We start from the raw sequence: 121,896 nt of genomic DNA, 5'->3' as shown, positions 1-121,896 counted from the left end.
TTTTTTGTGTGACATTCGTTAATTTGAAGCGCTCTTTACATAGAGGGACATCAGTTTTCTAACGTGTTAGAAGTTTTGGTTGGGAGTTCCAAATCCCAGGCCAAAGACGATCCTTAGGCTACTTAAGCCGAAGACCCCGGCCGTGCGCGTCCGGAGGTGTGAAGTCCTTCGCTCACAGCCCAGCCCTGGGCGGGGCCGGCGGACTGGCCGCACCCTTGGGCTCCGCCCACTCGGCGCCGATTGGCGGCCGAAGTGCGCAGGAACGGAAGCTGGGCCGCCCCTCCCCCACCTGCTTCCGGCCGCGGCTCACTTCTCCCGCCTCCGCGTCCGCCGCGGCTCGTGGTCGTCCCGCCATGGCACTGTCGCGGGGGCTGCCCCGGGAACTGGCTGAGGCCGTGGCCGGGGGCCGGGTCCTGGTGGTGGGGGCGGGCGGCATCGGCTGCGAGCTCCTCAAAAACCTCGTGCTCACCGGCTTCTCCCACATCGACCTGGTGAGGGCCAAGCGTGCGCGCGGGCTGAATGGCGGGCTGTGGAGCCGGGGCCGGGGGGCTTGGGGCCCGGAGGTCGGGACCGGAGCTGGGGCCAGACCCAGAGGTCCCGGGGTCGTGGCTGTCCACGGAGATGGAGCTTCTTCACAGCGACGGGGCGGGCCTTGCCGCACGCCGGGCCCGCTCCGCACGCTGAGGCCGAGGGCCCGGGTCTTCGGGGCGTCCTGCGGCGGTCTCCCCCCCGCCCCCCGCCAATCTGGCGGCTCTGGGGTGTGGGGGAGCCCTCGTGCTTTCGCTTCAGAGCGGTACCCCAGTTTGAACGGGAGGCAGGAGATGGTTGTTTCGAGTCCCTTGGGGATGTTGCGAGTGTTCAATTCAAAGTCTCTCTTAACTCAATATCCAGAGCAGAGTATGGCGCGGTAATAACAATTAGGACCTACTGAGCGCTTGTCCCGAGCCCGACTCTGTCCTGAGTCTTTTATTAGCCTTAACGTATTTAGTCTTCACTGCTGTCATAGGCTTTGTAAACGCTGTTTTCATCCCGTTTTATTTTTAACAAATAAGAGGAAAAGTGAGATGCAGTGGCGTTTGGTAACTCTGGGTCGCCAGGCAACTGGTAGGACTCCTTTGGGGCTTGCGCTCCTCTGTTCTGGGTTCAGACAATCTGCGTGACAATCATTTTTATCACCGTAGATTATTTCGTTAAAGGTATTGGTTAGGATTTTAACTTTCGCATTGGTGTGCATTGGCGGGAATCTACTGCAATTTTGAGTCACGTTATTTCTGTTATGTAAACTTAAGAGGTTTGGAGTTGTAACCTACAATTTGATTGTGAGTTTATAGCGTTTTAAGGTGTAGTGGAAACATGGCATTAGAGATGATCGACTGAGCTAATAAATGAGTGACTGGAGGGAAAAGCGTTTATGCATTTTCCTTTGGTTTTTATAGGGTTTGTCTTTCCATTCAGTTCTGTGTCACAGATCCCAAATATGAATGTGGCATAGCTGATAATTACTGATACTCGTTTAAAAGGTTCGTTTTGTAACAGACAATGAGTTGGGGCACCTGAGAAATAAATGTTGATCTTTTTTTATTTGGTTTGATTTTTGTAGTAATTTAGAAAGCACGAATAAAAAATGTTATGTGATTATATCTACTGGTAATTTTCACAAATTACAGCCAAAACCATGGATGTTATACAGAACATTTGATTACCCTTCATATAAATTTATTGAAATGGAATGAAAGTGGTTTTAGTTATAATTATTTCTTCTTTCCTTGTATTTAACGTTTAAACAGCAATTAGGTAAGACTTAAAACGTGAGACACTTAACCTTGTGTAGAATGTTCCCTCCTCAGGCCGCAGGTAATAATTGTAAATAAAATTGTGGATGGGTAAGGACTTTTGAATTAAAGAACGTGGTAAAAAATTCAATAAATCTGCTTGTCAAGTATCATTTAAGAAAAAGAACAAGGCACAGTTTATTGGATTTGAAAGAGTAACTGATGAGATAGAAGAAGTGATAGAGAAGTGATAGAAATTGAGAGGAAAAAAAGAAAAAAAATTAGTGCATTTTCAACATAATTTTGTGCCATCTAAGGAATTTCCTAATATTTTTTCCAGGATGATTAAACAAGCAAACGAAGAAAAAGATCAGTTTTTTGGGTGGAGAGAGGACGTTATCTTTGAAATTAAACCTTGTTTTTTTTTAATGTATTAAATTATATTATCAATTTAACACTTTGGTATTAAGAGCCTTTTCTCCACTAATGCAGCAAATACCAAAAGTTTTGGGTTATGGATGCAGAGAACAGTGATATTTATTGCTCAAACATACCAGGGAATTGGTGATTTATCTGGTTTATGTATTTGTAGATTGATCTGGATACTATTGATGTCAGCAACCTCAACAGGCAGTTTTTGTTTCAAAAGAAACATGTTGGAAGATCAAAGGCCCAGGTAATTGTATTTCTCCTATCGTTTCTGTTTATCTGTTCATTATTATTTCTGCCCTTGGGGATCTTCTGTTTATGGCATTAGATTAACTTGGGGTTTCTAGTAGGAGGGAGAATATGGGGGAAGCCTCCTCTTTTTCAGCTGAGGGATTATGAAGAATAGAAAGATCTGTCTAGTAAAGGACCGAAGGCTGTGCTCCTTTTTTTGTCTGCAGAGAAGATAAGTGCTTTTCCTGACCCTCTAAATGGTATCCCCTTCTTCCTTAAATTTCAGAGTGTTTATTTAGAGTGAGCCTTGTGTTCTACATTCCCCAGAGATTGGCTTCTCCTGTATTTTGGGCAGGTGAAGCTACAACTTAGGCCATTGTTCACTTAAGAAGAAGACAGCGTCCCCTGAGGTTCTTACCATTCTGACCTTTCTTTAGTTCCTTGAATGTTCCATCTTGATTCAAGGTTTTTAAGTATCTTTTGCCTTTGCTTTTCTCTCAGCCTTTTGGATGAACTTTCATTCTTCACCTTTTCATTTTTCACATTTTCTCTAGGAGTTCTTTCTTAAATCTCTAAATCAGATCTTCCTTTCATTACAACCTCTGCTTTTTCTGTGTATCATATATCATACTTTGCAGTTAATTTATCTAGATGGTTATGTAATATATGTCACTTTTATTCACCAAGTGCCTTATACAAATTCTGATATACGGAAGATACTTAGTAAATAGTCGTTGGATGGATGAATGATACTTGGTTAAAGCGTTTGATACTTTTGCTGAAGCTGGCCATTCATGTACAAGTGTGTATGAGAGGAGGCAGCTGTCCTGTTAGTTTATAAATAGGTATACATAGCTTAATCTTGTTGAAATTTTCCTGTTACATTTTCATATTTTATTTTTAATATAAATATTATGTAAGGTGAAGTAGCAGTTGTCTGCCATTAATAGATTTTGTATATAATTAGAATTGTTATAGTCATTTAGTACATTAGTAATTTAGTGTTGTTTGTTTTTCCAGGTTGCCAAAGAGAGTGTACTGCAGTTTTACCCGAAAGCTAATATCATAGCCTACCATGACAGCATCATGAAGTATGCTCTGATTATTATGTTGCAAAATTGCATTTGCTGTGAATTTTTAATTAAACCTTCAAAGTATATTTTTATTAGCTAAATATATGAACTCAAAGTCATTCTGCTTTCTAAAAAATGTTTTTCTAGAATAATGAAAGTGCAGTGGGTTATGCCCACATAAGTTAAGCAGCATTCTTTTAGCAGTATATTTGTATATACGTATATATATATTCATACACACACATATGGTTTGAATGATTTAGATAAGAAGTGAGATACTTTAATACTTTCAATAAATCATAAATAAGTTATGAAAACGTAAAAGGAACTTATACTCCTGTTTTAAACAGAGAAATAATTCTGTGAAAAATCATTATATATGATGATTCAGACCTTTCTAAATATATTACTCATTTTGGTCTACTTCAGCTACAGCCTTTCTCAGTTTAAAAGGTTCCTTCCCCAAATAATTTGATTATTAGGGCTGTGAGTTCTGTAATATAACATTGGGGATTGTGATGGGGCAGTAATTCTGATGGTACATGAGTATTCTCTGATTTCAGTAGAGATAGAGTAAATATATAATTTTGGAGGTGTTGGGGCAAAGTTACCCTGTGTCTAAAATATCCTTTGTCTGTAGTTGTTGTCCGGCTAACAAGTATAAATGGTATTAAAAACAATGAGTTCTTGTTTGAGGCCTGGAATTAAAGAAAGTCTTATGCTTTCTCAGGGAATTTATGTCTCCAAGTTCCTTTTAATTCTCTGGATGTTTGCTCTACAAGCTTGCTGATAGCCCTACAACCTTCTTACCCTGTGTTGCTTTCCCAGTGCTGCTAAAAGCAGGGACCCTAGGGGCCTGAACCCTGTTGATCCTGACCATGTGAGGTGAAGCCACAGGCCAGGCAGATCCTGGGAATGTATTCTTAGTATGTTCCCAGGCACTTGCTGCCCCAGGAAGGCCTGGTGGGACTCGTAAGTTGTGCCAGTTTGGGTTTTCTGCCCAGTGCCCAAGGTAACTGGCCAAAAAGGATGTGTAGTTATTCACAGGGATTAAGGTTAAATAATTTAATTTAAATGTGTTGGTGGTATTTGGGAATAGTCAGAGCTATATATATGGTAGAGACCCCTAATACCAGTTATTTTTGCACTGTTATTGGTTTAATATGCTTTTTAGTACCCTGTTTTATTCTGTAAAGCTCATGTATAAGGCTAGTTGTTTTGGTGACTTTTTTTTGTTGTTGTTTTACTTTGTAGCCCTGACTATAATGTGGAATTTTTTCGACAATTTATATTGGTTATGAATGCTTTAGATAACAGAGGTGAGATTATTTTAATAATTTTAAGTATTTTCTTTCTTCCGTAACAAGGTTGTTTATTCAATTAGTGTTAATTAAAATATTTCCCTACAAGTTAGATCTTAAAAGAGCTAAAGGGAAGTAAAATCAGGTTTAAAGATTGTCATTTGATTGTAATTTTAACTGGAACTACTGTGAAATAGGGGAAGCTAAAATCATTAAAGAGGATAACTGCGTATGTTGTATGCATGTTTATTTGTTTCACATTATCCCAGCACTTAAACACAGTGACTTCCCTTGTTTATGTGGAGATCTACGAAATATTAGGGCCCACATTTCACCCAAGGCCAATTAAATCAGACTCTGTAAGTGGGACCTAATGATCATATTTTTTTCATAGTTCCCCAGATGATCTAAAGGGCAATTAAGGCTAAAAACCACTGTTTTGAGAGTAAGGCAACAGGATGCCAAAGTTATCATAGAAGTCATGGCTCTTGAATTAGTTTCGGTATATCTGGTGCTGTGAGATACCAGACTGGATCCTGTTGCATGTACACATTTTAGACCATTTAAACTTGTACACGTTGGTGATATTTCATATAACAAATACTGTATAGCCAGTGTTAACAGATCTGTGTGTCTGAAATGTGGAATGAAAATACTTAGTCCTTTTCTGTAATTACTTCCACGTGTAAAAGTACATCTGTCAAGTGAGTTTGTAAGAATTTCAGGTCAGAAATATCAAAAGAAAAGACAGTAAAAAAGAGGCAGGATAACTCTTTTAACCAGACTCATCTTTTTTCCCCTAATCTTGTTTTTGGTTTTTTTTTTCCCTCTAATCTTAAACTGTCTTAGTAATTCCAAGTTGATATTCCATATTCTCCATTCACATCCATGTATTGTCTGATAATTTTAGTAGAATAAGAGCAAGTTAAGGGCTTGTAAAACATTGAAAGTGTTTTAGCCAAGTTTAATAGAAGGTAGCCATAGCAGTAGAAGAGGAAGGTGGCACTTTGGAATTAAAAAGTAATATATAGGGGTGCTTCTCATAGAGTAAATTTGTAATACGAATTTCTTATGTTAGAAATTTTACTGTTGCATGTCTCTTAAATGTCTATAATAGTTGTATTATTCTGGTCATAGTTGTAAGAATTGTACATGAAATAAAAACAATAGAAAATGATTTGGGTAAATTTCATTCTGATTACAGGTAACTACGTAATTTTTTTTTCCCTATGAACTCCTGTTAACTAGTATTTTTCTTCCAGCTGCCCGCAACCACGTTAATAGAATGTGTCTAGCAGCTGATGTCCCTCTTATTGAGAGTGGAACTGCTGGTTATCTTGGGCAAGTAACCACTATCAAAAAGGTAAAGAACATCTTTTTGTTTGTTTTTGCTTCCCAAATATTTATTTGGGACCTTAAGGCGAGAAGAAGTAAACTTTGGCTGTGTATTACATGGGTTTGTCAGCCTCCAGAATGTAAGGATTTTTTTGTGCTCCTGTAAAACTTACGATGCTGTGAAGGTACAAAAGATAGTACAGGCAAAGGTATTATGTATTAAAATCCTTGCATGTATTAAAATCCTTGCATGTATTAAAAGGTAGCTTATGTATTAAAATCCTTAGGTTGGCAAGCATAAGAGACTACATGACATGTTGATATATGCTAAACCAGCTTCTGAAAAGTTAGTTCTGGCTAGAGTCCAGATTTATAGTCTGGAGTACTTTGAAAAAAATTTTTGATCTATTTGTGAATTAGTTCAAGTATTTAGATTAAAGAGTAAGAACAAGTACCTGTATGTTCATAATTCAGTTTTCTATAATCTCAGTATTGTTATTCATTTTCTGCTCAAATTTTTTTTTCTCTTAATTCTTTTAAGAAATTAAACAGATACATTCGAAGAATCATTGGCAGGTTTTGAAACCAAAAGGAATTATATACTCTACTTGAAATTTGATCATTTTGTCTGCTCTTTGGCAGTTTAGCCATACCAAAGATTGTGGCTCTGCTTCAATTGTTTTTAGTGTTTAGTATTACGCTTTGGGAGCTCATTCATATCATTCTACAAAGACTTGTAAATATTAATTGCTTGCTATATGGCTGGCCCCAAGAAAGAATGTTGGAAAGACACGAGATACGGCATTACAGAAAAAACCCTGGATCTGCTGCAGTTTTTATTAAAACACTTTGCAGGTTTGGGGTCTTCAACCGTTATTAGAAAGACATTGCTCATTACCATGATCCACTACTGAGACACTAGTATGTATTAAGACTGAGATAAGAGAACTGCCCGAATGAAGAATATTCATTTGAAGTTTTGAAAAATTATCACAGGTGTTGTAGACTTCATTCAGAGATTCCTTCCAGTGTAAATTTAAGCGTAACCCTTTAGCAATGAAATGAAGAGTGTTTGGTTCAGCAATACCTAAGATTTTTTCCATGTATCTGGTTAGCTCTAGAAATTAAATGCTTTAATTTCACTTAGTCTTTAGGAGCTTATAAGGTAAAGCTATAAATAATATTTAAATAATAGAGTTTCACAACTTTGGAAGATAATTGTTTGGAAAGCTGTTACTTGTCTTTCCAGTAGTTTCTGTATTCACTATGATCAAGGTAACTTGTGTTTTCTCATCACTAGGCCAGGAATCAAGAGTCCTGGCTTAGCCTTAGCTGTGACTGGTAGATTCAATTAGGTTTTATGTTAGAGTTTCTTATCTGTAGAGTAAGGATTTGGGGAGTCACTAATATTTTAAAATTTTCTTGATAGTTGGAATGTAAATGAAAGAATGAATTACAATATTGAGAAACCATCGTCATGGGCTAAATGTTTTTCTCACATCTTTACTTTGCAGGGTGTGACCGAGTGTTATGAATGTCATCCCAAACCAACCCAGAGAACTTTTCCTGGCTGTACAATTCGTAACACACCTTCAGAACCTATTCATTGCATTGTCTGGGCGAAATATTTGTTCAAGTAAGAGTATATATATTTCTGGGCATATTTTTAGTACTGCTGATGGATAGTAGGATTATTTTTATTTATTTAAATACTGTGGAGAAATTGTACTTAACGATGATGGAGCATACTCTGACAAGAAATAGTTGTGTAACTAAATGAGTACAAATCTTTGTATTTGGAAACACTAAAACAAGGAGATCCAACCAGTCCATTCTAAAGGAGATCAGTCCTGGATGTTCATTGGAAGGACTGATGCTAAAGCTGAAACTCCAATACTTTGGCCACCTCATGTGATGAGTTGACTCACTGGAAAAGACTGATGCTGGGAAGGATTGGGGGCGGGAGGAGGAGGGGACGACAGAGAATGAGATGGCTGGATGGCATCACCGACTCGATGGACATGAGTTTGAGTGAACTCCGAGAGTTGGTGATGGACAGGGAGGCCTGGCGTGCTGTGATTCAGGGGATTGCAAAGAGTCGGACACGACTGAGCGACTGAACTGAACACATACTTAGAAGTAACTCATTGGTTAAATAAGAAATAATGGAAGTTGAAAATAGTTTGTAATAATACTGAAAATACTACATGTGGAACTTGTAGGATACATTGAATGTAGTAGTTGGAAGAAGTTACAGGCTTTCACACATGAAGAGTGGTCAGCATTAATCAGCAAAGGATCCAACTTACGTTGGAAAAATAACAACATGAAGTCAAAAAAACTAGAAGGATGTAAATGGGATAAGAGTAAAAAGTAAATTGGCAAGTTGATCATAAAAAGGAAAGAGGGGGACTTTTCTGGTGGTCCAGTGATTGAGAGTCCACCTGCCAATGCAGGGGACACACGTTCAATCCCTGGTCCAGAAATACTCCACATGCCACGGATCTGCTAAGCCTGTGCACCACAACTACTGAAGCCCGAGCAGCCTGGTGCCGTGTCCCACAAGAGAAGCCACATCACAACTGGAGGAAGTGTGTGCACAGCAGCGAAGATCGAGCACAGCCACAAATAAATTAAAAAAAAATCTAAATGGTATAAAACAAAAAGTATGCCAAGTTGTATTTATTCCAGGAATGCAAGCATGATTTAACACTGGAAAGATCTATAAATGCCGTTTACTTCATTAAGAGAGAGAAACTGTATAATCTTCATAGATATAGGAAAAATGTTTGGTTAAAATTTAGCAAACACTTTTTCATCTTCGTAAACTAAGATGAGAACTTCATCAAATTGATATCTTCTAGAAATCTGCAGCAAAAAGTTTTATGTTTTGATTAAGGTATAATATAGTCACTCAGAAAAGTACACATATAATGGTATAATGACAAAATTTCACGAGAAATACACTTGCAGGTTTTATTTATTTGGGAAAGTTTTTTTTTTCTTTTTAATAGACTTTATAAAGTTTTTAGAACAGTTTGAGATTTAGAAAACAGTTGAGAAGGTAGCAAGTTCCCACACTGTTTCCTCTGTTGTCAGCATCTTATCATACTAATGTATGATATATATGTAACAGTGGATCAGTATTGATATATTGTTTATTAACTGAAGTCCGAAGGTTATTTAAGTCTCCTTAGTTTTTACCCAGTGTTTGTTTTCTATTCCAGGATACCACATAATTACTTACCATGTCTTTAGATTCCCCTTAAGGGGTCTGTGACAGTTTTCCGGACTTTCCTTGTTTTTGAGGACCTTGTTAATTTTGAAGAGTACTAGTCAGGTATTTTATAGGATGCCCCACTATTGGAATTTGTCTGATGTTTTTCTTGTTGATATTAGTGTGGTTATAGGTTATTGGATGGAAGACCTCAGAGGTAAAGTGTTGTTTTCCTCATATCATATGAGGGGTACATGTTATCAACATAATTTATGACTATTAATGTAGGTCTTGATCACTTAAGGTAGTGTTTGTTATCCATGTAGATTGATTGATATTGAATGTATTTTATAGTTTGGGTTATAATCTAATGGGCTTTTCCTCCCTGACAGCTCAGTTGGTAAAGAATCCACCTGCAATGTAGGAGCCCCTGTGTTGGGAAGATCCGCTGGAGAAGGGAAACCCTACCCAATCCAGTATTCTGGACTGGAGAATTCCATGGACTGTATAGTCCGTGGGGTGGCAAAGAGCTGGATGTGACTAAGCGACTTTCACTATTAATATACTGTTTAATTTTGTTGCTCAGATTGTTCCATCATTGGCCATTGGGAGCTCTTCAGTTGGCCTTGTGCTCTTTGATATGTAGCCATCAAAGTGTGGCAGGATTGTTTTTTTGGAGTAATTCCTTACTTTCTGATACTATAAGATGCTCCAGGTTCATCTTGTGTGTTTCCTGCTTCATTCCTAGAATTAGACATTTCTTCCAAGGAACCCTAGTTCCTTTTATTGAAGAATGATATTAGAAGCCCGGATACAACTTGCTTAGGCATAGACGTGGGTGCCATTTGTTTTAGGCCTAAGATCTTAGCTGACCGAGCAAGATACACATTTATTCTAGTTTGTGTATATAAAGTATTAATGATTCAGTATAATTCTGATTAAAATTTTATCAGGGATTTTATTGGAACTTATTCATCTGATTATAAAATTTATATGGATAACTAAAGCCTAAGTAGAACCAATGTGGAAAAAATTATATTCTCTACTTAAAACAATATGTGTAATTTAATAATGTATAGAAATTAAGTCCAAGTGGATTAATTATTCAGATGTGAAAGGCAAAATTTTAAATTGTTCTATATAGGAGAAAGTCTTTATCTTTTGGGTTAAAGAATAATTTCTCAAGATACTAAAGTGGTAATTATAAAAAAGGATTGATACATTCAAATCCATTTAGTATTTTGTCATCAAGAGAGGTTCAATGATGTATACACAGTTAAGCTATTATATGAGATGAACTAACTGCAACGTAAGGAACTAAAATTGTGGTCTGGAATATATTCCTGTAATAAGAGAAGGACAACCTGACAAATACTACTAGACACTTTTTTTACTTAAAGGGAAATCTAGGCAATAAACAAATAAAGATAATGTTCAACTGTATGATTAACTTGCAAAATCAAGAGTAAAACCACAGTAACATACTATTGATATTTTATACTGGCTAGCTGGTAAAATGTCTGGAGAGGAAATTAATCGGTAGGAACTCATGTATGCTATTTTGGGAGGGTATTTTGGGGGTACAACCAGTGTTGGAAACAGATGACCATTTTCTTGTAAAATGTATCAGGATCTTTGGGATTTTAATGTAAGTCCTGTGCTTAATGAAAGGTTGAAAAGTTATTAAACGGTTTTTAGGATGGCTTGATTAATAAGAGGGAGTTTCAGCTTAATACTTTCCCATTATTTCATATGACTCTTAAGTGATAAAGATAGGTAAAGATACATACTACTATGATAAAATGTCTCACTGCTGAGTTTCCTGCACCTTCAGCAGTGCCTCACACATAATAGGTGTGTCAGTGTTTGTTTAGTAGCTAGTTGCAGGTATGCTTCATAGCTGTTATTCTGGAAGTGAAATATAGTCTGTGTTGGAATGTAAAGCCGTTCGCCTGTCTCTTGATCAGTGATTTTAACAGGCATTTGCAGAAGCTGGCCGACAGAAATGAATCTGGGTCTACTAAAAGTTTGCCTTCTCTGTGTTGTGGTTCAAATGAGAATGCACGCTGTTTTAAACAGATTCCTTAAATACTTCGAGGTTTCTGGAGTACAGTTTATCAGTTATTTAGTTTACATCCCTACTGAAGATTTGAGGAAGCTTGGAAAAGTTAACATTTGTTCAGAATATTTTGATGTACATAAATATTTATTATTCTTAAATTATAGCCAGTTGTTTGGAGAAGAAGATGCTGATCAAGAAGTATCTCCTGACAGAGCTGACCCTGAAGCTTCCTGTGAGTAAACTAGTTGGGATATATTTTTTTATTGACAACCACTGTCTTTATTTTGCTCATTTAATTTTGGTAGCTTAAGGCAGGGGGAGGGGGCAGATAATTGCTGTTATATGTTAGCTAATGTATTATGTTCTTGTTTCGTCTTTAAACAATGTTTTAAAAAATGAGTCGTGCCATTTTACTTGTGAAGAAACATGCTGCAGAGAAATCTCACAAATCTAGTAAATAGAGCTGGGCAGGACTTGTTCCCAGGTCTGTACTTGGACTACTCTGCATGTGGCCTTCGGAAACTGAAGTAGAAAAAAATGTCTAATTCTTTTTTAATTCAGAATGTGTCATATGCTGGTGGCTTCCATGAGTGACCCCACGCCACCCCACCCCTCAAAGGTGGATGAGAGATTCATTCTCCATGAACTACAGTTGAAAATAAAGCAGTGTGTGTTTTGTAGGGGAACCAATGGAAGCCGAAGCCAGAGCCAGAGCATCTAATGAGGATGGTGACATTAAACGTATTTCCACCAAGGAATGGGCTAAATCAACTGGATATGATCCAGTTAAACTTTTTACCAAGGTTAGGATTACCTTTTTTTTATAACTGTGGGTTGATTTTTATTACTCTGTTTTAAGCTAGTGTGTGATTTAATTGGCCTTCCCAGGTGGCCCAGTGGTAAAGAATCCGCCTGCCAGGGCAGTAGACATGGGTTTGATCCCTGGACCGGGAAGATCCCCTGGAGAAGGAAATGGTAACCCACTCCAGTATTATTGACTGAGAAATCCCATGGACAGAGGAGCCTGGTGGGCTACAGTCCACAGGGTTGCAAAGGGTCGAACACCACTGAGCACACATACAGAACACAGCATTGTCTTAGTGAATTCATTGTGATGTAGTTGGGATAAACAGCTTTGAAATTTTAACATGAATACTAAATCAGTATAGCATCTTTATAGAAGATAAATACAGAGGCTTATTTATGCACTTAGTTGCCTTTCCTTCTCTCACTTTCACTGACTTTATATAACTCACCTTTGGTTCCTGCTGTTTCTCTTCTTACCTTCCTTTGCTGAGTTTGATTATGCTTAAAATCAAATGTGCTTAACTCTGATATGGATAGTGACAGTATTTTCTAAACTAATGTCTGTATACCTATTGCCATTCCAATTTGAGCAGCTGAATTCAAGAATAATCTGAAGTATGTCTCCAGTCTGTTGTTGAACAGGTAACTTTAAGCATCTGCTGTGTGCCACACACAACAGTGACAGACAGAAAATAGGGTCCCAGCTCTTTGTAGGGGAGAGAACTGAGTCTAGAAGGGAAGTCAGACATTGAACAAGCAGTTTCGAGTTCAGGGTGTAATGAGATTAAGTTCAAATGTATTGGAACCGTGTAATAATAAGTAGACTTAATCCTCCTTGTTATTAAACAGTATTATTAGACTGGAATGGCTTCCCTGGTGGCCCAGAGGTTAAAGCGTCTGCTTGGAATGCAGGAGACCTGGGTTCGATCCCTGGGTTGGGAAGATCCCCTGGAGAAGAAAATGGCAACCCACTTCAGTACTCTTGCCTGGAGAATCCCATGGAGGGGGGAGCCTGGTAGGCTTCAATTCATGGGGTCACAAAGAGTCGGACACGACTGAGTGACTTCACAACATCACAACATTAGACTGGATTGAGGGTTCAGAAGAGGCTGTCCAGAGGAAATGACATTTCAACTCCAGACTTCGAAGAATAAGGGTGGGGATGAGAATGCAGCGTGTAGGAAGTCAGTCTCAGGTTGAAGAACTGAAATAATTCCCATTAAAAGGGAGAGTGGAAAGAGGACTGTAAAGATAAGCTGAGATTCTTATCTAGCAGGATTTTCTAGGTCATGATAAGGATATTAAACCAAGACAGTGGGAATCCACTGAAGGATAGTCTGTAGGGTCAGTGAAAGGTAGAGGAAGTATGCAGTGCACTCTTGTAGGACCTGGTGTTCCTCTTGTAACCAGTATGGGACAGTACCTTCTGGAGTAATCGGAAGTACAGCCCATCTGCATTCCCATTGGAGTGTGGATTATCCACTTTATACAAACTGAACTTTGTATAACATGAGAAACCGAGAATACTACCTGGTTTCCTGCTGGGCAGCAGGTGAATAGTGGTGCCAGTCTCTGAGGTAGGTAGGGAAACGTGTGCATAGGGATTGGGGGAGTGTGGAAGGTGGTAGACTTTGAGATGCCTCTGTGGAACATGAGCGAGATGACACATGGTTCTGTGGGTAAGTAACCAGTTTAGAGATTTGGTTGAGTTAGGTTTATATAAAGAGACAGAGTGTGAAGATCCTAGTAATTAATAATTGAACTGAGAAGGCTGTGGAGCTGGTGTTTGGAAATCCATGCTAATTCCCCATTGCCTGGCAGGCTTTACAGCCAAGCACTAAGGTTCCTCTATAAAATGTCTCTAGCCAAATTTGTTACCCAAATCATACAGGCCCCCTCATTCCCTTCCCTTCGTACCCATTTCAGATGTTACCAACTCTGTCCCTGTTCCTCAAGTAGAACAGAATAACTTACAGGACTCAGAGCTGTGTGATTTTCACACTAAATTGTACTCTTATTATTTGTATATTTGGCTGGTTTTCCAAAGATTAAGGATGTTTGCTAGATACTCAGTTAAATATGTTTTGATAGAAACAAAGTTCTAACTTCTGGCCATATCTAAATTCATAGCTGGTATATACAAAAAAATGTGTGGAATAAATCAACAATAGGAAATACAGCTGAGGAAAATGTAAAACTATTAAAATCATCTGAAATTCTAGCACATAGAAAGTGTGATTCGTGTGATAGTCTCAATCTATATGTGGTAATGTTTGGTTTTAGTTTTGAAATGGGAATTGTTCTGTGTGTTAGGTTCTTTGCATCGGGGAGGCACATTTCAAAGGTGTTGCAGGTGGTTCTTAATTTCTGTTTGAGCACTTTTAAAATGTATATGCTTTATTGGTAAGTACCCACAGACTTGAAGGTGTTGCTAACTGGTACTCTAGGCTTATTTCTTGTGGAGTTGGTGTGTATTTACTTAGTCCCTTGAATGGTATGATTGTGATTGCAGCTGATCTGAGGAGCCAATATGGGGAAGTGGTTTGGGAGGACGGGGTCAGTCAGCACAGTTCAGAGCTCCCTTACTCTGCTCTTCTCAGCATCTCTGATTATAACCATTTCAAGTGCAAGCGTGTGTAAAATTTCTTTTTACACAAAGATTTTAGGTGCACACCTCCCCCCCTGCCTCCCTGCCTTGAGAATTGTTAATCTACTGGTATATAACATGTCCTTACATCTTTAAATCAGATTTTATAATGTTAAGTCAGCAGAGTAATTTTGTTATATTTTATCAGGATAGAGATGGTAGGGTTCATGGAATTTATCTTTCTTCCTTTCTGTCTTAGCTTTTTAAAGATGATATCAGGTATCTGTTGACGATGGACAAACTATGGCGGAAAAGGAAACCTCCAGTTCCATTGGATTGGGCTGAAGTGCAAAGTCAAGGTGAAGGGTACATTTTTCTCTATGGGATTCCTAAGTTGGAAATTCTCTGACCTGAAGTCTTTAAATAGCCTTGTTATGTCTTGGTATACAGTGGCGTACACCCATGGTAAGAAATTGAAACAGTTCAGAAAAGTATGAAGAAGGAAAATCACTGGATACCTCATCACCTGGAGAAATAATTACTGCGAATGTTTTCAGAATGTCTTGGTGATAACTGCACATAGACAGAGGCAGTTGTGTGGTCACTTTATGTAAATGGATATGTAAATTTATATACTCTGGCTGTTTTCAGTCATTATTTTTTAACCTAGTCCCTCATCAGTTAACATTTAATTGTTTCATATTCTCCTTGAGGAAAAGTGTTGTTCCTTAAACTTTGGGACACTTGTAGCTTTAAGTGAGGAAACACTAATAGAGTGGTCACTTACCCTCTCTGTTTCAGCACACTGTCTCAGCTTGTTTAACATAGCAGTGTTTAGCATATTGAAATTTAAAAGGTCCCAGGAGATTTAGGGTGTCAGTTTGAAGCGGTTTCCTGTGGTTATCTACAGCTCAATTCAAGTATTGCTGTGATCGCTTCCACTTATTGATACTGTGTTCTGGGCATAATGTTCATTACCTTGTCTACATTGTTTTCTTGACTCCTCCAGTAATCTGTGAAGTTCTGAGACAGTCTCACGCCTTTGCCACGTCAATATTGACCATTTTCTTGCTTAATTGACCAATTTCTTGCATATGTATGCATAATTGTATCGTGATAATTACTTTAATGGAATTAGTTTCATATTATATGTTTTTTTTAGTGTCAGGCATTGAATGTTAAACTGAGTAGAGGAAAGATGTTAGGAGTAAATTTTCTAATACTTTTTTTCCAGGAGAAGAAACCAGTGCATCAGATCAACAAAACGAACCCCAGTTAGGTCTGAAAGACCAACAGGTTCTAGATGTCAAGAGCTATGCGTGTCTTTTTTCAAAGAGCATTGAGACTCTGAGAGTTCATTTAGCAGAAAAGGGGGATGGAGCTGAGCTCATATGGGACAAGGTTTGTGTCGAAAATGTGTGGCAGTTACTTGTATATCAACTGTGTTTTTTAGTTCTTGAGCTATATCAGAACCTAGTAATGTTGGGATATTGTTTTTATTCTACCACATTTTAAGGACATTGGTTTTGTTTTCATGTTTTCACCTCTAATTACTACATTGAACTATGAATTTTCTATATGTGAATTTAAGCAATATCATAAAACCTCATTTTAGATTCTAATAATATGTTCACCCACTCCAGTGTTCTTGCCTGGAGAATCCCAGGGACGGGGGAGCCTGGTGGGCTCCCGTCTATGGGGTCGCACAGAGTCGGACACGACTGAAGCGACTTAGCAGCAGCAGCAGCAATATGTTCATGGTTTGTAACTGTTGACTAGAGAAATAATGTGACTTTACTGGAGTGAAATATTTCTCTGACGTGAGAAAATAGTCTTACGAGAGCTTCTTACATAATAGAGATTTATTAATAGAAGTCATAATATCCTTTTTGAGACAACAGCTCATGGGCCTTCTTTGGCCTTGAAAATAATAAAATTGCCTTTCTATTGAAATAGTTAATAACACTTTGAGTTCTGAGAGACTTCTCAGTACAATAAGGATATGTAATTATTCTTACAAGTTAAAACTATTTAATAGTATCTTGCAGTTAAATGTTGCATTTTGCGATTTAGTGAATTAATTTTACTTGTTTTTAATTATGCTCAATACTTTCTATGACTGTAAGTGATTTATCTGCTAAAGTTTGTATGTTCAGATGTTGGTAAAGATTTGCCATTAATTTCAAAGTAAGGAGAAAAGTTTGATCAGTTTTAGAGAACTAAGATAACTTTCAGAGAAGGAAATGGCAACCCACTCCAGTATTCTTGCCTGGAGAATCCCTTGGACAGAGGAGTCTGGCGGGCTGCAATCCATGGTGTTGCAAAGAGTTGGACACAACTGAGCACAGGATAGCTTTATATGTGCAAATTTTGAAATGGGGGTGGAATCAGACATCTGAAAAAAGCTGGTAAATTTAGATTTTGGAGAGTTGCAAACATTAGTCTTTAGGTTTTGAGTGCTGTAAGGGATCAGTATTAAAACTATTTTTCATTGTTATTTTTATAACTGGTTTAGGAGGTTTTCATCCGTATACAGGGACTCAATAACAAAACTTGGGACTGCAAATTGTTACTCTCTGTGAGTAAAATCTGTAACTAAAGGATGTGAAAAGCCAGTTGCTTGGGGAAGTACCTGATGGATCCTGTTTTGGGTACTCTTAAATAATCATACTTATCCTCACCACAGCCTTACAAGATGTTTATATAATTTTCCCCATTTAACACATTAAGGAATTTTGGGTCAGGGGATTTATTTGCCCGTGGTTACTCAGCCAGTCAGGTAAGTATGTGAAGAACCCACATCCTATCAGTGCTTTTTCTTTCATACTTCGGTGTTTCTGCATTATGGGCTGGGATAGTTTTTCTCAGTTCAAAGCAAAAAACTTTGCTGAAATCAAATTAGGATAGGATGTATGCTTAGGAATAATGGAAATTGTAAAGGGAAAACTTCCTTTGTCCTGCCACTTCTGAAAAGAATCAGCCAATATAGGAGTGCAGTGTTTGTGAAGGGAATTTGGAGAAAGAAAGCAAAAAGAGGTAGTCTAGGTATTTCTGAGGCTTTAATGAAGTAGCTTTCTTAAAACAGTCTGTATTTTCATTCCTGAGTTCTGTACTTGTCAGACAAGCTTATTATTGACTGTATGGACCCAGGGAAGGGTTGCCACCATCAGTAAATAGAATTGATGTTCTAATCTGTGTCCTCTTCGTCTCTAGTGCTTTTGTGGACGCAGGAGTGAATTCCTAAAACCTGTTGACTCTTGGCAGGCCACATTCCTGTATCCCTGGAGCTGATGATCCTAAGTGAGCCCTTGCTCACTTCTCATCCAGACTAGCCTTTCCCTGGAGGCCATCTCTTGTTCTAGTTGACGTGTTAGAAACTTGTGAAAATGCTGTTCTGAAAGCAGTACTAGCCAAATTAGTAAATTTGTGGGGAGATTTGTTAAATTGTTTAAATTATTGACAGGATGACCAATCTGCAATGGATTTTGTCACCTCTGCTGCAAATCTCAGGATGCATATTTTCAGTATGAATATGAAAAGCAGATTCGATATCAAATGTAAGTTGTTTGTACTTCAGTTGTATCATCTAAATTCTAAGTTTCTTTCTTTTTTTTTTTTTAACAGCTAAACTTTTGTTTTTTCTTCCAGCAATGGCAGGGAACATTATTCCTGCTATCGCTACTACTAATGCAGTGATTGCTGGGTTGATAGTATTGGAAGGATTGAAGATTTTATCAGGAAAAATAGACCAGTGTAGAACAGTGAGTGTTTCTATTTGTAATTTTAAAATTAAAACAATAGCATTTGGAATGGTAATTGTTCAAGTTACCTTGTGAGTTGCATGTTTAAGTAAGCTTCCTGGAAGTTACAAAAAGGAAAACACATTTGCTTCTCTTATTTTTGTCTAAAATGAAAGCAGAAGCTAGTTTGCTTCTAACATTTCTAGTTTTACTGAATTCTTAGAAGAACTTATTGCGTGGGTCCTTTGTGTTAACTTTTCTTCATTGTTTTCCAATTCTAAGAGTACTCTGGTTTTAAAATTCTGTTTGGTCACTTTATAGTCCCCTGTTCTTTAGTCATTTTTGTCAGTCTCCCTTTTTATTTTAAACCTTATGTTATTGTAACTTCATGTTATATTTAGTTGTATTGATGCCTGAAATCTTTATGGATGAGCTTGTGTCATTTCTGTTAGATCTCTCATAGTGTTTTGTTTGCTTATGTGATATATATATATATACACACACACACACATATATATATATTTAAAGCAATTATATTTGTTAACATTGTATCTGTGATAATTCTTTAAGGACCCACTGAAGGTGTATTTCTTCAAAGAGGATTTGTGTTTGTTTATATATGGGTGCCTGGGGTTCTACCAACCCGAGACCACTTCTACATTCTCAGTTTTAGTTTCTTAGCTCACGTATATATTCAGACAGCAAATCTTCATGAACCCTATCTTACTGCAATGAATTATAAAGGAAGATATTCTTCCCTCAAAAAGCACCAAGGTTGAGATAATTTTTCTTGCTATTTCTGCAGGGAAGAAATTTTTCTCCTTTTTTTATCCCCCCCTTGCTTTATGTGAACATCTATCATGAGTTTCCTGCATTAGTATTGGTTGGACTGGGTTTATCTCTTAAGAATAAAGCCACTTGAGTATTCCCTTTGGATTCCTGCTTTCTTTCTGAATTGAATTTGCATGTCTGAAGATACTTTGCTTTCATACCGCTGAAGATTTAAAAAACGCCCTAAAAATATTGGAGCCAATATTTTGCTGATGTTTTAGGTTCTCCTTTTTACAGTAAGGTTGAAATAGAAGGACCAGTTTACTTTTAGGAATGTCTTTTAAAGACAAAAGCAAAAAACCTAGTCTAGTCTATGATGGTACTCTTACTTTTCAGTGTCATTATTAATGCATTCTTAAAATACTTTTTATTGTTTCCATGAAATTTCAGGGTAAGGGAATGTAGAATCATAATGCCAGTCTGACATCTTGGTTCAGCTTTCTGTGTAAATTATTTTGGCTATCGTGTTTTTAATTTCTAAGAACTATATTTTTTATGTCTTATCTTTTTATAGTAGCCTGAACAAGTGTCTTACTCTGTCCTGTAACATTCTTCTCATTTCTTTACTTATCTCTTTTCCTCTCTTGGGCTAATGATACCCATATGTCTAGGCTTCATTTGTTCCCATTTATAAATGAATCTCAGGATAGGTTAATAGAACTGTTAGCCTGAGTATTGCTAGTGTTAGCAGTTGTTTTTATTACTGTCGATTTCTCTTAGTGGAGTTACCCTCTCACTGAAGCTCAAGATCAACCACTGTCCCCTATTCCAGCCCTGGCAGTACAAGTGTATATGCCTAGTATTCATTGTAGGGAGAAGCTACAGGAGGCCTCTGCCTAGCACTTAATGCCTGTCAAGGGATTTACTTCTTTAAGTTTGGGGGAATCAATAGGATTCTTCTTTAGAGATAATTCATCTTAACAGATACCATACTACATGGTAGTTCCACAGTAAGAATTTGTGAATTAGCGTCTGGTGTTCTCTTGACAACTGTGACTTCAGTGCAGTTTGTTTTTTATTTCCCTTGGTTCATGTAATTTTTTTTTTTTTTTTGGTTTGGGTATTAGGAAAATGGTAATAGTGACAGGTATACATTATTTTTCCTTTAGTTATATGAATGTTAATATCACAGTCATCAGAAAATTAGAAAAGAAATGCAGCTGGTTTGGTCCTTGTATCTGTGCAAACATTAATTAGAGAAATTAGTGCACTGGTCTTGTTAGAAATTGACTTAAAGTTGATAAGAATAACCACCAGGAAGGCACTCCAAACTGATTCAATGATGATACCAGAGACAAATATCGTTAGGCCCTTTTTCATGCTAAGTTAGTTTGCAGAATACTCTAGTCTTCAGTACAATGAGATTTCAGTAAGCTCAGCCTTATTTACAAGGTGGCTAATTTGAAAAGGTTGGGAAAAAAATCAGCCTCTTAAGGTTTTGATTTTCCTTATCCTTTGCCATCTGGAAGGGGGTGTTTAAGTGAGTATTCTATGGTATATAAAATTATAACTCAGATTTCTGATTTCTGCTTGTGTGTTTTTTTTTTTCCGCCAAAGATTTTTTTGAATAAACAACCAAACCCAAGAAAGAAGCTTCTTGTGCCTTGTGCACTGGATGCTCCCAACCCTAACTGTTACGTATGTGCCAGCAAGCCAGAGGTGACTGTGCGGCTGAATGTTCATAAAGTGACTGTTCTCACCTTACAAGATAAGGTAAGTGCAGAGCCTGGTTCTCTTCCACAAGGTTACTGTTGATAAGAAAAAAACAAGTCCCTTTTTCCTTTTACAGTGTACTATGATAAACTAACAGCTAGATAATTACCCTGAATACTGAGGTGTGTTCCTTTGCCATCTGTGTCCTGTTGACTTTTCTCTCTGTGGTTCTAGAATGTGTGTTTCCCATCCCAGAGAGGAATAGGTGTATTTGGCTAGAATGTGGACCACAGGTGGTACATAGATAGGTAGCATAGTATCTTTGCAAGCAAATTCTGTGCTCCTTAGGTTTCTAGTGGTGTGTATTAAGCTAGTCCCTGAGGAGATGTGTTGTTAGCACACCTGGATTCACCTGTAGAGCTTTGGTGTGAGAGATGGACGGTTAAGGTATGGTTTGGTCCTATAGCCTGGTCCTTCAGTTCCTCCTAGTATTTTGTTTAATTAGGAAAGAGCAAGTGACCTGAATGGGTGTCACTTCTCACTTTGGAAATCACTTCACATAGTTCCTCTGATTGTGTACATTGTGGTGTTTTATGTTTATATGCCTCCCGACATGAAGGAGTAGACTTCATGGCCCTAAAGGCTGCTTGAGAATGAGTGGCCTTTCTCCCAGAACTGGTTACATTGGACAGGTGATTTGAATTTACGTTTTGGATGGAGAAAGAGCTGGACTTGATATGTTGGCCAGCAGAGGGTGGTTGCCCCGTGTTCTTTCCTAGGAAAGAAATGATTATAATTGGTATCTTGAGCTAAAGGTAATTCCACATATTTGGAGTGTCATTGGATCTTTAGAGAGTTATCTGTTTGGTTTTTTGGCTTGTTTGTTTGTTTTTAGGATCAGGTAAGATTTAATAGTATTATCACTCCTGATCCATCTTGGAATTTGTGAAGGGGATATGGAACTTGGGAAGAGATGGAGCTTGGGAAGGGGAAGACTATCTGAGAATCAAATTGATGAGAAGTTTTTTGTCTATAAAACATCTTCCAGTATGAAGTTGTAATAGAGACTAAGATAAAATATGTCAAGTGTCTAGCTTAGTACCTGATCTGCTGGGAAGGACAAAATACCAAGAGCCAGCCAAGAGTTCTTAGTCCCCATCTGGAGGAAGTGTTCATCTTTATCAGTGGTCAAACATGGGATAGAACGTGGGCATGAGGTAATTAGGTGAATTCCAGTGGAAGGAGAGAGTTAAGAGCCTTTATAAGAAGTCTAGGCTATTTATGGTCTTTAATTCCATATGTTAATATTTTGAATTTTTTTCCGTATAGATTGTGAAAGAAAAATTTGCTATGGTAGCACCAGATGTCCAAATTGAAGATGGAAAAGGAACAATCCTAATATCTTCAGAAGAGGGAGAGACAGAAGGTATTATACATTGCCTTGTTCACTCACCCTCATCTGGATGGAGACTGCCTGAGTGAAGGGGTGCACATTAGTTTTTCCACAGTACTGAGGATCACACTGGTCAATCTGAATGGACTTAGAAGTTCCCACACCTCATCTGTCCTGTTGGAGAGTGTCAGGATTCTTTTTGGCTATAGTTCCTTGCCCTGAAAATTTGGGGATGTTGGGTCATAAGTAATTGGCTTTGGCTGGATACTAGTCTGTTTTTTATTAAAAGTCTAGTTAAATATATCTTCACAAAAAAGAAAAAAAATGACTGAACATCCTCCCATTAGTTCTAACAAGCTCTTTTAAAGGCTAGGACCTTAAAAATGGAAACTGGTCTAGAGTCTCAGTGGCTTAAATGTGATCCTTTTCCACAGAATACACGTGCTATTGAAGGTGAGAGAGCATTTATTCCAAAGCCTTTGGAGTGCTATATTATAGGCATAGTCATAGATATTTGTAATTCAAGGATAAATAAGATAATAGTCCCTGGCTTAAAGTATTTCACAGCCTAGAAGGAGATGAGAGATTAGCAACAAGTAGATTTAGTGTCATCTAAGAAATACTATAGAGAGAATGTCTACAGAGTTTGAATTAAGTTTTGTAAAGGGAGGGTTAACAGGGCAAGGGGGGCATATCACAGGAGAGAGGGCTCCTGGGCCAAGTCTTGAAGAAGAACTGAGAGGGCAGAGTCTGCATTTGGGCAGAATGAACAGCATCTGCAAAGGCATGAGCTTATAAAGCAATATAAAGGACTTTAGGAATGACCAGCTGTTTTGTTTCCTGGAAGGTGGGGTGCTGTGGATTGGCAGCAGTGGTGCAGCTGGAAGATTTTGTGTGTCATGTGTGTAGTGTGTGTAGTATGTGTGTGTGTCTTTCCCCCTGCCAATTTCCTGCTCCCTCCAGGGTTTAAGCAGGGGCGTAATGTGTAATCTGCAGAAGAGCCAGTTAGAAAAAAACTGAGGGAAGTGAGGGATTTTTACTAACGCAAAAGCAAATGACAGATTTGAGATTTGCAGAGTCTGTATTTAGAGCACAGGTGAGGAAGAGTAGCATTGTTAGGCTTGGACAGAACTGTTGCCAAGACTCTGGCTTCAGAAGTGATGTGAATTTCTCAGATAGAATTGCTCAGAGACTATTTCCCTTTTGAATATGTTGGGCTGTGGAATCTGAGTGAGTGTGAAAGAACTTGGAAATGGAAGTCTGGGTAGGAATTAACTGTTCTCCAGAGACATTCTTGCTGCTGCTGCTAAGTCGCTTCAGTCGTGTCCAACTCTTAGCGACCCCATGGACTGTAGCCTACCAGGCTCCTCCATCCATGGGATTTTCCAGGCAAGAGTACTGGAGTGGGGTGCTATTGCCTTCTCCGCAGAGACATTCCAGGTAGACTGAAAAGGTATAAAATAAGAAGAAGAAAAAAAAGATAGTTGTGCTGTGGTTAGTTGCTCAGTCGTGTCTGACTCTTTGTGACCCTATGGACTGTAGCCCATCATGCTCCTCTGTCCGTGGATTCTTTATGCAAGAATACTAGAGTGGATTGCCTTGCCCTCCTCCAGGGGATCTTCCCAACCCAGGAATCAAACTGGGATCTCCTGCATTGCAGGTAGATTCTTTACCACCTGAGCTGCCAGGGAATCCATTGGATTATGTAGAAAACAACATAAATTTAAAAATTATAAGCAAAATTTAAGAATTTAAAATACATTTTACTTTGTATGTACCAGGCACTGTGGCTGTACAGATTCTATACAGTCTGTAGGCAAGAGCAAATTCTCAGTAAAGCAGACTGACTATTGTGAGGAGAGAGTGTAAATTGGGAGCTAAATGAGGAGGTGGTTTTGTAAATGAAACTTGAGCATTTGAACATGCAGGAGAGAAAGGATGGTTAAAGGCAGGAAGGCTCTAGAATAGGTAGGAGGAGATGGTAACACCAAAAGTTTGATTGGAGAGATTGTTCTTCACTGGAATATTTATAATCCATGTAGCAAAGGCTTCCTGAGTGCTCGTGGATGCTTGGCATCGTGTGCTGCATCCTGGGGATATTCAGATTTAGCAGAAATGACGTGGAAGAGAGAATTGAGTTGGAGTGATTAGTTTTTGGGGACCTCTCTGACTGTCCATTGAGAAATGCAGAAAATTTATGTTGAAAAATTTATTGAAATAAAGTTTACAATTCAATAACTGAATTGTAAAATTGGCCAAAAATTGATGGTTGATATTGTGGATAACCTTTTTAGAATGGAGTATATTTTGAACGATTCTAAAAGTTGTCACTGACTAATGTAGGATTCCAGATTAATTTGGTTTCAAAGGGAGGTTTCTCAGAACTTCTCAGTTTAGGTTCCTTGAAGTAGTTTTGGTAGTTGAGTTTTCAGGGCTGAGTTCCTAAGTGCCTGATATTTTAGTGAACTATGTTACTAGGGCCATCACACCCAAACACACAGGCAAGTGACTTAAATATTTAACACATTTTATCCTAGTCCCAGAGGCTAGAAGTCTTAAGATGAAAGTGTCCAGCGAGGGTGTTGGATGGGTGGTTGACGGATTTGGTTTCTCCTGAGGCCCCTCTCCTTAGCTTCTTCTAAGGATACCAATTAGATTGGATTAGGGTCCACCCCAACAGCCTCATTTTAACTTAACACCTCTTTAAAAAAAATACTGTCTCCAAGTACAGTCATTCTGAGACATTTCAGCATGTAAATTTTGGGGAGATACAATTCAGCTTATCGCAGGGGGTTTATCTTATAAAAACTAAGGTTGACTGCTTCATGGAGATAGAACTAAAGCATCTAAATTTCTTTAAAAAATTTTTAGCTAATAATCACAAGAAATTGTCAGAATTTGGAATTAGAAATGGGAGCCGACTTCAAGCAGATGACTTCCTTCAGGACTACACTTTATTGATCAACATCCTTCATAGGTAGGAACTATTAATATTTTAAGTGTAAGAAATTATTTGAATATATAAACTTAAAGTGGAGAGAAAATGTTTTCTTACCCTTAAATCCTACTGTTCATTTGAAACTACACCATATATATGCTCAAATTGGCCATTAAGTTCCCTGATGTTTGACCTACAGAAAAATCTGAGAATCCAGAAAGAAATGTTTGAGGGTAACTCATCAGTGGTAGCTGATTGGAAAGACCTAGAGAAGGTAGAAATGCAGGTGCGTGAATAGTTATAATCAGGGGTAAATTCCTTTTCATAGTTGAACTGGAATAAAAAGATTCATTTGGAAGGAAGAAATATCTCTCCCATAAACAAATATTTCATTGTGATCTGGAACAGTAACAAGAGAGCATTAAAAATTACCATATATAGATCCCCGAGTCACATTTTTTTTTTCTTTTTCTTTTATTTTATATCCTTCCCACTTTATTTTAAAAAGTATCCGTACTTCTTGCATTACAGGGTATTTGTACCTATGTAGCACAGTTTAAATACAGGTAGCTCTCCATTTGGTGTGCTTATCTGTTGAACAAGGTTGGTTCATGCTCATTGATACCTCTAAGCTGCACCCTGGCTCATTTCTTTAGGTTATATCTAACAAATGCAGTGGCTGCCATCTGTAGCCACGTGTTTTGCCAGTGTTGCCATCTATACAAATATACAGAACTTGTATAATTGTTCAAGAGTATTACATTATATTTACTTAGTTTATAAAAAGCAGGAAAGGACATGAAAAACTGAATGTGGGTTGTTAATAATAGTATAAAATGAGACAGGTGAGTCAGAGATAGGTCTTGCTGGGGGGTGATCTCTGGCGTCGATTACACACCAGTTGGATGTCAGTGGTGTGCTTGTGTTCAGTTGTGGAAGGACATGTACATGAAATGGAAATATATTGGTGTCTAAAAGAGGAGGCATAATTAGGGTCTCTTTTATCATATCTTTTAGCTCTCTGGGAACAGAACCCCCCTTATAACATGTAAGTCTTTTGTTTGACTTTCATGCATTAAATTTTTGTACATGTTTTTGGGAACTCATTACAAAAAGCAGGGTGCTGCCTGTGAAGATGGAGGGAAAACCGAGAAGCTGTGTAACTGCCCCCAAACACTAAATTACTGTGGTCAAGATCAGAAGAGTGTGTATACAATCTTTTCATATAGCTGAAGAAAGACTACCTAAGAATTACACCAGGCCTCACAATTTTTGACTCAAGTTTTCTGCTTTAGCTATAAAAGTTAAAAATCTTTTCCCTGAATTGAAAGGACAGTGTTATTGACCATTTGAATTAGAGTTTCTAATATGTAAAAATCTGTTATGTAGTCTTTTTTTTTTTTTTTAACTCTTTGAAAATCAGAAGCCAAATAAAAGGTGTGTATGTAGTATACACCTTTGGAGGTTTGAGGACAATTTCTCTTTGGTGCGCCTTTGCTTTTGTAAGTAGTCATAGCAGTGGTTCAGTGTTACAGTATGCAATTCTCTTACAGTGAAGACCTAGGAAAGGATGTTGAATTTGAAGTTGTTGGTGATGCCCCAGAAAAAGTGGGGCCCAAGCAAGCTGAAGATGCTGCCAAAAGCATAACCAATGGCAGCGATGACGGAGCTCAGCCTTCCACATCCACAGGTGAGTCACAGCCCCAGCCAGCAGTCACCCACCAAGCAGGATTGTTTACAACCGATTGTCTTATGAACATTGACCATAAAGTAGAACTACTCACAGGACTACTAGAGAGGTGTGTGTTGGTTCAGCATTGTTTTAATGGAACTTTGAATGTATAACACATGAAGATATTTAAGACTGAGTAAAATTTTTATAGAAAATAGATACATTTTATTTTTTGTTTTTACAACTGGAAATGTCCGTTTACTAGTGCATAAAGATGGTTCATTCTGAGTAGTAGTACTTTTGGATTTTGCTGCATGTTTTTGGGGACAGTGAATCGGTGCATCTGACTATTTTGAGTGGACAGACGCTTGGTAAGTATAGCGTTTCTCAGAACCGGTGTGGCGTAGGTAGAGTGTACCAGAAGCTCTGTTTCCCGGGTTTTCAGTGTTGGTGCTTCACTGTACTCCAGTGTGAATGCTCACTGCCTGCGCCACCCCCCAAGCACACCCTCACCTCTTCATCCTTCGTGTCAGGAAACTAAGAGTTACTAATTTTTCCCTTCTCTATTTTCATTTCTTTGACCCTGTGCCTTTGGTATTCTTTGGAATATGGTGGTTCTTTGGTTCTGATGTTCTCTGAGCGTTGTGAAGATGAACTTAGGGATCGTCTAGAGCAGGGTTGCCCAACCTCTGGGCCATCAACCAGTATCCTGTTAGATCAGCGGTGGCTTTAGATTCGAAATAAAGTTCACAATAAATGTAATGCACTTGAGTCATCCCCAAACCATCTCTCCCACCCTCAGTCCGTGGAAAAATTGTCTTCCATGAAGTTGGTTCCTGGTGCCAAAAAGGTTGAGGTCCAGACTGCTGGTCTAGAGTGTGTCGGCCATGGGTTCACGACCCTTTGCCCCTCCCTCCCCCCGGCCCCCTACCCCTGAAAAATAGAAAGGTTCATCATTCTATTTTGAGGAAAGGACTGGTAGTTTTCAAAAATCATAATTTGCAGCGTGCATTTATTGTTCCACTATGTGGGTAGGTTTTGGAGACTAGCAGTAAGGTAGGTACTGTGCCTTTGACTTAGTGGAATGTCGGGGGTGGGTGACACAATTCCAGTCATAGTGTAAGTTAAGAGCATGCGCTGTAGAGCCCCGCTTCATGGGTTTGAATGGATCCCATCCTCTGCTACTATGTGACCTTGGGCAAGTCTCTGTTCCTCCGTTTCCTCTTCTGGAAAATGGATAATAATGTTATCTTCTTTATAGGGTGGTTGTGATGATTAAATGAGTTGTATATGCAAAGTGCTCAGAACAGTTCCTGGCACATTGTAAGTGCTATGTATATGTTGTTATTGTTGTTGTTTATTATTATTATCATTGCTACAAATATTAGGATATGCACCCTCCCCTTTTCTGTTGGAGAAATAGAAACAAGGAACTGTAACAGTTCCTCTGAATTATATAATGCTTGTTAAAATTTGTTTTGATTAGGAAAGAAATAGGTGCTTGTAACAGAAAATAGTGAAACAGTACAGTAATACGTAATGTATAAAGCAAGGGTTCCTTAAGGATAGTCATTCTGAAGTTTGATGTGTGTTAGAAGAGTTAGTTTTTCATGTATGTAAAATTTTAGTGAGCTTCTAGTCGCCCCCCACTTTTAACCATTTTTTTCCCCTTTTTTTCTGAAATAAGCCCAAGAGCAAGATGATGTGCTCATAGTTGATTCGGATGAAGAAGGTCCCGCATATAATGCTGGTATCAGTGAAGAAGAAAGAAGTCGCAAGAGGAAGCTAGATGAGAAAGAGGGTGTCAGTGCAAAAAGGTCACGCATAGAGCAGGCAGAGGAGCTTGAAGAGGTTATAGCATTAGATTGAACAGAAATGCCTCTGAACGGAACTTCTTACTCCATTAAGGCCTTCTGGGCAGAACCAGGTTATTTGTTACGTCCTTTGTTCCAAAGGGAAAAAATTGACACCAGTGACTTGAAAATGATTCTGCTCCCTTTGAAAGCATTCATTTTGCTAGAACTATTAGAAACATTGCAGTATGCTGTATTGAAAGTAGGAGTATAGTTTTAAAACCCTTTGAACAAAGTATGTGCATAACCAGTCCATGAGATGAAACAACATAATGCATGTTGCCTTTTTAATGTAAATACCCTTAGGTATCATTTAACAGTTTTAAAATATTGTGGTTTAGTAAAGTTGATACCTGGTTATAAATATTATGCCTTTATTTTTGGTTAGAAGAAGAATTATTTTTAGCCTAGATCTAACCATTTTCATACTCTTAACTGACTGAAACAAATTCAAAGAAGTATCGAGTGCTATGCATTGAAACTTGTTTTTAAATGTTAACTGGCACTATGTATATTAATGTAAAACAGTTGTTAATTTACTCAAGTTTTCAGCTTGTACTGCCTGGTATGTCTGTGTAAGAAGCCAGTTTTTGTGTATTGTTACAGTTTCAGGTTATTTATATTTGATGTTTTGTAAAACTCAAATACAACTATACTGTACTTATGGACCAAATAAATGACATCTGCATACTTGTTTTATATGCCTGCACAGTTCATGTTTCTGCTGCCTTACTGGGTTTATTCATTGTATTTGCTGCAGGCATACTGTATTCTTTCCTTTTAGAAAATTAACTCGGAAATGGATTACCATAGATGAATATTGTTAACCACAGATAAGTACTTTTTAAAAGACAGCTTTTAAAGGCATGTTGCTTTTAAAATGATTGTAGACTGTTGGCCTTCTGTTGAGAACATTCAAGTGATCTTTGTTCAGCCCCAGTAACTTGGAGTCGTGGATTTGAGATTCCACATGGCAAGTCTCCTCCACTCTGGGTGTCCCCAGGTCATCCAAGGCCCTTCTTGCATGTACCCTTCCGGGCCCAACTCTGACCAGCACATGTGGCCAGGCCAGTCCGACGGATCAGCACTCACATCTCTTGAACCTCCGAACACCTTGGCCCCTAGGCTGCTCTCCTGCAGATGTGCCTGGAGTTTTCAGAAACCCGTGAAGCTGTTTCCCCCGTTCTGTACCTCTGCCTTGGTGTTTTTGACCACAGTCAATGAAATTTCAACTTGGTAATTCATTATATTGTTCGCCATTGTGTAATTCTTACACTGCCATCCAGCTTACAAAAGTTTCATTTTCCTCCAGAAAAAATTTTTTTTGAAATTACAGAACTGTGTTACAGATAAAAATGGTATCCTGAAATACCCTCTCAGAAGTGAATTTTGGTTAACTGGTTGGTCACTGATGGTCATCTCCTGTTTTGAAATTTTGAAATCTGAAGAGGTCTCGAGAAAATCTGAATTTTGGAAGTCTCTCCATTCCTTAAAACCTCGTGCACCCTGCCTTTTTCGACACAGTTATCAACAGTGTATTTCTAGCATTTTGTTGATGTTCTTTTTTCTTTCTTATGTGAATGTATAGTGGCATTAAATGCCAGTGTGATTTGTAGAGATGTGTTTCTCTCTTGGCAGACCAGTGGTTTTCAGTTTTGCAACAACTCTATTATTACTTTTCCAGCAGTTTCTGTTTTTATAAAATCTGGGTTTATCAGCAAAGCAGGCCTGACCATAGTGGTCTTGTTTAACTAGACTAAGATCCAAACTGCCACTCTGTCCCTGGGAGTGTGAAGGTACTTTAGATCTGGCCTTTGTATTCATGGTTTTCCTATGTGAGTCTTTTCAGTTTATGGAGCTGGAAGCAAGGCTCGACAAGCATGTTTCCCCAGCAGCTCCAGCCTGAAATAGTCTGACAAACCATATTCCAGCCTCATTGGGAGCAGTCTGCTGACTCAAGTTTACCTAGAGAGTCCATTGTCCCAAAGATGATGCTGCGTACTTGGCAGGTACCATGAAAAGATTCAGTGTTTTAATGAGAACCTGAACCGTTAACGGAATAACTGATCAGGGAAAGATCGTCTGTGGATGCAAAACCTAAAAGGCTACTAAGGAACAGAATCCTTGCGGAGTGCTCAAATGTTGCTATATAAACTTGTAAAAGTGAAAATTTCTCTGTCTTGACAATAGACTGATCTATCATCATTGTAATCAAGTGATCAAACCTGGCGTCACTCATGGGATAGCCTGGTATGTGCTTCCTGATAGGAGATGATGAAGGATCCAACACCTAGGCCCCTCCCCACCCGAGAAAGGTAACTTGAATTCAGCATCTAGACTTCCAACTAACAGAAGCAGAGGGAGCAGAGAAATGAGTTAAACATTAAGGGGACATAATTGGATGAATATAGAATGTGTGACATTCTAGAACTCAAGTGTAAAATGAATGATTCTTGTGACAATTGGAAATTTGAAAATGGAACAAATTGGGTGATAATGGAATTATTTTCTTAGCTATGGTATTGTTCTTGTAGTTATGTAGGCCATTGTCCTTATTCTTGAGAGAGAGAGATGAAGCTCACAGTACCTGCAACTTCTAAAATGGCTCAGCAAAATAAAAAGTACAGGAAGAAAAACAAAATTAACATTGGATCTCAGTGGAGCCTATATATATTGTTTATTGTGCCATCTAACTTTTCTCTGAGAACTTTAATAATAAAAGTGGAGATATATTTTGTATTTTCCTTTAGTGCCTCTGTGACTTTTTCAAGTTTTGTACTGAGTATATATCCTGTGATTGGAATCAGAAAAGTAATAAAGATTATTTAAAATGCCAATTGGAATGAGAAAGTGTTCCAGCAATTCCTGGGTTGGCATTGATGAACTCAGCTTTACTCATCCTTATTGCTAGGCTGTGACTTAAGAAGTCTCTTTCATTTGATCCTCTAGGGAAGTCAAGAGAACCAGTTACTTCCAGTAGATTAGTGGTCCACTTGGAAGATGCCAGAACACACTTGGTTCGTGATCGATGTTCCTGAAACTCGCCCATTGGTGGCACATATGTCTGAAGTGGACTTGATGTATGACCCAGTTCAGTCAGCCACCCAGCCATCTCATCCTCTCTTGTCCCCTTCTGCCTTCAGTCTTTGCCAGCATCAAGATCTTTTCCAGTGAGTCAGTTCTTCCGCATCAGGTGGCCAAAAAAGTATTGGAGTTTCAGCTTCAGCATCAGTCCTTCCAATGAATATTCAGGGTTGATTTTCTTTAGGATTGACTGGTTTGGTCTTGCAGTCCAAGGAACTCTCAAGAGTTCAAAAGCATCAATTCTTTGGCGCTCAACTTTCTTTAGTCCAACCCTCACATCCATACACGATTATTGGAAAACTGATAGCTTTGACTAGATGGGCCTTTGTTGGCAAAGTAGTATCTGCTTTGTAATGTCTATGTTGGTCATGGCTTTTCTTTCAAGGAGCAAGCATCTTTCAATTTCATGGCTGCAGTCACCATCTGCAGTGATTTTGGAGTCCAAAATAATAAAGTCTGTCACTGTTTCCATTGTTTTTCCCCATCATTGTTCCCATTGTTTCCTATGACCCAGGAACATGGGCAGATTTACACCTCTTGTAATAAACAAAAAGCAAAAACCCAGAGAAATCAAGGAAGAAGAAATGTTGGCACGTGTTTCTAGTCATTGTGGCTTGCAGATGTGAAGATCTCCCATTTCCTTCGTAAAGTAGTGTAGCTAAGGACCAGAATCCATTTGACTGTCTTGCAAGATATATTTAGTGAAGTATTTTTATAGACCCTTTCATACTGGGAATACATTATTTGTATTCTGCATACAGAAGGAACTTTTTTTTTTTTTCCTGTATGTAATTTAAATTCTAGCCAAAAATTTGAGAAATGTTTGAACTGCTTCACTAAATAAACAACTGGGTTGAACTACAGGTTTCTAAGGCTACTGTGCGCTTGCTTATATTTCTGAAGACAGTTATTTCCTGGTAACTTTTTTGGAAGTTTTGCTAAATGTATCTCATAAAAGCTTTTTTTGTTTTTGTTTTGGCAACACCATGCAGCTTGTGGCATCTTATTTCCCAACCAAAGACTGAACCCAGACCGTCAGCAGTTAAAGCCTGGAGTCCTCACCATTGGACTGCAGGGAATTCCCTATAATGGTTTTAAAAACTTTAAGTCTTGCAACAAATGATAACTTACTACATAGGGAAAGACTGAGGAAAAATTTATCAATACTAGAATATATAATGCTCCAAGAAGTTCCTCAGGATTTACTTTAGAAATCTCCCAGCGTTCTTTCTCAGAAGATCAGTCTCAGAAGATGTAGGTGTTGTGCACACCATCATTCACTCATTTTACAAACGTTGTTCAGTCACTCAGTTGTGTCCAACTATTTTTGACTCCATGGACTGCATCAAACCAGGGTTCCCTGTCCCTCACCAGCTCCTGGAGCTTGCTCAAATTCCTGTCCATTGAGTCGGTGGTGCCATCCAACCATCTTGTCCTCTGTTGTCCCCTCTGCCTTCAGTCTTTCCCAGCATCAGGGTCTTTTCCAATGAGTCTGCTCTTCGCATCAGGTGGCCAAAGTACTGGAGCTTCAGACAGTAAACGTATTGCATTCCTACTTTGCACTATGCTTCATTTGGAAAACCTTGTCAAATTTGCCAGTCTGATAGAAGTCTTTGAAAGTTGTAAGACACTAAGGTGTACACAAAAACCTAACTTCTTAACTATAGCAATAGGTAGTGGGAGGAGGATCTGAGAACCCACATCCTCTGTGTTGCCAAGCTTTCCAGTTGGTCCCAGGGGCAGCTTCTAGCAGTACTGCAAGTCATCAACACCCACCTCATGCTCAATGTGATTCCAAAAGCTGTAGCATCCTCAAATAGCTCCTCCCTATGGAGCTGCAGACTGACTGGGGTTTTTGCCCTGTAAAGTTAATGCATAAATTGCCATTCCTGAATGCAGGAAAAGGTCCCAACCCTAATTCTTAGATTGGGAAACCAGCTGTCCATGGCTTTAGTTATCAATGCTTTGAAACTTAGGTGCCCCTAGAGAGGTCTAAAGGGTGTCTAGGACCAAGGGAAGTTGGTGGACTCAATCTGGTAGGAAGAGTTGGACCTCAGAAAGAGGGGATGGAAAAATTCATTTGGGCACAACTCCCAGTGGACAGCCTCACAGTGGCGTAAGCCGAATGTGCACGTTGGGTCTAGTGCAGTGTTTTAATAGGATTGGCACACAGGTGCTGAGCTGGGAAGGGTCCATGTGTGCTTTCGGTGAGATTCTGTTCTCCCCAGGAAAACTTATTTTATAAACGTAGACTGCTGCAAGCTCAGGGGAGGGAAAGAAATATGGATCTCAGCGACTTAGATGTGGTGGTTGATTGCATGTCATCCCCTTCCCTCATAACCCAAGTTACTTAGTCCACATTTGATTGACATCTGAGTGTGTCCCAAGACTGAGAAAACCCCTGAATTGTGACCATAATTGTGCTGTTCTTAGTGACTCAGTCGTGTCCGACTCTGTGACCCCATGGACTGGACTGTAGCCTGCCAGGCTCCTCTGTTCATGGGGATTCTCCAGGCAAGCATACTGGAGTGGGTTGCCATGTCCTTCTCCAGGGGATCTTCCCAACTCGGATTGAACCAAGTCTCCCACATTGCAGGAGGATTCTTTACCATCTGAGCCACTAGGGAAGCCCTTGGGGTCCAGAAAATACAAACACTACAGACAGATAAGGGGGTCTTATGGAAGCTAGACTACAAGGAGAGACAATGGGATCTGTAAAAAAAAAAAAAAAATAGTGTAGACAGTCTGGATAGGATCAGCCTTAGAAAAAAAGATGGTGGCTCAGGATTTGGTGTGAGACTAGACTGAACTAGAACAGGACTAGGTGTCCTGTTCTAATCTTCTGAGTGTTATTGGTTTGTCTAGACAGAAGATTCTAGTTAACTTGAAAGAATGACAGAACCAGAGACCCAGCAGTTCTGTTGTGAAACTTTTCCAACAGCGGGATGCAGGCAGCAGTCATTGGAGCCAGCTCATTCTAGCTTTCAAGAGCTGATTATACCAATTTCTTTCCAACTCTCTTTAACGACAGCATATTGGCAGTTTAAAGTTGATCATAGGGGGATTTCCCTCATGGGCCAGTTGTGAAGAATCTGCCTTAGAAGGAAGGAGGCACAGGTTTGATCCCTGGTCAGGAAACTAAGATCCTGCATGCCATAGGGCAACCAACACCTGATGCAGCCAAAAATAAACATTTTAAAAAATAAATTGACCCTAGTGAAGGACTTCCCTAGTGGTCTAGTGGACTCCTCACTTATACTGCAGAGGGTGGGAGTTAGAACCCTGGTTGGCAAATTAGAGCCCACATTCTGTATAGTGCAGTATTTTATTTTAAAAAATTTAAAAAAAAATTAAAAAATTGACCATGGTGTTAATGGCAAATGCTATAAATCAGGGGCCCTTCACTTCTCAGGCAGAAAGAACCAGCTAACAGATCAGACACGCCTTTAGTGAGGATACAAAGGAAGATGGGGTCTGGGACACATTCAGTTAATGTATAAATGAGAGCATACAATTTCAAATTCTTTGTATCCACTTTGTGGTATGATGGTAGGATTCCCCACAGCATTAAATATTTTAAAGGTATTTAAAATAATTAATGAGTTTCCCACTTCATGGAAGTACTTTAATGTTGAACAGTGAATATTTATTTAAACAGGTTCTGGCCGACTTTATTAATAATTCTGTGTGATTTACTTTTCACCAGTCTGTTTTGGTATGTTTCTAAACAGGATCACTTAGAATAATGATAGCCACTGTTGGAATGCTGTAATATTTTCTACCCGTTCTTTTCAATTCAATATTATTGCCACTGCAGTAGTGATGGACACAAATTTCGGCCAACAGGTGTAGATCTCTATTTCAGATTTCCTCAAGGCTGGACAGACATTGTGGAGGATATCTGGTTTTGTTCTGCCTTGTCTGATCATTTTCAGAATTGGCTTGTACCCCAGCAGTACTTTCCACTTTTCATAAAGATTAGGAGCCTAGAGTGGACTGACTTCAGCAACTTTTTCATCTTTGCTGCCACCAGCTTCCTGTCTTAGATGTGGGATGTCCCCTAGCCAAGAACAGCTGCCAAGCCAAGATTGCCAGAAAGCAAACATATTTTAGGTTGTTTCTGTTCCAGTGTGTCGGTGGTTATTGTCATCTATCTATTTGAGTAAGAAAGCCCTTTAGCTGACCTTGGACTCCAATATATTATTTAAACATTGAAAGCTCTAAGTGGGCAGATAAGGGTGGAACTTAAGTTACCTTGGAGGGCAGAGAGCTCCCTCTGAGCTCCAAAGGCTGGAGATTCTAGGACTGTATAGATTACATAAATAACGTGATTAACAGTTGTGCCTACACTGTCATCTGCATTGGGATTACTTGCCTGGAATAGATTCTTGGAGCATTACTGCTTTCAAGAATGTTTTTGTTTGTGAGGATGTTAAAACCAAATTGCTCTTTCTGACAGGAGGTACCAGCTTACACTCATTACCAGTAAAATAGACACGTTTCCCTACAGTCTTGCCAATATTTCCATTTTTAGGTGGTAGATAATGTAATCAGTTGAATAGGGTACCTTATTGCTGACAATTTATTTCCCTTTTGTGGAGTGGAAGATCGTTTTTCACCAGAAGGCTCCTCTGAATTTTTTGCTCCCCACAAAGCGCTTTCCCCTACCTGTGCCTCCCTGCCACCCAGCCTGGGGAGGGGAGTAGGGGTTGGAATTCTCCCAGCTCTGAAAAGTGGAAGGAGGGCGGAGTAGCTGGGTCAGACACTGCTCCCCTGCCAGCTGAGAATGGGCCACAGCCAGCTCCTCAGCAACGTTGAAGCCAGACGCCCTGGTCAGCTTGTGCCAGGACCTTTCCCTACCCAGGCTCCCTGTTCCCCAAGGCACTGCAGTTGCCTTCCTTGAATTCTCTGAGGAATGAAGCGCCTGAAAGTAAGAGAACTCTCACTCAAGGCTGTTTTCCAGGATCCATCAGGTCCTGACAGATAATGGTTTGGTTTTCTTCCCTACAAACTATCTCAAATGTGTGACAAGGACTTTGTAGCTTGTGTTTTGGGGGACAAAGCCCTAGTCATCTCTCCTTCCCCACTACCTTCTCCCCCCCACCCCCTCAAAGGCCCCATCCGGTCCCAGGATGTAGCGTCTCCTGTGTCTCACCTAAGCCCCTGTGGGCAGGTGCTGGAGAAAGGAGGAGTCTTCACATCTCTTGGTGACTGAACCTTGGGTCACAACTGAGCCTTTCCTGCCCACTGGCTTAGCCTGAGGCCTGTTTTCGGCCTTGGGCGCTTATGCCCAGTGACCAGGTTTGGAGACCAGCCTCCATCCAGCCCCAACTTCTAGTACAAGGCGCCTTCCCCACCACGCAGGTAGGGACACCCGGAACCAGTGCGCAGCCGCATGGCCCTGGGAGGGGCTGGGGTCTCGGGGTCAAGTCAGGCGAGATGCTGCGCTGCGGGCGCAAATGCCAGAGACGCGCAGTGGTCTCCAGTGCCCTGGGATGGGCGGGCGCAGTGCTTCTGCCTAAGGCCAAACTTATCCGGCCCAGCGCTTGAAACCGTGGCAGCGCAGAAAAGTAAGATGGGGGAGGATGTGGGAAACGTCTGTCAACTGCTCGTATTTCTCTGGCCTGGACTGGGGGAGCCGCCTCTAACTCAGCCCGCTGGAATACGGGACCTTTCCAGCGGCCCGACGGTCGGGGCGCACGACGGAGGCCGGGCCCTCCCCGCGGCGCCACACACAGTCGACCGCTCCTCCACTCGAGGGCCAGCTCCAAGCCGCACGGCCCGGCGGCCCAGCCCAGCCCCCGCGCCCCTCCGAGCTCCGGGCGAAGCGCGGACAACGCGGCTCCGCCGCCGCCACTCCCCCCACATTCCAGAGGCCGCAGCGCCGTCTCCTTCCTCGCATTCCTGCCCCCACAAAGGAGTCCCTCCGCCCCCCGCACGGCCGCGGGGAGGAGGGGAGGCGGCCCGGCGCCTCCGAGCGCACATTCCTCCGCCGCGCGCGCCACCGAGCGAAGCGCCGCGGCCCCCGGACCGCGCGTGGCCGGTGGAGCGACCCCGGGCCCGGCGCCGGCCCCGCCCCGCCCCGCGCCCAGGGGTCCCGGGGCGGGCTCCGGGCTTCGGGCGGACGATGCGGCGGCGCGGCCGGAGCGGCGGCGGGAAGCGGAGGCGGAGGTGACGCGCCGGGGCCGGCGGGCCGGGCCATGCAGCGCTCCCGGGCGGCCGCGGACGAGGCGGCTCTGCTCCTGGCTGGGCTGGCCCTGCGGGAGCTGGAGCCGGGCGGCGACTCTCCGGGCCGAGGTCGGCGGGGGCCGCGGCCCGGGCCGGCAGACGAGACGGCCCAGGCGTTGGGCCGCAGGGGGCAGGGCGGCGGCCCCGAGGCCGGGGTGGACGGACTGAGCCGCGGGGAGCGAGGCCCGCGGCGCGCGGCGGCCCCAGAGCTCAGCGCGCAGCCGGCGGGCAGCCCACGGGCCAGCCTGGCGGGCTCCGACGGCGGCGGCGGCGGCAGCGGCAGCGCCCGCTCCAGCGGCATCAGTCTCGGCTACGACCAGCGCCACGGCAGCCCGCGCTCGGGCCGCTCGGACCCGCGCGCGGGCGCCGGGCCGCCGTCGGTGGGCAGCGCCCGCTCCAGCGTGTCCAGCCTCGGCTCCCGCGGCTCGGCTGGCGCCTACCCGGACCTGCTCCTGCCCGGCGCCTGCCCCGCGCCGGCTCGCTCCCCGGAGCCCGCCGGGCCGGCCCCTTTCGCTCTGCCTTCGCTCCAGCTGCCCCCGGGCCGGGAGGGTGGCCCGAGCGCGGCGGAGCGGCGGCTGGAGGCGCTGACCCGAGAGCTGGAGCGGGCGCTGGAGGCGCGCACGGCGCGGGACTACTTCGGTGAGCGAGCTCGGCCGCGCCTCCCGCGCGCCTGGGCCTCGGGGGTCGAGGACGGCCTCCGGGTAGGCGGCCGGCTCGGTCGAGGAGAGCGCGGGGTGGGCCGGGATGCGAAAAGCGCGTCTCCCTACCGTGGGGCCAGGAGCCGGCGACGTTTGTTCCCGCAGACTGTGTGTGTGTGTGTGTGTGTGCGTGTGTGTGTGTGTGCGCAGACTGTGTGTGTGTGTGTGTGCAGACTGTGTGTGTGTGTGTGTGCAGACTGTGTGTGTGTGTGTGTGTGTGTGTGTGTGTACCACCAGGTCTGGGGCTTGTGTAGGGCAGTGGCTTAGCATGTGTGTGTGTGTGAACCACCACGTCTGGGGCTTGTGCAGGACAGTGGCGTAGCCTCTGGGTCTCCGAGCCCGGAGTTCTGGCATCATCAGGGCATGCGTTGCTCCTGAGAGAAAAAGTCACGTTAATAGGCAGAATAAGCTATTTTCGAATAATTTCTTCTTAACCCTTGGTACTTGGCTTCAGCTCATCGTACTCATTGCTTTGTGATCAGCCGAAGCTGTTTAGGGCCCCGCGGTCCCGGTGTCTTCCTTCCCTCAGCAGTACGGGCTCTGAACAGGGCAGCAGGCACAGGGCAGGGAGGGAGGCGGCCGGCCAGATACCACCGGAGCCCACCTGATCTGAGGCTTTGATAATGCTAGCGGCTGGAGGTAGAGGCCAAGAGACGGGAAGCCCACCCTGAGTGGGAGAGAACTGAGCTGGTCACACTGGGCTGGGCTCTGTATATGGAATGTTTCCCAAGGGAACCCTACTTCACAGCATTTGCAAAGATCATCAATCTCTGACAGCCTCCCTTGCCCAGTCTGACCTTGGCTCTTTGATCCTATCCTTTGGACAACTCTTGGGACTCTTAGGCTTGAGGTTCTGAGTGGAGGCTTCGGGAGGGGCTTCCCTCCCTCCTTTACTGATAAGCAGGCACCTGGCTTTGGAGGGGGTGGTGGTTATCATGTCTGGGAATGAGGCCCCCCCTTGGGTTTGTCTTTCATGCATTCATTCCAGCTGGCAGCCCCGGACTGCCCTGAACTGGATCTTGAGAGAGAAGGAGGTTGTAGAGGACTAGTCAGTTGGGGCATTCCAGCCAGAAAGAAGAATGTGGGCAGAAGGAAGCAAGTAAGGAAGTGAATGGTTCAATTAAGCTCCCAGGGTTGCAGCCCAAGAGGGGTCAGGTGTTCAAGGGGATGTGTAGACCACAGGGTTGTTCTGCCTTTGGGAGGGGACCTGTTCATCTTTGAGCATCATGGTGAGAATCTGTGGTCGGGTAGGTCCTGTGGCTGCTGTCAGACGGCCTGGGAGCAGGGTAGTGACTTAGGTGTCTGTGATACCAGGTAGGTGCTAGGAGCAGAAGCTGAGTGCCTTCTGAAGAGAACAAGTTTCCAGCACTCTCTACCGGAGGAACTACCCCTTCTCCTGTCCCCACTCACTGCAGGGCCTGGGCAGGGGTGTGTTCTCTGGGCCTCTGAAGGTACTACTGAGCTTTTTAATTTATTAATTATATCTTTTTATTTTTAATTGGAGGATAATTGCTTTACAGTGTTGGCTTGGTTTTTGCCCTACCACAGTGTGAGTCAGCCATAGGTATACACATGCCCCCTTCCTCCTGAACCTCCTTCCCACCCTCACACCTTCGCATCCCTCTAGGTTGTCACAGAGCACCAGGTGGAGCTCCCTGTGTTTTACAGCAGCTTCCGATTATCTATTTGTTCTACATGTAGTAATGTATATGTTTCAGTGCTACTCTCTCAATTTGTTCTACCCTCTCCTTCCCTGGCTGGGTCCATAGATCTGTGCTCTGTGTCTGCGTCTCTATTCCTGCCCTTCTAATAGGTTCATCAGCACCATTTTCCTAGATTCCATATATATGCGTTAATATATGATACTTGTTTTTCTCTTTTGACTTACTTCACTCTGTGTAACAGCCTCTAGGTCCATCTACCGCATTGGAACTGGCTCAAATTCATTCCTTTTTATGACTGAGTAGTATTCCATTGTGTATATGTACCACAGTTCTCTCTCCCGTCATCTGTCGATGGACATCTAGGTAGCTTCCGTGTCCTGGCTGTTGGAAACAGTGCTGCAGTGAGCATTACTCCTGAATTTGTGTGTGAAACTGAGGTGGCCAGACCTGGGCAGGTAGTGGGGGAGGTGAAGGGGCTAATGGGTCATCCTTTCTGAGGGGAACTGCTGTCACATGGGAGTGGGAGGTGACTGATGATATAGATCTTTGGGGTTTTTTTTGCACCACATGGCATGGGGGAATCTTAATTCCCTGACCAAAGATTGAACCCACACCCTTTGCATTGGAAGCACCGAGTCTTAACTACTAGACTGCTGGGAAAGTCCTGCTCTTTAGTTTTTTTTTTTTTAAGAGAAGTCAGATCTAGGTTACATTTTCCTGATTTTTAAAAATATGAGCAGCTATTTACTTGAACTGCTAGTATCTTGCTGCCTTTATTCCACCTTTTAGAGCTATAAATGCGGCAGTTTCATACACGTCAACTTGTATGAAAATAATGTAACATTTTCCAACAGGAATTCTGCAGGTAGCATAAGCTCAAGTGACCTATTGATAAACCTCACCCTCAGTGTGTTTCTTCCTCTGTCCATCCCTTTTTCTTGGCCCTAGAACCTACTTACCTCTTGTCTCTTCTCTGTATTTCGTGAACATCTCTTCTGACCAGGTTCTACTGTCATGAGCCAGCCAGCAGCTTTAGGATTTGCCTGAGGGTAAATCCTGGGTTTACTCCACACCCTGTATCTGCCTCAGCTCAGCTGTCTTCAGTTCAGACTGCAGCCTGCGTCTCACCAGTACCTCTGATTCCTCTAATCTCTGTCTGCTCTGCAGAACGCTGGCTCCAAGTCAGTGCTGCAGCCCCCTTTTCAGTTGCTGTACCAGGCAACAGAGTCATGGGCTTCAACCTCTTCAGAGTACTACCTATCACCCTAAGCCTTGGTCAGCTCCCTCTTTTAGTCCCTGAACAGCCTGCCTCTGTCCTCAGTGTATTTTTATTAAAGTGGTGCAAGCTCATATTAATAAAAAAATCAAAACAGAACCAAAAAGCAAATGATAATAAGGTTATAACTTCCCCTCTTGCCCATCCTTCTGTTCTGCTTCCCAGGGGCAGCTGATGTCTGTCCCTTTCACTGTATATTTTGGTAACTTAGACAAAAACAAGGTCAGGTTTTCAGAGTTGATGGACAAGAATGAGGGTGTGAGGGTGGGTTATTTTCACTTTAGAAAGATAAGTCTTGCTGTAGTTTTGGAGATGGGTTATTGGGGGCCAGGATGGGATGCTGTAAGGAGCCTGTTGAAACAGCAGGTGGAGTGAGAATTGATGATGCTGAATCAGACCAGTGGGAACAAAACACAGAAACTGGATTCAGAGTTGGAGGCGAGAAAGACAGGGTAGGTCTGGATACTTCCCTAAACCTGGCTACACAAAAGTGCCGTTTCCTGAGCAGGAACCTGGGGCTCTGTTCTGGGCCTGTGGTGGTCTGGGAGGTGGAACGGTAGCTCGGGAAAGGAATCTGGGCTGGGCAGAGTGCCAGGAGCCTCGGCAGGAGTGAGCAGTTGGGAGCAGATGGGACTTCCCCGGGGAGATGGGGTAAAGCCACGTGTGGAGACCTGCAGACATGGTGTGTTTGGCTTCCAAATTCTCAAAACATGAAAGTTGATGATTTATTTCTACATGGAAAGTTTTCATATATAAATCCAGATTTCTAGCTTTTCTGGAAAAATCAGACTCTCTAGCAGGGCTGGCCCTGCCTTCCCACCTGGTAGCTGTCAGTGGAGCCAGTGGTTATGACCTCCCCCGGCCATGGCTCTCTCCTCCATTTACCTGGGGCCTTATCAGCCACTTTTACATTCCTGCCTGGTTTGAGAGCATCTGCACTGACTGGCCCTTTCCTGGGGAGACTTAGGCATAGGAGGTCCAGGATTGAGCAAGGGAATACCCAGTAGAGCTGGGAAGAGAGAAGAACCAGAAAGCTAGATAGGTGTAGGTCATATCCTGGGGGCCTGAGAGGAGGGGATGGCCCCTGCCAGCAAGACCAGAAGAGGAAGTCCATCGAGCTCACAGTTAGGAGATGACGGGGTGTGGACTGAGCTTCCTTTCTTGACTGAAGGGAGAGGGAGAATGGGGTGGCTGATGGAGGTTTTTTCATCAGAAAAAGGGGTGGGAGAGGCTCAACCATGCTAAATGTTAAGCAGAGAGATGTGATGGAAAGCAGGGGGTAAGGGGTGAGGGCAGTGTATTCTGAAACTGCCAGAGGACTTAGGGTCCAGGGGGCCCATCTTAGGCCCTTTGTGGCTTGGGAGACCTTGGGTGAGTCTGAGAGAGAAGCTCTGGGTTGGCCACCTTCAGTCCAGGTCTCCAGGCGGGCTGGCCAGAGAGTCCCTTAAACTCATGCTAGCCTTTGCCCTGGCATTGCTGGTCACCTCTCTCTTTACCACCCCTCCCTTGCCTGCTTAGCACCCCACACTGGGGTGGTCCCCAAGTCCACCTAGTTTTCCCTGAAGAGCAGCTTCCCTCCGTTTTTTCCTTTAAACCTTTGCTTAGATATCACCTTGTCACTGGGGCCTTATCTGACACCTTCTTTAAACTTTAAAAATCACACACTCAGACATAATCCTGTTTGTTTTGGCCACACTGTGAGACATGTGGGATTGTAGTTCATCGACTGAGGATCAAACCTGTGCTCCCTGCATAAGAAGTGCAGTCAACCACTGGACAGTCAGGGAAGTCCCTAGATATATTCTTTTTTTTTAATGTGGACCATTTTCAAAGCCTTTATTAAACAATGTTGCTTCTGTTTTACTTGTTGGTTATATTTTATTTTTTTGGCACAAGGCATGTGGGATCTTAGCTCCCCCACCAGGAATCAAATCTACACCCCCCTGCAGTGGAAGGCGAAGTCCCAACCACTGGACCACCAGGGAGGTGCCCCCAGACATACTCTTGATCAGCCTTCTTTTCCTCCATAGCACATTTTCCCACCTGAGATGTGACTTACCTGTTGTTGTCTGTCTCCCTCCACTGGAATACAGACTCCTTGCAGGTGGGAATTTGGTGCCTTGCAGAGTCTCTGGCACCTAAACTGTGCGGGGCATCAGTATCCATGTGTGGACTGAACAAGAGATTAAACTGACATTATTGTTCAGTGAGGGAGGTGTGGCTGGGAGGGTCAGGGCTCTGCCCTCTTTGTGTCTGTGTGGTCTTCATTCTTCTTGGTTCATAGATAGCAGAAAGGAATTTTCCCCCAGTCCGATCGCAGGTCAAGATGAAGGGGCATAGAACAACTTTCTAGTCGTAAATGTGTCCTTGTAATTTTGATGGCACAGACAGTGTCACCTAGCTCTGACTTGCCAGATGCGCTGCTAAACTCTATGAATCCTCAGACAACAGCAGCAAACCCTAAGTAGTCATAACGTGTGTGTGTGTGTGTGTGTGTGTGTGTGTGTGTAGTCATGCCTGACTCTTTGCGACCCCATGGACTGTAGGTTGCTAGGTTCCTCTGTCCATGGAATTTTCCAGGCAAGAATGCTGGAGTGGGTAGCCATTTCCTTCTCCAGGGGATCTTCCAGACCCAGGGATTGATTGGGTCTCCTGCACTGCAGGCAGATTCTTTACCATCTGAGCCACCAGGGAAGCCCTAATGGTACCCTTACTATCCCCATGTTAGCCATTAGTAATGGAACCACGGAGGACTCTGGAATTTCCCTTGCCCAAGATCACATGACTGGGCAGCACTGGGACTGGGAGTCGCATGCAAAGCTGTCCAAGTCCACAGTCATGGTGCTAACCCCTGCTCTCTCCTGCCTCTTCTTCCATAGGCATTTGCATCAAGTGTGGGCTTGGCATCTATGGAGCAAGGCAGGCGTGCCAGGCGATGGGGAGCCTATATCATACTGATTGCTTCACCTGCAACTCCTGTGGTAGGTAACATTCTCCGTTTACATCCCTCTTGCACTGTCAACCCCCTTGTGCCTAAGCTCCAGGCAGATGGATCACCCAGCTCTGGCCCAGGCTTGAGTGTAGAGGAGGCTGAGTCATGATGCGTTTCCTTCTGGCTTGGTCTGTTTGAGGGAGATCCTGGGAGATCTGCTGGACCCTGGGGGTGGGGATATGTGGGGCCAGGGAAGAGCCTTTTGCTGGTCATAGGGAAAAGCTGCCCCTCTAACCCTTGTTTTTGTCTTCTTTTTTTTTTTAAACGATTTATTTTTGGCTGCTTCAGTTCTCAGTTGTAGCATGTGGGCTCTTCGTTGAGGTGCATGTGGTGCCTGCGCTTCTCTTTGGTCGCAGCTTGCGGGCTCCAGAGCAGCAGGCTCAGTAGTTGCAGCACGTGGGCTTAGTTGCCCCGAGGCATGTGGGATCTTAGTTCCCAGACCAGGGCTCGAACTCGAGTCCTCTGCATTGGAAGGCAGATTCTTAACCACTGGACCACCAGCAACGTCCTCTGATTTTTTTGTTTTTTTGGATGTGGACAGTTTTTAAAGTTTTTATTGAATTTGTTACAATATTGCTTCTGTTTTATGTTTTGGGTGTTTTGGCCACAATGCATGTGAGATCTTAGCTCCCCAACCAGGGATTGAACCCACATCTCCTGTGATGGAAGAGGAAGTCTTAACCACTGGACCACCAGGGAAGTCCCTGGGCCTTGACTTTGCAACCTCTGCCTTGAGCAGGGTGCTGATGTCTCCTGGCTGCCTGGGTGGGGCTTGTGGAGCCAGTGATGTGCCTTCTGCCTGCCTTTATACAGGGCTAGTATTTTTTTCCCTGCACTTTATTTTTTGTCGTGATTTTACACATGGTATAAGATATAAACATCGTTTAACTTAAAGTTATAAAAAGTAACTAGAATCCAACCAGCCTAATAAATCTACATTCTTGATGTTCTTATTGTTCTTTCATACTTTGCCCCTGAGCAGACATCTTGTATTTATTTACACAAAACATTTTAGTATTTTATATTATAAAAGTGTAATATGTATCTTGTAGTAAGTCAAATAGTCCTGAGAAGCAATTTTTGCAAGAGCAAAAATGCACTTACCTTTCTCCCCATGGTATCTTTCACTTGGTATTTTTTAGCAACTTCTTCTAGTAGACACCTCCATGTTCTAACAGTACACTCTGCTGTTTCTTGATGTATCAGTTTGAGAAATCATTTACTTGAGTTTTTTAACCATGTTTTACTTGAGTTTGCTGTGGTAAATGAGGAATAGATTCTTTTTTTATTATTTATTTATTTTTGGCTGTGCTGGGCCTTTGTCGCTGCATGGGCTTATCTCTAGGTGAGGCAAGCAGGGGCTACTCTAGTTGCAGTGTGCACACTTCTCATTGCGATGACTTCTCTTGTTGTGGAGCCTGAGCTCTAGGGCGTGTGGGCTTCAGTAGTAGCAACTCCCAGGCTCTAGAGCACAGGCTTAGCTGCTCTGTGGCATGTGGGATCTTTCTGGATCAGAGATCGAACCTGTGTCTCCTGCATTGGCAGGTGGATTCTTTACCACTGAGCCACCAGGGAAACCCTCAGAATAGGGGGTGTTCTTACACTGACTGCTCTCCCTTCTCTCCTTCCATCTTCTCAGCATAGTCATCATAAGTTGTGACTAAATCAATAAACCAGGTTTATATTACTATATTATGTGACTTTATAAATGTTATTTATTGCAGAGCTAAGAATTACACTGATTCTATCTCCTTTGTTCTGTGGTCATTTACTTTTCCTGGAGTTTTTTCTTCTTTAAACTTTTTTTTCCTCCTTGCATTGTCTTGACTTTTATCTTCAGTTCTTTTCCCCCCTAGATGTTCCATTGTAGCAGGCATTCTTTTGAGTTCCCCTCTTGGGAGTCCCTGGCCTCTCTGTAGTCTGAGCCAGCGGTCCTCTGAACCCCTGTGGAGTGTTGATTCTGTACCTTCACGTTCCCGTGTATACTCTTTGGATTGAATCCATAAGTCTCCATAAAGCTTTCAGCTGCAGGTAACAGGAAAACTGCTGAGGAGGCTTGAACTCTTAGGAATATTTCTTAACTCAGTGAACTGGGAGCCCAGCGATAGGACTGGCTTTAGGCTGGGAAGGATCTAGTGGCTTAGGCCCTAAGAAAAGCTTGGCTGGGTTCCCTCGTGTTTGGCTTTATCCTTAGGGCAACTTCTCTTATGAAATGTCTGAGGCAGCTTGAGACTTCCATTGCCACACCACTGGTCTGAAGAAAAAGTGGGCATTTCTTCTGGTAATGTTTTTGGGGTGGAGACACTTCTTTTCCAGAAAACATCTAGCAACAATCTTGCGTGTCATTGGCCAGATCATCTCACAACATGGATTCCTGAACCAGTCCCTGTAGCTGGGGGGAATGCTGTGATTTGATTGACTTTACTTGCCTGAGTATCGGAACCAATATAAGGGAAGAAGAATTAGCTTTATAGTAATCAGGCCCACCCTTGGATAAGAGGGGTGAATTCAAGTTTCCCTTAAACACAGCAAGCTGTCTGAGGTAAGGCTGAATACTGAACACAACTTGGATAAGTAGGGAAGACTTGAAGCTCTGAAACCACCCAAAGTGTCCAGCGTTTTGCTTTAGTTATCTAAAACAGGGCACGTGGGAGGTACATTTTCCGAATTCTGGTGTGTCTAAAATGCCTTTATTCTACCCTCACAATTTATAGATGACCGAGAATAGACTTCCAAATTGGAAATAATTTTCACTAAGCATTTTGTTTAGCGTGTTTTTTTTTTTTTCCTTTTGGCTGCACCACAAGACATGTGGGATCTTAATTCCTCCACCAGGGGTGGAGTCCACGGCCCCCTGCGGTGGAAGTGTGGGGTCTTCACCACTGGACCACCATGGAAGTCCCTCACTAAGCATTTTGAAGTTGTAGATTTATCTTCCAGAAGCCATGGCTCCTGCTAAATTTTGATGCCATTCTGAGTCTTATTTTTGTGTGTGTGATCTGTTTTTTCCTTTTGAGAGTCTCAGGAAGCTGGCTGTCATTGCTCTGCCTCTAATAGCCTCTGGAAAGGGCTGTGAACTGCGCAGGTCCAAGGAGTGCCATTTACGCAGATGCAACAGGAATGGTGCTCTTGAAACTGTGCAGTGCAGCAGCTGAGCTTAGGATACCTTATTTATGTTTGGTGTGGGCTTTGTGCCATTGTTTGTGCTGGGCACACACAGAGACCCATTCGACTGGAGACGTGCCCTTCGGTTCTGGGAATTTTTTCTTGTACTATTTATTTTATTTACTCCTTTCTTTTCCCCCTCTTGAATTAAATTCAGCAGTGTATGAATCAAGATAATATATTATGACCAAGTTGAGCTTATCTGAAGAATACTTAAATATTCTTATACAGTATACAGTAGAAAACTCATTAATGTAATTTACCTCATTAACAAAGAAGAAAAACTTTGTAATCGTCTCAATAGGAGTAGAACAAGAGGTCAGTAAAATCTGACATTCACATTTTTTAAAATACTTTTTGTTTATTTATTTTTGGCTGTGCTGGGTTTCACTGCTGCGTGGTTGCTCTCATTGCTGCAAGTGGGGGCTACTCTCTAGTTGCAGCGTGGGCTTCTTATTGCGGATGCTTCCCTTACTGTGGAGCACAAGCTCTGGGGCACATGGGCTTCAGTAGCTGTGGCTCCTGGGCTCTAGAGCACAGGCTTAATAGTTGTGGCACATGGGCTTCAGTAGCTGTGGCTCCTGGGCTCTAGAGCACAGGCTTAATAGTTGTGGCACATGGGCTTAATTACTTCTTGGCATGTGGGATCTTCCTGATCAGGGGTAGAACCCATGTCTCCTGAAGTGGCAGGTGCATTCTTTACCACTGAGCCACCTGGGAAGCCCTGACATTCAGTTTTTTTAAAAAGTTTGTATATTTGTTTTATTTTAACTGTATCAGGTTTCAGTTGCAGCAGGCAGGATCTTTCGTTGTGGTGCATGGACTATCTAGTTGTGGTTCGAGGGCTTAGTTGCTCTGTGGCATGTGAGATCAGGGATTGAACCCATGTACCCTACGTTGCAAGGCAGATTCTTAACCACTGGATCACCAGGGAAATTCCTGACATTCAGATTTTAGCAAATTAGAAATAAAAAGGAACTTTCTCAACCTGGTGAAAGTTGGTTACTAAAAATCTATGCAAACATCATACTCAGTGGTGAAATATAAGAAAAATGGACCTTTAAAAGAGGAAAGGACAAAGCCTGCGATCATATCTTCAAGTCCTAATCATTGCACTGCTGCTGCTAAGTCACTTCAGTCGTGTCCGACTCTGTGTGACCCCATAGACAGAAGCCCACCAGGCTCCCCCTTCCCTGGGATTCTCCAGGCAAGAACACTGGAGTGGGTTGCCATTTCCTTCTCCAATGCATGAAAGTGAAAAGTGAAAGGGAAGTCGCTCAGTCGTGTCCGACCCTTAGCGACCCCATGGACTGCAGCCTACCAGGCTCCTCCATCAATGGGATTTTCTAGGCAGGAGTACTGGAGTGGCTTGCCGTTGCCTTCTCCTATCATTGCACTAAGATAAGAAAAATAAATATACCGTATTCATGTAAATATTTATGAATATATCCATATTCATGTGCTGTTGAACATGGGTATATTCAATGCCAGTTTTTCCAAGTTGATCTATAATGCATTGTAATTCCACTTAAGCAGGTTTTCATGAATATGCCAGGCTAATTGTATAATTTAAATGCAAAAGCAAAAGACTAAGAATAGTCAAGATGATCTTGACAAAGAATAAGTTGGGCAAGCTTCTATTACCAGGTGTCAATATATACTGTATAGTTGTATTAATAATTTCATGTGGTATTGGGGCAAGGATAGACAAATAGACCACTGGAACCATAGTGGAGAGTTTAGAAACAGACCCATGTCTGTGTGAAAACTTAACTAATGGTAGAGATGGCATTGCAGATGGTTCTGGGAAAAGCGGTTATCCATATAAAATAATGAAATTAAATCCAAGTGGATCAAATACCAAAATGTGTAAAAAAACATGATAATTTTAGACATAAATATAGAAAATTACCTCTATCATTCTTTTGCTTAAGAAAGTTTTTTTTTTTTTCCCACTCACAAAAATCACCAAACTTAAGAAGAAGGGATTGACAAGTTTGGCTACATTAGAGTTAAAAAACTGGATTTGTTAAAAAGAAACGGACTGTGAAGCATGTGGGAAAACAAATCATATACTGCCACAATCATAACTTCCAAGGATCATTTTCCAGAGTATTTAACATATCTCACATATCAGTTAGGAAAAAAGTACAGATAATTTAAAGTGGTCTTTTATAGCTTGATGGGTGTAGGTATGAGTTTTATATGTCCAGGATTCATCTTGACTCCTGAATCTGAAAACTGTCAATATGAGAACAATCTTAGCTATTTTATTTTCAAAAATTTCCTTCTTTCGCATTGTTTCTATCATTTACTTATAAAATTCAAATTAGAAATATTAGTCTTTGTCACTCTGTTCTGCTTTTCTCTTAGCCACCCCTTCATGTTATCCATGTCTCTTCTCCCCTTGCTGCAATGTTTCATTTCTTCAGGTCTGTCTTCCAGAACTGGGAGTCTGGATCAGTGAACTTTCTTGTCAGCTGTGTGTAGCTTTAGTATGTGCGGGTGGTTACCACAGGAGACAAACCAATTTATAATCCCACTGGCAGTGTATGAGAATTCCACTTTTTCCTGATTCCTGCAAACACATGGCATTGTCCTTTTAGCCATTCTGGTAGAGGTAGAGTGATCTCTTTCTCTTTTTAGTTAATTTTTTACTTGGCGGAAGATTGTTTTTCAAAGTTGTGTTGGTTTCTGCCGTACTGGAGTGATGGGTTAATGTGATTTTACTTTGAATTTCTCTGATGAATACTGATGACTCATACACTTTTTTGTGTACTTGTTGGTCATTTGAATGCCTTTGTGTATAAAGTACCTGTTGAGTCTTTTACCCATTTTATAAAAAATTAATTAATTTTTGGCCGTGCTGGGTTTTCATTGCTGCATGGGCTTTCTCTAGTTGTGGCGAGTGCAGGCTACTTCTCATTGGAGTGGCTTCTCTTGTTGTGGAGCACAGGCTCTAGGACACTTGGGTTCAGTAGTTGCAGCTCCCGGGCTCTAGAGCACAGGCTCAGTAGCTGTGGTGCCCAGGCTCACTTGCTCCATGGTGTGTTGCATTTTCCCGGACCAGGCGTCAAACCCATGTCTCCTGTGTTGGCAAGTGGATTCCTTACCAAGGAAGCCCCTTTGTGCCCATCTTTAAATTGGGTTGTTTGACTTTTTCTTAATGATTTCTAGGAGTTCTTTATGCATCTTGGATAAAAGTTCTTCTGTTGGTTACACGTGTTGCAAAATCTTTTCCTCACCTATTCTTGCTTCATTACTTTCTTCTTTTTTGGCTGCACCTCTTGGCTTTTGGGATCTTAGTTCCCCAGCCAGGGATTGAACTTGAGCCCTAGGTAGTGAAAGTGCAATTTTAACCACTGGACCACCAGGGTTTTCTGGTTTGTGATTGTGGAAGTCTGTCTGTGGGAATTCATTGAGGTGTGTGTTGAAGGTGCATTCTCCTAGGGAATTTTTTTTTTCCCACTGACCAATAGGACAAATTTTATGAGGGAATAATTCTCCAGCAAAGTTGATACAGTTCTAGATTATAAGCTCTTTTCCAGAAAACTTAAGGAATGTTTGAAAATGTATGAGCAGGGGCGAATATATATTTTCTGAAAATTCTTATTACTTATGGATTTGTATTCATGTAATGTATTGCAGTACCATCATTATTCTTTTGATGCACAAATTGTCTCAAATTTGGCCAGAGAAGTCCCTTCCCACTGGCTCCTATGCCCTTTTAACATGTACCCACTTTGTTCTTTGAACACTTCTTTACTCTGGCACAGGATATACTCGCTTTATCTTTGCTTTCATTTTTAATTGAGTACAGTTTACATATTGCTTAGCAAACAGATCTTAAGTATATAGTTCAAAGGTTTTGCATAAGTATGTATGTTTATACAACTTAACACCCCTAACAAATATACAGGAAAAAAACTGCAAGAAACTTCTGTCTTGCCTTTTCTCCAGTTGATCTCCATGATTCCCCCATCACATCCTTTCAGCCAGTGTTCTAATTTCTACCACCATACATTAGTTTTGTCTGTTCTATAACTTTATTTAAATGCAATGAATAGGTACTGTTTTCTTTCTTTTTTAAAAGTGCTTCCTGCCCTTTTTTTTGCTCAGCATTTTTGCTTTAAATTCATGTTGTTACATGGATCAGTAGTTCCCTCCTTTGTATTACTGAGTAAGATTCTGTTGTATGCATATATACCACACTTTGTTTTCCCATTTAACTGTTGGTAGATACTAGGTTGTGCTATGAACATTCTAGTACAGGTCATTTGTGGACAAATGTTTTCATTTCTCTTGGGTAAATTCCAGGGAATGGAATTTCTGGGTCGTAGGCTAAGTGTATGTTTAATTTCATAAGAGACTGCCAAACTATTTTCCAAAGGGGCTGTATCATTTTAAACTCCTACTTGAAATGTAAGAGAGTTGGGTCATTCTACATATTAGCCAACAGCTGGTATTTTAGTCTGTTTAATTTTAGCCATTCTAATGGGTGTGAAGTGGTAGCTCACTGTGGTTTTAATATATATTTCCCTGAGAACTGATGAGGTTTAAGCATCTTTTTTTCCTTTGTTTCTTGGCCATTTTTTTCTTCTTTTGTGAAGTCTATTCAAGTTTTTTGCCTTTTTTTTTTTTTTAATAATTTTTAATTTTGTTTTTACTCCCTTTTTATTTTGTTTTTAAAATTTTTTTGGCCTTGCCATGTACCATGTAAGATCTTCGTTCCCCACCCAGGGATTGAATCTGCAACCCCTTCACTAGAAGCTCGGAGTCTCAACCACTGGACTGCCAGGGAAGTTGCTGTTTTGCTCAGTTTTTAAATTGGGAGTTGTCTTTTATTGTTTAGTCCTAGGAATATATCTGATAAAATTTCTTTTTAGATGTTTTGTGAATATTTTCTTCAGGGTTTTTTTGTTTGTTTGCTTTATGGTTATTATTTTTGTGACTTAAATTTTTCTGTCTCCCTTTAAGTCATGAAGATAGTCTCCTTTGTTTTTTTCTAGAAGTTTTAGGTCTCTCATTTTTATGTTTAGGTTGATGACTATTTCATCTTCTGTATGGTATGAGGTAAGGAATTGAGTCTTATTTTTTTTTTTCCATATGACTGTCTGGTTGTTTCAGCACCATGTGCTGAAGGACTTTTGCTTTCCCACTTGCATGTTTCTTGAAATATTTATGGGTCTATTTTTGGACTCCATTCTGTTCCACTGATCTTTTTGTCTTTCCTTACCAGAATATTACACTGTCTTGACTTCTGTAAATCTTCAAATAGATAATGTTAGTCTTCTTGTTTTGTTGATCTTTTCCAAGATTATTTTGGCTATTTTAGGTTCTCTGTATTTCTATATAAATTAAAACATTGGAACATCAATTTCCACAAAAGAACGAGTGCTGGGAACTTGATTGGGTGGCACTGAATGTGCAGATCAATTGGGGCAGAATCAGTATGAGAACATTTGAAGCATGAAGATGGTTGTCAGGAACTGTGCAGGGTCTGAGCTTTTCCCCCATGTGCAAGCTGACAAGTTAGCCTGCCAGTGTCTCATGGGTGCTGTCTGAAGACATGACCCTCCTGGGGCAGATACTCACAGTATTGCAAGCAGCGTGAACTTCACGTTTGCATTTGTTCTGTGTGCCCTCCTTAGTCCCACAGTGGTGATGTGGACACCAGGTGTGCGCTGCATGTGCGTTGTGTCTGTATGTCATGGCTGAGGAACCCTGAGCTTAGGGAACCCCAGGATTTTATAATGGGCTGCCAGTAAAGCTGTCAGATTCTTCTCCCAGAGAAGCCCATTATGTTTATGAGATTGAACAGCAAACAGACTTGCCCTCTGCTCCAGAGGGAGATGCTGTCTCTCTTCTAAGCAGTTTGCTCCACAGATATCCTTGGAAAGATAATCCAGAATGAAAGCTACCAGCCCTGTGTTTGAAAGGTGTGTTAAGAATGGAAGCGGTCCAATGGAGAACTGTCTTCCAACAGTGGTATATCTATTTATTAGCTCTTTTACAGTTTTTTCCAGCAAGCTTTGGTTTTACTGAGTCAAATCAGACACATCTTTCATTAAACTTACTCCTTAGTATTTTATGTTTTTTCTTCAGATGCTAGTATAAATGTATTTTTAAAATTGCAAGTTTATTTTCCAATCACTTGCTGCTAGATTATAAAAATATTTTTGGTTTCATATACTGACCACCTTTACTACAACTTTGCTAAACACACTGATTAGTTTTAGTAGGTTTTTTTTTATATTTCTTAATGATTTTCTATATAACAAAATTGTCATCTGTGTTTAAAGACCTTTTTTTAAGCAATAATTTTCAGTTCACTAGATGAAACAGACTTGCAACATCATCAGCAGGAATGCAAAATAAGCCATCTATAGCAAATGATAAGGATAATGGGCAAAAAGAAAAAAGCATACATTGGAAAAGAAGCTTCTCTTGAAATAAAAAATCAAACTATGATTATAGAGGAATTTACCAAGAACTGCTGTATTCCCCCATCCCATTTGCTGGAAGTCAACAAGAGCATCTAGCACTTTGTGTCCCTGTCAGAAAAGTCAGATCAGAGCATCCTAATGCAAAAACAAACAAAGAAAATCCCTAAGCCCTCCCCCACACCATAGAACTATAACTCCAGAGTTCAAATTCAAAAAGAAGAGTGCACAGTCTAGCACTTCTAGTATACTGTTGAATCCTAAGGGTAAAAGTGAAAAAAATGTTTTAACTGTTACGTCTGATGTTAGCTATGGGGCTTTCGTAGATGTACTTCATCAGGTGGAGGAAGTTCCCTCTCGTTCCTGGTTAGGGGTTGTCATTTCCTGACTAATGGGAATGCCTCTCATAGCTGCTGGCAGGTCTGCTGGGTCTGTGGTTTGGATTTGAAAGTGTGCCTTTTTCTTTTAAAGTTTTTTTTTTTTTAATTTATTTAAACTAAAAAAATACCACATCACTCATTTTCTCATCCCCAAACCCCTGCATCTTAGAACAGCCAAACTTTTCTCTGTGTGTTCTTGTGTGTGTGTGTGTGTGCGTGTTTTAAAGATTCCCTATATAAGAGGGGTCGTAGTGTATTTGTGTGTCGTTGTCTGACTTAATTTCACTTAGTATATAATACCTTCCAGGTGCATCCATGTTGTTGCAGATGACAAGATTTCATGTTCATTCTTTGTCATGGATGAATAATAATATTCTATTGTGTGTGTGTCTGACAATTTCTTTATCTGTTGCATCCATCAGTGGATGCTTAGATTGTGTTCATATCTTATTGTAAATAATGCTGTAGTGAACATAGAGATGCACATATCTTTTTGAATTAGTTTTCATTTTCTTTAGATAAATTCCCAGAAGGGGAATTGCTGGATCATATGTTGACTTCCCTGGTGGCTCAGACGGTAAAGCCTCTGCCTACAATGCGGGAGACCCAGGTTCAATCCCTGGGTCGGGAAGATCTCCTGGAGAAGGGAATGGCAACCCACTCCAGTATTCTTGCCCGCCCCCGCCCCAAAAGGGGCTCAAAGAAATATTTGACTTCCCTGGTGGCTCAGACGGTAAAGCGTCTACCTACAATGTGGGAGACCCGGTTCAATCCCTTGGTTGGGAAGATCTCCTGGAGAAGGGAATGGCAACCCAGTCCAGTATTCTTGGACTTCCCTGGTGGCTCAGACAGTAAAGTGTCTGCCTACAATGTGGGAGAACTGGTTTCAGTCCCTAGGTAGGGAAGATCCCCTGGAGAAGGAAATGACAACCCACTCCAGTATTCTTGCCTGGAAAATCCCATGGATGGAGGAGCCTGGTAGGCTGCAGTCCATGGGGTCGCAAAGAGTCGGACACGACTGAGCGACTTCACTATGTTAGTTCTATTTTTAATTTTTTGAGGAACCTCCATATTGTTTTCCACAGTGGTTGTATCAATTTATATTACATTGCCACCAACAGTATATAAGAGTTCCCTTTTTTCTACATATTAACCAACACTTGTTATTTCTTGTCTTATTGATAATAGCCATTCTAAATGGAGGTGAGGTCCTTTGTTGTAAATTGATTGACTATATATGTGTGTTTATTTCTGGGCTTGCCATTCTGATTCATTGATCACTGTGTCTGTTTTTATGCCAGCAGCATACTTATTTAATTAGTATAGCTTTGTAATACAGTTTGAAATCAGGGAGCATGATACCTCTAGCTCTGTTCTTTTTTCTCCGGGTTGCTTTGGCTATTTGGGATCTTTTGTGCTTCCATATAAGTTTTAGGATTATTTGTTCTATTTCTGTGAAAAATGCCATTGGAATTTTGATAGGGATTGCATTAAATCGATAGATTGCTTTGGGTAGTGTGAACATTTTAATGATACTGATCTTGCAATCCATGAGCATAGAATATCTTTGCATTTGTTTGCGTCTCCTTCAGTTTCCTTTATTAATATAGTTTTCAATTAATTGGTCTTTTACCTCCTTGGTTAAGTTTATTCCTAGATATTTTGTTCTTTTTGATATAATTATAAGTGGACTGTTTTCTTATTTTCTCTTCCTGATAGTTCATTATTATTTAAAGCAACACAAACCATACATTGTTATGTATAGATTTTGTATTCTGCAACTTTACCGAATTTATTTATTCCAACAGTTTTTGATGGAGTCTTTAGGATTTTCTGTATATTTCATCTGCAAATAGTGATAGTTTTACTTCGTCCTTTCCAATTTGGATGCCTTTTATTTCCTTTTCTTATTTAATTGCCCAGGCTAGGACTTCCAATAATACTGTGTGGTACAAGTGGACATCCTTGTCTTGTTCCTGATCCCAGAGAAAAAACTTTTTATCTTTTCACCATTGTATATGACATTAGCATGGGCTTCTTATATATGTCCTTTATTATGTTGAGGTATGTTCCCTCTGTACCCATTTTATTGAGAGTTCTTGTTATGAAAGGATATTAAATTTCATCAGATGCTTTTTCTGTATCTATTGAGAAGATCACAGGATTTTTATCCTTTATTTTGTTAATATGACTGATTTGTGAATGTTGAACTGTCCTGGCATCCTTGCAATAAAGGATACCTTTTTTTTTTGATATACTGGGCTCCTTTACCTAGTGAGAGTTGTACTTCTAATGTTTTTAGATTAAGAAATTCATTCTGTAAAGTCTGCTTTGAATTCAACTGAACTTAAAGCAAATGTTTTTAAAATTATCAGAACTTCAATTTACATTTGATAAACAGGTCTTAATATATTTGTTATGACAACTCCTTATAACAGTTTTGTCAAGAACATAGTCTTAATTTTTAAAAACTATTAATTAGTGTAATGATAATAACATTAGAGGGAAATTTAAAAATTTGTCTGCAGTCCATTTCTCATCTGTTGGAGGAGGGTGCTGAGAAATGGCAGCAGAGGCATCATCCCTGGTTCCAGTGGTCCAGGGACCTCCTTCTCTACCCCAATCCTTGCAGGGAGACGACTTCGTGGGAAGGCATTCTACAACGTGGGTGAGAAAGTGTACTGCCAGGAGGACTTCCTGGTGAGTCAAAGCTGTGCCCTGGCTGGTGCCATGGGTGGGAGCAGGGGCGGGGACCCTCCTGAGTCTCATGGAGACCCGAGGCCCGAAAGCAGATGCTGGCTGGGCAGTGAGTGCTCCTTTGTTACATAACATCCTGGATCCTGTGTCCCCCTCCCAGTACTCCGGGTTCCAGCAAACGGCTGACAAGTGTAGCGTGTGTGGACACCTCATCATGGAGATGGTGAGAACCTCCCCCAGGCTCCTGGAGCCCTCTGACATGCGCGGAGTCTGAGGACCCCACCCTTTCACCTGTTGGAGACCTACCTGCCAGGGGCTCAGAGCCAGCGTGTCTTCTGGGGGCTGTGCTGAGCCTTCCACCTGCACTGACCCTTCAGTGCCTCCTGCCCCCAGATCCTGCAGGCCCTTGGAAAGTCCTACCACCCAGGCTGCTTCCGATGCTCGGTATGCAACGAGTGCCTGGACGGGGTGCCCTTCACTGTGGACGTGGAGAACAACATCTACTGTGTCAGAGATTATCACACGTGAGTAGCCGGCGCTGTGGAGCAATGTGACTCCCGTGGTTCCTCTGCCTCCCCTGGGAACATTTTTCCAACCTGCCTGTCTTTGTTCTCCATTCTTGGCCTGTTCACTTCCTGCCTCCACTGTGTGCTCAGTGGTTGAGGTGAGGCACGGATCTCTGCCTGGAGCCATCTGTCCTGGTCCTCTCCTCCCCTTGCCTTTGCCTACAGCCCCTTCCTCCTAGGGGTGGGAACTCTCAGATGCCCCACCTCGTGTCTCGCTGCTATAGGCCAGGAGTTTTCTGCCTGGAATGGGAACTTGGGGTCTCTGCAGAGTCCTTTTCCTGCCTGTCTGGTACCCATGTGACTAGGCAATCCATTCTTCTTTGCTGTGGCTCCACGCTCTACTCTCAGACCTCTGGTCCTGTGCTGCTGCCTTGCATAGGGGTGGTGCTGGGCATTGCTTCCTGGTACTCAGTGTGGAGCCAGGCTTTGCAGGGTCTCAGCTAGGAGAGGCCCAAACCTGGACATTAGGGGGCAAAGACTCAGGAAGCATGAGGGAGAGGCCAGGGCAGAAGCCATCTGGAGGAGGTGATGGGGTGGGGTGAATTGGGGACCCACAGAAAAGGCCAGTGCTGAGAAAGCATGGCAGAGGATGTTCGTACCTCACTCTGTCCACACAGGGAGAGGGGGCATGTTGTTTGGCCCACATCATGGGCTACTATCGGTGGACCTGTCCTCGTGCCCTTGACTTCCAGTCATTCAGCCGGTCACTTCTGGTTTCCTTTATTCCTGCAGGGTTTTTGCACCAAAATGTGCCTCCTGTGCCCGTCCTATCCTCCCTGCACAGGTAGGAACCACTCACCTGGAGATGATCAGGTGCCTGGCCCTGCTGGTCCTGCCTGGGTGGGCCCCAGGTCTTTGGCCCTGGTGGGAGGGATGAGCAGGTGCTCCTGCCCCATCGTCCTCTGGGCAGAAGGATGTGTATAGGAGGGGGACCACCCAGGGTGCAAGTGTTCCCACATGAATTAGAGGGACGTGGTGGTCCCTGCTTCTCAGCTGCCCACCCTGCCCCCTCAACTCCATTGCCCATTCATGTCAGGACTGTCCCCCAAATCCGTGAGCTCGCAGCTGAGATGGTGGGGGGAGCAGATGAAGAGAAGGGTGCAGTCTGTGCAGGAAACAACCTTCGGGGGTGCAGCTCTCGGCACTGGGTTTTCCTCACATGCTGGCTCTGTCCCAGCTTCCTGTGTCTGGGGAAGCAGGACTGGCAGTGGTCTTTCCTGACTCCAAAGAACTGATGCCCATGTGGTGGCTCTCATCAGCAAGTGTGCATGCTGTCAGCTGCAGGTGTGGGAAGAGGCCTACGGCACACGCACATCCATCTGTGTGCACCCACCGATGCCTGTTCTAGCCCCATGGAAGCACCCGTGTCAGTGCTTACACGGGTGTGAATGCACAGCCCCCGTGACAGGAGCACGTGTAGGTGTGTGCCCACCACACAGTTCGCTTCACACCCGGTTTCTTCTTCCAGGGCTGTGAGACAACCATCCGTGTGGTGTCCATGGACAGAGATTACCACGTGGAGTGCTACCACTGCGAGGTGAGCCCGGGCCCCGCAGAGGGCTGGTGGCTGGGGCAGCCACCCTCCTACATAGAGCTCATCCTCCCTAGGGGTTCTGCAGGCCTACCTCTTTTGCATATTTCTTTGGCTGCACTGGGTCTTAGTTGCAGCAATGTCGAGTTCCCTGAACAAGGATCAGGCTCCCTGCATTGGGAGCACAGAGTCTTAGCCACTGGACCACCAGGGAAGTCCCCCACTTCCTCTTTTCTGGTTCTACCCCATGATGCCTATCCTCCCCTTAGGGAGCTCGCTCCCTCCGCACCGCCTCCCCACCACCCCCTGCCCAGGATATAATGTCTCAGCCCATTTCTCAGTCAATCAAACTATTTCCTCAGGATGTACAGTGTCGGGGTGTTGTGGATGTAGAGAATAATGACAGTCTGTACCCTCCAGAGAGACAAGTACTCAGGCAGTATTTAACAGGGTCATCAGTGCTATCAAGGGGAGTTTTCAGAGCACCTAGGATGCCTTGGAAAATCAAGGAAGACCTTCTGGGGGAGGTGACACTCAAGCTAAGATTTGAAAGACGAATCAGAGCTAGCCAAGGAGGCAGGGAGAAGGGCATTTCCAGGGAATGGAAGCAGAATTGCTAAGGTGTGAAGGTGTGTTATTTTGTGTCACTGGAGAAGTTGGCAGGATGATGAAAGGCCACTTGAGCTGAGGAGCCTGCAGTTATCCTGAGGACAGTAGAGAAGGATTGAAAAGGGATGACGTGATGTCACTGGGATTTTAGAAAGGGCACTCACCTTGCCATGCAGAGGATGAATGGAGAAGGAGGGGGAAGCGGCTGGGGTTCCTTGAGGAAGCTGGTGGAATGAAGGTTGTGACCCTGGGTTCTGGGAAGTAGACGGAGTGTTGGTTAGATAATACAAGGGACTGGATTTGGTCAGTGACTGGATGTGGGAATTTGGGGGTTGGAAGGTGAGAGTGAGGACCCCAGAAGAATGAGTGAAGGTGAGAAGAGGAAGGCATAAGATGTTCTCGCTTTTGGTGGCTAGAGACATCTGAACAGAGATATCCAGGAAGCAGGCGGATGTGCTGGAGTATGAAGACTCTGGTACAGGGGTAGGAGTTTGGGAGTTATTGGCATATATAGCTCTTCCCTCTCTGATACTCTGTCCTGCGGTTTCTAGTTGCATTTACCTCCCCAAATTCCCAATTAAAGGAGGCCAATAGGCTCTTTGAGTACTCTGGAAAATCTTTCCAAGTAGTACAGTAACTTGGGGCAATTGTGGGGCTTACTTTATTAGTTTCCCTTCCATCACTGGCCTGCCTTGCTTGGTATTCTGAGTCTGAGAATCAATGTTTCATATTTTTTTGCTCAGCCTTTTTCATTGTTAAAGGCAGAATGGGAATTCCGATCCTTGCTACCATCAGGGCCGGAAGCAAGAGTCCCATCATGGTCAGGTACATGGCTACTGAAGCCAAGGGAATAAATGGTCTTCCAGGGAGAACTGTAGAGGAAGGAGTTGGGGCTCAGGATAGCCCAGGGAGCTCCGAGCATTCCAGGGATGCATACAGCCACACAGGAGGCCTAGAATGAGTGACCTGATCTGACCAGAGAGGTAGGAGAAAAACCAAGTGTTAGATTTCAGAGTCCTAGGGAAGAGCAGGTGTGTCAGTGAGAAATCTTCTGTAGGAATCTAGGGTCTGTTTGGAACCAGGTTGTGTTGGTGGGGCCAAGTGACCCAAAGGGAATAGGAATCCTGTTGGGAGGCTCAAAGAAAGTGGACTGGGAGCAGGCATGGCCTGTGGAGGGCACCCGGTCCTCTAGCAACAGTAGGAGGGCATCCTGCTCTGCTGTCTGGGGACTTGCTGGGTCCCCTTGGGATTGCTAAGGACAGTCCTTGGGGGATGCCTGATACTGAGAGTCCAGGAGCAGGTTAAGCTGTGGGCAGATCACAGCCAGTGCCTCAGGGCTGGGAGATGTGGTGCCGCTGTCCCTCTGGGGAGACCCCTGGATGGGAACTGGGGTCTCCAAGCCCCCTTCTTGTCCCCTCTCTCTGGTGTGTGGTGGTTAGTAGCAGGCCCATTCAGGGGGCTGTGGCCAGACAGGACACGGAGGACATCTGGGATCTGAGCTGTTTGGGACATGAGGCTCTGTGGCAGTAGTCCAGCTTTGTAATCTGTGGGGGGCGCGGCAGGTATTAGTCTCAGGGCCTTTGGGTAACAAGTGTCAAACCTGCCAGGCTGGAGTTCAGCCCTGAGTGCAGTGGCTGTGACCAAAGGGGCCTTCTTGGGGTAGGGGACAACAGGAAGGAAAAAGTTGTTCAACTGGTGCCTCACTCTAGCTCACAGCACACTATCTTCCATGTCAGAACTTCACATTTCCTGTTTGTTATTTATTTAAACACGGATCACGTAGCTTGTTAAACAGAGAAAATTAGCCCGTAATATATCCTGCAGTGGTAAAATGGTAAGATAAGGGACATAAAACAAAAACTTGTTTACCTGATGTTTTCAGTTCTGTTCCATTATCTCTTAAGGCCACTCAGGTCAGCCATTTGACCTTCCCTGTTTCCCAAGGTCACCAATGACCCCCATGTGGGCATCTGGGAAACGATTCTCAGTTGTCACTGCCCTAAGCTTGCAGTAACTGTCCTAGACTCTCCTCCTCTCCTAGTCGCCCTCTTCACTGTGCCCTTAGGACAGGCTGTTTTTGGTTTGCCTCTTCTATTTTCCCCTGAAATCTGGGCTCTGGTCCTCTTCTTTCCTCTCGTAAAGTTGGAGCTTCCACAGCTCAGCTGTTTTCTTCCCTTTCCTAGTTATCTGCACTCCCTGTGAGAAACTCCTGTGGCTTTGTCACAATTTTATGCTGATGCCCCCATTTACTGTCTGTCCAGCCCTGACTCCCAAACTCTAGGCTAGTGTCCAACTACCTCCCTCCTGACTGGCTCCTTTGGATGTGTAGGAGGTTCTTCAAGTCGGGGTGTCCCAACACTGGGCTCCTGACCCCCTGTCTCCCAAAAGAGTAAAGGCCGAAGTCCTCTGGAGGGTGGGCGGGTCTTACAGATCGCTGATGCACTTCTCCCTTGCTTACCCTGGAGCCGGGGTTGTGTTCTTCCCTAGGACTGCGGGCTGCAGCTCAGCGGGGAGGATGGACGCCGCTGCTACCCCTTGGAGGGCCACCTGCTGTGTCGCCGATGCCACCTGCGGCGCCTCCGGCCTGGGCCACTTCCCTCACCTGCTGTGCATGTCACGGAGCTCTGAGCCGGGGTTGAGAGCCCGACCCTGGGGTTGTGTTTGTGCTTGCACGAGCCTGCGGTTTTGTGTGCGTGCCCGTGGGTGCGTGGTTTTGCGTGGAAGCGCGCGTGTTTTTCTGCGCAGGCGCATGTTTTCTGCGTGTGCGCGTGTTTTTCGGCGTAGGCGCGTTTTTGCGTGCGCGCTCGCTACGCGCAACCCAGGTCAGTGCCAGAGCTTTGTGTCAGGGTGGGCGCGGCGGCGGGCTCCCACCCCACCCCTATCCCCACCAGCCACCGAGCTGCTGTCCGAGGGGCCGGCCCCGCGGCGAAGCTATTAATATTTATTCACCGTCTGTGCCTCCTCAAGCCGCTTTTCTACTTCCGGGCGTTGCCTGCCTCCCGCCCTTCCCCCCACCAGCGGCTTTCCCCTTCGGGACCCCTGTGCCGGTAGCCTCGTGGCGGGGGAGGCTCCCAGGCCGGCTCTGGGTCGCGTCGCTGAAGATGGCCGTTACCATGCGCAGGGGTGCGGGATACACGGCTGCCGTCCTCCGACTGGCCTTGGGGCAGGAGCCAGTTTCCCTGAAGCGGAGGGGTCTTGGGCTCCCGTTCTAGAGCGCCCCGGGGCTGGGTCTGGTTTGGCAGGCGGGGTTTGGGGAAGGGCAGGCCTATTTGTCTCTCAAGCGCCTTGCCTGCTGGTTGGGTGGGAAGGGTTCCTTGTTTGGGTGGGGTCGCTGGAGGGGGTGAGGAATGACCCCCCTCAGGGAATGGGGCCTGCGAAGGACCCCTGCCTTTGGCCTTTGGTCACTGCGGGTTTTGGTCACCCGGATTCCGATGGGTGTTTTCAGCTGTCATCTCGCCCTGGGCTCCTTCCCAAACCCTCCCATCCTCAGCCTCGCGGAAAGAACACCTTCTTACGCAGAATTCCAGTCACAGGTCTCGGTCAAGAGAGACCGCGAGGGGGCGCCCTGCCCACTTGTTGCAGGAAAGCACTGTGTATTAGGCTCCACGACAAAAAGCATATGAGTTGACTTAAATTAAGTTTTTCCTTTGAGAATATTTTCATTTTCTTTAAAAGAATACAGTTTTCTTTTAAAACCTTGGTCCACGGTTGTTATTTCTTAGGAGAATCACAAACTCAAAAATGTCTTAATTTGTGTATCATACAGGTAGTGTTCAAGTGGTAAAAAAACATTGTAGTTTGACTATGTTTTTGTATAAATTCCTCTGAAATCTCAGGCTTTTGACTAGCGTGGGGTTTTGTTTGTGTCAGTGTCTTGAGAGCGGTGACCTAATGAAATGTGGTATGTGGAAATGTAGATTTTTCTTTTTTTTCCCTTCTGAAAGACACATCAGCATTGGGAAGGTTGTATTTCTCATTCATTCCTAATGTTGGATTTGCACTGGTGGGTGGCCCAGGCAGGCCCCTGCGGCTAAGAGACCCCCTAATCAGGATAACCATCACAGTGTTTTTCATGGAATACTTTTAAGTCCTACAGTCATGCTCAAAATTGTCCAAGCCAGGCTTCAGCAATATGTGAACCGTGAACTCCCAGATGTTCAAGCAGGTTTTAGAAAAGGCAGAGGCACCAGAGATCAAATTGCCAGCATCCGCTGGATCATGGAGAAAGCAAGAGAGTTCCAGAAAAACATCTATTTCTGCTTCATTGACTATGCCAAAGTCTTTGACTGTGTGGATCACAATAAACTGTGGAACATTCTGAAAGAGATGGGAATCCCAGACCACCTGACCTGCCTCTTGAGAAACCTGTATGCAGGTCAGGAAGCAACAGTCAGAACTGTACATGGAACAACAGACTGGTTCCAAATAGGAAAAGGAGTACGTCAAGGTTGTATATTGTCACCCTGCTTATTTAACTTATATGCAGAGTATATCATGAGGAACGCTGGGCTGGAAGAAGCACGAGCTGGAATCAAGATTGCTGGGAGAAATATCAATAACCTCAGATATGCAGATGACACCACCCTTATGGCAGAAAGTGAAGAGGAACTCAAAAGCCTCTTGATGAAAGTGAAAGAGGAGAGCGAAAAGGTTGGCTTGAAGCTCAACATTCAGAAAACAAAGATCATGGCATCTGGTCCCATCACTTCATGGCAAACAGTGTCAGACTTTATTTTTGGGGGCTCCAAAACCACTGTGGATGCTGATTGCAGCCATGAAATTAAGAGACGCTTACTCCTTGGAAGGAAAGTTATGACCAACCTAGATAGTATATTAAAAAGCAGAGACATTACTTTGCCAACCAAGGTCCGTCTAGTCAAGGCTATGGTTTTTCCCGTGGTCATGTATGGATGTGAGAGTTGGACTGTGAAGAAAGCTGAGCGCCGAAGAATTGATGCTTTTGAACTGTGATGCTGGAGAAGACTCTCGAGAGTCCCTTGGCCTGCAAGGAGATCCAGCCAGTCCATTCTAAAGGAGATCAATCCTGGGTGTTCATTGGAAGGACTGATGCTAAAGCTGAAACTCCAATACTTTGGCTACCTCATGCGACGAGTTGACTCACTGGAAAAGACTCTGATGCTGGGAAGGATTGGGGCAGGAGGAGAAGGGGACGACAGAGAATGAGATGGCTGGATGGCATCATCGACTTGATGGACATGAGTTTGAGTGAACTCCGGGAGTTGGTGATGGACAGGGAGGCCTGGCGTGCTGTGATTCATGGGGTCGCAAAGAGTCGGACACGACTGAGCGACTGAACTGAACTGACTTGTTCCTATGAGAACTGAACCACCTCCTCTTGACTACTGTTCTTATCCATGTGTAAGATGTGGGATCTCTGTTGTAGGATTATTCATATGGGGGCGCCCAGCTGTAGGAAGTGAAGGTTGTCAGGAGTGCCCTCGGGGATAGCTAGGAGGGGAAGTGGCAGCCCTCAGGGTCCAGCTAGTCTGAGAACTGGAGCCGGGAGGCCCCCTAGTGGGCGGAGGGCGCAAGTACATGATGAGTTTGGGGATTGTTTTTAACGCAGAGGTTGTCCTGAGATGGGGAAAGCGTGTGTCTCCTGAGGAAGGGGCTTCAGAAGGATCAAAGTGGCTTCTTGGAGGAGCCGATCCCAGCGGGCAGGTGAGAGTAAATTCCTGGGACGGGTGGCTGTTTCTGGCTTTCTCTTCCTTCTGAGCTGGGCTACTTTGCTTTCTAGCCCATTACTGCAAAGCTTTTTTCCTGACTGCCTCCAGTGTCAAAGCTGCTTTGCCCTGGGTTTCTCCTTATTGCCAGTGCAGCTTGTATCTTTTCTCTTCCTTTGTGTCTGCTGTGGAGGTGATCCCCACCTTTGCTTTCCACACTTGCTCCATCCTGGTTACTATGCTCCCTCACACAGATGTACCAAGTCATCACAGCATGGAGCCCTCTTCGAGTTCATGTGCCAGACTTTATCAAAAGTCAGAGCCAAGGGAATGCATCTGTGGCTGCTCTTTCTCTTTGGGCTCCAAACACAGAAGCCCTGTATTGGCTTTTCCCAAGACTGGTGGCTGCCACCATCCCTCTAGCCCTAGAGCCTTTGCACATGCAGGTCACTCTGCCTGGACCCACTCCCTGCCCATAAATTTAATTCCTGATCAGCTAAACAAATCTCAGCTAAACAAATAAGCTGGGCACCCAGGTTTTAACATTTCATCAAACACCCAGAATTTAGGGCCCTGGTCTGTAAGCTCTTTTCTGGGAGAAGCATCTTCTAGTTCATCGTGAGGAGTTATGCTGACCTGATGGCTGTGGAACTGAGGAAGCAGTGTGAGAGTCAGACCGTGAGGCGGGTAGATCACCCATGATCATATAAGGCAGGGTGCCAAACCCGCCTGACCTTAGAATGTCTCCCCTGATGTTGACACCTGGTGACACCTCTAACTGTGCTTTTGTTAACTGCTGAACTTTCATGTACTGAGAGAATCAGAATTCTCTTGATGTGCATCTCCTCAGTAGAGGGTGGAGACACTCTAGGCCAGGGTCTGTCTGAGTTGTTTACTCTTATCTTCACAGTGCCTGGCCTGTGGTTGTTACTGCGGCTTGAGCCGGACCCTGTCCTGACCTTTAGAGTCTCAGTTTAGGACCTTTCTCCCTCACTGATTTGCACCAAGTACAACCTGAGTTGCCAGATGAAGGAGTCACAGGTGGGATAAAAGCACAAAAACAGGTTTCCGCAAATACCGTACATGCTGCACATCAAGTGTGTGTCCCAGGAAGTACACACACAGATGTGCCTTTGTGGCTGGAGACTCCTGAGTGCTGGGTCCACTGCTGTGTGTGTGTGTGAGAGAGAGGTAGGGAGGTTGGTTGAGGTGAGTGAGAAGGGGCGGAAGGGAGAGGAGAGGAAGACATGGAGATTGGGAGGGAGATGAGGGAGGGGGCGTGAGACTGAGAGACACTGGGAGAACTAGGTACTGTGAGGGACAGGTGTTGAGGGTACACTGTGAGAGATTGAGTGACAGAGGCGGTGGGAGAGGAGCACTGTGAGAGAGTTTGAGAGGGGGGTTCACTGCCTTGAGAGGATGAGAGAACAGAGAGAAAGACTGAGAAAGGCCTTGAGAGATGGAGTGAGCCAGAGGAGGAGAGAGATTGATTTAACCGAGGGGAACAGAACCTCGGGTCTTTTTCTCGCAAGGCAGGGGGCCCCCAGGGACTGGTGATTTGGAAATATTTGGATGACTTGGTCCACAAATAGATTCACCTTCTCTAAGTGACAAAGGCTGTGGTATGTGTGTACGTGGTGTTGGGCTGGGATGGTCTCTTGGAGGTGGGTCTTGACCACAGGGTGCCTACATAGCAGAATAGGAGGAAATGGTGTTCACTTCTCCTGGTCAGTGCTCCCTGCCTCTCTTTGGTCAGGAAACAAAGACGAGAGCTTGCTGAACTGTAGATAAACTTTTGAGTGCCTCCTGTAGGCTTGTTCTGGAGGGGCCTAGAAGGGAATAATAGGCATTTGGGGTAATTATTTATGGGACCTGGGAGGGTCTGGCATAGGAATCCACAGTGGCAGAGGTCTGGAGTGCAAGGTGGGAGGAGGAATGATTTGGAGTCAGTGGGCCGATCCTGGGGGTGATGCACAGTTGAGTGGGGTGATGAGTGGGGCTGTGCTTAACCACTGTCTCCTTCCGCCTCAACTCGCATCCGTAAGGCTGGTCTTCTATAGCTGATGCCCCCTGGGAGGAGGGCAAAAAGGTGAGAGTAGACTCAGCCTTGGGGGGCTTCAGGAGGGCCTTGGGTTGGGATCTGAGGACAGGTCTTGGGGTGGGGGCAGCACCCACGTTGTTGATGACCTTCCAGCCAGCAGCTCTGGAGGACCTGCCCCTGTGTGGTGCGTGGACTTCAGGCCTGCATGTGCCTGAAGTGGGTGTGTGGGTACCTGTCTGGGAGAGGGGTGCACATGCCCTGGGTACTCGGTGACTACTGGGAGCAAGTCTGGGTTGGGGGTTCTAAAATGGAAGGGCACACATGACCTGGGGTGGACAGGAGGAGGCTCTTCCACAGCTATCCCAGGATAGCTGTGTGGCACCATGTTCTGGAGTAGCAGACTGGTCTGAGGCTACAAGTGCTTATGAGGCCCCTGGTTCCTGGAGACAGAGCTCATGAAGTGTCTGGGAGCTTGGAGAACTGGGGGAACACAGCTGGAGTGGCAGATGCTTCCCCCTCCCATCTTCCTGCTCTGGCCCTGAGGACGCAGCTGGGCTGCCTTCTCTAACCCTGGGGGAGTGTGTCACGTGGGCCCTTTGCTGTCCTGCAATGAGGGTCACCGCAGAGGGCAGAGCAGGCCTGGGTGTCGCCCCAGGGACACCAGGACCCTCAGGTCTCCCTGTGCTGCAGGGACTATGGCCCTGAAACATCTCGCACTTCAATGGGAAGCACTCAGCACTGGGGTTGGTGTGCCTGTCACATACACATTTGTCCGTCACTATCTTCTCACCTGTTGCCCCCAGCATCCCGCACTAGTGCACACCCTCCTCCACCTGTGCTGTGCAGGCGTACCTGCTCATGTCTCACACATACCTGTGCTGCCCACTGGTTACCTGATGGTCCCACAAACTCCACCTTATCTTCCTGAAGTTACCTGCCGCACATTTGTCACTGGCACCTGTATGACCCAGCTGACTGACTGCTCTGTGATAGTGTCTGGGCCATCAGTGTTCCATCCACGGTTGGCCTTGTGGACACCAGGGGTGGGGCTCAAACCCAGGAAGAGGCATTTCACTGGCTCGATGTTTACTCACCCTCCTTCAACCTCAGATTGCTTTGGAAACTTCCTCTTCCATCTGAGCAATGATAATAGAGGATTTCCAGGCCTCTTCAGCTGGGCTCTGCGTGGCCCATGGTCTGGTGTGGCCACATTCCTGAGCTGTGTGGCTCTCAGCCAGGGGCTGAGATATGTATATATCCTTGCAGACATATGGGGCCTTTTGAGGCTTAACCTGTTCCCAAGCCACCCCTCCTTGTCTCCCTGCCCAGCTTGGCTCAGCTCTCTCCTTTCACATTTGGGCATTCTGGTCCCCTGCCACACCTGAGTCACCTCTAACCGTGGAAATGGGGGAGTCACTGACTCTGGTGAGAAGGGCTCCCTCCAGCGTGGGAACAAGCTTTCATGGGGATGAAGGGAGTCCTATTGCCAGACGGAGGGCAGTCTTCAGAGTCAGAGGGCTGTGTTGATGGAGGAGATCAAACTGACGAGGCCTGTACCATGCACACTGGGACCCTGTCTCTTGCGGGGTTAGGAGCCTCTCATGTGGGTGAGGAAAGTCCTAAGGGAAGATCACGGAGCCCTGGGTGGGGGTCGGGCTGCCTCACTACAACATGTCAGTGGGAAGATTGCACTTAGCTCTGATGTGGACTGACCCACACTCCCTTAGTCTCCTTTCTTTAGAAAAAAAAAATTTAAAGACTTTATTATACTTCATCTGATTAGAGAAAAAATACCTTGTTGGTTTTGGGACTAAGCAACTGGGTGTATTCCATTTTCCTAAAGGTTAGGACAGGCTCATGTGGGAGTGTAAAGAGAAAATTCTGTTTTACTCTTTAGGGATGTCTGCTGTGTGGAGCAAGCTGGTGGAGTTTGGAGCTCAGGGAAGATGAAGTCAGGGCAGGAGATACACATTTGGTAACTATGCGTTTATAGAGATATTTGAAGTTGAGGATGAGATCATGTGGAAGGAGGCTGAGATCAGAAAGGAGAGGAGGCCCAAATCTGAGCTCTGGGCTTATTTTTCCCTCAGCAAAGGGGATGGAGCATGGCGTGCTAATGATGTGGATGGGCATGGGGAGGGGGTGGTTGAAGGTGGCTTCAGAGAAGCCATGGGGGAAAAGGGCAGAGAGAGGAGGATAGGAGGCTGCTGAAGGTGTTCAGACCTTGAACAAAGCTGTTTCAGAGCTGCAGTGGGGGAGACATAGATCTGAGCTCCTAGAGATGAAGAAAGGGAAGGAAAAGGAGGCAGCCAGCTCCCCCAGGTATATGGGGCGGAGGTGCAGCAGCGGGAGGGGTTGGGTCAGGGCGAGTTCTTATAGGATGCTGAGGCCTGTTTGAAGCTCCCTGCCCACATCTGTTAAGAGCATGTACACTCCATGTGTGTGTTGCCAGGGTTGTCTTCCCCACCGGAGCCCAGTCCACATGGGGGCAGGGTCTGTGACTGCAGTGGTCACAGCTGTGTCCACTAGGAGCCCAGCATCCAGCTCCTAACGTGCTGGTGAATGTTGGTTAAGGACCAATACTTGTAAAGCACTCAGGATGCTAACAGGTGAGTAATAAATACTCAGTAAAAGTACATAGTATATTAAAAAGCAGAGACATTACTTTGTCAACCAAGGTCTGTCTAGTCAAGGCTATGGTTTTTCCCATGGTCATGTATGGATGTGAGAGTTGGACTGTGAAGAAAGCTGAGCGCTGAAGAATTGATGCTTTTGAACGGTGGTGTTGGAGAAGACTCTTGAGAGTCCCTTGAACTGCAGGGAGATCCAACCAGTCCATCCTAAAGGAGATCAGTCCTGAGTGTTCATTGGAAGGACTGATGCTGAAGCTGAAACTCCAATACTTTGGCCACCTCATGTGAAGAATTGACTCATTGGAAAAGACCCTGATGCTGGGAGGGATTGGGGGCAGGAGGAGAAGGGGATGACAGAGGATGAGATGGCTGGATGGTATCACCGACTCGATGGACATGAGTTTGAGTGAACTCCGGAAGTTGGTGATGGACAGGGAGGCCTGGCGTGCTGTGATTCATGGGGTTGCAAAGAGTCGGACACAACTGAGTGACTGAACTGAACTGAACTGAAAAGCGCATAACTGTTGGCTGCAGACCAGGAAGTAGCTGAAGACTGAGTGGTTCTGGAGGTCTTGCTCCAGATCCTGAGGGAAGGAGCAGTTAGAGATGCCCAGTGGCACCATGCAGGCCAGCTTTGTGTGCCAGCACTGTAGCCAGCCCTTGAAACTGGACTGTGTCACCATCCAGGAATCCACTGCTCCATCACTACCCCCAGCCTGCGTCAAACCAGGAGAGAAGTAGGAAGGGACTAACTCAGGAGAGAAGCCACTTATCAACCGCCATCAGGTTGTGTCTCACACATTCATCCCCCAGCCTGGTTGATGTCTGTGGAAAGTGCCAACAGCTTCACTCTGACTGGGAGGCGTCTGACACAGCCCCAGGGAGAACATTAGCTAAAAAGTAAAATCACTGGAGGCTTTCTGACTTCCTGTCGGTGCAAACAGGTATGGATCATCAGTGGTTGAGCAAGGCACAGACTCTGTTTTAGGCCAGCTGGACACTCAGCTCAATCTCCCTGAAGACAAGTGATAGAGCTGCAAACGCTGTTTGGAGGTCTCAGAGCAAATGAATGAAGATGATGGTTAACAGCTACACATGGAGCTAAAGGAACTGGCCTTGGGGGAGGAGAGGCTGATTAGGAGCTGAAAGAAAAGAACTTCACAATAGTGGCAGGATATCTTGAGTGTGTCCAGGCTGAGGCTGAGACTAGACCGTTGGAAGCTCAGTATCAGAGGGAACACACTGAACTTAAACAATGACAGCTGGAAGGCGATGATGAGCTGAAGGGTGTAGAAAACCAGATGCCTTATATTCCTGGGGAAGTAAACAAGCTGAATGCTGCTGGGAGCTGGACGGTGTTGCTACCAATGCCCTGGCCAGTAGGATGGGTTTGAAGTTTTAGAGGTTTTGGCTTGTTCCCTGTGGAGTCTGAAGTCTCAGACAAATGTAAGGAGCTGCTGATACACTGGTCTGGGGTCTGCGTTTTATCTGAACAGTAGGTTTCCTGGGCTGTGTGCAGCAGTTCGCAGAAGAGGCTGAGAAAGAGGACTTCCTTACAGGCTGGATGTGAGAGGCCAAGATGGAAGACAGAGGGGGCAGTGGTGGCTCCAATTCTGTCAAACCCAGTTCAGCTCTGAGGAACAGTGGACGGAAACTCTCAAGTTCATACTGTTGAATGTTAAGTAGGGCCTTGCTTGGGTATCCTCACAGTTTCATAATAAATGAACTCCTTTTTTTCCTTATGAAGATACTTGCCTTAAAGATGTAAGTTTTTTGTTTGCAAAAAAAGTTCTAAATTAAATTCAGGTCATATCAAACAGCAGCACATGTTTACAGTACCAAAAAAAAAAAAAACAGGAAAAGCCACTCTGTTTTAAAATTTCCATTGATAGTTTCCAGAATTACAACAGGCCATGTATAGTGACCAGCCCATGTCATAATTTTGACTCATAACCCCATGCTTTCCTTTTCAAACTCTTATCTTCAAAGTGTTTAGCTTAAGTTTGCTTGTATTTTTTTTAAAGCCTCAGTTGAATTGAGATTGGTGTGTTTTCACTGGATTTTATCTCTCTCAACTTCCTGTACTCAAAATACGAAATATAAAATTTTATCTCCACTGAGATGATTAAATGTGTAAGCTACATGGTTGGATAATGTGAGAAAATGACAACAAATAAGCTTTGGTCACCATATGATGTGATTGAAAGTTTGTACTGTAACATATCTTTCTTGGTACTAGGTTCTAGTACCAAATGGCCACTCTGCTCTGTGTTAGAGATATGAAATGGTGTTGGATAATGTTTCCCACCCTGAGTCACGTGGCCATTTTGAGTCTTTTCCCCCTCTTTCTGCTGCTGGGCCTCATCTCACCCCACAGTGCTGCTCTGAACCTCCTTGCCTTTTCCAGTTGTCTCCCTTCCCACTCTGCTCAGGGCTGGGTATGACCCTCCCCGACCCTTCATCAAGAGGAAGTGTGGGCTCAGTTCCTCCTCCTCCAATGGAAACTCTTTGGCTTGCAGCAGCCCTGGTCACCTCCTTGCCAGGGTCGTAGGGAGCATGACTTGAAAGCTTTTTCATGCTGTCCCCACCCTAAAGATGCTCCCTAGACCTACAGCCCTTTCCTTTTCTTCTTGTCCTTTTAAATATTTTATATCAAGACATAAATGTACAGTGAAGCTAGAAAACATGTTCAATTTGAAGGAAAGAAGAACACGTGGCAGCGGATCTGTTTCCAAGTGAAAGATTGCTGCTGTGAGCCGTGAGTTTCGTCAGGATTCGTGACCTCTGGAGGAGAGGATTTCGTCCCAGGGTCTGAGACAAGGCTTGACTACTTGGAGCTTTTTGTGTAGTAACGTTTTATTAATATATAGAGATAGGGAAAGCTTCCGAGATAGACATCAGAAGGGGACAGAAAGAGTGCCCCCTTGCTAGTTTTTAGTAAGGTATTTTATGTCTGTTCAGTTCAGTTGCTCAGTTGTTTCCGACTCTCCGCGACCCCATGTATCACAGCACGCCAGGCCTCCCTGTCCATCACCAACTCCCGGAGTTCACCCAAACTCATGTCCACAGAGTCGGTGATGCCATCCAGCCGTCTCATTCTCGGTCATCCCCTTCTCCTCCCGCCCCCAACCCTTCCCAGCATCAGAGTCTTTTCCAGTGAGTCAACTCGTCGCATGAGGTGGCCAAAGTATTGCAGTTTCAGCTTTAGCATCAGTCCTTCCAATGAACACCCAGGATCGATCTCCCTTAGAATGGACTGGTTGGATCTCCTTGCGGTACAAGGGACTCTCAAGAGTCTTCTCCAACACCACAGTTCAAAAGCATCAATTCTTCGGCGATCAGCTTTCTTCACAGTCCAGACTTTCTTATGTCTGTTAGAAAGCTATTAATCAGATAAGAGAGTCCCCTCAAGGCTGAGGGAGTTTCACCAGGCCTTTCTCCCACAACATGCATTTTTGAGATGGGATGGCACAAGTTATGTCATCCCTGGCCATAAAACAATCGACAGAATACTGGTTTGTTGAGCCATTATCAGCCCAAGGTTTGAGGAAAGAAAAAGTCTCAGGTGGAAACATTTTGAAGAAAGGCAGATTCCAAAGTAAACACATGGTTTCATCAGCATAGCTTAGGAAAAACGTTTCCATTAGAAAAACATTGGTTAGCTCAAGGCAGAACCAGGTGGAAGCCTCTTTTAGTTTTGTGTAGAGAAGGAAAAAAAAAGTTTGCCACTTGCGGTTTATTTCCTCCTGCCACCTGGGGACCTCTGGCCTTCCTACCTATTACCCTCTCATTCCCCCCTTTTCTTTTAGGAGAATTATGTTGCTTAGGGGAAGGGGCGACGTTCTCATTCCATAATTGCTTCTGAGCTGACAAGGGGAATCATCCCTAAATTGGTGAGGCAGCATATTGTCCTAACCCTCTTATTGAGGGTCTCTGATCCAGAGGCCCCAAGTAGTAGTTGGAGGAACTTGTGGCACTCATAGGAGTTTGGACAACCATTTGTAACTCAGAAGCCTTCATGTGGCTAGAAACAAATCCAGCTACACAGTTACAGATGCAGGGAGCAAACAGCAAAAACAGAACAATCAGAATTACTACAATTAAGATAGTTTTCCACCATGGGCAACTAGTTAACATCTCCCAAAGTGAAGCAACTGAGGCTTCAGAGTACCCATAGCCTGAATCATCTTGTTCATGTATTTAGTAAAGTGAGTGACATTAGTGTAAGGTCAAAACAGCCCAATGATGTTAGATAAAAAGAACTCAGACACCAAATAGGTGGTGTAACAGGCTTTAATGGCATGGCGCTCCTGGGCGGGGTTCCCGGACCCAAGCAAGTGAGGTCGAGGAAGTCCGCACGCAAACAAAGACAAGAGGCAGCTTATATAGCTTTGCAGTAAGAAACAGTGAAAATTTTCCCGAATAAGGCAAGATTTGGAATGGTGGTCCCTTACAGGTCAGTTAGCCAGGGTGGTAAGACCGGGTTGGTTGCCCGATCTGCTCAAGGTTGTGCTGACGCAGTGGAATAGTTCTTGCTGTTTCTGGGCAAGATGCTGTTTCTGGACAGGAGGTTAGGAGGGGGAGGTTAGGAGAGGGATGATTTCTACCAGGAACTGGTATATCGAGGACATTCCAGCAGTGGGGGAGGGAATGAGGGAATAGAGCACAATAGTCAGAGTTCTGGTGGGACTTTTCCCGCCGGTGGGAAAGGGAAGGGGAGCAGGAGAGGCCAGAATGGCCACCGAGGTCCGACCTTACAGTTAGTGCTTACTGTAAATATTGGCACAAGTTCCTCCTTGTGTGACTGTTAGAATCTAAGGCCAATCTGTTGTTCAGCATTAAGGGCTGAAATAGCTTTTTGAGAATCTTGTAAGGCTTGTTGAGTAAAGTTAGAACATCAACTCTTAGCATCATGTCAGTAGTTCCCAGAGAGGGAACGAATGTTGCAGCCAAGTAATCTTTCCAATGAAATACAGACCTGTCCAATGATTCTAAGGTGTGGCGAATTAGCAGACTTCTCTGGAAGCTCTGAAAATATGAAGCCATGAGTAAAAGCTAGACCTACGGTGCTTCTCCCTATCCAGCCAGGGGGACGCCATGCCCATAGGTAAGAGCCACATATCCATTAGGTCCCATTTGGAACAAACCAGTGTGACTGAGGGATCCAGTCTCAATCAGTGTCTGGCCAGGCAAAAGGAGGACCTGTACTGGGGTTGGAAAACACAGGAATGATTACAGGCATATTTCTTGAGGAAAAAACCCTAGTTGTTTCCAGTCATTATAGTTGTTCTAATTTCTGGGGATGACTCTGTTTGTTCCCAGCATATGGGAGCACTAGACATTAGGTGTCCCTTTTCAGGAGTTAGCCATATGACCTCATCCCAGAAGGAAACAGCAACCCACTCCAGTACTCTTGTCTGGAGAATCCCATGGATGGAGGAGCCTGGTAGGCTATAGTCCATGGGGTCGCAAAGAGTCAGACATGACTGAGTGACTTCACTTTCACTTTCATATTTTATAAATATCAGGTAAAAATCCATCAGATCTAGACCCACTTGTCTTCTTATGTGCAGCAAAATCGTCATTAAACCAAGTTAAAGCAATCCGAATTAAAAGTCACATTATGTCCGTAGTTAAGGTGCAAAGTGTTAACACCAGTCCATTTTAGGACTGTTAGATGTCATCAGATTAAGAAGAGGCATCACAAATGATTTTTGTTGAAGGTAGTCACAGCCTAGGAGAAAGTCCTTTCCTTGAAGTGGAGACTCCCACCACAGGAAGTCTTCCACTGATGAGGAGGGGTGCGCTCTGTAGATCCAGCAATTAAACTGATTGTGGAATATGGCTTAGGAATGAGCCCAGGACAGGAAGGCATTATCTTGAGAGTTAAACAGCAGACTCAGGATTTTGGAGTCAGCAGAAGCAGACCCATATATGTATATGTATATATATATATATATCAGGCCCATTTGAAAAGTGAAAAAGTAGAAGCATAGAGAATAAAGATAAAATGATTGGCTTAGCCTGAGGGGTCAGGATACCATTTTTTAACTCAAGTGTGCATCCACGAATCAATTCCTGGCACCTTGACAGTTGTGGGAGAAGAAAGAATAATGTGGTTAGGGCCTTCCCAGAGGGCCTCAAGAGATGGCCCCCCAGGTCCCAATGTCTTTATCAGGACCTTAGTTCCTGGCTTAAACCATGGCTTCTTTGACTCAAAGCCTGGGTCATGCGTCACCTCCTGGAGTTCTTGTGATGCCTGTTGAAAAGCTGAAATCTGCCACAAACTTTAAACTTAGTTATTGGTTCTTCTAACAACAATGACTGACAAACATTGAACTCTGACCCTGTGGGCAAGCTCAAAGCAGGAGCTTGCAGGAGAGCAGTTTGTAGAGCCTTCAAAGCCTTCTGCGTATCTAGAGACCAAACCAGTTTGTCGGTTTTGGCTTGCTGAGTTTCAGTTATAAGTTTATATAAAGGCTGGGCAAGTTCTCCATAACGTGGAATCCAAATGTGACAGTAGCCTGTGATGCCCCCAGATCCTCTTAGATGTCTTGAAGTCATAGGTAGGGGATGATTTAGTTTAGGCTTAATTCTCTCAGGGCCTATGGCATGATCAGAAACTCATGTGAAAACAGCACAGAGTCCTAGTTGCAGCTTAGAGGACAACTGAAACAATAACGTTTGGCTTGTCCAGACATTGCAGTTACAGTAGTGGACTGGGGAGAAAGTGGGCCAGGGGCTCCAGTAAGCTTCTTCCTGGTGTCTAGAAGAAAATTGACTGATTGGCCCCCCGCAGTTATTAACACCTGGGGTTTCTCAGGTATAATTAGAATGGAAGCTTGTGTGGGGACCCCTGGGCACTTTAGTCCTGATTGTCTTGAGAGTCCAGCCCCTGGGTCCTATGCCTCTGGGGGCAGTCTCTCCTCCAGTGTGGTCCTTTGCAGATTGGACATGGACCTGGGGTCAGCTTAGAAGCCTGAGGGCAATCCTACTTGAGGTGCCCCTCCTTTTCACAGTAATCGCAAATCTGTCCCTTTCCACCCCGGTCCCTCTGGGCACTTTTCTCAGGCTGTCTCAGAACGGTTCTGACCACCATTATTCGGGCTTCAGTCTGTTCCTTGGTCTTTCTCTGCCTTTCCTTCCTCTCCTCATATTCCTTGCCATAATAAACTGTCTAAGCCAGTTGTAACAGATTATTTAAAGACTGATTTGGTTCATACGCCTGTTTTAGTAGCTTAAAGTGGGTATTAGGTGGAGAAGGCGATGGCATCCTACTCCAGTACTCTTGCCTGGATAATCCCATGGACAGAGGAGCCTGGTAGGCTGCAGTCGGACACGACTGAGCGAATTCACTTTCACTTTTCACTTTCATGCACTGGAGAAGGAAATGGCAACCCACTCCAGTGTTCTTGCCTGGAGAATCCCAGGGACGGGGGAGCCTGGAGTGCTGCCATCTATGGAGTCGCACAGAATCGGACACGACTGAAGCGACTTAGCAGCAGCAGCAGCAGTGGATATTAGGAACCGACTGAGTGAGAAATCTATCCTTTAAGATCATTCTTCACTCTTCACTTTTGGGATCAATCTCTGTGAATCTGTGAAGGGCTTCTCACAGTCTGTCTAGAAATTTACTGGGTGCTTCCTTCTTTTCCTGTTCTATGTTTGCCAGTTTGGCATAGTTTAAAGTCTGAGCATGTACTTGCCTGAGTCCTTCAAGAATACATCTGTCAAAATGACTCTGATTCCATCTTTAGCAGTGTTATAGTCCCAGTCCGGTTCTTTAGTTGAGACTGCCGGATTCCCAGTAGGGAGGGCGGTTATCTCATCCTCCCTCTTTCCTGCTGATTCATTACCAAGCCATTCATCTCTATAGGCAATAGCTTTCTCCAAAACGGAAGTTTTTGAGTCAGGACTTAGCGTTTGCCCCAGGATATGACTGTGTGGATCACAGTAAACTGTGGAAAATTCTGAAAGAGATGGGAATAGCAGACCTCCTGACTTGCTTCTTGAGAAATCTGTATGTAGGTCAGGAAGCACCAGTTAGAACTGGACATGGAACAACAGACTGGTTCCAAATAGGAAAAGGAGTATGTCAAGGCTGTAAGTTGTCACCCTGCTTATTTAACTTATATGCAGAGTTCAGTTCAGTTCAGTCACTCAGTTGTGTCTGACTTTTTGCAACCCCATGAACTGCAGTACACCAGGCCTCCCTGTCCATCACCAACTCCCGGAGTCCACCCAAACTCATGTCCATTGTGTTGGTGATGGCATCCAACCATCTCATCCTCTGTCTTCCCTTTCTCCTCCTCCTCTCAATGTTTCCCAGCATCGGGGTCTTTTCAAATGAATCAGGTCTTCACAGCAGGTGAACAAAGTATTGGAGTTTCAGCTTCAACATCAGTCCCTCCAATGAACATCCAGGACTGATCTCCTTTAGGATGGGCTGGTTGGATCTCCTTGCAGTCCAAGGGACTCTCAAGAGTCTTCTCCAACACCACAGTTCAAAAGCATCAATTCTTTGGCGCTCATTTTTATAGTGTAACTCTCACATCCATACATGACTACTAGAAAAACCATAGTCTTGACTACACAAACCTTTGTTGGCAAAGTAATGTCTCTGCTTTTTAATATGCTGTCTAGGTTGGTCATAACTTTCCTTCCAAGGAGCAAACATCTTTTAATTTCATGGCTGCAATCACCATCCGCAGTGATTTTGGAGCCCAGAAAAATAAAGTCATCCACTGTTTCCCCAGCTATTTGCCATGAAGTGAGGTTATCAGTATTTCTACCAGCAATCTTGATTCAAGCTTGTGCTTCCTCCAGCCCAGCATTTCTCATGATGTACTCTGCATATAAGTTAAATAAGCAGGGTGACAATATACAGCCTTGACATATTCCTTTTCCTATTTGGAACCAGTCTGTTGTTCCATGTCCAGTTCTAACTGTTGTTTCCTGACATCATGAGAAAGGCTGGGCTGGATTAAGCACAAGCTGGAATCAAGATTGCCAGGATATCAATAACCTCAGATATGCAGATGACACCACCTTTATGGCAGAAAGTGAAGAAGAACTAAAAAGCCTGTTGATGAAAGTGAAAGAGGAGAGTGAAAAAGTTGGCTTAAAGCTCAACGTTCAGAAAACTAAGATCACAGCATCTGGTCCCATCACTTCATGGGAAATAGGTGGGGAAACAGTGGAAACAGTGACAGACTTTATTTTGGGGGGCTCCAAAATCACTGCAGATGGTGACTGCAGCCATGAAATTAAAAGATACTTGCTTCTTGGAAGGAAAGTTATGACCAACCTAGATAGCATATTAAAAAGCAGAGACATTACTTTGCCAACAAAGATCTGTCTAGTTAAGGTTATGGTTTTTCCAGTAGTCATGTGTGGATGTGAGAGTTGGACTATAAAGAAAGCTGAACTCTGAAGAATTGATGCTTTTGAACTGTGGTGTTGGAGAAGACTCTTGAGAGTCCCTTGGACTGCAAGGAGATCCAACCAGTCCATCTTAAAGGAGATCAGTCCTGGGTGTTCATTGGAAGGACATGTTGAAGCTGAAACTCCAATACTTTGGCCACCTGATGCAAAGAACTGACTCATTTGAAAAGACCCTGATGCTGGGAAAGATTGAGGGCAGGAGGAGAAGGGGACAAGAGAGGGTGAGATGGTGGATGGCATTACCAACTCAGGGGACAAGGATTTGGGTGGATTCCGGGATTTGGTAATGGACAGGGAGGCCTGGCGTGCTGTGGTCCATGGGGTCGCAAAGAGTCGGACACGACTGAGTGACTGAATTGAACTGACACATGACGTCCTTCCAAGTAAGATAATAAAGCAGAGTAACACCCTTAAGGCTCTAACATATTTTTCTGGGTCCTCCAAATAGTCTCCCAGGTCTTCCATGATTCTTTGTATTTCTTGATAAGAAAAGGGCTTATTAACTCTCATAGATTGGTTATTTTTCCTGGTGGGTGCTTCACGGAGAGGCAACAGCTTGTGTGGCTGTTCCTCAGGCTTTCTGTATGCCCTTTGCATATGACCCCAGAGGATGAACATAAAACCAAAGGTGTCCCTTCTGAGTGTCACTACACCAGTATGTGTGATAGCAGAAGAGGTGGTGAAGGGCTAGCCAGCAAGGATAAAGTGATTTTTGTCCTCAAGCTATTAAGCCAATCCTTCCAAAGCCACCAGTGAGCCTCCTCTGGCCTGCTAAGAGCTAGCTTTACCAAAGGAAGAAGCCCATTGCACTTCCAACCTGACCAGATCCTGGGATTCCTGGTCTATGTCCTCAAAAACCTCGTGGTCACCAGCGGTGCTGTCCATATGAATTGGAGGCACAGCTATGATAAAGACTCACTTTCAGGTTGCTACCCTCTGAGGCAGCCAGCTAAGAGAGCCGCTTCTAGCCTGAGAGTCATTCTGGGAGATAGAGCTCCACCCAGCTACCGAATGTGCTCTTGTTTGTAGCGCGCGATACAACAACCAGCATCATGGATTGCAAGTCCCTTGAAAATCTGGGAGCCAACAGGTTTGGCTAGTAGTTCTAATTCCTCAGGCAGTTACAAAATGGTCAAAAAGACCAGGAAAAGGTAACCGGGAAAGGAATGTTCGGTCCACATGCTTCACCCATTTCTGGCCACTTCCCTCGCAGTGATGTTGGGTGCCTCTTGGCACTGGCAGGTCAATGTAAACATCCAGCAAGGCTCCCCTTTTGGGGGCTGCCTTCAGTCATTGCGAGGCACCGTGAAACCACAGAGCAGGGCTCAACGTTTGCTTAGTGGCTAAATCCACGTCTCTTTCATACTGCTTTCATACACACACACAGGCACACCATAGAGTTAGTAAGGTACAGCAGAAAATGTGTTTACTAGGAGAGCAAAGAACTACAGCTCCAAGCATCCTTACCTTGTCTTGAAGATCCCAGATGAGCCCCCAAGATGGAAGTTTGCTGCTGTGAGCCGTGTGTTACATGACTGTGTGTTATGTGTGTGGGATTTGTGACCTCTGGAGGAGAGGATTTCGATCTGGGGTCAGAGACAAGACCTGATTACTTGGAACTTTTTGTGTAGGAAAGTTTTATTAAAGTATAATAGAGATAGGGAAAGCTTCTGACATAGACATCAGAAGGGGACAGGAAGAGGGCCCCCTTGCTAGTTTTTAGCAAAGTGTTTTATGTCTGTTAGAAAGCTATTAATTAGATAAGAGAGACACCTCAAAGCTGAGGTAGTTTTACCAGGCCTCTGTCCTGCAATATGCATTTTTGAGATGGGATGGCACAAGGTGTGTCATCCCCTGGCCATCAAACAATTGACAGGAATACTGGTTTGTTGAACCATTATCAGTCCAAGTTTTGAGAAAAGAAAAAGTCTCAGGTGGAACCATTTTGAAGAAAGGCAGATTCCAAGGCAAATACAGAGTTTAATCAACATAGCTTAAGAAAAACATTTCCATAAGAAAAATGTGTTGGTTAGCTCAAGGCAGAACCAGATGCCGTCAACACAGAATTAAAAGAAGCCTCTTAATTTTGTGTAGAGAAAGAAAAAAAAAAAAGTTTGCCACTTGCAGTTTATTTCCTCCTGCTGCTTGGGGAACTCTGGCCTTCCTGCCTCTTACCTCTCACTCGCTGGAGAGATGAAACATAACCAGCACCACCCTCCATGTGCCCTGCTCTGAACACACCCCCTTTAGTTACCCTCTCATGCTAAATTGTGTGTTGATCCCTCCTTTACTTCTCTATGTAGTTCTACCACCTATTTAGGTATCCTTAAACAATTTACTGTAAAGTATTGAATGCTTTGGGGTTTTATATTAATTGACTCATCTAAATGTTTTTTTCTGTGTTTGCTTCCTCTGCTCAACCTTGCATTTTAGGGATTCATCCAGGATTATGTGTTGGTGTAGACTTTATTTTTTGGGGCTCCAAAATCACTGCAGATGCTGATTGCAGCCAGGAAATTAAAAGACGCTTACTCCTTGGAAGGAAAGTTATGACCAACCTAGATAGCATATTAAAAAGCAGAGACATTACTTTGCCAACCAAGGTCCATCTAGTCAAGGCTATGGTTTTTCCCGTGGTCATGTATGGATGTGAGAGTTGGACTGTGAAGAAAGCTGATCGCCGAAGAATTGATGCTTTTGAACTGTGGTGCTGGAGAAGACTCTTGAGAGTCCCTTGGACTGCAAGGAGATCCAACCAGTCCATTCTAAAGGAGATCAATCCTGGGTGTTCATTGGAAGGACTGATGCTAAAGCGGAAACTCCAATACTTTGGCCACCTCATGTGAAGAGTTGACTCACTGGAAAAGACTCTGATACTGGGAGGGATTGGGGGCGGGAGGAGAAGGGGATGACAGAGAATGAGATGGCTGGATGGCATCCCCGACTCGATGGACATGAGTTTGGGTGAACTCCGGGAGTTGGTGATGGACAGGGAGGCCTGGTGTGCTGTGATTCATGGGGTCGCAAAGAGTCAGACACGACTGAGCGACTGAACTGAACTGAACTGAACTGAGTCATTGGTTTTGATTGCTGGGTAATATTCCATTGATGAAGACAACATAAGTGATTTAACCATCATATTCTTCATGGCTATTTTAAGTAGTTTCTGTTTTGTAGAGAACATATATATGCATGTTATCATACATTATCTTGTTTCACATATTCAAGAGTTTCCCTAGGATATATACCAATGAATCCTAGAGTATATGTAATATTTCACTTTTCTAGATATTGTGAAATCATTTTTCAAAATGGTGGTTGTAATAATTTCCATCCAATCCAAATTTAAGATTACAGCATTTTTACTTCTACTTCTCCCGTATTACATCTAATCCATATTATACATACAATCACGTGATTGCATGTGTCAATTATGCTGATACTTCAAATTCAGGACTACACCATTTTTACTTAATCTCTTTTCTCTCTTTTATGCCACGGATCAAGTGTTCTGTAATATCTTATGTTTTCTTCTGGAAGTTTTACAGTTTTAGGCTTTACTTTTAAGTCTTTAACCCATTTTGAGTTAATTTTTGTGACTGGTATAAGATGGGTGTCTGATTTCATTCTTTTGTATATAAATGTCCAGTTTTTCTAAGACCATCTGTAGTAATATAAGTATCTATCCTTTCCCCATTGAGTATTCATGACTTCTTTGCCAAATGTTAGTTGATCTTATGTGAATAAGTTTGTTTCTAGGCTCTTGATTCTATTCCATTCGTCTGTGTGTCTGTTTCTATGCCAGTACCATAGTGTTTTTGGTGGCTATAGCTTGGTTCAATTCAGTTCAGTTGCTCAGTAGTGTCTGACTCTCCGTGACCCCATGAATCACAGCACTCCAGGCCTCCCTGTCCATCACCAACTCCCGGAGTTCACTCAAACTCATGTCCACAGAGTCGGTGATGCCATCCAGCCATCTCATTCTCTGTTGTCCCCTTCTCCTCCCGCCCCCAACCTTTCCCAGCATCAGAGTCTTTTCGAGTGAGTCAACTCGTCCCGTGAGGTGGCCAAAGTATTGGAGTTTCAGCTTTAGCATCAGTCCTTCCAATGAACACCCAGGATTGATCTCCTTTAGAATGGACTGGTTGGATCTCCTTGCAGTCCAAGGGACTCTCAAGAGTCTTCTCCAACACCACAGTTCAAAAGCATCAATTCTTCGTCGATCAGCTTTCTTCACAGTCCAACTCTCACATCCATACATGACCACGGGAAAAACCATAGCCTTGACTAGACGGACCTTTGTTGGCAAAGTAATGTCTCTGCTTTTTAATATACTATCAAGGTTGGTCATAACTTTCCTACCAAGGAGTAAGCGTCTTTTAATTTCCTGGTTGCAGTCAGCATCTGCAGTGATTTTGGAGCCCAAACAAATAAAGTCTGACACTGTTTCCACTGTTTCGCCATCTATTTCCCATGAAGTGATGGGACCAGATGCCATGATCTTTGTTTTCTGAATGTTGAACTTCAAGCCAACCTTTTCACTCTCCTCTTCCACTTTCATCAAGAGGCTTTTGAGTTCCTCTTCACTTTCTGCCATAAGGGTGGTGTCATCTGCTTATGTGAGGTTATTGATATTTCTCCCAGCAATCTTGATTCCAACTTGTGCTTCTTCCAGCCCAGCGTTCCTCATGATGTATTCTGCATATAAGTTAAATAAGCAGGGTGACAATATACAACCTTGACGTACTCCTTTTCCTATTTGGAACCAGTCTGTTGTTCCATGTCCAGTTCTAACTGTTGCTTCCTGACCTGCATACAGGTTTCTCAAGAGGCAGGTCAGGTGGTCTGGTATTCTTATCTCTTTCAGAATTTTCCACAGTTTATTGTGATCCACACAGTCAAAGGCTTTGGCATAGTCAATGAAGCAGAAATAAGATGTTTTTCTGGAACTCTCTTGCTTTCTTCATGATCCAGCGGATGTTGGCAATTTGATTTCTGGTGCCTCTGCCTTTTCTAAAACCTGCTTGAACAGCTGGAAGTTCACGGTTCAGTATTGCTGAAGCCTGGCTTGGAGAATTTTGAGCATGACTTTACTAGCGTCTGAGATGAGTGCAATTGTGCGGTAGTTTGAGCATTCTTTGGCATTGCCTTTCTTTGGAATTGGAATGAAGACTGACCTTTTCCAGTCCTGTGGCCACTGCTGAATTTTCCAAATCTGCTGGCATATTGAGTGCAGCACTTTCACAGCATCATCTTTCAGGATTTGAACTAGCTCAACTGGAATTCCATCACCTCCACTAGCTTTGTTCATAGTGATGCTTTCTAAGGCCCACTTGACTTCACATTCCAAATGTCTGGCTCTAGGTGAGTGATCACACCATCGTGATTATCTTGGTCATGAAGATATTTTTTGTACAGTTCTTCTGTGTATTCTTGCCACCTCTTCTTAATATCTTCTGCTTCTGTTAGGTCCATACCATTTCTGTCCTTTATCGAGCCCATCTTTGCATGAAATATTCCCTTGGTATCTCTAATTTTCTTGAAGAGATCTCTTGTTTTTCCCATTCTGTTGTTTTCCTCTATTTCTTTGCATTGATCACTGAGGAAGGCTTTCTTATCTCTCCTTGGTATTCTTTGGAACTCTGCATTCAGATGCTTATATCTTTCCTTTTCTCCTTTGCTTTTCGCTTCTCTTCTTTGTCAGGTTTAGTATTCCTTTATCCTCTGATTTGGAGAAGGCAATGGCAAGCCACTCCAGTACTCTTGCCTAGAAAATCCCATGGATGGAGCAGCCTGGTAGGCTGCAGTCCGTGGGGTCGCTAAGGGTCGGACACGACTGAGCGACTTCACTTTCACTTTTCACTTTCACACATTGGAGAAGGAAATGGCAACCCACTCCAGTGTTCTTGCCTGGAGAATCCCAGGGACGGGGGAGCCAGGTGGGCTTCCGTCTATGGGGTCACACAGAGTCGGACACGACTGAAGTGACTTAGCAGCAGCAGCAGTAGCATCCTCTGGTTTGGTCACTGGTGGGAGAGAGCATGAATGAAGGTGTTCAGCCCATCATCTGTAACTGGAAGTCTATATGATTTTGCTTTTAGTGGTGTGTTGACATGCTGTCATGGGTGCCCTTGCATGTACATGTTTCCATTTTGGGCTGCCTTCCTACTGGCCTGCTTTGGCCAGGACCCTGGTGATGAATCCAGGATGACTGACTCTGAGAGTTGTCACCTGGCACTGTGGAGACAAGAAGCTCAGCCTGGGAAACAGTAAGTGAAAGCCACCCTTCCCTCCACCGTGCCTTACAGGACTGACAATTCCTGAGGACCCTGAAGATTTGGACTGAATGGGAGTATGTACTAACCCAGCACATACCCTTGTACTTTCAGTCTACAGTGGCATATTATCTAGAGAAATGCTTCTATAAAATTGACACTCTGGCAGTGGTTCCCAAACTTTTTCCAAGTAAGGACCTTGGCATACTTTTTAAAACAATTAAATAGGATTCTCACTTTATGATTGTCTTCCTATTAGATTATCCAGAAAGTTCTTTGGGGTTTTTCCATAACACCTTATGAAAAAATCCTGAATGAACTTTTTGGCCTACCCAGTACAAAGTAACATGTATTTATGCATGTTTCCCATTAGGAAAGTTTAAATAATTTACTTCTTATAAAAACACTGTGTGCTTTTCTACTGGGCATTTAAAACATTGTTTTGTAAATCAGTAGTGAAAAAAATGATATGGAACCTAAGGTTTGTTTCTAGTCTTAATTATTTCTCTGGGATAAAGTCCTGAAGGTGGAAATGGTAGTTTGAAGAGTTTTCAGATTTGTGATGATTTTGATGCACACTGCCACCTTACCCGCCAGATCATTTGTGCCTGTTGTCATTTCCATCAGCAGTCTGATAATACTGTTTTTTTCCTGGCATCCTCACTTATCCCTGGGTGGTGGTGGTGTTTAGTCACTAAGTCGTGTCTGACTCTTTGTGACCTCATGGATGGTAGCCTGCTAGGTTCCTCTGTCCATGGGATTTCCCAGACAGGAATATTGGACTGGGTTGTCATTTCCTTCTCCAGGGGATCTTCCTGACCCAGGGATCGAACCCACATTTCCTTCATCTCCCACATTGACAGGGGGGGGATTCTGTACATAACACTGAGCCACTTGGAAAGTCTTCTTAAGCATTTACTCTTTTTTAAAAAAATTTATTTTAATTGGAGGCTAATTACTTTACAATATTGTATTTGTTTTGCCATACATTGACATGAATCCACCCCAGGTGTACATGTGTTCCCCGTCTTGAACCCCCCTCCCTTCTCCCTCCCCATACCATCCCTCTGGTTCATCCCAGTGCACCTGCCCCGAGCATCCTGTATCATGCATCAAACCTGGACTGGCGATTCATTTCACATATGATAATATACATATTTCAATGCCGTTCTCCCAAATCATCCTATCCAGCATTTACTCTTGAAGAACTTTCAAAATCAGTTCATCACTTTCAATTCAGTTCAGTTCAGTCACTCAGTCGTGTCTGATTCTTTGTGACCCCATGAATCGCAGCACACCAGGCCTCCCTGTCCATCTCCAACTCCCAGAGTCCACCCAAACCCATGTCCTTTGAGTCGGTGAGGCCATCCAACCATCTCATCTTCTGTTGTCCCCTTCTCCTCCTGCCCTCAATCTTTCCCAACATCAGGGTCTTTTCAAATGAGTCAGCTCTTTGCATCAGGTGGCCAAAGTATTGGAGTTTCAGCTTCAACATCAGTCCTTCCAATGAACACCCAGGACTGATCTCCTTTAGGATGGACTGGTTGGCACTCCTTGCAGTCCAAGGGACTCTCAAGAGTCTTCTCCAACACCATAGTTCAAAAGCATCAATTCTTCGGCACTCAGCTCTCTTTATAGTCCAACCTTCATGTCCATACATGACCACTGGGAAAACTATAGCCTTGGCTAGATGGACCTTTGTTGACAAAGTGATGTTTCTGCTTTTTAATATGCTGTCTCAAAAGAGAAAAAAAGTATAAGAATTTTGGTTTGAAATACTTTCTAATTTTAAATTACTCTTGGAATAATTTTAATCCTTTTAATTCCTAGTAATTCCTTCTAGAATGCAGTTAATATTTGTCATTTATGAAAACTATTTTATATCACTAATCCTTTATGGTTTGGATCTTAATTCACTTCTTTTTCTGACCCTGTTTTACTTGTTAGAACTCCAGAACGATAAACAATAATGGGGTGCTGGTTTGTTTGCTTTTCTCCTGGTTTGCATGGGAAGGCTGCGGAGGCAGGTCAAGTTTTGCCTTCACTGTCAATCTGGTTTTGGCTGTTGATTTCATGGTGAACCTATGAGCTGCACTTTAATAAGGTAAATAAGATAAGAAGAAACCTACTCCAAATTCAATAATGTTTTATGCATTGTGTTTATCATCTACCTATATTTGACAAGAACTGCATAGATGTGTGAAGTTCTGGCATGCATATGATTTTAGGACAACTTGTTTAATATAAAAATTACAGGAAAACATTACATTTAATTTAAATACTTTTTTTTCTGAGATGTTAATTGTTTCAAAAATAGTGACTTTAAAGAGAGGCAGGGGCATCCTTGGTCTTTCATGGCTCAGGAAACTGAGTCATGACTGTTGCTCTTATAGAACAGGACTCAAGGGTTAGTGCCTTGCTGGTTCTCCCTAACTTCCTGTAGTTGCACCATTGTGGCCTTTTATCCATTCCAGATGTCAGGGCCAATGCTGAAGATGGGGAGAGAAGGTCAAGTTACAGAAGGAGGGAGGTGGAGTTGGGGGCAGCAGATTAGGCTGCCAGATGCCTGTCTTGACAGTGGACTGGCCATTCCCACCTTTCCTTCTGAGGTTAGTACCCACCACTTCCCACTTTAACTAAAACACACAAGCCAAAGTTTGATGAATGGCATGCCAAGTGTGTCAGGCAGCCTTGCCCTGCAGAGGTATAGATCTTGGGAGGGTGGGCGGTCAGTGACTCAGTGGGCCTGGCCCTGAATTGGCACAGCCTGCAGAAAGGAAGGAACAGCAGCAGAGCAGCAGCCAGAGAAGGACTGGGGCTGCCTGGGGGCCAATGTGGACACTTGCCAGTCTGGATAGGCAGCCTGGGCAGCAACCAGGGTTCTAGTTGGGGCCCATGTCATTGATGTGTACCTGAGGGAGGGGGTGGGAAGCTGATGGGAGGGATCTTACAGGAAGAAAGCAAGGAATATAGGGGTATCAGAGAGGGAAGACTAAGCAAGACTAAGGCTAAGAGACCTAGCACCCATGGTCACCATCCTGGGCAGCTGTGGGTCTGTCCTGACACTTCTTGATGAGAGATGGATGATTGTTTGAGTTAAACAGGGGCTGTGCTGGCCACACAGTCCTGGAGTTGTGAGGCTATGCTGACTTCCAGCTCCATGGGCTGTTTTCACCGGCAGGCTGCATGTAGTTGTCTGTGCCCTTGGTGAGAAATTTGTTCCTGACATCCATGGGTTGGTGAGAGCTTTAGATGGCCTCTGAGGGGAGGGAGGAGCACGGCAGCTGGGTGTGCCCCCTCTGACAAGGGCTGCAAGTCGCAGGGTCCAGCTGGGGACCTGCAAACTTTTCTTGCCTGTGTGTGGTGTGTTTCTTAAATTCCTGGTCCTTGGGGCTTGGCTGGGAACATGACCTGAGCTACCCGCAGCGGGTGTTGGGCCTGAATTGTGGGTTCAGGGGTCCTGCTGGCCAGGCTTGGGGATTCCTCTCCCCATGCCCCCAGTATCTCCTGTGGGGTAGGAATTCAGGCCACTAAGAATGGGAGAGGGAAGGGCATTGCAGACTGATACCCTAAGTGTCTAGGGGAGTATAGTGAATGAAAGGGACGTTGGGGTGGGGTGTGTGCATCCACAGGTGTTAGTGTGTGTGCGTTCTGTCTGCAGTGGGGCTTCTGACTGGTAGAGTGCATGGGTCTCATGTGACAGATATAAGGCCTCATATAACAGATATGTGTTATGTGAGAATTTAATTGTGTGTATGTGTGTGTGTGTGTGTTGAATCCTCTGTTGGGAGTATGGGAGTGTGTGTTTGTGGGGGCATGTGAGACTTGGAGTGTGTGTGACTATGTGACTGCAAGAGCCCATCTGTCTCAGAATATGTGTGTGTGTCTACAAGTGTGTTTGAGATCATGTATGTGTGACAGAGTGCATGTGATTATATTCACATGACTATGGGGTTGTGCCCCTCATGCGACGAGTCTCACTGGAAAAGACTCTGATGCTGGGAAAGGTTGGGGGCGGGAGGAGAAGGGGACGACAGAGAATGAGATGGCTGGATGGCATCACCGACTCGATGGACATGAGTTTGAGTGAACTCCGGGAGTTGGTGATGGACAGGGAGGCCTGGCGTGCTGTGATTCATGGGGTCGCGGAGAGTCAGACACGACTGAGCGACTGAACTGAACTGAACTGAATGGGGTTGTGATGGGGTGTGTCCAGCCCGTGTGCCTGAGAGAGACATGGTGAAGGGGCTGTGGGATGGGCTGGAGGCTCAAGGGAAATGCACTGTGAACAGACTGCTGGGGTAACAGAGCAAGATCTGAGGGCTGTGCTGTATGCTGTGCTTAGTCACTCAATTGTGTCCGACTCTTTGCGCTCCTGTGGACTGTATCCTGCCAGGCTCTTTTGTCCATGGGGATTCTCTAGGCAGGAATACTGGACCTAAGGCCAGAGTGCTCTTTTTGGAGAGTTTCCTCCTAGAGACAGAGACACAAGGAAGATGGCAGCTGATAGATGTGGGCCCAGGGAACTGGACCTCTGCTTTTCCCTTTCCATTTTCCTTCCTTCTCTGGCCCTGAGCGCTCTGCTGCACTGCCCTCCCTCAGCTGAGGGGGCAGTGACATCTGGAAGGTCCTTTCGAAGCAGGAGGGTCACTTTGCAGGGCAGAGAGGGCTGGGTGCACTCCCTGAGGATGTGAGGCCACTCTGGACTGTCCAGCTGGGTGACTGTGGTCCTGACACACTCTGGCAGCTCAGAGGGAAGTGCTCAGGGCTGGTGTTTGTGTACCTGCCACCCTCACCTGTTTGTCCCGCCCCTCACGCATCACCCCATCAGCCCATACCCAGTATGCATGCTTGTCCATGACTGATGTGCAGGGGCTGTACCTCCAGTGTCTCAGGCATCTGTCACATGCCTGCCCTACAACAGGCTGTGTGATAGCCTCATGAACCTCACCATACACGCCTGAGGTTAACAGCCACACACATATCTTCACTTCGATGACGCAGGCAGGTAAAACACTTCTCTATGACAGTGTCTGGCCCAAGGGAACGATTGTACCTCAACCCTGAGGACACTGCAGGGGTGGCGGTGGCTGGAGGCCAGGGACATCACCCTGCTTGAGACATTTGCCTTACCTGCCTTTTATCCCACGGAACCTGATGACCTCTGAGTTGAGCCAAGAGAGTGAATAAGGCATTCCAAATTCCCAGCCAGGCTTCCTCCCTCATTTGACCCAGTCCCGTTCTCAGTCTGAGCCTGGTTGTGGGGCCTGAGTGTTGGCTTTATTCCTGAGCTGTGTGGGTCTCTGCCAGGCACCATTATCCTTGAGGCCAGACCAGGGCATGGAAATTTCCTTATTCAGAAATGATACCCTCATCCCTCCATTCACAACTTCCTCTCTGTGCCCTGCTATGTCAGGCTCCCCTTTCACACCTCCACTTCTTTGCCTGTTCTTTAGTCCTAGTGTGGAAGAGTCATGCTGACCCTGGGGAGAAAAGCTGCCTTGACTTGGGGGAGGCAGTGTGATTGAGGGTGTTGGGGTATATTGTGTGGGTATGATGAGGCAGAGGCCTAACTCTTACTGGGAACAGTCTCAGTGACCCTGAGAGCAGAGTGGGAGCCTGATACCTCCCTGCCCCTGGGGTGGGGGTGGCAATTGTACTGACCTTATTTCCCTTCACAGCAAAACTCCCTATGAGACTTGACTACTCTGTCTCCACCTCCACATCTTCCCCCTTGGTCCTCAGGCTTCACCACTTGGCTTTCATTCCCACATCTGCGCTGAAGTGGTTATTGGGGAGGTCATGCAGATGGGCCTCGCCTTGCCCTCCTCTGGGGAGAGATTTCTCCACCAAGGTCATGGTGGAGTATCCTGAGAGAAGACAATAGAGACAATGTAGGCTTTAGACACAGATTTTATAGGAAATCTGGTGGATTTGGTGTGAATGGTGAGGGAAAGGGGGGAATCTAGGTTCTGGGGTACTATTTATTGAGATGAAGACTTTCTCATGGTTAGGAGGATACAGGTTATTTTGGGGGAAATTAGGAGTTACATTTTGGACTTTGGACAAGCTGTTAATAGATCAGAAGTGTCGAAAACATCCAATGGGAGATTTCAAGTAGGCAGATAGTTAGGAGTTTGGAACTCATAGATATAGACTGAAGGTACAAACTTGAGAGTTCATACCATAAAGACAGTGTTTCAGCTTAATAATATCCATGAGATGATCTGGGGAAGAGAAAGAGGAACGAGAAAAATGTTACCAAACATCTCTCCTACACCACTTTATTTTTAAATTTTAATTGGAGTATAATTGCTTTACAATATTGTGTTGGTTTCTGCCATACATCAGCAAGAATCAGTCGTAGGTATGCATATGTCTTCTCCCTCTTGAACCTCCCACCCGATCCCACCCCTCTCGGTTGTCACGGAGCACTGGATTTGAGCTCTCTGAGTCATACAGCTAATTCCCACTGGCTATCTGTTTTACATATGGTAACATGTATGTTTCAGTGCTACTCTCTCAGTTGGTCACACCTGCTTCTTCCCCGACTGTGTCCACTTTGAATCATGTCAGCCTCACCTGTTACTCTGGCCACTGCTGGAACTACCGGTTGCGTGAAGGTTTAGACCATCTTAGGTTAGGAAGTGCTTTACTTGACATCAGTAGTATGCTACCTGGCATCCCCTCTGACCAAGGACTCACTTTAGAACAGACGTAGTGTGCTAGTTTTCTCATGCTCATTGACATTACTGGTATTACCATGTTTCCCCTCAACCAGAAGCAGTTGAGAGTATGTTGCATAGCCTTTTGAAGACTCAGACATACACGGTGCTGGCTGGGTAAGAGCACCTTGTGGGTGACCTCCAGGATGCGGTGTATGCTCTAAGTCAGCAATCAATGTCTGAATAACCCATCCGCTGACTGGAGGAGGCACATCACCACTTCTTGGGTCTTCTTGCAGGTTTTTCCCCATACAACCTGGATTCATGAGTCTGACAATTAAAGATTGTCTTCTCTCACTATTACCCCTAGTGATCCAATGGCAACACTTTTATTTTTTTGCTTTCTGTCCCTGAAACTTTGGGATTTGGAAGTTTTAGTTCTCAAGAGAGGAATACTTTCAGTGGGGGACACAGAACTAGTTTTAAGCTGAGACTACTTCTTGGCCAGTGTGGTCTCCCATCCCACTGACCAGGCCAAAAAGAGGTTATTGTGGTGACTGAGGTGATTGGTCTTAATTGTAGAGGGAAAAGTTGGTTCCTATTACATAACAAGAGTGAGAAGAAGTATGTCTGGAACACAGATCTCCTGCGGCATCTGTTAGTGCTCCCTTATATTGTATATTATTGTATTAGTATACCTTATATAAGTGGTAAAATTAATGGAAAACTACAACTCCCCACTACAGATAGAACTACTAATGCCCCAAACCCTTCAGAAATGAAAGTCTGTGTCACTCTGCCGGGAAAGAAGGATGACAGCCGAGGTGTTTTCTGAGAGCAAAAGGCATATGGAGTAGGGTAGTGAAAATGTAGTCAGAATTATAAATACTAGCTATGATCACATGGTTTGCCTTGGAAACGAACAGAGATCATTCTGTTGTTTTTGAGATTGCATCCAAATACTGCACTTCGGACTTTTTGGTTTACTATAATGGCTACTCTATTTCTTCTAAGGGATTCCTGCTCACAGTAGTAGGTATAAAGGTCATCTGAGTTCAGTTCAGTTCAGTCGCTCAGTCATGTCCAACTCTTTGCGACCCCATGAATCACAGCACACCAGGCCTCCCTGTCCATCACCAACTCCCGGAGTTCACTCAAACTCATGTCCATCGAGTCGGTGATGCCATCCAGCCATCTCATTCTCTGTCGTCCCCTTCTCCTCCCGCCCCCAATCCCTCCCAGCATCAGAGTCTTTTCCAGTGAGTCAACTCTTCACATGAGGTGGCCAAAGTATTGCAGTTTCAGCTTTAGCATCAGTCCTTCCAATGAACACCCAGGATTGATCTCCTTTAGAATGGACTGGTTGGATCTCCTTGCAGTCCAAAGGACTCTCAAGAGTCTTCTCCAGCACCACAGTTCAAAAGCATCAGTTCTTCAGCGATCAGCTTTCTTCACAGTCCAACTCTCACATCCATACATGACCACGGGAAAAACCATAGCCTTGACTAGACGGACCTTTGTTGGCAAAGTAATGTCATCTGAGTTAAATTCACCCATTCCAGTCCATTTTAGTTCAATGATTCCTAAAATGTCGATGTTCACTCTTGCCATCTGTTTGACCACTTAAATTTTGCCTTGATTCATGAAGGTAACATTCCAGACTCCTATGCAGTATTACTCTTTACAGCATCGGACTTTATGTCCATCACCAGTCACATCTACAACTGGGTGTTGTTTTTGATTTGGTTCTGTCTCTTCATTCTTTTTGGAGTTATTTCTCCAAATAGAGAAAGGTAGCATTTTGGGCACCTACTGACCTAGGAAGTTCATCTTTCAGTGTCCTATCTTTTTGCCTTTTCATGCTGTTCATGGGGTTCTCAAGGCAAGAATACTGAAGTGGTTTGCCATTCCCTTCTCCAGTGGACCACGTTTTGTCAGAACTCTCCACCATGACCCATCCATCTTGGGTGGCCTTACATGGCATGGCTCATAGTTACGCTGAGTTAGACAAGGCTGTGGTCCACATGATCAGTTTGGTTAGTTTTCTGTGATTGTGGTTTTCAGTCTGTCTGCCCTCTGATAGATAAGGATAAGAAACTTATGGAAGCTTCCTGATGTGAGAGACTGACTGAGGGGAAAACTGGGTCTTGTTCTGATGGATGAGGCCATGCTCAGTAAATCTTTAATCTAATTTTCTGTTGATGGGCGGGGCTGTGTTCCCTTCCTGTTGTTTGACCTGAGGCTAAACTATGGTGGTAATGAAGATAATGGCAACCTCCTTCAAAAGGTCCTGTGCATGCACTGCCATACTCATTGCCCCTGACCCTACAGCAGGGCACTGCTGACCCACGCCTCCACCAGAGATTCTTGGACACTCACGGGCAAGTCTGGGTCAGTCTGTTGTGGGGTCACTTCTCCTTTCTCCTGGGTCCTGGTGTGCACAAAGTTCTGTTTGTGCCCTCCAAGAGTCTGTTTCCCCAGTCCTGTGAAAATTCTGGTGGGTGTATGGTGGGGTTAATGGCAAACTCCAAAAGGTCTTATGCCATATCCAGGTCTGCTGCACCCAGAGCCCTTACCCCTGTGGCAGGCCACTGATACTGAAGCTGAAACTCCAATACTTTGGTCACCTGATGTGAAGAAATGACTCATTAGAAAAGACCCTGATGCTGGGCAAGATTGAAGGCCGAGGAGAAGGGGACGACAGAGGATGAGATGGTTGGATGGCATTAGTGACTCGATGGACATGAGTTTGAGCAAGCTCCAGGAGTTAGTGATGGACAGGGAAGCGTGGTGTGCTGCAGTCCATGGGGTAGCAAAGAGTCAGACACAACTGAGCAACTGAACTGAACTGATGATCACATGAGCAGTTGCAGAAATAAAGACTGTAATTGTTACGAGTATTTCTTCCTTATTTTGATTATCCACATCTTTTTGTGAAAATACCTGCCTTAATATGGCAAGTTCACTTATCAAAAGAGAGTGAAGGGAACATTCTGAGAAGAGGCTAGAGGGTAGTTTGCTGATTGCAACCTGAGTTATAGAGAAAGAAGAAATGGGCTTTGAGCGGTTTGGAAAGGGGAGTTCAGACTGGCAGTGAGAACTCAGGTAAAGTTTGGGGTCAAGAGACTGAACCACAATGGGTCGGCCCTGAAAGTCTCTAGGCTGAGGGAGGACAACTGGGAATATGGTGATGAGGATGGGCTAGGAAAGGCATACCAGCACTGCTTGGGATGTGACTCTCTGTAGCTAGGTAACAGGGTAGGTTTTCTTTTATAATTCCGTCCAGCTTTCTCCAGGTAAAAGTGCATGGTGAGGAATGAGGATGCCAAGAAAAGAAACAAAGCTTGGTCTCCCCTGTACCACCATAGTTGGTGTCAGACCTGAGATTGTAGAAGAAGGATGGTAAGTTTTTATTCCTGCCTGTGCCCAGCAGCAAAAAGAGGTCCAGAACAAATCCAGGACCAGAAGGGCATCATGTGCTATAGCAAAGAGGCCACCAGGTGAAGATACTCAAGAGCAAGTGTGAACTATTCTCTATGCTGAGTATCTGAGCAGAAGGTGGCCCTGAAGCCTGGGGATGGATTGAGTCAGGAGTTAATCTGACACCTGGTTGCTGTTAGAGATGTCTGTGCTGGAGGATGGATGGGAGGGAACACTTGGGGAGATCTCCACTGGGAGCTAGCTTCAGAGATGGGGATGATCAGTGGTAGGTGAGCAGCAGAGGGCTCAGCGTGAGGACCAAGCAGAGTGAGCCAGGGAACAGAGGCATAGGGGAAACAGGCCTTTCCTGAGGGCCAAGTACGGCCTCGGGGCTTCTCATAGTTGAGACCTTAAAGGACCTGGACAGGGAGTTTTCACACCACAGTGGAACACAACAGGACATGATACAATGAAACACATCAGAGTAGAGTGTAGTTCTACTCAACTGTAGCAGAGCAGAGAAGGAGGGCTGAAGCGGCCAGAGGAAATATGAGGTAGACTGACTGCAGTAGGATCCATTGTGATTACTGCAGAACCTGGATCTTGAGGCTGAGCACGGAAGTTGGCGGTGGAGTATAGGGTGAGGTCTGGCATTGATCTCCCTGCCTCTCAGCCAGGTCATTTTGGGAACTGGATGGTCTTTCAGCTGAGCCAACAGTGCTAATTGTATTTCTGGGTTTCCTCAGCCAGGCTTCCTGCCTGTCCAGCCAGACTGGCTCCCACATGAGCCTGGTCATGGGACTGAGCACCCTCTGTTTACCCTCTGTGTGATTTTTCAGCCAGGGACTGTTGGTCCTGTGGCCAGGCTGGGCTATGGAAAAGAGCCTTGTCCCCAAACAATGCATTCCTCACACAGCTCACTTCCTTTGCCTTTCTGTGGCCCCCAGGGTGGGGAGTCATATGAACTTTGAGGGATACTGGGGCAGGAGTTGGATAGAGACTGTCAGGCAGAGACCTCAGTCTGAAACTGGCACCTGCTGACCAAGGAATAAGCACAATAGTACAGAAATCCAATCCCACACCCCCATGACCTTCCTCCCCACCCCTGCCAAGGGGGCAGGATGGATGGGGACCCTGGTGAAACCCTGAAGAGGCTGCCCCTGGGAGCAGTTTGTTTTGAAGTTTGGGCCTCAGCCATCTTGCCAGTCTTTGACTGTATCTACAGCATTTGCAAGAAGCAGCAGAATAGGGACTTTGTTGTTCCAGCTTCTTGCTTCAGGCTCCTGAGGGATCCAAGAGTGTAATCACATACACACACAAGTTCAACACACAAAGCATACCTTTTTTAAGAGATGTCGTGTCAAAGGCTTTTACACACCCAGCTCAAACCCTGCCTGGATGAGGACAGCAGGGAGATTGTGGTCATGAGCAATTCAATGGCAGTGACTGAGAGGAGCACAAGACCACCAGGAACCTGTTAAAGAGTGAACTTCAGCTTTTCCCTTCCAGAAAAGCCAGCACCTCTGTCGTCACTGCTGAACTCCACCAGTGATCATAAAGTTGGCTGACCCAGGCTGCTGGTCTGTTGGCTGGGTACCATCTTGATCTCTGTGGTTTGCTCCAGCTGCTAGTTTCTGTAAGCAGCTCTTTATCCCTTCTCAGCCCAGATTTTGATGTAGGCGAGTTGACATTCTTCCTTCCCTTCTCAACTTTTGTGTGATTTTCTATAAAAACATTTTTAACTTTAAAATAGAAAAGTTATTGCATCAGTGTACATTCCTAGTAGCAGTGTGTTAATTCCTGCTTGCTCTATAGCACCAATAAATAGCTGGTATTATAACTCTTTCTGATATTAGCCACTGGTAGGGAGATGTGCAATGGTATCTCATTGTGCTTTCAATTTACTTTTACTGATGTATTGAGCACTTCATACATTTATTGATAATTTTGTGAAATGCCAGTGGAAGTATTTTCTCCATTTATATATTGCATTTTCTTACTTTCCCCCCTCTAATTGACTAATTAGAACCAATTGTTCATTTTATATTCTGGATAAGAGACCTTGGTTGATTATTTGTTGAAAATATCTTTCCCAACACAATGAATTACCTTTTTACTTTCTTAATGGTATTTTAATAAACCCAAGTTTAAAATTTAATATAATTGAATTTATCATGGCTATCCCTTAAGGTCAGAGTTGTGTGTATGTGTGTCTATTTTATTTTAAAAATCTTTTTATTCCCAAAGTTATAAAAATATTCTTTTATATCATTTCTAAAGACTTTAATTGTTTTGCCTTTCCCATTGAGGTCTGTATTACATATAGTATTAAATTTTGTGTGTGGTTGTGAGGTAGGAGTCCAATTACTTTTTCATGTAGAAATCTTATTTTCCTGGTACCAATAGGAAAATTTCATCACTTTCCCACTGCTTTTCAAGTGCTGTCTTTGTCAAAAATGAGAGTGCTGGAACTTCTCTTGTGGTACAGTGGTTAAGAATCTGCCTTTCCATTTTTCACAGAACTAGAAAAAAATTTCAGTTTGTATAGAAACAAAAAAAGACCCTGAATAGCTAAAGCAATCTTGAGAAAGAAGAATAGAGCTGGAGGAATCAACCTTCCTGACTTCAGACTATACTACTACAAAGCTACAGTCATCAAGACAGTATGGTATTGTTACAAAAACAGAAATATAGACCAATGGAACAAGATAGAAAGCCCAGAGATAAACCCATGCACCTATGGGCACCTTATCTTTGACAAAGGAGGCAAGAATATACACTGGAGAAAAGATAGTCTCTTCAATAAGTGGTGCTGGGAAAATTGTACTGCTACACGTAAAAGAAGGAAATTAGAACACTTCCTAACACCATTAACAAAGATAAACTCAAAATGGATTAAAGACCTAAATGTAAGACCAGAAATTATAAAACTCTTAGAGGAAAACCTAGGCAGAACACTCTTTGAGATATATCATAGGAAGAGCCTCTGTGACCCACCTTCTAGAGTAATGAAAATAAAAACAAAAATCAGTGCAGTTCAGTCACTCAGTCATGTCCAGCTCTTTGCAACCCCATGGACTACAGCACACCAGGCTTCCCTGTCCATCACCAACTCCTGAAGCTTGCTCAAACTCATGTCCATCAAGTCGCTGATGCCATCCAACCATCTCATCCTCTGTCATCACATTCTTCTCCTGCCTTCAATCTATCCCAGCATCAGGGTCTTTTCCAATGAGTCAGTTCTTCACATCAGGTGGCCGAAGTATTGGAGTTTCAGCTTCAGCATCAGTCCTTCCAATGAATATTCAGGACTGATTCCTTTAGGATTAACTGATTTGATCTCCTTGCAGTCCAAGGGACTCTCAAGAGTCTTCTCCAACACCACAGTTCAAAAGCATCAATTCTTCTGTGCTCAGCTTTCTTTATAGTCCAACTCTCACATCCATACATGACTACTGGGAAAAACCATAGCTTTGACTAAATGAACCTTTGTCAGCAAAGTAATGTCTCTACTTCTTAATATGCTGTCTAGGCTGGTCATAGCTTTTCTTCCATGGAGCAAGTTTCTTTTAATTTCATGGCTGCAGTCACCATCTGCAGTGATTTTGGAGCCCTCCCAAATAAAGCCTGTCACTGTTTCCATTGTTTCCCCATCTATTTGCCATGGAGTGATGGGACTGGGTTCCATGATCTTTGTTTTTTGAATGTTGAGTTTTAACTAAAATCGACTGGATGGGCGAATTTAATTCAGATGACCATTATATCTACTACTGTGGGCAATAATCCCTTGGAAGAAATGGAGTACCCCTCATAGTCACCAGAGGAGTCTGAAATGCAGTACTTGGGTGCGGTCTCAAAAATGACAGAATGATCTTGGTTCATTTCCAAGGCAAATCACTCAACATCACAGTAATCCAAGTCTATGCCCCAACCAGTAATGCTGAAGAAGCTGAAGTTGAATGGTTCTATGAAGACCTACGAGGCCTTCTAGAACTAATGCCCAGAAAAGGTGTCCTTTGCATCATAGGGGACTGGAATGCAAAAGCAGGAAGTCAAGAGATACCTGGAGTAATAAGCAAATTTGGCCTTGGAGGACAAAATAAAGCAGGGTAAAGTTACCAGTTTTGCCAAGAGAATGCACTCGTCATAGCAAACACCCTCTTCTAACAACACAAGATAAGACTCTACACATGAACATCACCAGATGGTCAACACTGAAATCAGATTGATTATATTCTTTGTAGCCAAAGATGGAGAAGTTCTACACAGTCAGCAAAAACAAGACCGAGAACTGACTGTGGCTCAGATCATAAACTCCTTATTGCCAAATTCAGATTTAAATTGAAGAAAGTAGGGAAAACCACTAGACCATTCAGGTATGACCTAAATCAAATCCCTTAAGATTATACAGTGGAAGTGACAAGTAGATTCAAGGGATTAGATTTAATAGACAGAGTGCCTGAAGAATTATGGATGGAGGTTCATGACATTATACAGGAGGCAGTAATCAAAAAACAAAAATAAGTGGGACTTAAACTCTAAAGCTTTTGCATAGCAAAGGAAACTGTAAACAAGGTGAGAAGACAGCCTTCAGAATGGGGGAAAATAATACCAAATGAAACAACTGACAGAGGATTAACCTCCAGAATACACAAGCAGCTCATGCAGCTCAATATCAGAAAAACGAACAACCCAGTCAAAAAGTGGGCAGAAAACACTGCTACTCTCCTTGCTAATTCTCTCTGCACCCATAAGCTTTTCTCTGTCCTCATAAGACACAGGGAAAACATTGGATGTAAATTTTGAAAAGCAACTTTTACTAAAGTCCCATAAGGATGTCTGAATTGTTTCTGTCACACAACTGAATGGCCTTTTTCTTGCTCAAATTGATATTCTTATTTTAGGCTAGTTTTGATTTTCAGCTCATTTTTATTATTTCTAATTCAGATATCTATAATAACTTTTCAGAAATCTTTTTGACAATAAAATTTGTACTCCAGGTTAAATAAAAAAAAGTGAGCAGGCAGAATATCTAAACAGACATTTCTCCAATGAAGACATCCAGATGGCTAATAAACACATGAAAATATGCTCAACATTGCTCATTAGAGAAATGCAAATCAAAACTATATAATAAGCTATCACCTCATTCTGGTCAGAATGGCCATCATCAAAAAAAAAAAAATCTGTAAACAATAAATGCTGGAGAGGGTGTGGAGAAAAGGGAGCCCTCTTGCAGTGTTGGTGGGAATGTAAATTGATTCAGCCACTATGGAGAACAGTATAGAGATTCCTGAAAAAACCAAGAATAAATCTACCAAATGACCCAGCAACCCCACTACTAGGCATGTATTCTGAGGAAACCATAACTGAAAAATACACATGTACTCCATTGTTCATTGCAGCACTATTTACAATAGCCAGGACTTGGAAGCAACCTAGATGTCCATTGGCAGATGAATGGATAAAGAAGTTGTGGTACATATATACAATGGAATACTACTCAACCATAAAAAGGAATACCTTTGAGTGAGTTCTAATGAGTTGGATGAACCTAGAGCCTGTTACACAGAGCGAAGTGTCAAAAAGAGAAAAACAAATATCATACATTAACATGTATATATGGAATATAGAATTATGACATCCTCAGAGCTGACTTGCTGCCCTCCGAGGAGCAGGTGAGGGCCCAAAGTGGAAGTCAGGGCAGTGGGAAGAGTGAGTTGGCTCAGAGGTGTGGAGAGGGATGAGGGGATGGGGGGATGGGAGGGCAGGGACCAGGGAAGAGGCCACAGGTGGCTTCAAGACCCAGGACCTCTGACTCTGCCTGCCCTGCCTCCCTAGGGTAGGAAGTCGAGGAGATTCCAGAGGAGTGGAAACTCTACTACCCGATGCAGCTAGACCTGGCCTACGGGAGGAGCAGCTGGGATAACTACAAGTTTAACATTGATGAAGGTAAAAACTGGGACAGGTTGGATTCTGAACACTGCATGGGATAGGGTACCACCTCTGGAGTGGAGGGCTGAGAGCCAGGCCAAGATCTAGTCCAGTTACACTCACCCTCACAGACCCAACAGAGGCCCAGGTACACACATACACACACATACACGAAAGCACGAAACTCCCCACTCAGGGGCTCTAGACCTGTCAGGCCTCTGTCACTTCCTCCTTCAAACATTTGTGGAACATCCCTGTGCTGGCTACTGGGCATGACCAGGACAGGTCCAGTCCATCCCCTAGGTCAGTGGTGGAACAGACATGTTACATTCTTGGGGTCCCTGGGAGGAGGTACACAACTCAGTCTCTGTTGGGGGTCAAGAGGATTTCCAGTGGAACCCTGAAGAATCAGGAGGCTTCACCCAGGTGAAGTGTGGAATGGGCAGGCTAGGTGGAGGGGATTGTGTGTGCAAAGGCTTGGACATACACAAAAGGCAAAGGGAGCTTAGAGTGTGGGCATGAGGGGGCTGACCAAACTGAAGGCCAGTCCCCACTGCACAAAGTGACGGCCTATCTCTCCCAACAGTGGAGGAAGGGCCTGTCTTTGCCATATGTGTGGCGGGTGCCCATGACCAGGCCACACTGGCCAAGTGGATCCAGGGCCTTCAGGAGACCAACCCAGGCCTGGCCTGGATCCTGGTGGTCTTCTGCCTGACAGGGTCCTCCGGGGAGCTCCTGGCATCCTCTTTAGAGCTGGAGGAGCCACCCCCACCCCCACCTGAGGGCCAGGAAGAAGAAGACGGTCAGCAGCGACAACAGCAGGGCCAGAGCTGACCCTGGGCAGTCAAGAGAGCATAGTCCGCGGACAGGTGTGAAGGCACGAGATCACCTATGTGTGTACAGCAAATAAAAGTCTTCCTGACTGGGAAAAGAAAAATAAAATTAATAGAAAGACAGTACCGATGAACCTATTTGCAGGGCAGCAGTGGAGATACAGACATAGAAAACAGACTTGTGGACATGGTAGGGGAAGGAGAGGGTAGAACAAATTGAAAGAGTAGCATGGAAACATACATTACCATATGTAATAGCCAGGGGGAATTTGCTGAATGACTCTGAGCTCAAATTGGTAATCTCTGACAACCTAGAGGAGTGGGATGGGGTGGGAGGTGGGAGAAAGGTTTAGGAGGGAGGGGACATATGTATAACTATGGCTGATTCACGTATGGCAGAAATTAACACAACATTGTAAAGCAATTATCCTCCAGTTAAAAATAAATAATTAAAAAAAAAAAAGAATCTGCAGGGGACATGGGTTCTATCCCTGGTCAGGGAATTAAGATCCCATATGTCGCAGGGAAGCTAAGCCCACATGCTGCAATTACTAACTGCATGAGCTCTAGAGCCCATGCTTTGCAACTATAGAAACACCATGTATTACAACGAAGACCCAGCACAGCCAAAATTTTTAAATATTTTATATTAAAATATTTTATCTGTAGATTCTTTTGGACTTCTATAAATATATCTAATACCTGTTTGTCTTTTCCTTTCCAATCTGCATAGATTATTTCTTCTCTTGCTTTACTGAATCTGTAGAATCTCTCTGTGTGTGTTAGTTGCTTAGTCGTGTCTGATTCTTTGTGACACCACGGACTGTAGTCCGCCAGGCTCCTCTGTCCATGGGGTTTTCCAGGCAAGGATAACTGGAGTGGGTTGCCATTTCTTCCTCCAGGGGATCTTAACCAACCCAGGGATCGAAACTGCATCTCCTCTGTCTCCTGCATTGGCAGGCAGATTCTTTACCACTGTGCCACCTGGGAACCCCCTAAGAATACTGGAGTGGGTTGCCATTTCCTTCTCCAGAGGATCTTCCTGACCTAAGGATTGAACCCGGGTTTCCTGTATTACAGGCAGATCTTTACTGACTGAGCTACCAACCTAATTTGTATACCTTTTATTTATTTTTCTTGTCTGTATGCTGTGGCTAAGACTTCCAGTACTATGCTGAATAAAAGTGGTGAGACTGGACATTCTTGTCTTGTTCCTGAATTTAGTGGGACTGCTTTCAGCTTTTCAACATTGATTATTATGTTGGGTGTGATTTGTTATAAATGGTTTTTATTATTGTTGCCTTTTATTATGTTACCTTTATATCCACTTTCTGTTGTTTAGTTGCTAAATCATGTCTGACTGTTTACCCACTTTGGTGAGGTTTTTTTTTAATTGTGAATGGATGTTGAATTTTGTCACATACTTTCTGTCTGCTGAGATTATAATGTTTTTGTCTTTCCTTTTGTTGCTATGATATATTGATTGATTTGCATGTGTTGACTTAAAAAATTATTTGTTTATTTTTGGCTGTTCCACATCTTCACTGCCGCTTGCAGGTTTTCTTAGTTGCAGCAAGTGGGGGCTACTCTTTTTTGCAGTGTGCAGGCTTCTCATTGTGGTGGCTTCTCTAGTTGAAGAGCCCAGGCTCTAGGTGTGCAGGCTTCAGTAGTTGCAGCACATGGGCTCAGTAGTTGTGGCTCACAGGCTCTGGAGCTTGCAGGCTTGAATTGCTGTGGGATACAGGCTCAGTAGTTGCAGCTTTGGGGCTCTAGGGCACAAGCTCAGTAGTTAGAGCACATAGGCTCTAAACTAAAGAGTTGCTCCGTGGCATGTGGGGAATCTTCCCAGACCAGGAATTGAACCCATGTCCCCTGTATTGGCAGACAGATTCTTATCTACTATCTTCTTATCCACCAAGGAAGTCCTGATTTGCATATGTTGACTTTCTTATCCTAGAATGAATCAAACTTGATTGTGGTATATGATCATTTTTTTTTCTAATGTGTCATTGGATTCAGTTTGCTAATATTTTGTTGAGGATTTTTACATCTATATTCATCAAAGATACTTGCCTGTAATTTTCTTTTTCTGTAGTGTCTTTGTCTGGTTTTGGTATTAGAGTGATGGTGACTTCAGAGGATAAATTTGGAATTTGGATAAATTTCCCTCCTCTTCAGTTTTTGAGAAGGATGAGTATAAGTTATTTTTGTAATGTTTGGTAGATTTCCCCAGCAAATCCATCCAGTCCTGGCCTTTTGTTTGCAGGGACATTTTTTTAAAATTACAGATTCTATTTACTTCTGCTGATTGATCTGTTCAAATTATCATTTTCTTCTTGACTCACTCTTGGCAGGCTGCATGCTTCTAGAAACTTGTCCATTTCTTCTAGGTTCTCCAATTTGTTGGCATATAGTAGTCTCATGATTTTTTATATTTCTGTGGTATCAGTTTTTTTTTTCCTCTTTCATTTATTATTTTGTGTATTTGATTCCTTTCTCTTTTCTTCTTGCTGATCCTGGCTAGAGATTTGTTGATTTTGTTTATCTTTTTAAAAAAACAGCTCTTGGTTTTATTGACCTTTTCTATTTTTTAAAAATTTTTATTTTATTTGTTTCCTCTCTGATCTTTATTATTTTCATCTTTATGTTGACTTTAGGTTTTGTTTGTTCTTATTTGTCTAATTTTTTTAGGTGGTAGGTTGTTTATTTCAGATTTTTCTTGTTTGTTTAGGACAACTTGATTACTGTGAACTTCTGTCTTAGAACTATTACAACTGCCACAGTTTTCATACCGTCGTGGTCAGAAATGATGCCTGACATAATTCTTATCCTTTAAAATTTGTTGAGGCTAGTTTTGTGAACTAGTATGTGGTCTGACCTAGAGAATGTTCCATACTTGAGAAGAATGTGTACTTTGGCATCTTTTGGATATAATGTCTTGTAGATATCAATTAAGTCCAATTGGTCTGTTGTGTCATTTAGGATTTCTATTGCTTTTATCTATGTTAGTGTTAGTTATGGAGAAGGAAATGGCAACCCACTCCAGTGTTCTTGCCTGGAGAATCCCAGGGACGGGGTAGCCTGGTGGGCTGCCGTCTATGGGGTCACACAGAGTCGGACACGACTGAAGTGACTTAGCAGCAGCAGCAACAGCAGTGTTTGTTTTGTATATTTAAGTACTCCTATACTGGGTGCTTTTCTTCCAAGGAGTAAGCATCTTTTAATTTCATGGCTGCAATCACCATCTGCAGTGATTTTGGAGCCCCCCAAAATTAAGTCTGACACTGTTTCCACTGTTTCCCCACCTATTTCCCATGAAGTGACAGAACCAGATGCCATGATTTTAGTTTTCTGAATGTTGAGCTTTAAGTCAACTTTTTCACTTTCCTCTTTCACTTTCACCAAGAGGCTTTTTAGTTCCTCTTCACTTTCTGCCATAAGGGTGGTGTCATCTGCATATCTGAGGTTATTGATATTTCTCCCAGCAATCTTTTTGCCAACAAAGGTCCGTCTAGTCAAGGCTATGATTTTTCCAGTGGTCATGTATGGATGTGAGAGTTGGACTGTGAAGAAAGTTGAGTGTCGAAGAATTGATGCTTTTGAACTGTGGTATTGAAGAAGGCTCTTGAGAGTCCCTTGGACTGCAAGGAGATCCAACCAGTCCATCCTAAAGAAGATCACTCCTGGGTGTTCACTGGAAGGACTGATGTTGAAACTGAGACTCCAATACCTTGGCCACCTCATGTGAAGAGTTGACTCATTGGAAAAGACCCAGATGCTGGGAGGGATTGGGGGCAGGAGGAGAAGGGGATGGCAGAGGATAAGATGACTGGATGGCATCACAGATTCGATGGACATGAGTTTGAGTGAATTCTGGGAGTTGGTGATGGACAGAGAGGCCTGGTGTGCTGCGATTCATGGGGTCGCAAAGAGTTGGACATGACTGAGCGACTGAACTGAACTGAACTGACACTGGGTGCTGAAGAAGGCAATGGCACCCCACTCCAGTACTCTTGCCTGGAAAATCCCATGGATGGAGGAGCCTGGTAGGAGGCAGTCCATGGGGTCGCTAAGAGTCGGATACGACTGAGTGACTTTACTTTTACTTTTCACTTTCATGCATTAGAGAAGGAAATGGCAACCCACTCCAGTGTTCTTGCCTGGAGAATCCCAGGGATGGGGGAGCCTGGTGGGCTGCCATCTACGGGGTCGCACAGAGTCGGACACGACTGAAGCGACGCAGCAGCAGCGCAGCATACCGGGTGCATGTACATCAACAAGTACAATATCCTCTTCTTGTATTGATCCCTTTATCATTCTACAATGTCCTTTGTCTTTTTTTTTTTTATGGGCATTGTGTTAAAATTTTGTCTACTGTGAGTATCATGAAGTATCTTTTTCATTCCCTTAGTTTAAGTCCTTGTGTATCTTTCCCCTGCATTGAGTCTCTTGTAGACAGCATATTATAGGTTCTTGCTTTTTAATTCAGTCTGACATTCTATGTCTTTTGATTGGAACATTTAGACCATTGATGTTTAAAGCAGTTATTGATGAACATGTACTTATTGCCATTTAAAATATGTTTTCCAGTTGTTTTGTAGTTCTTCTTTGTTCATTTCTCCTTTTTTCTTTTTCCTTTTGTGATTTGATGATGATCTTTTGTTATATGCTTGAGTTCCTTTCTTTTTGGTTTTTGTGAATCTGTTGTATGTTTTTGATTTGCAGTTACCATGGAATTCAAGTATGTTGACCCATAAATATATCCACTTGCTTTAAACTGATAGTCCTATAAGGTCAAACATACTCTAAAAGATCTCATTTTTATTCTCCACTTCCCCATATTTTTTGTCTTTTATGCTCTATTTTACATCTTCATGATTATCCTTTTACTGTAGATTATAGCTATAATCACTTATATGAATTGATTTTTTTTTTTTTTTTGGCCATGCAGCTTGTGAGATCTTGTTTCCCCAACCAGTGATTGAACCCAGGCCATGGCAGTGAAATTGCCATGAATTTTACTGGCTTGTTTAAGTGATCTTACTGTAGATTGTAGCTATAATCACTTATATGAACTGATTTTTTTTTTTGGCCATGCAGCTTGTGAGATCTTATTTTCCCAACCAGTGATTGAACCCAGGCCATGGCAGTGAAAGTGCCAGTGAATTTTATTGGCTTGTTTAAGTGATCTTCAGTCCTTTTGTGTATTTGCCTTTCCTATTGTAATTTTCCATTTCCTGGAAATTCTAGCCTCTTTTCTATTTGTAGACAATCTGTCATTGTTTCAGTGTAAGTTTAGTATTGCTGAATTCTTTTAGTTTTTGCTTGTTTGAGAAATTCTTTATCTCTCCTTCTATTCTAAATGATAATCTTGCTGGGCACAGTATCTTAGGTTGTAGGTTTCTCCCTTTCAGGACTTTGTATCATGCTACTCCCTTTAGACTGCAAGGTTTCTGCAGAGAGATCAGCTAATAGCCTTTATGGGGTTTCTCTTAAATTGATTTTTTATTTTTCTCTTCATTGTTGTTGTTTAGTTACTAAATCATATCTGACTGTTTGCAGCCCTATGGTCTATAGCCTGCCAGGGTCCTCTGTCCATGGATTTCCCAGGCAAGAAGACTGGAGTAGATTTCTATTTCCTTCTCCAGGGATCAAACTTGTATCTCCTACTTTGGCAGGCAGATTCTTTACTGCTGAGCCACCAGGGAAGCCCCTAGCTTACATCTGTGCCATTCAAATTACTTACCTTTTGAATACAGCCACTTTTGAACCATGAAATCCTCCAAGGTCCCTGATCTTACCATTACATCATGCTGCCTCTCTAGTTTGTTTCTTGAAGGATACAGGTGTTCTATGAATAAAAAAGGTGGGGAAGAGGGTTAGAGATTTCAGTGATTCCACATAGAAATTTCACACTAATAGCCTCTTTTCAGCTCTGCAACTTTATTTACTGTTATCCACTACACTGCCCAGTGCCTCTGAAGCACAAAGTTCTTTGAAATTAAAGAAAAACTGGCTCTGTCTGATTTGTTAGATACAGCTTTCTCTGCCTGCACTCACCATGTCTTTCTCTGCTTTCTGTTCTCTGAAGATGTGTTATATTTAGTCATTTGATGAAAACCTCATATTGTTCTCTTTGTCTTAGTAGACTTATACTTTTAAATTCTTACTTTTATATTTAAAATTATACTTTTAAATTCCTAATACTGTCTTTTTCAGTGTTTTGAAAGGAAACAGGAACTAGATATTTATTTTTCACATTTTTTCCAAGTTGAAGCGTTAAGTCAGTGTGCAGGTAGAATGTTTTGTAAGCCTGTATTGCATACCACAATATGTGTGGTATGCTTTGTACCATATTGTACCATTGTGCAAAGTTTCCCTGGACATTTAACCAGTGAGAAGTTTGCCTTGATTTATTATTCCTGGCCTATCCTCAGGATCTCTCTTAGTTTGGGGCTTCCTTGGCTTTTCTCTCATTTTTTCCCCTGGACAACTAGACCAGAATGATTCAGGTATCTCTCTGATTTATTATTATTCCTTCCATGCCTCTCTTGAAACAGTGCAGAATGGGTTAGCCCCTTACGGATTGGGCGTGGAAGATGCTCCTGAGTCTGGGCCATCCCTGTGTGTCTTCTCAGAGCTGCCTTTGTGGTAGAAGCAGTGATGATTTGAATCTGGGCTTGTCCTGCTATCATCAGCAGGACCTCTTCACCTGACTGTGATGTGTTGCCCAGGCCAGTTTCTGTGCCCCTGCTGCCCAAATACATGGGGCTATGTGCATCTCTTTAGTTTTAGGCTTTAGTTTAGGCTTTACAAGTGGGGCCCATTTGTCTAGCCAAGTAGTCAATTTGCAGTTAGCTCAGTAATCTGGGAATGGACATGATGCATCCATGTGTGTGTTTTCTGTGGTGTCCTCCACAGTGGAATTGTGTTTCTGTCAACTCTTTCCTGTGCTGAGCACCCCTCAGGATCTGCTGAGCTGTCTGCCTTCCTCAGGTACCCTCTTGGGACACATAGAACATCTGACCCTTCCAGATGTGAACCCCTTCAGATGCCTGGATTTCAAGCCCTGGCTGGATATCCTGTGTTCTGAGTCCATGAGCATGGCCAGCCTGAGGATGAGGGTAGATATGTCATAGCTTTAGAAGAGTAGTCGATGTTATACAATATTTTTAAAAAGGAATTGAATATAAACTTCCAGGTTAGATGGTAACAGTGAAACAGTGCATTTATCCACGCAGCTCTTCATTGCATTCATGTCCTCTACTATTGCTTGATTTTGGGCTTTTCTTTGTTGGGGGCTTGTCTCAGTCCTGTTATTTCTATCCTGGCACCCAGAGCTTGCTCCCATCTCTCTCTGACTTTCTGGCTCCCAGGACTTGATCAGTGGGGCAATGTGTGCTTCTGCCTGGATTCCCACATGGATTCCTGTGGGTGGGATAGGGGTGCACCCTCAAAACACCTTGTCAGGACAGTTTGAGAATATCTCAGTGCAAGGTCTGTAGAGAAATACATGGACAAAGAGCATCTCCCTCCCTGACCCAGGTTCCTGTTCTCTGTGTAGGGTGGTGATACCTCTGAAGTGTCAACTATTGTATCCCTCTGCTTTCCTCCTGCTGCCTTCACTGAACATCCTCCTCTTGAATTCTTGTCCTTCCTGATCAGGCAGATGGACATAGGACACTAGAAGACTTTGTGTTCCCAACAAAGGAGACCCATACACAGGAACTTGGGGGCAGGTAGGTAATTAGGAAGGTGATATCAGGTGCTTAAGTGACGAACTAAGGACAGTGAACACCAAAGTGAGAAAGGCCAAGGAAGTGGGCAGGTTGGGGCCCAAGGCCACTGGGTGCCTTGAGAGAGAGTGTGCAACTCACCTCTGAGGAGACCCACCAGCAGTCAAGGAAGCTGGGGTCTGTAGTGTCTGAGGGTTGCCCTGTGGCCATGAATCCCCACACTTTCCACTGAGCCTACTGGTGGTTCAGCAAGCTCCCAGGTGCTGGAGAAATCCACCAAGCAGGTAGGGGAGATGCAGATGTTTGAGGAGGGGAGTGTCTGCAGTGGGGGATTATCCCACAGCTGCTGGTGAACTCAGGTTAGCCTAGGTGGAGGCGAGGTGGGGCTTCTGTGATCTCAGAGGGAGATCATGTGAGAATCAGAAATCAAAAGCTACAGATTTTTGACAGTTACCTTCCCACCCATCTGAGGACTGGGATATCAGACAGAAAAGGATTTGGGAGAAATCAGATGCTGCCTTTTCTACTAACCCCAGATTAGATAAGGGTGCTGTGGATCAGAGGAAGGCAGGGAGAGGGGAGGGGGCAGGTGGACAGTATGGAAGTGTCTCCGCAGCAGCCTCAGGGAATTATCTGCAGCTGAGCACAAGCCAAGAGATGGATCGTGTCTGTCCCAGGAGGACCAACTGCCCCTCACTTGTATTCGCCACATCCTTGTATGGGTCCCTGTCAAACCTGTACACTCACTGCAGAGCAAGCTATGTCTTTATCCAAGACATTGTAAGATGCACTCAACTCATCTGGGTGGTAATTGTCCTTTCAGAAGGCCTGGAGCTTTTAGGTCAGTTGGTTGGGGGTGGGGTGGCATACACATCCTGGGTCAGATGAGGAGAAGGGTCCCTGCCCCAGGACCTGCTCACACCCTCTCAACTCACCTTAGCTCCCACAGAGGCAGGTCTCCATCTTAGAAGAGCTGGGGTGGAGTGGTGGGCAGAGACAAGAGCCTGGTGTCACTCTGGGAAAGGAGCCCTCCCCTGTGTTGCCCAGGGTCCCCTCCACAGGGAGAAGCAGCTGCTCTGGATCACCTTGGGGACCTGTCCTAAGCGTCCTCACCATGAGGACCTCAGAGATTCCCCGTCCTAGATCCAGCCCTGTGGAGTAAGCCCAGCAGACTCTTTTCTGGAGGGGAGCTATTGGATGGGAAGGAGCTCTTAGAGATGGGGTGGGGTCAGGTGAAAAAGAATCAGACAGGGTGAGCATGGGGCCCAGTTTGTGGGCAGGAAGCAGAGAAACAGGAGGAGCAAGAAACCCCAGGCCCCTGGACGTCCACTCTGAGTGTGAGACCCAATTCAGTGTGTTTATGTGGAAGCAGCTGAGTCCACAACTGGTGGGTTAGATTTAGGATAAACTGAGGCCCAGGGAGTGGTGGAGTTCAGCATGTGACTCTTGACCCTTTGTTCTTGCTCTCCTGTCAGGTGCTTAGGACAGGGCTCTTTCTCACCCATTATTTTACTTTGATCTCACTCCAGCCTTGGAGAATGGGGTTAGTTTGATTTTGTTAATGGGAACCAGAGGCCCAAAGAAGGGCTGGAATATGTGCACAGTCAGAGGGTGAGTTAGCTGAGCTTGTCTCTCCAGGGTGGATGGGTGGGGGAAGCTGTGTCTTTTTTAGCAGATGCTTTACCCACTCTGAGCTTCAGATTTTCCCTTTAAGATGATCATGATTACTCCTACACCTCAAGGTTCCTGGGAGGCCTAAATTTGGTGGATGATGCTCATGACCTGGGTCCTGGTGACAGAAGTGATCAGACACTCTGACTGATATAATGATCACCAACCCTACCCTCATGTACTGAATTTGTGGAGAAGCATCTGACAGCACTGAAATCCAGCTGCAGTGGTAAGGCACATTGGTGGTCTCCACTGTGGTGACGTCCTCCCTACCCCCACATCCAAAGCCCAATATCCAGTGAGTAAGCACTCTCTTGTAAATTGCAAGGCTTTTTATTGCTGGAATCTTTTAATAGACACCTGGATGTGGCAGGTTGCTGACATGACTTAGGGATCAGGCAAGAGGCTTCCTTGGGTTCCTGGCAGGGACGGTTCCATCAACAAAGAGAACTTGAGTATATTTTATTCTGTAAGAGAAGGTGCAGAAACCTGGTGAGGCCTCGGGTGGACATGACAGTTAACTGCACTGAACTCAGGGGAGGGGCCTGGCGGCTTGTTTGGCCTCTGGATGTGAGCAAGTAAGGGTAGATACATCCCAGTGAGGCTTCCTCCAATGGAACAGAGGTTGTGGGGTCTCCCTGCAGGGCTGAGGGCAGTCTTCTGTGATAGAAAGGGGGACATTGCTGAGGACCATCTGGCAGGGCTCTGGAGTGACTCCTGGACGTCTTCAGCGGTGAGTTGATCCCAGTCTGCTTCTTTCCTCTGGCCCTTGGAGACTTAGAGCTGAAATAGCTGCTTGTCCCACCACCTCTAGGACAGCAGAGAAAGGATTCACTCTGATCCTCGACTCTGGGCAAACCAGGCCTGGGGAGGGCAGGAGGGCAGCTTTTGGAAGCAGCTCCTCTGAGGGCATGTGTGGCATAATGGCCCTTTGGCATTCAGGGAACAAAGACAAATATGGGGTTTAGGTGAGATGGGGTAGGGAGTTGAAGCACCTGATGTTTGGGAAAGGAAGGACTCAATGGGAATGGACTGCAGCAGATTCAGTTTTCTGTGCTGGAGAGGCTGGAGTCAGGGAGGCCAGCGCTGAGGACCTAACTCCAAAGGCGGGTGGTGTCATAGAGTCAGGAGGGCCTGGAGGGTCCCAGGCCTGTGACCAGGCAGAGCTGAGCAGTCATTGCTAGCTCAAGAACTCCAGGCTGGATTAAGTCTTCCTGCAGGATCCTTTCCCACACTGTGGGTGTTGGCCACTTCCTCTCATTTATGAGGTTCTTTCTGCTACCAGGTCCCCAGGGAAGCACCAGGGTGGAGAGGAAATGATCTTCCCCACTTCCCAGTGCCCTGAGCAGACCCCTGACACATCCCTCTCCACCCCCGCCAACCTCCCGCCATAGGCCCCACAGGCACATTCACAGACACCCTGACCCACCAGAGCACTGAGAGCATTCTGCTTATCCTCCGCTGTCAACTTCTCATCAACACAGTTCTTCAGGGTATCAGCAGTTTCCAGTACATTAGGATTTTGGTTATACTTTTCAACTTGTTCAATATAGGCCTCATGGCTTCCCGATATGAACAGGTCAACAGTGTCCCTCAAGGCTGGGCAGATGTCATCACACTCTGAAACAGAAAGATAAGGGGACACTCCCTGAAAGACACCTAGCAGAACACACTGTTCCCTTCCCTTTCTGACATGCTCAGTGCTGCCCTGGAAAGGTGTCAGAACCCTTGGGGAGCCCAGGTCGCAGCCACTCACTTCCACCCGCGATGAGGAGCAAGGCAGCGCAGAGCAGCAGGAGAGCTCCAGGCCGCGTCATGGTGCCAGTGGTAGGTGCTCCCTACTCACTGGGTCCTTTTATACCTGTGCTTGTCCTCACTCCCAGGGGTCCTGTGTCACATGCTTCCTTTTTTGAGGAGATTCTGCCAGGCCACAGCCTGGAGCTGCCTGGGACTGCATAGGATGAGCTGTGTGTGTTGGCAAGATGCTAGTCCTTGAGTCCACAGAGGGCACTGGCTCAGCCTCCTCCCTGCTGGAGGGCTCTGTGGGAGGGGCAGCTGACTCAGGAAGCTTAGCAACTGAAAATCCCCAGGTTGACCAAAAAGCGCAAAAGTGCTCCCAGATCAGGCCTCCTGAATAATGGCCAGTGACAGATTTTCAGAACAACTATGACCTTGAAGAGAGGCAGGTGTGGACCTTATGAGTCCTCACGAAGCTCAGTGCTTAGCAAATGGTCTCACAGGGAGTAAATTCCAGGCAAAGCCCTGAGCACCTGGTCAGGCTCTCTGGTGGTTCCCGCCCTGCTGCTATCACTGTGTCCTTGATCTTGTCAGTGGCCTTTGTTGGGCCACTTCCCTGAAGTATCTGGAACCTGGAAAGCTCTTCTATGTGCTGGCCCAGAAATTTCTAGTTTTCTCTTGATCAGTCCTGCCAACTGGTGACTTTGATAGAACATCATTCTATACAGGATTATTCTTTACAACGTCTTTTTTTTTTTTTTAATTTAACTTTTTCTTAGTGGATTAACTGTTTTATGGTAGTTTCAGGTGGACAACAAAGAGATTCACCCATATATATAGACACATGTATCTATTCTTTCCCAAACTGCCCTCCCATCCAGGCTGCTGCATAACATTGAGCAAAGTTCCTTGTGCTGTACAATTGGTCCTTACTGATAATCCATTTTAAATATAGCATTGTGAACCTGTCCATGCTGCAATTCCTAATTATCACTTCCCCTCATCCTTACTCCAGGCATCCATAAGTTCATTCTCTGTCAATCTGTTTCTGTTTTGTAAATTAGTTCATCTGTATCGTGTCTTTTTAGATTCCTCATATAAAAGATATTGTAAGATATTTCTGCTTCTTAGTCTCACATTCTTCACTTAGAATGACAGTCTTCAGGTACATCCATTTTCTGCAACTCTTTCTACTCTTGAGTGTCTCTGTACTGTTCCTCCCATCTCCTCTCCAGAGCTTCCACTTGAGGAAAAGCCAGGCCCCTTCTAGGCCACAATCTCTGGGCCAGTTGCACAACCAGCCCCGCACTGCTGCTGCCTCTGTGAACTTATCCCTGCCTTTCTCTCCTCCCTCAGTGCCTCCTGTCTGCTTCTTGACTTGACCAAGTGTGCTCCTGCAGCAGGGGCTCTGCACGTGGAGTCCTCCCAGCCTGGAAGGCTCTTCCTCCAGTGGCTGCATGATTCATTCCCTCATCCTCAGTTGTCTTCAGGTATCACAGGGCAGATTTCCCCAGACTCTTGAGCCCACCTATCAAAGTGTCCTGCCTCCATTCTCCCCCCAAGGCCCTCTGTCTTCTCCCCCTGCTTCATCTTTGCCCACAGTGCCTCTTCCCGTGGGGTCACTGTCTTTCACTCCGTCTTAGGTGATGAAGAGCTGCAGGAGAGCGAGAGCTTGCTGTGTGCTGCTGCATCCCAGGACTAGGAGAGGGCCCAGCATTTGGTAGATGTTGCTCGATGTTTGTTAGAATAATGGCAGGAATTCTTGAGTTGATAAGCAAGAATATCTAATTCTACTTACTCTAGATGCCTTTATGAATATTGCCTGGAAATAATTACACATGTTAAAGGTTTAAAATGTTTGATAAGTCATAATCAAGTAGTTTTTTGCTGGAGGCATCTGACTGGCCTTTGCCCGAGTCACCTGTGGTGAATTAAGGTTTCCTGATTTCCTGATCTGAATTTGGGACACAAAGGTGTGACCACACTCAGAACCCTATGCCAAATAGGATTCACATCCGGTAACTGCTCTTGGCAAAGAGGCACCAAGTACTGTGTTGCAGTGTCAGCTGACTTCCGTGCATCCTCTCCTTGTCATGGCTCCTGCTGCCAGGGGACCATTCCTCCGAAGGTCACCCCACAAGCGGCTCAGTTGGCTGCAGATGTGCCTCAGAGGTTCCTGGGCAGGAAGGTGAACACCACAAGAACCAGGCTGCATATGCTGGCTCTTTGTGGTGGCAGAACTTCCATGTTGTGGGACCCCTGCTCATGGATCCTGTGCCTTCTGTCCTTCAGAAGATACTGCCCCCAGTGCCCTCCCCAACTCTGTGAGGAGAGGAGCCAGGGCCTGGAGTGCTAAGTAACACAGGTGGCTGCTATGGATCCAGCCCAGTGCCCTTCCGAAGGTGCCACAGGATCCTCTGAGGCATCTCCAGATCATGGGGACATTTGATGACATCAGGGTGAAGAGCTGGTCAGGGTCAATAGAGGAATGCCACTGATATGGCCCTTTACTTGTGCAAGTTTTTTTTAAATTAATTTTTAATTTGAGAACTTTTTATTTATTGAAAAGTTGCTAATATTTCTCAAAACTGAGAAACAACATTAGAAAATTACTACTAACTAACCTCATACTTTATTTGGATTTCACCTGGTTGTCCATTAATGTCTCCTGCATTTAGGGATACAGTGCACAACCTATACTCATCGCATTCATTGTCACGTGTCCCCGGTGTCCTCTGCTCTGTGCATTACTCATTCTCTCCTAGTCTGTCATGGCCTTGACAGTCGTGAGAAGGATTGGCCAGGAATGGTAGGAGGCCTCCAAGCTGAGTTTGTCTGCTGCTGTTCTCATAATGTCCCGTGGGGTTCAGACTTTGTGGTTTGAGGAAGACACCACACAGGTGAAGTGCCTTTCCTGTCACCTCACATCAGGGTACACATGACAGCTGTGTGTCTTACTAGTGGGAATATCAGCCTTGACTAGTTGATTAATATTGTGTTTGTGCTGTTTCTGCACTGTTTTTCCCCTTCCCCTCCTGTTTCCTTTGGAGGTGAGTTAATAAGTCTAGCCCACACTTGAGGGGGCAGAACAGTTAAGTTTGCCTCCTAGAGGGGATAATCTACCTGTGATGTTCAGGATGTTTCTGTATGGAATTTTTGTCTCCTCTCTCACATTTATTTAGTTTCATTTATTTCAGTTTATTAATGGTTTCAGTGTGCTAGGTCTTGGTTGCGACTTGTGGATTTTTTCTTTGCAGAGCGCAGGCTTTCTAGTTGCAGTGGGATTCTTCAAGTTGCCCCAGGGCACGTGGAATCTTAGTTCCCCAACCAGGGATTGAACCAGCTTCCATTGCACAGGAGGACATCTAGGGAAATCCCTATTTATTTATTTAATAATTTCTTCATATCTGTTGAACTCACAGGTATTACTTTATACTTTGGGTTAGTGTCTAATACTCTTATTTATTTGTCTGTCAAACTGTTTCCAGTTTTGCCATTGGGAGCTTCTCAGACTTCCTTCAAGAGTTTTCAAGGTCAATCTCGTTTTGTTTGTACCAACAAACTGCTTTCCTAGCCTGGAAGGTTGAGTTTTTCTCTTGAGAGTTTTCACATGTGGAGTTCTACCTCTGGTGGACCCAGCAGTCTGGACCTTAGAGCTCCCATCCCGTGTGTCCTGTAGGGCTGTGAACCTCATAGAGTCGCAGATACGGGAGACAAACCGCACAACCCCACAGCTGCTCACTGATGTTTCTGGATAGATTGCAGTCCAAACACCTCTTGAGACCAGGTTCACAGATGGAAGAGGGTGGGACAGCCAGGAGAAGGGGCAAAGCTGGAGCCACTAAGGGTCTAGAATGTGCCAGGACTTGCTCTCTTAACGCCCAGAGGAAAACTGGTGGAGTTATCCAATATTACAGAATTATTAGTGCCTGGGAAAACCCACATGTCTTCAGGTTATGAGTGCCCAGGTTGGAATGATTTGGAGCCCAAGGCTACTGTCTACCAGTACTCGGCCCAGTGTAGAGACTGCAGCTGTTAAGATATTTGGTGGCTGCAGGAAGGCCCAGCTCCTCATTCTTACCTCCAGGACTTGGGGGGAAAAGGAAGGATTCTGGATGACCTTTTTTCTACCCGAAAGTGGTGTAGACATGTCCTTGACCCGCCTGTGATTCCATCTGCTCAGTTTGGGAGAGTGCTGCCCCTGGGAACCAGGATGGGCTGGGGGAAGGATGACCAGGAAAACTGGTGATGGTTGGGGCTGAGACATCAAGGCACTTGGCTCCAAATGGAGTCACTTAGAAATGTCAGCTCCACTTGATCTTTGGCAAAGGCGCTACCACATCTTCTCCAGGAGCTCTGCTCTCAGTGTAGGAAGGGCTTCCACCGTAAACACCCCAAGGGCTTAGGGAGCCACCTGTGCCAGGAGCCTTGCCACAGGCCCCTTCCTCCTGGGAGAGGCAAGGGCTGGGCTCAGGGAGCTAGTTGTTTATAAAGTGACAGAAACCCTACCCTGAGCAGAGTACTCCAGCCACCGCCACCATGAAGGGAACACTGCTTGTGCTGGTCTTGCTGGTGACCAGAGAGCTGACCTTTGAGACGTGTGAGGGTAGGAAGGAGGGTCCAGATGGTCCTCCTGATCCTTGCCCAGTTCTGTCTCACTGCATCCTTCCCAGTCCTGTCCAAGCCACTTCTAGGGGCAGATTCTGAGGGCAGCTGTCTGATCAGTGCCCAGGAATCCTGCACAAACTTCTTGAGGCTTTCAGTCTTTGAATGGAGGGGGTGGTGTGGAGTTGGAAGGATCATTAGCTGTGAACACCCTGGGGGATAGTTTGTTGGGTGTAGTGGTGCTCACTGGAAGGGTGGAAGCCAGCTGATATGCCTGGGAATGGTGGTCAAGGGCAGAGGAGTCTCCAGACCTCACCCCTTTTGCTGCTCCCTCTGCTGGGAGTGCCTCATAGGGAAGGTTTTCTGTCTGGGATGTAAGCAGTCCTGGGTGAGGGTGGGTCTGGAAGCTTTGGGAGGTGAGTCTGGAAGCTTTGGATGTGTGTGTTCCTATCAAGTGGTGAGAAACAGGAACCTCCTACTCTGGTTATTCTTTTGATGAGGTGTTTTCTGTCTGTGCCTTCAGCTGAAGCCTGCCCTATGTTTAGTGCAGCGTTTACCTCAATGGCCCTTGGAAGCAAAACATTGTTGAACTCAACGCTCAGTTTGGTCGACGCTACTGATGCAGAAAATGAAGCTATAGGAAGAATCCAGGATTGCTTCAATGAGGCGGGATTTGATGACAAACTGTTGAATATAAAAAGCATGGTAATTTACTCCCCTCACCCCTACCCTGCCCTGCCCACTAACACGCATAGTGCAGTATGCCACATGGTAATAGATCATGAAGTCATAGGATATGTGGCAGACAAGAGCTATAAACAAAGAAGCACATAAACCTTTGCTCTACCCTGCAGCGGCTGTAATGTGCAAGCACAGTCCACCTGCATGTCCAGCCTCTTCTGCTACCAAATATACCTGTGTTATGCCAGTCAGCTAGCACAGAATAGGGGACTGGCATCAGTGCAGTAGGTCAAATATGTTAAATTATGTTTTTTTTCCCTCAGTGTGAGGAGCTAGCATTGGAGGAGTAGAGCTTTATTCTTGGCAGGAAAGGAAGCATTCAGCTCCCACACCTGAAGGAGTAATATCAGCCTCCTTTCAGGAATATTGTAAAGGAGCCTCTACCTTAAGAGTCTCTTTCCAGGATGAGATTCTCTACGTTTGCAAGGTTTATGACTTATCGCCACTTCACTTCATCTTTTTCCCACTCTGATGGCCATTGCTCTGGCTCAGAACCCCACTTCCACTGACATGGTCTCCGTGCCCACAGGCCTGACTTTCCACTGTGGTATTTTCATGCCTGAAACTGCTGAGGAGTCTTCTAGGTCTTTGTGGCTGCTCACCTGAGCTAGCAATGTATCTCCTGAAGTATTCTTTTTTTTCCCTCTTTGTTCTTTTCATAAGTATTGGAGATTTTAAATAGTCTGTCTCAGCATATTTTCCTCAAGTTGTTGATTTTTTTAAATGAGAGGTTTTCCAGGAACAGAGTTTCATGCCCTAATATGAGCACACAGGGCACATGGGGTTGTTTACAACGCCTGCATGCACGGTCCGTCCACCCAGCATACCTGACAGAAGAGGATCATGTGCAGGATCCTCCAGTGCTAGCTCCAGACTCCAGCACCTTGCTCCTCCGCAGGACCAGCCCCTGCTGTGCCCTGCTGACCCTTGTCATCTCCTCCCCTCCCTGGCATGGCTGGTGGCTCTGTCTCCCTCCTGACACCTGTGCCTGGGCTGTTAGGGAGCCATCCTCCCTCTGGTGCCTGCTGGCAGCCCCCTCTCCAGTGGTGGGTCTGTGGGCAGAGGTTCGTGCTGGGGATGGGGCTGAATCCCTGAGGGTAAGGCATGAGGTGATCCTGGGGAGACAGGATAGCCCAGCTGTGGGCTCAGGTCCTGTCTTTCCTCCTTCTCCTCCCTCCTAGATTTCCGTCATCTTGAGTGAGGATTGCAGCGACTATGTATTGTCCTCGGTGGTGGATACTGTTTTAGGATTAATTCTCAGTGTGACATCTTTGGTGAGATAATCTTTGCCAGGGATGCCTGGTCGGCACTTGATCTACCTGCCTTATTCTCCTTCTCAACTAAAGCTGGAATACAGACACCTGTTTCACATAATATGGTCTGTGTCAGGCTGACTCTAATAAAATAACTGCAGCTTTGCTCAGTGTGCCCAGTGTTGGTGTGCTGTGGGAACGATGTGAGGCAGGAGACCTTGGGAGATGGTGAGGAGAAGTGACACATGTGGTCACTGAGAGCATGGGGACCAGGGTCAGACAGAATGAGGATAAACCTGGGACTGTGGACAAGTTTGTTGTAACTTTCTCAAGTCATTCTGTCATCTGCTAAACTTGGATTGTGTGTCAAGATTAAGCAGAGTAACATGCATATTACTCCTGACTTCCAGTTAGGGTTAAATGAGTGTACTGTTTTTAACATTTGAGGGATAAAGTGTTGTCTGTGGGCACTGTTAGCATGTCTCCCATTCTGGCCTTTAGCACAGTGACACATCCTCTAGTCCTTTTAATGTTTTTCTGGTTATTGATGGGTGACTCAGGACATGTCTTAAGCAGGCCTGTCACTGATCCTCTCTTTCTCCCAGTGGCATTTGCCATTTTTTTTTTTTGCTTCTTAGGTGGATGTCTTCTGAGGATCCTGACATTTCATTGGGCACACTAAGTACTGCTGCTGTTTGTGGTCCTACCATGGGGGCCAGGACCCCCATGAAGTCTTAGAACAGGAAGATGGGAGTGGATGGAAGAAGCTTCCCCAGTGGGAATGTTGTTACTGTGGAAACAGCTCATGCTATGAAGTGTGAATTGCAGGATGTGCCACATGGGCACATGTCCTGAACCCTCTAGCCTACTTTTAAAAGCATGAATGGGTAGTTGTATTACCAGTAGGAGACTTGTGAGGCTACATGGAAAGCACTAGGTTTTATCTGTTTCCTGTCAGTCTGTAGTCAGACTGTAGTCAGCGTGACCCACATGAAGA

General features: G+C 44.3%; 3 protein-coding genes and 2 pseudogenes across 4 annotated transcripts; 3 read left to right on the top strand and 2 right to left on the bottom strand.

Annotated features, from left to right (window-relative positions):
• The first annotated feature begins 278 nt into the window (after positions 1-278).
• Positions 279-31,731, top strand: UBA2 (ubiquitin like modifier activating enzyme 2). Of its 2 annotated transcripts, none has more exons than XM_088830773.1 (17): positions 279-491; positions 2,365-2,448; positions 3,453-3,523; positions 4,760-4,824; positions 6,069-6,169; positions 7,656-7,777; positions 11,585-11,652; positions 12,102-12,223; positions 15,074-15,173; positions 16,049-16,215; positions 18,278-18,371; positions 18,463-18,575; positions 20,943-21,098; positions 22,368-22,464; positions 25,303-25,408; positions 26,923-27,059; positions 28,303-28,722. In XM_088830773.1, the coding sequence occupies exons 1-17, from the start codon at positions 354-356 to the stop codon at positions 28,311-28,313; spliced, it is 1,752 nt and encodes a 583-aa protein (XP_088686899.1). In that variant the 5' UTR covers positions 279-353; the 3' UTR covers positions 28,314-28,722. The 2 variants fall into 2 exon arrangements, with proteins under 2 accessions (XP_088686899.1, XP_055268266.1); XM_055412291.2 differs by lacking the exon at positions 28,303-28,722 and adding an exon at positions 28,729-31,731 and having other exon boundaries at positions 281-491.
• A 3,939-nt stretch (positions 31,732-35,670) lies between these two features.
• Positions 35,671-35,996, bottom strand: LOC148774371 (large ribosomal subunit protein eL30 pseudogene; annotated as a pseudogene).
• Positions 35,997-38,039: 2,043 nt separating this feature from the next.
• WTIP (WT1 interacting protein) lies at positions 38,040-63,003 on the top strand. Its single transcript, XM_055412283.2, has 8 exons — positions 38,040-38,845; positions 44,724-44,825; positions 57,457-57,524; positions 57,682-57,744; positions 57,915-58,045; positions 58,820-58,871; positions 59,556-59,624; positions 62,715-63,003. The coding sequence occupies exons 1-8, from the start codon at positions 38,179-38,181 to the stop codon at positions 62,853-62,855; spliced, it is 1,293 nt and encodes a 430-aa protein (XP_055268258.1). The 5' UTR covers positions 38,040-38,178; the 3' UTR covers positions 62,856-63,003.
• A 7,337-nt stretch (positions 63,004-70,340) lies between these two features.
• LOC148774370 (beclin-1 pseudogene) lies at positions 70,341-73,165 on the top strand (annotated as a pseudogene).
• A 39,718-nt stretch (positions 73,166-112,883) lies between these two features.
• On the bottom strand, positions 112,884-114,380 carry LOC129546888 (major allergen I polypeptide chain 1-like). Its single transcript, XM_055412290.2, has 3 exons — positions 114,320-114,380; positions 113,993-114,183; positions 112,884-113,030 (listed from the first exon to the last, which is right to left on the bottom strand). The coding sequence occupies exons 1-3, from the start codon at positions 114,378-114,380 to the stop codon at positions 113,001-113,003; spliced, it is 282 nt and encodes a 93-aa protein (XP_055268265.1). The 3' UTR covers positions 112,884-113,000.
• Between the last annotated feature and the right edge of the window lie 7,516 nt (positions 114,381-121,896).

The sequence above is a fragment of the Moschus berezovskii genome, chromosome 22 (genome assembly GCF_049115385.1).
Source record: "Moschus berezovskii isolate FMDL1 chromosome 22, NW_MosBer_1.0, whole genome shotgun sequence".
Classification (NCBI taxonomy): domain Eukaryota; kingdom Metazoa; phylum Chordata; class Mammalia; order Artiodactyla; family Moschidae; genus Moschus; species Moschus berezovskii.
Note: the sequence above shows the minus strand (reverse complement) of the source record. Positions and strands in the feature narration are given on the sequence as shown.

Bases quoted from the DNA above. Each gene is read 5' to 3' on its own strand.
- UBA2 (XM_055412291.2), top strand. From the start codon at position 354: ATGGCACTGTCGCGGGGGCTGCCCCGGGAACTGGCTGAGGCCGTGGCC. The intron at 492-2,364 runs GTGAGGGCCAAG...ATGTATTTGTAG, and splicing joins GCTTCTCCCACATCGACCTG to ATTGATCTGGATACTATTGA. The intron at 18,372-18,462 runs GTAAGTTGTTTG...TTTTTCTTCCAG, and splicing joins AAGCAGATTCGATATCAAAT to CAATGGCAGGGAACATTATT.
- WTIP (XM_055412283.2), top strand. From the start codon at position 38,179: ATGCAGCGCTCCCGGGCGGCCGCGGACGAGGCGGCTCTGCTCCTGGCT. The intron at 44,826-57,456 runs GTAGGTAACATT...CAATCCTTGCAG, and splicing joins CTTCACCTGCAACTCCTGTG to GGAGACGACTTCGTGGGAAG. The intron at 58,046-58,819 runs GTGAGTAGCCGG...TTATTCCTGCAG, and splicing joins TGTGTCAGAGATTATCACAC to GGTTTTTGCACCAAAATGTG.
- LOC129546888 (XM_055412290.2), bottom strand. From the start codon at position 114,380: ATGACGCGGCCTGGAGCTCTCCTGCTGCTCTGCGCTGCCTTGCTCCTC. The intron at 114,184-114,319 runs GTGAGTGGCTGC...TTTCTGTTTCAG, and splicing joins GCTCCTCATCGCGGGTGGAA to AGTGTGATGACATCTGCCCA. The intron at 113,031-113,992 runs GTGGGTCAGGGT...CTTCTCTTACAG, and splicing joins AGAATGCTCTCAGTGCTCTG to AATAAAATATACTCAAGTTC.